General features: G+C 37.3%; 1 protein-coding gene across 2 annotated transcripts; it reads right to left on the minus strand.

Annotated features, from left to right (window-relative positions):
- Nucleotides 1-30881: 30881 nt before the first annotated feature.
- On the minus strand, nt 30882-89852 carry LOC131028563 (uncharacterized). 2 transcript variants are annotated; one of them, XM_057958868.2, is made up of 7 exons: nt 89609-89848; nt 86298-86380; nt 74628-74770; nt 74482-74532; nt 32747-32968; nt 32047-32149; nt 30882-31946 (listed from the first exon to the last, which is right to left on the minus strand). In XM_057958868.2, the coding sequence occupies exons 1-7, from the start codon at nt 89654-89656 to the stop codon at nt 31334-31336; spliced, it is 1263 nt and encodes a 420-aa protein (XP_057814851.2). In that variant the 5' UTR covers nt 89657-89848; the 3' UTR covers nt 30882-31333. The 2 variants fall into 2 exon arrangements, with proteins under 2 accessions (XP_057814851.2, XP_057814852.2); XM_057958869.2 differs by lacking the exon at nt 86298-86380 and having other exon boundaries at nt 89609-89852.
- Between the last annotated feature and the right edge of the window lie 54327 nt (nt 89853-144179).

A 144179-nucleotide genomic window follows, 5' to 3' on the forward strand; every position in this document is an offset into this window, starting at 1 on the left:
CCAGTCATATGAGTTTTCTTTCTAGATTCTTCTCTAGGGATATTTTATTCAGTTTTTTCTTTTCAGCACTCTAGTGAATATCTTGGATGTTTGAAGTCCTGGGATCTCTTTCTCTGAGTAGGATGTCTCAGTTTTGACTGTTCTTTCCTTTTCTAGTCATCTTATCATTGTAGCATTTCATTTATGCAAACACACTGAGATAAAGTGCCATCATGCATTGTTTACTTAGGATCTTGCATATCTTGTGCCTTATTGTACATGCACTACTTATAAAGTGCCATGGGGGGTTGTTGTTTGCCTTTTATTTGCCATCTACCTTTGTCCAGTGAGTGTTCCTTCTACAACATTCACCTCGAGATGTGTGTCAAGTGAGTGTTCCTTCCACGACACTATGTACTTTCTCAGCACCTTCGATGTTCCTAGTTCTTCATCGTGCAGTTCTTGTTGGCCGTTCTTTTCAATGTACATGTCCCTCTCCCTCTTCAGCGTTATGGGAAGGTTTGTCATGTTGGTTCTAATGTTTCCATGGTTCGATTGATCAGCTCTTCAGGCTTTGGTTTCTCATGCCATCTGTATTTTCAAGTTCAATCGTTTGCCTTTGTTTTCCATCTGATTTGAGTAGTGTCATTTGAGGGCACTCATGCAGATTACAGTCTTCTCTACCTGGTCATGTTCTATTTCAGTGGAGGTTCTTCAAATCAGCAATTACTCTTCGACAGTGTTTGCAGCTATTCTCTGCTTCAGTGGTGTTCTTTTCCATCTCTTTTTGGAGTAGAGTTTTTTCCCATGTGGTTTTCTTTTTTTCTCTATTTCATAGATATTTCATTGTATTTGGGTACCTAATCAGGCCTTGTTGTCGGGACCCATCTTTCCTACTTTCAGTAGCTATTCTAGGTTTTAGCTTCTCCCTAAGTCTAGCTTAAGGGGGGGTGTTAGAGTAGTCAGGTCTTTACTTGATTAATTAAACAACATTTGTTTAATTATTTAAGTTCCCTTTATCTCTTTTACACTTAAGCTAACATTAAGTGCATAATATTTAATTCTTTTATTAATTATTATGTGCAAGCCTAGGGTTTTCCCTTTTAGGGTTTCCTGACCTATTAGAGGTTAAATTATTTTCTTTGTATCATTTGATTATTACATTACACATTTTGGTGAATATTGAGCTCTCATCTTTTTGAGCATATTTTCTGTGTATTTGTTTTTCCTTTGTTGCTTCCTTGCTTCTCCTTGTAATAGGTTTATTCAGCTTGCAGAGATCATTTGGGCTCTTGTGGTGTTATATTTCTCAACTCTCACAGAAAGATCAGGTTAATAAAGTTAAAAATTGCATAACACCAATTCATCCCCCCTTCTCAATGTTCCTTGATTCCAACAATTGTTACCAGAGCCTAGTTTCTCGGAAGAAGCCTAACAGCTTGAGGTGGATCTGGGAAAGTGAATCAATGGATTCTGGTAGTCTTAGACAACAGCTAGTTGTTCCTCTTGAAGATCTTGATCATGTACAAGATGAGAACTGGCAAGTGAAAGCAAATCTTAAAGATGCTGAGGAATACATTGAAACATTAAAAGATCAATTGAACATGTCAAGGGAGAAGAGAAAAGAGCTTGTTAATCAGCTTAAGCAGAAATAAAGTCAAAGCATTGATGAAGAAGCCTTGAAGGAAAAGACAGAATAATGTGACAGACTTGCTAGAGATAATACAGTCCAAAACAATAAGATGGAAGCCATTGTGATGAGATTGACAAAAGAGATTGAAGAAAGAAATAAGAATGAGGAGAATCTTGCTTAGTCCCTAAAAGAAAAATATGAATAATGTTGCAAGCTTGAGAGTTAAAATGGACAATTGAAGCTTTACCTGCAAGACTCCAGATGGCATGAGGAAGATCTTGAAAGGCAGATCATTCTTACTAGATTTGATCTTGATGTTGCAAATGAGTACAAGGAGAAGTCCTGGATCAACTCAGCCAAGCTTGGTGAGATGCTTGCAAGTCAGAAGAATCCTGATGATACTCAAGGTCTTGGATTTGAGAAAGGTGGAAGCTCCAAATCAGCACAGCAGAAGAACAACTCAAGAAATAATCTAGTAAGGAAGCCTAATGCTCATAAATTCAATGGTAAATATTTTGTTTGCAATAAATTTGGTCATATGGCTAGTCAATGCAGAAATAGGATGAATAATAATGGTCCATCTTTTACCGGTCAATGTTTCAAATGCAATAAGTATGGTCATAAGGAAAATGTATGCATAAGTGTGATGAATAACTTTCAAAATAGGAGAAATTTCAGATGTTATGCATGTGGTAGGTTTGGACATGTTGCTAATCAATGTAGATCAAGAGGAAATCAAATGAACTTCAGGCTTAGACAAGGAAACGTTGTTTGCTATGCTTGCAACAAATCCAGTCGCATTGCTAAATATTGCAAAAGCAAAAATGTGAATAGGAGAGGTCTGGAAGAAAAGAACAAGAATGTGAAGCCAGATGAGAAGGGTAAAGAAAAAGTTGAGGAGATCAGAGATTAGATGAAGAAAACTTGGGTCAAGAAAAGTGACTTAGAGGCAGAAAGCGGGTCTGCACCTGATTCCAATGTTGGAACCTCATCCAGTAACTAAGCTAAGGCATCCAGCCTTAGGGGGAGGTTTTCATGAAAATATTTCAAACCCCCTGTTTGAGATTTGTGCATGTTTCCAACAAGTTGTAGAGGTGTATGTAATGATCATACATGTTTATGATGAATTTCCGAAATATTTCAAGCACATTTGAGGATCCAGAGAAGAATCTTTGTGAAATACAAAGTATCTGGAATTATTAGGGTTAAGTGCATTTATTGCAATGAAAAATTAGGTATGCAAAGGATAAAAGGCAAATTAACCTTTCATTCCTCACTTTGCATTCGAAGTGAAAGAGCATAAAAGCACAATAAAAGAGAATGTGCAGAGATTCTGAGCGATATCCAGATTTGGTGTGTGATATTGCATCCGGTTGAAAGGTATTTAACAGTGAAACCCCTTTTCAGCTAAAGTTTGAAATTTGGAATTAGTAACATGGTTGTGTATGGTACTGCAACTCCTTTGGTTGTTGAAATCACTAAGCGTGAATGACCTAACTTCAAGAATCATCCTTTCATCTCTATGGAAGACGATCCTAAGAGTGCATTTTCGTCAGTGCCCTACGAAGTATTGCATATTGAAGAAATTAGGGTTTACACGCACTGTCCCATTGAAGAATTGGGAAGCTCACAAATGTTGAATTTGTACAATAATCAGCTATCAAATAAGAGTTTGGTGTTGAAACTGGAATTTCAAGAATTGGAAAACAAGGGCTTTGCACAATTTGTTAGGTTTCCAATGTTCTATGAACTAGATATGGATATGCTTCATATTGAACCGAGTACACCATGAATTCATATAGTTAGATAAGCCCCACAAGATAACCAAGACAGTTATTCAAGCCGTAATTGAATTATGTGCATCCGGAGAGCTTCTGTCCCTGAAGGCCGTGAAGAATGACATTGTGACTAATGCAACAAGGTCAAAGTTCAATAAACAGGCAATGACAATCAACAACATCCTAGAGCATGATATCAGGTTTCCATCAATGGTCATTAGCCATAAGATCTATTATTCCAGCAGAGAAAATTATGTTTCCAATAGTGCTATATATGCTTCTTATGAGATGATGAGAGAAAATAAGAAGTATGATCTTTGTGAGTTGCTTCAGAGTGAGATTATTAAGAATATAAAGAATATCAAAGAAAATAAGAAACATCCTTTCAAGTTTGGAACATTGCTTCTATGCTTGTTTTTCTACTTCATGAAATAGGTTTCGGGTGTTGGGAAAGTGCAGTGGGCCTTTGACAAGTTGGTAGGAGTTCAGATCAGAGAATACTTATACAATTCTGATGACTCTAAGGTCCAAAACAAGAATCTATGGGGTTATTTCAAAAAATTCAAGAAGGAAATGCATGAGAGGGAAAGAATCCCTAAGTCCATTGTAGAAAAATATTAGGACACCATTTGCTTCATGGTAGATGCAGATCATTGTTTGATGGAAACCGCAGAGCCCCAAACGGTATGGATTATGTCAATGGGTTATGAGGTCGAAGAACAGATTTTGGAACTATATGCATAGCATATGTTAAGTAAACCAATGGACCCCAATGAGGAAAGGTTTGGAACATACAAGGACAAAAGCCTAAAATTGCATCAGCAGATCAAAAATCCTGCAATACAAAAGAAGGTCTGGAAAGAGGTTGAGGCTCTCGCAAAGAGCATCGGGATAACCAAGGAGGTTGTCCAGAAAGTCGGAGAGAGGAACATTCTCTCTAAGGATAAAATAGTGAAGGTGGATAAAAAGACCAAACCGGCAACAACTCCTAAGCCAAGTCAAGACAAAGGCACAACTTCCTCCTCTGGTCTTGAAAAAGTCGGCAAGGAAGCCTAAATCTTCAATCAATCCAACCGGTGGTAGTGGAATGAAGAAGAAGACAGTCATATTTGTGACTGTGAATGAAGAAGAGACTGAATCTAATGACGTCGTGAAGGAGGTGAAGGCCAAAACTCCAAAAGCCACCAAGATCAAAAAGGAGAAGCCTTCTGGTAGAACAAGATCCAGTAAGAAATCCAAGACATATGAGTTTAATAAGACACTAAAACAAGGTAAATTCACCAATGTACCTCATGTAACATTAGAACAGATTGTGAATGAAGTTATTAAGAATGGCAACCGGAAGCCACTATTAGAATGGTATGAAAATTTTGATGAATCCGGGAAAAGAACTTTCCAAGAAGCAACCATAGAATACCTAAATGTTTATAGTAAATCTCTAATTGAATTAATGACATTCATACCCAAGAGCTTGTATGACATTTTGGATGCTAGAAGGCAAACAACAAATAAGCAAGATGAGAACTTGAAAGTATATATTAGTCAATTTATGTTCAATTATTTCTAAGGAGGAGATAGATAGATTACTTAAATTAAATAATAATGAATTCAAGAGCAAGCACAGAGTAAATAAAATCATGTTAGGGAAGATTGATAAGTTGCAAAAGAAATAGAGAAGATTTTGGCAAAAAAATTGTTAGATAATCAGTATGAAGTTAATCAGGTTAAAGGGAAAGAAGAACCTCATCCAGGAGAATGGGACACACCATCACAGGACAATACGAAAGTGCAGACATGGGATAATACTTCTATTTTGGAAGTACGGCTTGATGATCTGGGTGATGTTAGGGTTGATAATGTTGCAAAAGATAATGATAAAATAGGTACAGATGAAGCAGTAAAAGCAGATGATGGAAAAGACAAGGTTGACAATCCTCTAGTTGATGTTGCTAATCCTCTAGTTCCTAAGAAGAATACTGAAAAAGAAAAGGTCGAGATTAAAGTTGAAGTCAAGACTGAGGCAAAAGACACTGCAGAGACAATGAAAGGAAACCAAATCATTGATGATCCAGAGTTTATTCAAGGTCCTATTAACCTTGCTTCTCTGTCTCCAATTCAAAAGCTTCAACTTGCATCTTTTTCACAAGAAAAAGCCAGTGAGGATCTTTTGAAGTCTCATTCAGAGGATAGTATGTTGCTAACTCTGGCAACCATTTTTTTTGAGAAGTTGATGCCCTCATTTCAAAAGGATACTTCAGATACTCAATTCAGGCAATTAAAGAGTTTGATTAATTCTGTAAATACACATTTTGAGTCTTTTGAAAAGTCTACTGAGGAGAAATTCCAAAATGAATTCAATGCAAAGAGGCTCCGGAATTTGAAAAGGATGATCTTGCCAAAGACAGAGTCACTTCAGATGCCTGTGAAAAGCATGAAGGATGCATTGTCCGAAGGTGGGAACTTATATAAATCATGCTTATCCCTGACCAAGTTCACCGTTGACATTGAGAAGAAGTCTAAGGTACATGAGAATGAGCTTGAATGCATATCTCGGTCAATTGATTCCATGTCAGTATCTTTGAGCAGTCATGAAAATCAAGTAATTGGTAGAGTTGGAGAAATTAGGAGTCTCATTACTCCTAAGTTGGTTGAGTGCTCTTAAGGATACTCAAGATGCTCTAGCCAGCAATGATCCGGAAGATGTAAAATCAATAGAGGCACAAGCTTATTTGTTTAGTGGATTCATAACAGTGTTGAACAATTTGCAGAAGGGCTGGGATAGCCACTTTGACACATTGAAAAACTCTTATGCAGACATCTTCAAATTTTGTGAGTATATAAGGATTGTGTGTACATATGTATATAGCATTTTGGCTTGAATTTTTTGTCTCTATAACCCTACCTTTTCCATTGATGTCAAAGGGGGAGTGTAGAGAAGTTAAAAATGTTGATCTTAGGGGGAGTATTGATTTTTGGAGTCTGGCACTCAGATTCTTGTTGCAAATGTATAGTACTTAAATGGTTTGGTCTGGCACTTAGTCATTTTTCACTAAGTGTTGCCATTAATGCCAAAGGAGCAGATTGTTGGCAAGAGACATTGCATTAATGATCAGATGTTGTCATTGATGGAAATGTGAGTTATATATCCAATCCACAATTCATGATTCATTCATACCAAAAGATTGATTGAGGCCAAAAGAAAATGATATGAATCATAATGGACTGTGAAAATCTAAACTCTCTAATGTTATAAAGTGGATATTAATAAGAGTGTGATCCATGCGAGAGCATCATAGGTGAATGGACAATCCTCATCAACCAAAAAAAAAATTATTTTTTGCGTAGTTGGAGTTTTGACTTTAGGTTTATTTTTGTGTTTAATAAAACCAAATATTTTCATTACTATTTTGGTATGGCTTGTAATAGACCTTAACAAATATTTTTATTGTAATTTGGTGACAATTTAAATTATTAAAATTAAAAAAATTCCAATATGGGCACTAGAAATTGGTGGACTACACATAAACCTTAATGGAAGCCAAATAAGGTGAAAATTCAAATTTATGGGAGTTAGTTCTTATGACAATGCATTTAAGTCTTTTTGGACATCCATGAAGGATAATCTAGAATTTTCCTTTATGAGAGTCGGCATATAGAGCTAGCAACATAAATGTATTACTAATTTGAGTATGGTGTAAGAGCACTAATTGGAGATTCTAAATTCAAATTTGGAAGGAAGCAAAAAAATGGCATACTTTTTCTAGGATTCTAATTTGGTGAAATGAAATCTAATTTCATTTGAAAGATTTTGGAAGCCATATTGTTGTTGTAGTATCATGTTGCATGTATTACATCATATTTGTATCAGATTATAGCATTTGAAATGGAAGCCAAAAGGCTTGATACTTTATAATGAATCTTTGTTGAAATTTTCAATAGAAATTTCCATGTTTGTTTGGGAGATGAAAGAAGGTAAAAAATCATATTAGAGGTCATTGTTATTGTTGTAAATCCTTTTTGCAGGTCTATTATCAGTCATATATCAGATTGGAGCATTGGAAAGGTAGCATTATGTAGTGAAAAGATGTTTCAATTTTTAATAAGAAATTAACAAGTTTGTTTGCATAATGTTGGTGTTTGATTCATTTTAATTTATTGTTCCAAATCAAATTTGGATAATTTTATTGAAGTGTGAAATCATATTTCTTGAAGGGAGAGTTTCCCTTTACATCAAGGGTATCAGAGTGGATAATCCTCAATGTGTGAATAGACCACCCAAAGAGAGGCGATTTGCACTAGGACTGTGAGTGTGGATGTTGTGAAAAATGCCTCCAAGAAGAGGTAGAGTAAGAGGTTGAGGTGGAAATCCTAATGATTTTTTTCATGAAGATGATTTTAGAGCCTTGAGAAGACAATATGAAACAATACAGGACAAGATACGAAGAAGAATTTCACAATTGAGAGTATAGAATGATAGTGATGATGGTTCTTCTACAACTTATAGTTCATCTAGTGAAGTAAAAAATATTGCAGCCAATGATCCATTGATTAGAGAACTAGAAAACATTGGAAAGAAGCCCAGAATGGAGGTTTTAACATTTAGTGCTAGCCTAAATTCAAATTAGTTGATAGATTGGATTAATGACATTAAAGAGTTTTTTAAATTTGAGGAAATAGAAGACCCAAAAAAAGTAAAATATGCAAAAACAAAGTTGAAGGGACATGCAAGTATTTGGTGGAATGAAGTCTAAATGGAAAGAGTAAGAAGAGGAAGGGATAAGATCTCAAAGTGGGGTAAGTTGGTAGAAAATTTTAAAAAGAAATTTATTCCTATTGATATGAACTTGAAATGTTGAAAAAATACACAAGGTTTGAAGCAAGGAACTAGAACCATGAAAGAGAACATTGAAGAATTCCACAAGATCTTGATAAGAACGAGTCACGCAAATGAAAATAGGAGAAAGTATCTTGGTGCATTAATGGTTTGAAGTCAATTATTCAAGAGTAGTTAGATTTGGTGAGGATGTACACAATGGAGGATGCATATCAGTTTGCATTGAAGGTGGAAGAAAGATTTAAACAAAAGGCTTGAAAACAAGCAAAGAGGAAAGAGTAGATCATATAGTGAGAAGAATGAAGGTAATAATTGAAAAAATTATAATGATGAAGACCATAGTAGGAGCAAGAATAAAAAAATTTACGGTTCTTAAGAGGAAGAGGAAGATCGAGTAGAGGATTTGAAAGAGGTAGCTTCCATGGAACCTATTTTAAATGTGGATTGGACAAAAGGTTCTCAAAGCTTATGAGTTCCCTCATGAGGAAGAAATAATAATAAAAATAATCTAGAAATTATCCAAGAATGGAAAATGTGGATGAGGAAGATGCTAAGGCATCACCTTCAAAAGATGCTAGAAAATGGAGAAACATTCCTTGCAAGAAGCTTGATGAGTGCAAGACAAAAATCAATTCAAATGAAAAGTTTATTTCACAAAAGATGTAAGCATGAGTGTAAGGTATGCAATGTGATTATTGATGGTGGAAATAAAAAAAATATTGTTTCAATAGAAATGGTAAGCAAATTGCAATTAGAAAGAATAAGGCACCTGCATTCATATCAAATTGATTGGTTGTAGGATGATCGAAAGGTTTTGGTGAGTGAACAATGTCTAGTTAAATTTAAGATAGGAGAATACAATGATGAGGTCTTATGTAACATTATGTCAATAAATGTTTGTTATATGTTATTGGGAATACCATGGAAATTTGAAAGGTGTGTGATGCATGATAGGTATGTTGGCACTATTAGATGAATTGATTATGTGTTGTATTGGTGTTTTGTCATTGATGTCAACACTAGTTGTTATGGATGGTTACCGGCAGACAGGTTTTGGTTATCGGTAGAAGATCTAGTGTTACCAACAAAAGAGATTATTTGTTGGACACTTCTGGAATGTTTGGATCTATGGAATGTGATTGGTAACATGTGGTACGTGCTTCTAGAGCATGTTTTGGTCAGTTGGTATTGGCTTGGTATTGGATACTATCATACACTCTGGTAAACCCTTATCAGCACGGGTATAAGGCTCTACCGGCAAAGATTTCACTAAGGAATCTTGACAAGATGCATAATTGGTGTTGGTGCAGCTTCTAGATGAATTTCAGGATGCTGAAGATGTTCTTTGATCGTGCTTCAACTGCTTGAAGACATTGCTTTGGCATGGTGGACTCAGAATAGGTATGATACCTATCTAAGTTATGGACCGGTATCATGTTAACGTGTACTCTATACGTTACCAGGATGTTTCAAGATGATATCTGGATTTATTATTGTTGTTTTGGTCTTAAGCCGAGATGGCATTTCATTGAAATATGGATTTATGTAATGATCTTATTGTAATATCTTTTAGATGACCGACCTAATTGGTTTAGGTCTTAGGGTTTGTATAAAATGATGTAAGATCTCATTGTAAGATCGTGGCATGTGTGGAATGGGAATGGAATAAATGTTCGTGGTCTTGGAATGCAATATCATATGTGAACGAGATTTGGTCGATCATAGGTGATCAAATTGGGATCAAGGAAGAGGTCAAAGGCCTCTAGTATTGAGCTTAACAGGGATTGTAATCAGGCATGATAGATGCTATTTCTGGAAGTTCACTTTATTGGATTGTTGTCCATTTATCTTGAGATGGTTGTAACCTCTCTGTAGTTAGTGAGACTCTTTTGTAATGAGCATTATGCTCTAGGCAGTGTGCCTTCCTGCATGTGCAGGCCCCTCATTGTATCACATACTTTCTGCAGAAGTATCATCTAACTGTGGGTAGGCTTCCCACCGTGGTTTTTTCCTTTCTGGGTTTTCCACGTACAGATCATGGTGTTATGTGGTATGGTTGTTTTGCATTGATTATCTATTTAATTTTTGAGTTACATTGTTTATCGGTATTTGTGTCTACCGGTATCTGTTTCTGCTTTACCGGTATTTGAATGTTTATGTGCTCTGGTTTATGGTTGTATTGTGGATTAAATGTTCAGAGATTTGGTCCTCTTTTGTAGAAGCTTAACTGCTTGAGGTAGATCCTATGGCAGCTAACACTTCTAATCCACCGGCAACTATTTTTCAGAAGAGAAACCCCTAAGCTTGATGGAACAAATTATGGGATATGGAAAATTCGAATAGAGACTCATCTTATATGTCTTGGCAAGGATGTTTGGGAGATCGCTGAGAAAGGATACACACCTTATGATCCGGCATCTCGCAATACTGCTCCTCCAGACTTGGATAAGAATATTAAAAATGATTGCAGAGCTAGAGAAGCCCTCTTGTGTGCACTTACTGATCAGCAGATCATGGGATTAACTGATAAATCATCGGCAAAGGTTATGTGGGACAAATTGCAAACTTTGAATGAAGATGACCATACAGTCAAAATTGCTAAACTTGATGGTTACCAGGTAAGATATGAAAACTTGAAAATGGAAGTTAATGAGATGTTAGAGTAATTGGGTCTTTACTTAATTAATTAAACGATATTTGTTTAATTAATTAAGTTCCCCTTTATCTCTTTTATACTTAAGCTAACATTAGGTGCATTAATTATTATGTGCAAGCCTAGGGTTTTCCCTTTTAGGGTTTTTTGACCTATTAGAGGTTGAATTCTTTTCTTTGTATGTTAATTCTATTACACATTTTTGTGAATACAAAGCTCTCATATTCTTGAGCATTTTTCCTGTGTTTATTATTTTCTTTGTTGCTTCATTACTTCTCCTTATAACAGGTTTATTCAGCTTACAGAGATCATTTGGGCTCCTGTGGTGTTGTATTTCTCAACTCTCACATGGTATCAGAGCTTCAGATCTGTAGCTACCTGTTCTTGTTTTGAAATTTTTTTGCATTGGAAGCAAATCTGGGGTTTCATAAGTTTTATTTCTGTACCTAGGGATAGGCTTTTTTCTAAGCACTTTGGGCCTAAACGGACCTTGCCATCATGCTCAAAAGGCCCAAAAACCCCTATGGTCATATAAATCTTGATCATTTTCGACACCAGAGCCTCTGGGGGTATTTTTTTGGTTTGTACCAAGTCGTACGACTCTGGCACGCAGTTCGAGAAATTTTATTTTTTTTAAATCAATTTTTCCTTTTTACGGCATGCAGGCCGAAATTTGTTTTTTTGAAAAAAAAAATTCTAAAAACATTTTTACAAGTTTGGCAAAGTGTTTTTCAAAACAAACAAAACAAAAAAAAAAATTAAGGTTCCCCACAATACACAGGGTACCGTGGGGCCCCCTAGCTCTATCGTCGGGCCTGTTAGGTCAAGCCCTATCAGTCGCTTCTTCCCCGTTGGCCTCCACCCCGGCTGCCTCTGCACCACCGACGCTTCCCTGCCCCGTCAGCGCTTCCCGACCCCGCCGGCCTCCACCGTCGGCCGCTTCCCGACCCTGTCGATCTCCAACCGCTCGTTGGCTACTTCTCAGCCTTGCCTGCCCCCGCCCACCACCGCCTGACCTCCGCCACCGCCCAGTCAGTGCGCCACCTCCCTGCCACCAATAGGGGGGTCCTTTTTTTCTCTTGAAGGGTTTTGATAGCATACTAGTTTTTTTGCCATAACTTGGGCAAACAGAGTCAGTTTTTCGAAAATGAATAGGCATCAGAAAGTTGGTTCTGAGCCGAACCTCATGGTATTGGATTTTTTTTCCAATTTTTCTATTTGACTTTAGGTTTTTCTAGTCAAAGTGGGGTCACTTTTGTGCTCTTCCGGGACCGTATAATGAGCATCTGAACTCCGTTTTTTGAAAACTTTATATTGTTGGAAAGCTTGTTCTGTGTACTTTCTAGTCATATGAGTTTTCTTTCCAGATTCTGCTCCAGGACTATTTTATTCAGTTTTTTCTTTTCAGCACTCTCGTAAATATCTTGGATGTTTCAGGTCCTGGGATCTTTTTCTCTGAGTAGGATGTCTCATTTTTTGTTGTTCTTTTTGTTTCCAGTCTTCTTATCATTATAGCTTTTTATTTATGCAAACGACTGAGATAATGTGTCATCATGCATTGTTTACTTGGGATCTTGCACATATTGTGCCTTATTGTACATGCACTACTTATAAAGTGTCATGGGGGGGTTGATGTTTGGCTTTGTTTTCCATCTACCTTTGTCACGTGAGTGTTCCTTCGACGACACTATGTACTTTCTATGCACCTTCGATGTTCCTGGTTCATCGTCATGCAGTTCTTGTTGGCCATTCTTTTCAGTGTACCTGTCCCTCTCCCTTTTCAGCATTATGGGGAGGTTTGTCCTGTTGGTTCTAAAGCTTCCTTGGTTCGATTAATCAGCTCTTCAGGCTTTGGTTTCTCATGCCATCTGCATCTTCAAGTTCAGTTGTTTGCCTTTGTTTTCCATCTGATTCGAGTAGTATCATTTGAGGGAACTCATGCAGATTACAGTCTTCTCTACCTGGTCATGTTCTATTTCAATGGAGGTTCTTCATATCAACAGTTACTCTTCGACAATGTTTGCAGTTATTTCCTACTTCAGTGGTGTTCTTCTTGTTTTTCCATCTCTGTTTGGCTTAGAGTTTTTTCCCACGGGGTTTTCTCTATTTCTTTGATTCTTAGAGATTTGGTTGTATTTGGGTACTTGATCAAGCCTCGTTGTTGGGACCCATCTTTCCTGCTTTCAGTAGTTGTTCTAAGTTTTAGCTTCTCCCTAAGTCTAGCTTAAGGGGGGGTGTTAGAGTAATTGGGTCTTTACTTGATTAATTAAACGATATTTGTTTAATTAATTAAGTTCCCCTTTATCTCTTTTACACTTAAGCTAACATTAGATGCATAATAATTAATTATTATGTGCGAGCCTAGGGTTTTTTCCCTTTTAGGGTTTTTTGACCTATTAGAGGTTGAACTATTTTCTTTATATGTTAATTCTATTACACATTTTTGTGAATATAGAGGTCTCATATTCTTGAGCATTTCTCCTGTGTTTATTATTTTCTCTGTTGCTTCCTTGCTTCTCTTTGTAACTAGTTTATTCAGCTTGCAGAGATCATTTGGGTTCCTGTGGTGTTGTATTTCTCAACTCTCGCAGAATTGTTGTATTTGTGGAAAGAGTAAATGAGATTGTTGCAGGAATTTAATGGAGGATTTCTAAGTGAAGATGAAATAGTTTCCAAAGTATTGAGAGCCCTTCCACCGGCTTACAAGATGAAGGCAATTGCAACTAATGAGTTAAGAACAATGGAAAACACTTCTGGAGCTTGAAGAATTTGGAAATTATCTGCTTTTGAGCTTGAAGAATTTGGATCTTCTAGATCTCTAAAGTTTGAACCTTCTTTTCATGCATCATCATCATCATCATCTACCGGAAAAAGTGATTGGAAAGCCCTATATGCAAAAGAATTGGAAAACATGAGGAAAGAAGATGAAGAACTTGAGCAACTTGAAGCCTTATTGGCTAGAAGAGTACCTAAAGGACCAACTGGAAGTAAGTATGAAGGAAAAGCACCTTTTATCTTTTGAGTGTTTGTCAGTTGCTTGATAAGGGTTTCCAACTTCAGTTTAAAGATAAAAAATGCAAAATCATTAACAAGATTGGTTTGGAGATTGCAACTGGTATTCAGACAGGAGGTAATATCTTTCACTTGAACAGTGGTAATAAGACGTGTTTGATTTCTCATATTGATGAGATTTGGTTATGGCATAAGAGGTTGTGTCATGTTAACTTTGATTGTATTGTTAAGATCAGTTCAACTAAGGCAGTTAGAGATATACCTAATATTATGAAGTCTCATAATTCGGTATGTAAGGAATGTCAATTTGGAAAGCAAGTTAGAAGTTCTTTTAAGATCATACATGATAAATCTAATGATGTACTTGATTTGATTCACACTAACTTATGTGGTCCAACAAGGACAAGAAGCTTTCAAGGTGATAGGTATTTCATGTTGATTACTGATGACTATTCTAGAATGGTGTGGGTGACTTTTTTAAGGGAGAAGTCTAAAGCTTTTGAGAAATTCAAGATCTTTAAAGCAAAGGTTGAAAAAAAAACTGGATTGAAAATCAAATGTCTAAGATCAGATCAAGGAGGTGAGTTCACTTCTCATGAATTTAGCAGTTATTGTGAGACAAATGGATTCAGGAGACATCTATATGCACCTCGGACTCCTCAGCAAAATGGAGTAGTGGAAAGAAAGAACATAACCATTTTGGATGCAACAAGATCTATGATGGTGGAAGCCAAATTGCCTCATATCCATTGGAGAGAAGTTGTGAGTACAGCAGTCTACACATTAAACAAAGTTCACATCAAAGGTGAAACTGGTAAGACCCCTTATGAACTATGGTCTGGACATACACGTACTATTAAGTATTTCGGATGTTTTGGAAGTAAATGCTATATCAAAAGAAATGATTCAATTGGAAAGTTTGATCCTAGATGTGATAAAGGGATATTTCTTGGATACTCAATTCAGAGCAAAGCATATAGATGTTATAATAAAAGATTACAGAAAATTGTTGAGAGTGCTAATGTGAAAGTGGATGAATAGTACAGAAATCATTCTATATCATATGATAGGGAACCGGAAATGGAAATGATCATAACTGAATCGGCAATGCCTCAACCGGTATAGGAAGCTGAGACAGTTACACCAGAACAATTAGAAAATTCAATTGTGACTGATGATCAGAGTTGTGAACCTGAAGTTCAAAAGACACCAAGGTATGTAAGGTTGAATCAATCTGAAGATCAAATAATTGGAGATAAGAACAAGGGAGTTATGACTAGAAGGAAACTAGCTAATGAAGAGGTATGTCTTATTTCTCAAGTTGAACCGACAACTGTTATTGAAGCTTGTAAGGATAAACATTGGTTAAAGGCTATGGAAGATGAATTAGATCAGATAGAGAAAAAAGAGACTTGGTCTTTAGTTCCCCGACCTAAAAATAAGAATGTTATTGGAACTAAATGGGTTTTTAGGAATAAACTGAATGGGGATGGTCAAGTTGTAACAAACAAGGCTAAATTGGTTTGTAATTGATATTTTCAAATGGAATGAATTGATTATGGTAAGACATTTGCACCTGTAGCTAAAATTGAACCTGTTAGACTATTTCTTGCCTATGCAGCTTATAAGAACTATAAGGTTTATCAAATGGATGTTAAATGTGCATTTTTGAATGGTGAGCTTGAGGAAAAAGTTTAAATTGAGAAACCTAATGGATTTTCACTGACAGATGATAAAGATATGGTTTGCAGATTGAAGAAATCTTTATATGGATTGAAATGGGCTCCTAGAGCTTGGTATGCAAGGTTGGATAAATATATTTTGAAGCTTGGTTTTACTAAAGGCAGTGTTGATAGTAATTTATATTATAAGATCACTGATGATGATATTCTGATTATTGAAGTATTTGTTGATGATATCATTTTTGGAAGAGAAGATAAATTGTGCATGGAATTTGCTAACAACATGAAGAATGAATTTGAAATGTCCATGATTGGTGAGATGAGATTTTTCTTAGGTTTGCAGATTACTCAAATTGACAAAGGGATTTTTATCTGTCAAACTAAGTATCTGAGGGAGTTGTTGAAGAAGTTTGGTATGGATAATTCCAAACCGGTAAGTACTCCTATGGTGACAAGTGAGAAATTATCTATCAAGGATACTTCTACACCAGTAAATCTGACAAGGTATAAATCTATGATTGGTGGTCTGTTATATCTAACTCAGACTAGACAGGATATTATGAATGCAGTAAGTAATGTTTCTAGATATCAAATTAATCCTATAGAAAATCATGAATGTGCAGTAAAGAGGATATTCTGGTATTTGCAAGGAACAACAGAATATGGTTTATGGTATTCTTAAAATGATGATTTCACTTTATGTGCATATACTGACTCAGATTGGGCAGGTGATACTGATGACAGGAAGAACACTTCTGGTGGATCTTTCTTTTTTGGAAAGAAACTGGTTTCATGGATCAGCAAAAAACAGTCATGCATTTCTTTATCTATTGTAGAAGCTGAGTATGTTGCAGCAGCAACTAATTGCACTCAAGTCTTGTGGATGAAGCAAATGTTGAAGGATATCAGGGTAAATTGTAGTGAACCAGTAGTTATCTACTGTGATAACTCTGCAGCTATTGACATGTCTAAGAATCCGGTATTTCACTCTAAGACTAAGCATATTTCAATAAAGTATAACTTTCTGAAGGACAAGGTAGAAGCAAAGGAAATCAAATTGGTTTATGTGAACACTAAAGAACAGATTGCAGATTATTCACTAAACTGTTGTCTAAGGAATCATTTGAGTATTTAAGAGACAGGTTAGGGGTTTCTGCCCCTCCGGCAGAGACTTGATTGATGCAATTTTGTCATTAGTCCGAAATGCATTATCAGAGACATTATTCATTCCGGCACTGATGAGTGGTGCTACTACTCAGGGGGAGTAGTCAGCTCTAAGATTCGGAGATTTACATTATTGCTTTGATATTTTTGTCAAATTTCTGGCATTGATGTCAAAGGGGGAGAGATAATGATGTGAAAATAAAGAAAAAGGAGTTGTATACATTGGGGGGAGACATTTATTCAGAACTTTACAGAGATATCATTTACACATATTGGTGGTTGTCTTCCACAGGGGGGAGACTTGTTCGGCACTTCTTGGTACTTAGATGTTTTTCACATCTAGTGTTGCCATCAATGCCAAAGGGAAGATTGTTGGCATTATTGGATGAATTGATTATGTGTTGCATTGATATTTTGTCATTGATGTCAACACTAGTTGTTAGGGATGGTTAATGACAGATAGGTTTTGGTTACCGGTAGAAGATCTAGTGCTACCGACAGAAGAGATTATCTGTTGGACACTTCCAGCATGTTTGGATCTATGGAATGTGATTGGTTACATGTGGTACGTGCTTCTAGAGCATGTTTTGGTCAGTTGGTATTGGCTTGGTATTGGATACTATCATACACTCTGGTAAACCCTTACCGGCACTGGTTTAAGGCTCTACCGGCAGAGCTTTCACTAAGGAATTTTGACAGGATGCATAATTGGTGTTGGTGTAGCTTCTAGATGAATTTCAGGATGCTGAAGATGTTCTTTGATCGTGCTTCAATTGCTTGAAGACATTGCTTTGGCATGGTGGACCCAGAATAAGTCTGATACCTATCTAGGTTATGGACCGGTATCATGTTAACATGTACTCTACACGTTACCAGGATGTTTGAGATGATCTATGGATTTATTATTGTTGTTTTGGTCTTAAGCCGACATGACATTTCATTGTAATATGGATTTATGTAATGATCTTATTGTAATATCTTTTAGGTGACCGACCTAATTGGTTTAGGTCTTAGGGTTTGTATAAAATGATGTAAGATCTCATTGTAAGATCATGGCATGTGTGGAATGGGGATGGAATAAGTGTTCGTGGTCTTGGAATGCAATATCATATGCGAAGGAGATTTGGTCAATCATAGGTGATCGAATTGGGATCAAGGAAGAGGTCAAAGGCCTCTGATATTGAGCTTAACCGGAACTGTAATCAGGCATGGTAGATGTTATTTTTAGCAGTTCACTTTATTGGATTGTTGTCCATTTATCTTGAGATGGTTGTAGCCTCTCTATAGTCAGTGAGACTCTTTTGTAATGAGCAATACCCTCTAAGCAGTGTGCCTTCCTGCATGTGCAGGCCCCTCATTGTATCACATACTTTCTGCAGAAGTATCATCTGACTGTGGGTAGGCTTCCCACCGTGGTTTTTCCCTTTCTGGTTTTTCCATGTACAAATCATGGTGTTGTGTGGTATGGTTGCTTTGCATTGATTATCTGTTTAATTGTTGAGTTGCATTGTTTACAGGTATCTGTGTCTATCGGCATCTGTTTCTGCTTTACCGATATTTGAATGTTTATGTGCTCTGGTTTATGGTTGCATTATGGATTAAATGTTATGTGCTCCGGTATTTTCTCTACATAGTTGGAGTTTTGGCTTTAGGTTGATTTTTGTGTTTAATAAAACCAAATATTTTTGTATATATTTTGGGATGGATTCTAATAGACCTTAGTAAATTTTTATTTATTTATTTTTAAAGGTTGCAGTGAGACTTAATATATTTTATTTATATATTTCTTTTAAAAAGTTGATTCAAAGAGCTCCCAAAGAAAAGAACCTGAAATAAAAACCCTACTCCTTGCTCAATAATACATAGAAAGGTTATGAATCTTATATCCCTAATATATGCCAAAAAGATACAATATATCTCATAATGTCTAGAATACCAAATGCCACAAATCATCCTCGAGTATCAAATGCTTCTTGGAGTATGTTCAGCAAGATGAAGTTTGAACCAAAACATCACAAAATTTGTACACATTTACATAGCAGCCCACAGACTGCCTAACTTAAGCATTTATGCAGCTTGAAGTCTACAAGCTTCATAGATGCCCAAATCGACATCCATTCACATCATTCAGATACAGCAAATCCACAGAACCCTGCAATTATAATACCTCACATACAAACTTTCTATCATTATGAAAAGGACAACTACACAGCCATGTGCAATATTATCTTATACACATGCCCTCCAAAATTAGTTTTCTAAGAGTTGGAAAAGAATCGAGATCGCAATTCGGACCCATCATATTAAGCTCCACCTTGGAACTTCCCATATTTGTCAAATGATCTGCAACCTAGTTCCCTTCTCTATACACATGTGAAATGGTAAAGTTTACAAATGTATCAATAAGAGCCCATTCTTCTTCAAGCAAATATCTTATCTGCCAATTGTCAATATTTCTCTTCATGCAAGCATTGATAATAATAGTTGAGTCACCTTCGATGTGAATATAAGAAATGTTCAATTTTTTAAGTAGTAGAATGCCTTCAAGAAAAGCATATGCCTTTGTGAAGTTGTTAGTACCCGATGGAATGAAAACGGATTTTAAAGCAAAAACACACCCTGTGTGGTCCCTTATGCATACTCTTACTCCTGCATCACCCGAGTTCCCTTTAGAGGAGCCATCAAAATTCAATTTGAAATGCGTTGAATCCAGAGGACACCATTTCACTTTATTTCTATCAATTTTACTAATTCTCACTCTCGGAAAGCAAGGTGATACAGGAATAGAAATGCCCTTCCAGCAATTAATAACTTGGCCATCCCAAGAAGTAAATTCCCTATTTGGATTGAAATTCCCTTCCAACAATTAATAACTTGGCCATCCCAAGAAGTAAATTCCCTATTTGGATTGAAATGATTTAAAACATGAGCATTAACCAGTTCTGACACTGATTTTTCAATGTAATTGAAAACATTAGAAAGATAAGATGTTTGCTTTCTAAAAATACACTTATTTCTTTCCCACCAAAGTGACCATACTACTATGGATGGGATCACTTTCCAAATGCATGCAAAAAGAGAGGATGAGTATAAGACTGGCCAGGACTGGAACAAATCCCACACATTATTTGGAAGAGGGATGCTAAAGGAAAGTTTAGCAAGCACAAACAACCAACAATAATGAGAAAAATCACATTGGAGGAGAAGATGATCTAACGTTTCATTATGCTCGCCACAAAGTACACAGGCAAATGGAGGTGCAATATTCAATTTATCAAGTCTCTCACTAGTAAGTATTCTCTTGTGTAAAGCAAGCCAAGCAAACATCCCTACCTTGGAAAGAATATTGTTGTTCCAACAGAAGTTATAAGCTCTTTGTGAATAGGATTGAACAGACATCTAATGAATTGCCTTATACCCTTCCTTAATAGAGTACTTTCTGTTCTTCGAAGGGCACCATATCAATTTGTCCAAACCATCAGAAATAAATACAATGCGGTTCTTGAGAATCAAAGAAAACTTTACCTTTTGATCTGAGGAGATTGGGAGTGAAGTTGGATTCTTCCAAATGACATGGTTTGAAGGCTTCTCAAGGTCATCTATGTAATCATAAAGGTAAGATCCCCAATGAGCAATAAATATAGGGATCGCATCTACTAGAGATTCCTCAAGATTAAGAGGGGGGAGACCACTCCATGAATCATGCCAAAAGTTGACATATTTCCTATTATGTACTTGCCAAGATAAATATCTAGTAATCACATTCCTAGAAGCCATCATGAAGTTCCAAACTGCAGACCCTGATGGAGGATCAAGGATAGTAAAAATACATGATGGGATATTTTTATTGTAATTTGGTGGCAATTTAAATTGTTAAAATTTAGAAATTGCCAATATTGGCATTAGAAATTGGCGGACCCTACATACACCTTAATGGGAGCCAAATAAGATGAAAATTCAAATTTTGGGGAGTTATGTCTTATGAAAATGCATTTAAGTCATTTTGGGCATCCATGAAGAAGAATCTAGAAGTTTTCTTTGTGGAAGTCAACATATAGTGCTAGTGGAACAAATAGACTACTAATTTGGGCATGGTGTAAGAAGTGTAAGAGCACTAATTGGAGATTCTAAATTCAAATTTGGAAGGAACTCAAAAATTTCTTACCCTTCCTGGGATTCTAATTTGGGGAAATGAAATGAAATTTAATTTGGGTTGGTGATATTGTGAAGATGGCTTTTACATTTGTGGGGGCATAGTTTACAAGTGAAAGGTTGGGGAGCTTGGAAAGAAGGCTTTTGGAAACTATATTGTTGTTGCACTATCATGTTACAAGCCTTGCATCAGATTTATATCAAATTATAGTAGTTTATCTCGAATTGGATTGCTCTAATATTGTAAATCTAACTAAGATTCAACCACAACCCTAAACTTACAAAGAAATCCAGCATAATATTAATAGAGAACCATAAACATATAAATCACAAACCAAATAACATTATACTATTTACATGTTGGATGGGTTTGATCTCCATTATCCTCCTATCTCCATTGATCTTGTTTAGTATGGTTGCCCTCAAATTTATTTTTTGCACAAGAGCTCAATAGAGAATGGATAGTAATCGTAGTAGACAATTCAACGGAGTTTAAAAGAGAGAGGAAGAGGTCTCTTTTATAGAGAATGCCCTAAAAATGGAGGGCTAGGATTAAAAGGTGAAAGGATAAAAGGTCGGCTCATATTAGAGTATAGGTATCGAAAATAATAAAATGTTGGAGTGTTGGTGAGAGAAAAATTAAGAGATGAATGACACTAGTCATGGAAAGAAAGACTAATTAATTAATTAATAAAAAAAATATTTAATTAATAGAAGGGTGGAGCCAAATAAATAAAATTATTTTATTTAAGAAAAAGATAATTTAAAAATAAAAATATTTATTTAAACAAGAAAAGGCTTAGAAGAGTCTTAGTGAATTAATTTGATAAATAGAGATTTGTTTAATTAATATAAAGGCTTGGGATAAAATAATTAAATAAATAAAACTAGGACAAATTTAAGTGTCTCCAATAGCATTTGAAATGGAAGCCAAAAAACTTGATATTTTATAATGAATCTCTGTTGAAATTTCCATGTTGGTTTGGGAGATGAAAAAAGGTAAAAAATTAGATAGGAAGTCGTTGCTGCTATTGTAAATCCTTTTTGTGAGCCTGTTATCATCATCACACACACACACACACACACACATACACACACATGCATATATATATATATATATATATATATATATATATACTCTCACACATATGTATGTGTATATATATATATGTATGTGTATATACATATGTATATATGTGTGTATATATAAGTATAAACAAGTAAATCTTAAATATAAATAAATTTGCATATATCTACTATGCATAATACATACTTTCAAATATGAAACCTTGACCATATATAAGCATGTAATTCTCATCCTAACAAAATTTGTAAAAAAATTATAAATATGTAAACTCACATCATAACTGTGTATATGCAACCATGTAACAACAATTTTATTTAACATCTATGCTTCCCATATTGCAAATTAATTAAAAAGCTGACAAAATTTACAATATTATACACATTATCTTTGTGTGAATAAAAAACAACAATTGCACCTATAAGAGGTTCAAGGGTCACGTCGATAGTAAAATATACTATAATATAGTTGAGGGATAGTTACACTAAGTTGGACAAAATTTCTGTATAATATACTATAAATATAGATTATATAGATTATAAATATAAATTGCAATATTGATTTATAGATTATAAATCAATGAAACAAAAATAATTATAAAAATTTACTACAAAATGATTAAATTTCAATTTCAGTGTAAACATAATTATACTTTAATTATTTTGATAAAAAAATAATAATTATAGTAACTTTTCAACTATCTAAAAAACATAAAAGATTAATGCTCATAAAATTAATCAACTATTAAGACCATTTATTAAATTATTCTATTTTGATATACAAATAAATTTAAGAAAAAATATATTAAAAAAATAAAAAACTTATTTTAGAGACTATAGATGTAGGTATTATAGCCATCTAAAATTCTTGATGGATTGACAAGTTAATTAAATAAATAAACATGTTCTTTACAAAATTCATAAACGAATTAAATATTGGATTCATTTGTGGAATCAATCAAACAGATTTTTAACGGAGACCTAATTTATTAAGCCCTGAATCAAATATTATGTACTCTTAATAAAGGATCAAGGATGTATATATGTTGTCTATATGCATATACAGGTCTTTTCTATGCACATTTTAAGGAGAGTCTATCAGAAATCAAACGTGCAAGGAATCAAGGAACAGGATACATAGGAATGAACCAATTTGTTAAGCCCTGAATTCGAACTACAAGTGACCTAGTGCATTAAGCAAGTGTTGTATTAAACTGTGTACTCCATTCAGAGGATCGAACATGCATAGATATTGTTAATATGCATGTTTAAGTCATTGTCTGTCGGCAAAACTATGAAATGGATACTCAAAAAGACTCATTAATTCTCAAAGCCAATTGTGTACACATGCTCTAAACATGCACATATGCATGTTGTTTATATGGATATCAATCAAGAAGGAATTCAGGGATCTGATTTGCAAGGAATCCTATCAAGCCCCGAGGTAATATAGCTAGCTACATTACAGGTTCAATGTGTGTGTGTATCAATGAGAATATATACATGTAGATGTTCTATAAGCCCCCTCCATTTTTATATGTCTATCAATGAATTGTATATTTAGAAACCAAAGTTACAATAATTCCATCAAGCCTTGTAGGATACCAGTATAGACTAATCCCAGGACCCTGTGTGTGTGTGCGTGCATGTATATGCAGATTTAAATTTTAAATCAAATCGGTATTCAGAAATTAGACACAATATCACACCAAGCTTTCCAAACAGTGTTCCCCAATGTTCACAAGGGTATTGTCTTCCATTTACATTACATATTGTTCGACAAGATGTGTCATCCCCTCCAGATTCAAACAGGTACCTCCTCTGTGCAATATCAAGTAAATGGCTGACAAGGAATCAAACTTCAGATAATCCTATCAAGCCCTGAAGCAAACTATGACTATATCCACAGAATCATGTGTTACATATTGAATAAATGTATATGTGTTTACACACATATCAATCCAAAGGTTATTCAGAAATCAGTCAAAGATTCCATCAATGCATTGAATGATACTATGTGTACTCTAATCACAAGTCCCAATGTGTATACATATTATACATATACACACAAACATTTACATATCAATGAAATGGGTATCAGGAATAAGACTGCAAGAAATTCTATCCAGCAATGAACAAGATTATAAACTTACAAAAACGCCAACAAAGCCTTGAATCATACCATATGCACTCTAATCACAGGGCCCAATTTTTATACATAGTATACATGTTCATACTGCATAAAGATGGACATAGACATTCATATGCATGCTTATATGGATACCAAAGAAATGGATATTCAGCAATAAGCCTTGCGGGAAATCCTGCCCAACACTGAAGAAAACTGTACAGAAAGAACATAATTATAGTTGGGGAAACGTTTACATGCCAAACATCCAAAATGTCATGGGAATGATCGTATAGGCCCAGCAGTCCTCCCTGTTCTCATGTTGAGTAAAAGAGTAGTTCGCGTGACGACTCCATACGCAGCTCTGGGCATGATGAATTTCATTTGCCTTGCCGTTGCTTCCACATTTTGTATGCATGTCTCTACCAGGGTAGTTGCAACTACAAAATCTGACATTATGTGTCCTTTTATGCTTTTATGAATGCCATCCCTTGATAGGAATAGGGGCTTAGTCAATGGCAAGGAAATTTCCCGACAGCCGAAAAACTTTCCCAGTCTCAAGCGTGAGACAAATTTCCGGTGCGGTAGCTCCCCCACATGGAATAGCCTATCGGCTAAAAGTATGATGTGTGTTAGACAATGCTGAAATAGAAACAACAAGAATTCTGAAAAATTTGGGAACTTGCGAAGGATGGGAACTAATTCTTGTGATAGAAGATGTTGATTTAATACCCCATACTTGCTGATTTAATGTCTAACCTTTGTATAGCATTGCACCAATAGTTGTATGATAAGTACCAATAATGTAAAGATTAGAAAGAGCAGAGAAAACAATAAAGAAATAGAAAAGCAATAAGAAGAAACAACACACGATTTATCGTGGTTCGGCAAATATGCCTACATCCGCACTCAAAGCAGGGAATAACTTCTATTAATCAACTTTCAATACCAATACATACATGACTGCACTCGGTCATTTATACAATCACATTCAGATGTGAAATGAATAGTTTGGGGAAGTCGAATGGTCATGTGACCGTTGGGCTTCACATCCCAACAATCTCCCCCGTGAAAGCCAACTGGCACAGCCAATGCACTAGCATCCCTGCTTCCTTTTTCGAAATTCACATTAAAACCAACCTGCTAGATTTTAGCTTTGTGAACTCTTGTTCACATACGCTTCAAATTAGCCTTTTCCAAATTAAAGCAGAGTTAAAAACTCTATCAGGCACAAACTCACCCATTATGCCAAAAACCGAAACACCACTTTGTCCCAGTTTAAAATACATTTCTTCATCACCATCACCTAAACTCCCCCGTAACAAAATATCTACCGATTCACAATTACTGGATTCTAATATCCAAACATAAAACTCAAACCTTACAAGGAACAAAACAATGGCATTATTTTCATCATCAAACAACTCCATCAGATTGTTATTACGAGTTCGAGTTCTCTCACCCTCAGGTTGTTCATTATCGACGTTGGCACTATCATCCACATCCATCCAATCAGGTTGGTGAATGTCAATGCATTCTGGTCAAGATAAAACATCTCCTCCTCCATTAGAATAAGCATTAACAGATTCAATAACATTTTCATTCACTCCATGTAACACCTGAAGCTGCTTGGAGCAATGCCCATTGTCCTCTACTCCTATCAATGGTCGCTTTCGCTTCAAACCAGAAAACTGACTTTTATCATTTACTATGTCATCTAAATCTATAGGCTCATAGGCTTCTATGAAATTATCTACACAAAGTTTGTCATCATTATGGTAGTGCCTCTTTATTTTCACCAAGACCATGCCATCCGCAGAGCTCTTCGAAGCCAAAATTTCTCCCAGGCCTCCTTGCCCTGCTACCTCACTCCAATCTGCACCCTCCTCATCCTAGGAGTCAACAGCAGATTCAACCTGCGTCTCCAATGGCATACACTCTTCCTCCCGCAATCTCTTGAGTTCATCCTCTTCAACAACAAGCACTTTTTCAACATCTTTCTGCTTAGAAATTTCAGCATCTATACAAGGACTATCATGGCGTTCAACCTTCACCACACGAATGCCAACAACTTCCCAGCCATTAACGGTTTGACCAATAAGTGCCAAGGCTGGCTCAAGGGGAGAGCAAATAAGAATCTCAACATCCTTTTCTTTCGTTGGATTATCCTCTTCAACTGAGTTCCCCTCTTTCTTCCAACCATCCCACCAATGTACGCGGCGCTTGAAACATAGTTTTACATGGAACGTAAAACTGCCATAGAAGTTATAAATTTTACTTCCTCCTCCTTCCTCCATCTCTGCTCAAGCCAACATGGCTCTAATACCAATTGTAAAGATTAGAAAGAGAAGAGAAAACAATAACAGAAACAGAAAAGCAATAAGAAGAAACAACACACGATTTATCGTGGTTCGGCAAATATGCCTACATCGACACTCAAAGCAGGGAATAACTTCTATTAATCAACTCTCAATACCAATTGAAATATCCCTAGCCAATTTTTTTTGAAATTTTTGATCAACTTAATTACAACAACTATATGAGTAATCAATTAGTTCTGAGAAAAAAGTATTTAATTTGCTGAAGCAACCCTAACCAGAATGGCACCGTGTGGATGAGCATTGGTCAGAGGATCTTAGTTGCTTATGAAAAAGAACTCTAACCAGTATGGCGCCGGGATGGCGAGCATTGGTCAGAGGGTCTTAGTTGCTTATGCAAAGAACTCTAACCAGTATGGCGCCGGGATGGCGAGCATTGGTCAGAGGGTCCCTGAAATCTAGAACTGGAAGGAACTCAACGCCAAGTATGTGCTACCCACTCCAGACGGATAGGGTCTACCATATGACGGAGTGAAACTTAAATGCTTGAATTTAATTGATTGCAGAAACTGAAAAGACACTCGACATCCAGGATGTGCTTTCAATCCCAACAGGGAGAGGAGCTACCATAGGATGGAGGTAGATAAGATAAGTTTGGTTAGCTTGACAATTACAACCAAGATCACAGTTCAAGACTGCCAGTACTACTGGTCAGATTACAATCAAAAGAAATTCTTTCACAACTCCCCTTTTAGAAGAGAGTTTCTGGTTCAACATAAATCTGCACATTCAGCCGCGAACCCATGGATCACTGCCAACAGCTCATTTCTTCCTCGTACAATCTTCTTTCCTCCGGAAACTAGTTGCAAAATGCCTTGGTGACGTGGAAACCTGCGAAAGACTCAAACAACACTGCAAAATCCTCACAATGAAAAATGGCACGATTTCCAATGCATTTAAAATGGTACGGTTGGCTGCAAAATACGATTTGTCATTAAAAATAAATGCATGAACCAAACTTGCTGAAACCCAAGGAAATGCAACGCCTAGGTGAGGCAAATGCAAAGAACTAATACCCACAATGCAATTTTTTTGTATTTTCTGGTTGTGAACAAAACATGAAATTAGTCGCGGGAATTCTGGATGCAGAAAACTGAATGAACTATAAGCCTAAATGATTACAATGAAAACTCTGATGATAAACTACAGCTAAATGCAATTACATAGAGAATATAATCACCCTAGTTGCTATTTTTCAAGCAAGAAGAGATGCCTATGCTAGAAGGCTTCCATTCCTTGAAGCATGTCCAGAGCCAGGCGGCTGCCCAAATACAAATTCTGCCAAAAGATCCCTTCAATCCTCCCAAGACTCCAATAAATAGCTTCACTTGCCTCCTCAAAACCCTAATTCGATTTCCAAGGCAAACCCTAATCCCCTCCTCAACATGGCGCCATCACACCTAGCCAAAAAGTCAATGAAATAATATAAAAATATCACCTTGGTAAGTTTCGCCATGTTTTGACTTTGGCCAAGGATAAAATATTAATTAAATCCTCCATGAGGGCGCCACCCATAAAGTCCCCCTTTTAAGTGATGTTTTTAAGTTGTTGGACTAGGCCAAGGGGGGATAAGCAACTTTATAATTATAATGATTATTTAATTAAAATAAAGTTACTTGACCACACAACTCCAAAATCTGAAGCTAGAACCTGACCATGCTCCTGGAGTTAGCTGAACAGGATGTAGAGATTGCCCGATGCCCCGCGAGCCCTGCCAAAAATAGAACTTACTAAAAATAGTAAATTCTGAAAACTGCTCCAAAAACTGAGATGAAGACATCGTTGCGAAGCCCTCTGAACCATCAGAAAAAGTCGACGATGAACCCATCCAAAAAGACCTCCTCAAAAATAGGAAACCCTAATTTTACCCTCCGACTGGCCTCCGAGCTTCCTAGAAAGAGACCAACGGTTGCAGAAAGGATCAGGTTTGAGAAGGGGACATTACACCAATACATACATGACTGCACTCAGTCATTTATACAATCACATTCCGATGTGAAATAAATAGTTTGGGGAAGTCGAATGGTCATGTGACCGTTGGGCTTCACATCCCAACAAATAATTGAATGAAATATACCATTTGTTGTGAAAAGTTGTGATCCCCCACATCAGCTGCACAAGTATTGGGGCCTTTTGCCACACCTATTGGTCTCACTTTTTTTTTGGGCTGATTTGGACACCTTGGCAAAAAACATGCTGATGTAGCATCATATTTGATGATGTGGCCCTGAAACCTTAGTTATAAGCAGGGGACTTGCCAAGTAAGCTGCTGTAAAAAAATCAGAGTGATTTGAAATTTCCACATAAGATTTTGAGAAGCACGAAGTTAGGGTGCACAACTACTAAGTCCTTTCCCCTATAAAAACTCGAGAAATTGTTAAGCATCTATAAGAATTCGATTTTGGAAAAACAATGCATTCAATTTAGTTGTTGAATTTAAATTTGAATTAATAAAATTTGTATTTGATAATTTAATACAACTTGTATTTGACCACTTGAATTTGAAATTGTGTTTTTTGTTTGAAATTAATTTAAAATGATTGATTAAATTCTAAAATATATTTATTTTGATGTTTGATAAAATCTTATACCATTTATTGTTTGTACAAATATCTATTGTAAATGATCTGAATCATGTGGATACGAGAGCAAGTATGAAAGAATGTCTTTGATAGTTTAAACACCAATGAGTGAGCATTTAGATGTGTGAATATATACTGCTCGACTTTTGAACGCTCTCCAATGAATGGTTATTGTAAAAATTAAAAATTGTATATAATTTAAAAAGTGTATTTTAATTTGAAGCATCTCTCATTTGGACCTACTTGTTATTGTGTCCACCTGCAATCGTAAACTACACACAAGTGCACATGTATTAGTGCATTTGAAATACTTTACTAACTTTGAATTCCATTCCCCTCTTCTAACTTATCAAGTTATGTACAAATCTTTAATTTTATCAAAATAAATAAAAAGCTCTCGGGAGAGTTGAAGTTTGTATTAATATGTAGCTAAAAAGAAAAATCAAAAAAAATCCCTTCCAATTTAGTTCATTATGCATGAATCCCCTTAAACAACACACCTACAAATTGTAAATAGCAAGTACATACTATTCAAATTTGAGAGTCAATTACGTCTAAATCTCAAGTGAATTTTCCTTCGAATTTCAAGAGAAGTTCTACTGCACATCCAAAGGATCTGTATTATAAATACAAAATTGACCATAATCACTAAACATTTTAACCACTTTTTGCAATAACACATTAAATTTCTACAATTGAACAAGTCTAATAAATTTTGAATAAATTAAATCATTTTTGTCTACAAATGAATGGATTTTGAGGGCGGCTTTATGATATTGGATCAAGAGGCAGCATTTATCAACATATACGTGTCCATTTGGCCTGATTTATAATTGATTTGAGATTCAAAACTCAAGATGTTTTGGTGTTTCAATTAATAAAAAATTAGTCAAATGTTTGCTGAATAGACGATACAGTTTCAGGGGACCCCCTTTCAATTGCATGCCCTACCCCAAAACCCCACTTACTAGATACCCTGAATCTCAGTGCTCTTTCTAAGGCAATGTTTTGGCTGTATTTCTTACTGAAAAAACACTAAATGTCCATGGGAGGTGTCATCATGAAAAAGCCCTGTATCGATTCAAATCAAAAATCACAAAAGTCTATCATTTTGGATTCAGTTTTTTTAATCAAACGACCTCATGCTCTCTCTCCTAGCAAAAAAAAAAAGATCCAGTATCTGAGCAAATTTCAATGGCTGTGATAGCAGCCGTTGATTTAATATCCACACTTGTTGATTTAATGTCCAATGGTTGTGATAACAATTGTTGATTTGATACCAATAGTTGTGACTTTAAAGTTGTTATTGTTGATGATGACTATCCATAGTTGTTAAAAACAACCAATCATGTGATGCCACATCATCTGTGCACAAATATGGGTCTGCTTTTGCACAACCATTGGTCACCTTTTTTTGGGTTGTTTTGAACACTTGATAAAAAGCATGCTGATGTGGCATCATATTTGATGATGTGGCCCTGAAACCTTATAGTTATCAGGAGGGGACTTGCCAAATAAGCTGCTGTAAAAAATTGAGTGTGATTTAAAATTTTCACGTGAGAAGCACATAGTTAAGGTGCTCGACTACAGGATTCTCTCCCCTACATAGAAATAAAAAATAATCATTTACAAAAAAATTTCAGATTTTATGCCATGACATGAAGTTTGCCTTTAGGAAAACCATGCTGCCAAACAGCATCATACCAATAAGAATATAAGTACAAACCACAAATCTCTCCCGCATCTTACGTGAAGACAGAATGTTTTCCAGTCAAAACAGGCATTAAATCAAACACCAAATCTTATACCCAGAATTCAAAACATGCAAACAGAAATATTAGGTGACTAAATTAAAGTAATCTCCTGTCAGAAATTAAAACTAATATAACACCCAAAAAAACATTAAAGCTTAAATTGTTAAGATCGGCATCAAACAACTGCATGTGTCAAAATGATGAGGATATATTCCCATTTTCAGAATCTGTATCTATAAGCATCACTTTGTCACCGCCATTGTTACCTGCAGAGTCTCTACTATTACTTTCAGATTTTCCATTTGAGGTAGCTGCGCCAGAAACAAGCATTATAAAAGGATTCCCTTTTTCAGCCGTTCCAGAGCCTGTTGAATCATTTCGAGGAGAAGCCCATGTTCTAAGGGTAGGCTCAAAATGTTTACTCGCAACATAACAATTTCCGGGAAAAAAAATTGCACAGAGAAATATCATACAAGTTGATTCTTCATTCTACCGCCTGCTATAACTATTTTTAGAATGCTCTAGCTGCTGCTGGAATTTGTACCTGGAAGCACCCCTTCTTCACCACCACCGTTACCTGCAAAGTTTCTACTTGTATTACTTTCAGAGTTCTCGCTTTGGCTAGCTGCACCTGCAGCAAGGAGAAGAATAGGACTTTCTTTTTTATTAGTTGTTCCAGAACCTGTTGAATCGTTTCGGGGAGCTGCCCATGCACGAAGGGGAGGCTCGAAAATTTTACTTGCAACATCCGGAGGAGGCGCATCCTCCCCTGGAAGAACAAGCAAACCATTTGCTCGGAGACATGAAGGCTCGTTGTAAAAGACTTGCCAAAGAGAATCAACCAACAGCCTTTCTTCCTTAGCTGCCCCTAAATCATCAGATGACATCTGTTGGATAGCATCGATGCGTTCCTGAAGAACTTTCCTTAAATTTCCTTCCTTGTCTGTGAAACCAGCAATGTCTACCTTGGCACTACGAGTGAGTTGAAAAAGATTTTGAAGTGCTTCTTGGCGTACATCTGCATCTTCACTGGAAGATAAATGTATAAATAAACGAGGAAACCCAAGCTCTATAGCTACATTACAGTCCGCTGCATTTTCCTGTAGAAGATATTGTGTAATACGCAATGCTTTCCTGCGAAAAAACAGAACAAAAATATAGGATACCTTACTCAAGGTGCAGGGGAAAAGAAATCAACAAAGAATGTCTTAAAACAAACTAGACGGGTAATTACTTTTGGAATCTAACATCTTCTGTAGTCAAAGCATCCCTCAGTGCTGCATATCCATTGGCCAGGCGAAAAGCAACTATAGCTGGCTTGTTGTGCCGAATTAAAGCTGCAAATACATCAACAATCATACACAAACCCATATTCAAGAAAATCATAATGGAAATTTTTAAAATGCTTATCCTTCTTCTCAAGTTTCTCTAGCATCAATCTGAGTTCATCCCTCCCGCTCTGCTGCATTTTGGCAAGAAACTTTTTCGTGTATCACACGTCCTATTAAATATATTTTTCAAACCTGGATGAAATGTCCATTCTACTATTTTAAAGCCAGAGACTCTTGTACAAATGGAAAAAGTAATCACAGCACTACTCTGTAGTTGCTTAGCTGTAGTCCAGCAATCGGATTGCTTAATTCAACGGTTCATGACAATTTACTAGAGCTAATTAGCTTACTTTAAAAAATTTACCCAAGAACAACTTAAGTTTGCTTCCAACTTTAGGACACCCAATTGTTAGCACCATGCCCAAATATTTCAATTGATTCTTTCAATTTTGGAGCTTATAATTTGACTAAAAAAGTCGCACATATGTTTTGTTATGATAAATAGGTCACATTTTAACATCGCCTAAAAAATATATTATCTAGATGAGTCAGGCTAACCCTCGTAAGAAGTTAAGTTTTGGAATCTACAGATTAGAAACTTACAAGAGATTGCACCCAGTGCTTTGGTCCGGACAGTTACATCAGAATCAGATACAAAGTTGGATAGCAGCAACTCCAAACCATTTGCATCCATCACAAGTTGTTGGCATTTTGGATTATTCTGCACGATGGTAGTCACAACCTCTGCAGCTCTTGCTCTAATTGATGCATGAGGATTCTTTAGGTGCCCAAGAAGAGGAGTCAGCCCTCCAATTGTATGTAGATCTGTAGATTGCAATCAAACATGTCCAACAGATTACCATGTTTCAACACTTGCACTTTGTCAAAACTAGCATAATAATGTTTCAGTATCATTTATTCACAATAAGTAAACTACCATCAGGTTTTACATTTTTCAGATTAAAGTACATCTGAATAGCTCCACATTTCATAATAATGTGTTATAGCATACAAGTCACAAGAGAAACTACTCGACTGTTCCCACAGCATGACAAAAATCTACTCTTACAAAAGAAACCAAACTCAAGAATGAGGTATACAGTCTTATATCACCTGAAATTAAAAACATGAAGTTTTTTTCCTTTCTGTTAGGTCTAAAAAGGGAACCAAAATGCATCTTCAGAGAAGCAAAGTGAAAGCCTGGATTCTTCATAACGGAAAGATATTGCTCATGTTGATAAGATAGAGATGAAAACACTGCTAGCGAGAAAGCTAAATGGCTTAGATCTCTGAGAAACTGAAGATTGATGGACCCTGACATGACAGCCTGTGGTTGGCTAGAGCTGGGTGGATCTTGACAAATCCTTTGGGAGCAATTATTCATGGTGGCTCTTTCTTTCTGGGAACACACACTAACAATAAGGTAGAACAAAGAGTGGCAAATGAAGGCAGAGATAGCATACTCACCAAGTCAGCAAGTACTCGCCAAGTCAAATCCATTTACTCGAGAGTTTACTTACCGAGTTTTAGGCAAAAAGTAGCAATTTTTTGGTTAAGTTTTTGCCCAAAACTTGGCAAGTCTGTGCAGAAGGCTCAGCCGCACAGGGAAAGAAGGCCACATCAGCCAAAAAAAAAAGTCATTTTATACTGAAATGGCTACTTCTTTTTGTTGTCCATGGCAACTAAATCCTCCCAGCCAGCAACCATTTGCAACAATTTTCCATCAAGGAGAGAAGATTGGAAGAGTTTTTTCTGGTGAATTTCTAAGGCAAATTGGAAGCACAGGTAGGTTTTTTGTTTTTCATTTTCTTTTCTTTTTTAAACATTTTACTTCATTTTTGCTGCATCTAGGTTAAAAAAAAATCGGCAATGTTAATACTAAGTGGTATATTTAAATTTAAATTCCACAAAATAAGATTCAATACCCTTATTTGTCATTTTTTCCTGATTTTTTCACGTTTTTTATCGTTTTTTCATACCCAATTATTCTAATCCTTTTTTAAAACAAAAAATGTTTAAAATCTTTAGATTAGATTAAATTTTCAATGATTTAAACAAATCTATATTGATTTAAACTAATTTTGATTGTCTTTTATTAAAAATTCATATGTTGTGCTTTCACTTTGTATGTATACATTAATTTATAACGGCAAATAGATAAACTTCCACATCCAATTCAACCTTAGGCTTTGCCCATCAATGCTGCCACCACCATTTGTAGGCATTCATCCTACAAGAGCTAGAGACCCTGCTTGGAAATATGGCTATCAAAGATCAAAGCCTAGCTCAGTTTATTGCATTAATTGCAAAAAAACATATCATGGACACATAAACTGCCTTAAATACTATCTAGCAAGTACTACTCATCGTGATGCCAAGGCTTGTCCTGGAACCACTGAAGAAATAAAAAGAGAAATGAATGCCCTGCTTACAGCAAAGGGAGAACGCAAAAGCAGCCATGGCAACATCCATAGTTGCTTCTCAAGGTGGTCCAGTCCAACTGGAATCCGATGACGATGCATGTCAAGACATAGTGGGCTCTCTTCATGGTCCACGTATTCAAAATGAATCCACCAACACATCCACTTCATCTACTTCTAGTAGAATGTCAATTCTGCTAGCAGCAGCACCTACACACATGCCACATAGTTTTTTTGTACCCATAAATACTCCTAGAGCACAATCATCATTTGAAGCTACTAGGTGGAATAGGGAGGTGCATGAACATGCATGTGCTGATTTTTGGTACTTTAACAACATTCCTTTCAATGTGGCAAGTAATCCTTATTGGGACAATTTGGTTACTGCATTGACAATTGCGAGAAAAGGATACAAAATACCTTCTCGCAAAAGACTTCAGTGGGATGTTAATTTAATTTTTTTGTTAATTTATAGTTATAGTAATTTATGTTGAATTTTAGATAAATTATGTTCCTTGATTTATAGTAATTTATGCTGAAATTAGGCTTTTTTGTTTAGAAAATAAAATTATGTACTTAATTTCACTTTGTACTTGTAGGTTGCTCATGAATGCAACTTTTAACATCATAAATTGTAACGGTACAATTCACACCTCATATTTATGCTCCTACTTTAGCGTGTCCCATCTCCATTCCCCCTAGGCCCATTTTGGCCCCTTTTTACTGTGGACCTGATGTCACCTATTAGCACTGCTAAGTGGACCCCATCCCAAGGTTATCCCCCCTTAATTTGGTGGCTTCTTGTCCTGCTTTTGGAGGACAAGGGCGTTGTGGCGCCCCTGTCTGGACCATGGCACCATGACGCCCTGGTCCTCCTTAAACAGGACCCATTTTAAATGTGGGTAGGCATCCCCTTCCCAATGGATTTTGATCCCCATGGCTTCACTTGACAATTGGAGGTCAGCCTAATCAATAATTTACCTAGAGAACCCTATATAAGGGCATTCTATCAATTCATTTCAACATCACTCTCATACCCCATTATTCGTACATTTGCCATCAAGCGTTCTCAAGCATTCAAAACAACATTTCATCCCACCATATCCTTCAAGCATCATGGAGCAAAGTCACATCAATCTTTATGCAAGCATGTGTGTTTGATTAAGTCATTCATGTTCATGTGTTTGTAATGTTATTGCATTCAATATTCGTGATCACATCCAAAGAGCATTGCATCATCAATCTTCTATCTACCATTGTAGATCTAAGGTATATCTTCCAGCATTTACTTCAATATTTACATTTCATACTTCAATTCAAGGTTAATTCCTAAACCGAAGTTTGGCCCAAGGCAAACCCTTATCCACAACCCTTTTTCTCTCTTTTGAGCTACAATTGAAGATTTCGACAAAACATACAACGATGAATAGGTTCAGCTTTTACAAGATGAGTACTTTGATTTAGAAGAAAAATCATCTCACCATTTAAATACCTCAACACCTACTGCTACTACTACTAGCTCAAGGCCTGAAAAATTGAGCTATATTAGGAGAACTACAAAGAGGAAGATATACTCCTCTTTAGTTTGTTCATTGTTGTTTTTCACATTTGGACATATCATTATATGTAATTTTGTAAACATTTATAAACGTTTGCTGCTATTATACATTTTAAAGTTTGAAACTATAAGTATGAATGATGAAATTTCAAATATTGAATGTTTGGAGATCATATGACATGTGTAATGTTACAACTATGGCTCTTATGTTCTCTAAATGCATTAATTTCTTTATGTTACGAGTATGGCTCTTATGTTACATCTAGGATGGAGGTTGAGCCACAACCTATCATGCCAAGTGAGGCGGAAGACGAACAGCAAACTCAAAGGTTTAGACCCTCTAATTCCACCTCTCCCCTAGTTTTTAGTAGATCAGGGAACGGGAAGATTCAAAATGTAGCATTTAACTTTAGTTTTACAAAAACAGTTTTACTATTTTCATTTTGCTTTAGTCTATCAGCCATCAGCATTCTGCATGAGGGCCATTTTGTACCCAATTTGCATTCAAACCAATCAAATATAATAGAAAAAAACACCTTTGTACTCATTTATGGACTCATTGGATGCATCTTCTCATTGAATTTTGCAGTAAAATGTGTTTCTAATGAAATTTAAGCAATTTTTTTAAGTTGCCAACATTTTTGCTGATTTTTTGCCAAAAGTTGAGTTTTTGGGCTTGGCTAATTTTTTTTTCGTCTGAGTAATCCAAATATGATTAAGGTATTTCTCTGTCAGCTTTTTGAGGTTGCAAAATATTGTTTGCAAAAAGTGATTCCTTGATTGTTACCTTGGGTTTAGATACATAATCTAGTCCTAATTGGAAATTTAGCAGTACTAGAGATGTAGTGATTGTCTCATGTGCATACTTTAACAAAGTTCTTTCTATGCATTGATCAATCCCCTTTCATTGCTTTAATTAGTGGTAGGGTGGCAACATGGATTGGTTCAAAAAATCATGACAAAGAGGCGCCCATAGATTTTGCTCCCCCTCCCTCCTTGTGCAATGTATGCCAACATGCCCTCTAGGGGGAGGGATCCCATGGTGGAACTGTTGTGACGTTTTCACACATCGCCCCATTGCAAATGGGTACCCCCACTTTTTCACTTTCTAGGTTGGTTGTCTTAGCTTGGTTGTTGGTTGTTGTCGTGTCTTTGCTATTAGCCTCTTATTTGTAGTTGCTCGAGGGTTGATCAAGTCTCTCCATTTAGTATGAAGTGAGGTACATCACTATCTTTGCCCTCCAAAGCTTCTAGTGGTTAGGATTCTAAGATTAGACTCCAAGGTGAAGATTCCCTTTGTCTTAGAGCAATTCCAATCGTCGTGACTAAGGATGAAGTACATAAGTTGAGAGATATGTTTTGAAATTATCAAAATCTCTTGGCTTAGGTCAATTAGGGTTTGAAGAGAGCATGAGGAACATGAATGAAGGTTTGTCTCATTTGCATTGAAATATCAACACTTAGTGCGAAGGAACCCTAAGATGGTCGATTTGGTGAAAAAGGTTTTGACAAAGGATGAAGTTTTGAATCATGATTTGCCTTAGAGATGAAAATTCGGTGAACTTAGTCTTAACAAAACTATGGAATGCAATTGGATTGCAAAGCTAACAAAATTGGCTGATCCAACCACCAAGTGACAAAGGTCTTTGATTTGGCCGACTAAGGAATGACTTGCAAAGGTGCCTTGAATTTTCGCCTTCAAGAAAATCTTGCAAAGGTGCCTTGAATTCTCGCCTTCAAGCTAATCTTGCAAAGGTATCTTTAAAAGTCGCCCTGATCAACACATGCAAAGGTATCTCAAAAATCCACTCAAGTGAAGGAATTGCAAAGGGATCTTGAAAAGCCACCTTGATCAACACTTGCAAAGGGGTCTCAAAAAGCCGCCATGATGTCAAGAAGCAAAGGTGCTCTAAAAATCCAACCAAGTGGATGAGTGGCAAAGTTACTTCAAAATGCCACCACTAGCAAATATGGCAAAGGTCCTTTAATTTGCCGCCCAAGTGATGAGTGGCAAAGGTACTTGAAAAAGCCGCCCACAAGAATGACTATAAAAAGTGAGTAGAAAAGCCGCCTTGATCAACAATGGTGCAAAGCTCCCCTCAAATTGCCGCCATAATGTTGACTTACAAAGCTCCTTCAAAAATCCGCCTTGAGATCAAAGTTGCAAAGGTCTCCTAGAAATCCACCAGGGTGATGACTTGCAATGATACCTCAAATTGTCGCCAAGTTTAGGGATTGCAAAGGTCATCAAAATTTCCGCCTTGATCTTGAACTTGCAATGGTCTTTCAAAATACCGCCAAGGTGACGAATTGCAAAGGTGAATTAAAATTCTGCCATCTTGATCAACTTGCAATGGGGTCCTAAAAAGCCGCCTAGGTGAAGAGTTGCAATGCTCACTCAATAGGTGGCATAAGAGCAAATCTTGCAATGCTACCCCAATTTTCCGCCTAAGAAATGGAATGCAAAGGTAAGTTAGAAATTTGACCAAGTATTGAGTTGCAAAGGTGGTAATGAACATCACCAAGATCAACACTTGTCAAGGTGAGTTAAAATTCTGTCATCTTGATGTCGATTTGCAATGATGTCTTAAAAAGCCGCCTCAAGTTAAATCTTGCAATGGTGCCTCTAGTTGCCGCCGAGAGGCAAATGTTGCAATGGTACCCCTAAAAGCCGACTTGATCTTAACTTGTAATGCTCCTTCAAAAAGCTGATCCAAGTATTACCTACAAAGGGGGGTTAAAATTCCGACTTAGTGATTGACTTGCAAAGGCCATCTAAATTGCCGCCAGGTTTATGACTTGCAAAGGTCATCAAAATTTCCGACTTGAAGATCTGATTGCAATGGTGCCTTGAAATGCTGCTATGATGTTAACATGTAATGGTCTTCTAAATAGCCGCTAAGATCAAAATTTGCAATGACCCCTTAAATTTCTGCCCAAGGCATTAACATGCAATGGTCATCAAAATTTCCGCCTTGATCTCAACTTGCAATGACCCCCCAAAATGATGCCTTGGTATAAAGTTGCAATGATACCTTGAAAATCCAATTTGATAAATAAGTTGCAATGGTCACTTAAAAAGCTGCCAATGTTGGAAAGACCAAAAAAAAAAAAAAAAAGTTTTTTTCTTGCAAAGTCTGCCTTCAAGAACAATTAGAAGTTTTTTTAATAATGATGTAAGTCGGCCTAGGGAAGTCTAAAATGAGGAGACACACCTTCAACCCTAGCACCTATATAAGAGAATGGTGACCTTCATTCCAAGGCATCAATCAAAACAATCAATTACAACCAGCTCTGCAATTCAAGGAGAGAGCGAATTTCACAAGACAACATTACAGATTTGCAATCAAGAAGGACGAATTTCTCTTCCTTAGCAAAGCGAATCTGATCATCATACATTTGTAAGGAGGGAGAAATCAGTTTGGATTCAGATCTGCAAATCACAAAGAGGGGTGAATCTCTCTACAACAGCAATTTAGATAGAAAGTTGATCATTACATTGATCAAATACTCATCTACAAAGGGGCAAATTCACCCACAGCAGCGATTTTGGATAAGGATTTGATCATTTCATTGATCAAACATACACTGGCAAGGAGAGTGGAATCGATTTGGAGATCACTATTCTGATTTTAAGAGCATTTTCAGATCAAAATCTGTGTGTAATCAATCCTACATCTGCATATAAAAGGTGAAATAAGGGCAAATCAGACCTTAACATTTGGTAGACTGTCATTTGTAAGAATGTACCTCTATGCAAAACTACCTTTACAAACCCTAGGATTTGATTAAATTGCTATAAAAGTTGAAAATTTAAGTTCTTTTTATCATTTCCAGGTCTGAAATTTATAGAGCTGTAGCTTTCAAGTTCTAACAAAGGTTTTTGATTACCTTAGCAAAGGGAGAGAAGGAATTAAGATCAAGTTGAAGGCATCTTTTTTATCTATTTTGGAGGCAAACAAGAGGCAAAACTTGGTGAAATCTTGTGCATCATCAGACCTATAACAAGCACAAAATCAGACATTTAAAAGCAGAAGGTAAGTGAAATTAATACCTATTTGACACACTTTTGTTTGCTGTGCAGGTGATCAAGAAGGTGAAGGACAAGTCAACATCAAGATCAAGTTTGAGACTTGCAATGCAAAGATCAAAGTCAAGGTCTTGGAGCATGATGATGAAGGAAAGTTTTATAATCTTGAATTCTCTCCGAGAATCCAAGAATCAAAGTCAATGCATTGAGTTAACCCCATCCAGTTGCACCATTCATCAAATGTATCATGAACAAGGGAGGATCAATCAAGGTCATCACACAAAGCCTATATTGAACATGATCAAGAAAGCAGATAGTTTCAGAAGAGTTAATCAAAGTTTATTAGAACATAACGATGCTTCTCATCATCATCACATAGAACAAACTGGATAATGTTGAGTATCAACTATCAAGAGATATTGCCCGACGTTCCTTCATGATGATCTATCAAACAACTGCAAATTGAGGTTGCATCTCAGTCATCACTCCACAAATCAAGAAGGTCCTACATCAGCATGTCTTGATTCAATGAACCAAGCTCATCATATGGAGACACAAACTTCGAGATACCTACCCCAATTTTCTATTGGTTCACATTTAGTATTGAACCTGAATGTAGTTATTTCATTGGCTAAGAGGAGTTTGTTGTAACAAACCCTAATTAGAGTTTCATAGTAAAATCTTGGCCATTGATGGAGATTCAATCCTGGTCGTTCATTGTAATGAGCTCTCTATATAAAGCTCAAGCTCTTCATTTGTAAGGGTTAATAGTTGGTAGTTCAAGAATAGTTCAATAGAACTTAGATTAGGAGAAGACAAAGATTATTGCCAAAACCTTGTTGTAAAGGACAATTGATTTCATTGAAGTTATGGTGAATTTGATTTGTTACTTCAACAACTTGCATGGTCTTTACTTCTCAATTCATTTTCATGTTATTTAGATGAATGGAAGATCGTTGTGCATGATCAATGGTGAAACTCCTAATCCATACCACTAGCCTCTTGCTGATTGTAAGTGTGCCTTGTGTGGTCAACTGGAAGTATATGAGCTTAACTTCAAATTGTTATACGTCCATTGTTTATGCATTAACTTGAATGGTAATCAATGTTTGATGGTAATGATTTAAACATCTCCGAATTGCACCTTAGAAGATTGCACTGAGCTTGTGTCAAATCGTTCAATTTGATGGTGAGACCTTACCCAGTAGGATTTCGTCTAATCATTCACCCATTCTCTTGCATTCTTAGGATTAGAATAAACTCCCTAAACCCCATGCCTTTTGCTCTTTCTTTATTCTCCAAGCAAGTAGTTAGGATCTAAGTTCCAGCGGTTCAAGCATTCAACAATTCAACGTAAGTCCCTTTGTGATTCCAGCATAATCACATCAAACCAACGAGCTTATCCACATATTGTGACCCAACATTTATGAACCTTAGAGTTGTCTCATGTGATCCTTAAGCCAATCTTCAGCATTTGAGTAACTTTGTTCAAGAGAGGATAAGATACTTTTGGGTATTTTATTGTGTTTGCATGTGCATAAAAAACACATCAACAAGAACCTCCTATGAATGCCATGCCTTCTCTATCTTAGTAAGGAGTAGTATTTCCTCTACTTTGATGATTCCTAACATGACAACCAAGGGTTGGCTATAGCTAGTGTGGACCCTGATAGTTCTTTAGAAGAATTTATTATAGTGGCTCTCTTTTTGGGAACACAAACAAATAAAGCAAAATGGAGAATGGTGATTGATAGGTATTTCTTTGGTGGGTTCTTCAGAATGCAAAAGATTGTTTGTGGGAAGTGATTCCTTGGGTGTTATCTTGGGTAATAATCTTTTCCTAATTGGAAATTTAACAATATTGTAGATGAAATGATTGCCTTATGGGCGTCCTTTCACAATGTCCTTTTCACACATCAATCAATTCCCTATTGCTGCTTTGACTAGTGGTAGGGTGGCAACATGGGTTGGTTTATAAATCTTATTCCAAAAAGAGATGGTTCTTAGCTTTTGCACCCCCTCCCTGTTTGTGCAATGTATGCCAACATGACTTTTGGGAGAAGGATCTTATGATGGAGCCTCTTATGGATGGCATCCCTTCCCTATCTTAGTGAGGAGATGTATTCCCGTCGTGCATTCCTTGAATGATTCACTTAGCTGCCCTTGCGTAGCCATCATTTTTGGCAATAGCTCGTGGTTTTGATAGATATAGAATGGACCCCTCCCATGTGTGCAGCCTTTTGTTTGTTATTTTTTTCTATTGTTGTAGCTTGGTCTTGTGTATTGTTTGGATGCCTGTTTTGAATGGCTTCCAAGGGAGTGGTAGGGAGGTGTAATATCCCCATTTCTAGAGTACTCTTATTTTGTTGAACTTACAAAACATTACTTATTGTTGAATAATTATTATTATTGATGATGTCTATTGAGTGATTCTAGTAAATTATAATAATGTTGTTGATATTGCTTAGATTTCCATGGGATGGATGTTGCTGATAGAAATTTGGTTCTTGTGCAGGATTAGGGATCTAAAATCACATTTGTATGGATGTGGTGGCGTGCTCGTGGGAAGGGTGGGGAGCTAGCATGGGGCAGAAGCTATCTTGCTATATTGTCTTTGTGCCCCTAGTTAACACCCCATTGTTGTTGTAGTAGCTATATTGCATATTCCGTTAAGGTGTATTGTGTCTAAGTACTAGTATTGTGTAGGAGTCTTAGTAATTGGTGATTGAAATCATATGGTTTTGCCATGTAGAATTATTGGTGACACGGATGATATTAAATCTATTAATAAAGCACAAATACCTAAGGACTAAATGTCTTTACCAGGGTACCTCACCTGGGTGCTAGGATTTGAGATTAGGAACTAATAATCTATAAGATCGATTATAATTCCTATTCCTATATTAGATGGAGAACAAATATTTGTGTTAGAGTGATAAACATGATGTATCCACATGCTTTATTGGAACCAAAACATGATAGTACAAATTATTTATGGCTAAGTTGCCAATTCGGTTGCGGGTGCAAGTACGGTGGTACAGCAATTTTTCCCCCTTGGGTACTGTTGTGACCATTTCACACATCACCCCATTTGAAATGGGGACCCCCTCTTTTTGCTCGTTTTTCGCTCGCCTTTCGCTTCGTTTTAGGGTTTTGTTAGTTTGTCAGTTGTCTGGATTTAGGGTCAAGCCTTAGGGTTTTAATTACCGTCTTTTCAGGCCAGAATCCAGTCAATTTTGAGGGCTTTTTGAGCCTCCTTTTGTAGGATGCAAATTTTGAATGAAATAAATTCGCCAAAATGGTCTATTTTCAATTGGAATTTTGAGTGCAAAGTCTTAATTTTTTCTAAGTGTTGGTGATGAAATGTGAATTTTTGTCCAATTGAGTAATTTTGACTAAGTTTTGAGTTTTTTGATATTTGATCCCGGGCATGGGGAATGATTTGTTTTTGCCTTGTAAAGTAATTAAACTTGTGAAATCTTGATATTTTGGCCTGTAGGAGCAAAATCGCTCCTGTCCCTCAGTGAAGGACCGGAGCTCGTTTTCAAATATCTTATTGTCCCTGCAGAGTCAAGATGAATTTCGAATTGGAAGTGATAAAGAAAGGCGTGATCTTTCCGTTGAATATAAATTGAAAAATTTCACAAACAAGGAAATGCCTCAGGGAAGAAAATCGCTCCTGTCCCTCAGTGAAGGACCGGAGCTTAAAATCAAATATTGCTTTGTCCTTGCAGGATTTTAACGACTTGATGATTTGAAGAGGTCCAAGGAGATGTGTTTTATCAAATGAATATAACTTGAAGTGCCGTCGTGAAGGAGAATGACCCAGGATGCAAAAATCGCTCCTGTCCCTCAATCAGGGACCAGGGCGAAGTCTATTGTAGCTCCTGTCCCTCAGCCAGGGACCAGAGCGAAATCCTTCATAGGGCATGTTCTGGGCAAAAATCAAGCAGGTTTTAAGTTTGAAGGTAAGAAAGGAGGTCAATCGAACCCATTGAAGATAAATTGAAGATTATGAAACATCAACAAGGGACCCAAATGCCCAAGTTCGCTCCTTTCCCTCAGGCAGGGACCAGAGCGATTTTTTGTCTTAGACAAATTTCTTGCCAAGTTACAATGGATTCCAAGGCATGGATGAGTGGAAAGGTACATTACGAATCCATTGAAGATAAATTTTGAAGGTGACAAGGTGAGATGAAGCCCACAAGAGCAAGATCACTCCTGTCCCTCTCCAAGGGACCAGGGCGATGTAATGAGTATGTTGCCTTTTCTTCAAGTTCAAGACACTCCAAGTACCGGATACATGGTGGCAAGAGCATTTCGAAGCATCCCAATAAAGGACGAAGTATCCAAGGTTGCCAATATTGAAGGAATCACACCAAGACACCTAGTTCGCCCCTGTCCCTCAGGCAGGGACCAGAGCGAAATTCTCATAAATGCCTAGATTTCAAAAGTTAAACAAGTATCAAATGATCAAGAAGAATTGAAGGACTTCATTTTACCCAATGAAGGCAGTGGCAAGTTGAAGAAGGCAAGCATGAACCCAGGACCTTGAAGTTCGCTCCTGTCCCTCTCCAAGGGACCAGAGCGATATCTATTATATTTGCCAAATCTTTCCAAAATCACGTTAAGACAAGATCATGCGAGGTGGTAAAGGGTCTAAGGTGTTGTTAGAGGATGATGTGCAAAGGTTTTAAACGTCAAAATGATCACCAATTTGAATAAGGAAGCTATATCACTCCTGTCCTTTGGACAAGGACCAAAGCGATTTTCATTAAAACACTCATGTTCCTTCAAAATCAAGACAGGGCAGGGTCGCACAAGATCAAGGACGCCATTTGGAAGGTTCTGAACAAGAAACAAAGATTGAAAGTTTGTAAATTTGAGCCAGGACACCAGGATCGCTCCTGTCCCTCTCCAAGGGACCAGGGCGATATTTGCTAAAGCACTTGTTGTCATTCGAAGATTATGTCAAAACCAAGTTGCAAAAGGATTGAAACGTCTTTTGAAAGGTGATGAACGAGGAGTTAAAGTCAAGAACGAAGAATTTCAAGCTAGAAGACAAGGATCGCTCCTGTCCCTCTCCAAGGGACCAAGGCGATAACTTTCCAAACATCAAATACGCCTTGTAGAAGTCAAGTGAGACAAGCGTGGAGTAAAGAAACAATGTTATTATTCACCTTATGATGAAAATTTGAGATCGAAGATGTAAGATCAAGGAGAAAACATCTAGATCGCTCCTGTCCCTCTCCAAGGGACCAGGGCGATAGTAGTCATAAAAGGCATTTGTTCACACAAGCAAGACACTTTAGCTCGAAATCCCTAGCGAAAATGCCAAGTTCAACGTGGAGATGAAGACTTTGAACGTCAAAAATGCAAGAATCAAGACCAAGATGATGGATCGCTCCTGTCCCTCAGTCAGGGACCAGGGCGATGAGGTTTGTAATTTTCCACTCTCCAAATTTTGGCGCTCAAACACATTTTCGAATTTATTTAAATGCTAGGAAAATCGATATTTAATTAAAAGCATTTAAATAGCGCATGGTATTCATTAATTAATTTTTTTTTTTGCCTTGTAAAGGAAAATTGAATTTATTGATAATAAACGAAGGCATTTAATAATTAATTATTAATTATTAATAAAAAATTAAAAAAGAGCGCTTGGTTTATGAAAGTCGGCCTTCTATTTTATTTAAAAATTGTTTTAAATTGCCTTATTAATTACCAAGTCGGCCTTAAGGTGAATATGAGGTGAACGCTATAAAGGGAGGTGAAAGACTTTTATTTTCACATTATCATTTTATCATCTCACATGCGATCTTGAGGGAGAAGTGCGAATTGTGTTTGAAGAGTGCAAATTTCATTTCAAGCAAGGTGGTGCGAATTTATATCCAAAGGTGGCGCAAATATTATCCAAGGAGGTTCGAATTTGTCAAAGGCATTGGAGATCACATCAAGAACATATCAAAGGTGGCGAAGTTGCTATTTTGAAGGAGAGATCACGTTGAAGACTATATAACTTCAATTTTGCCTAAGCGATTTTATTCATTTTGCATTCTAGAGTTAACTCTCAAATAAGGTATGACGATTTGGTTTTATTGTTTTTAATTTTGTACGTAGATCGTCATAGCCTAAATTTTGAAATTTTGAATTTTGAATTCCTAGCTCAATTCGTTTTTAGGAAATGATAACTCTTAAGACTTATCATGAGGTTTCCTAAAAATATTCTCTAATCTATATTATACATTGCAAGATCTAGTTTCTCATTATGAAATGTTGTGTAGGTATGGCGACCCCGAAGGCGGGAGCATCCACCAGTCGTTCAGCTCTCATGAAGGAAGATCAAAGGACTGAAGAAGTGGAGCCCAAGATCGTGTCGAAGTGGAGCAACATTGGAGATACAAACTTAGGCAACTTTAGCACGAAGAAGTTTCGAGAGGTCCCTTACATTGGCAAGCCATCACCTGTCGCCCGGAGAATAATCGAGAGTGGCATCATTAAGGCGGCCGGCTTTCCTCCAGCAGTTCAGTGCCATGAGTTGGTGATCGAGTGTGCTCGTCATTATGATCCACAGTCCAACACGATCGTGTCCAATGAGGGAAACACTTTGGCGTACCTTTCAGAGGAAGCTATAAGTGAAGCTTTCCATCTTCCAGAGCACAGGGACATGATATACAAGAGCATAGAAGGAGCCAGGTCTATGTATGAAGATGATCCAGATGCTTGTCTAAGCATTATCAACAAGAACTGGTTACTCAAGAGCCGTCCCCGTCTAAGCAAAATCCCGAACACACCGCACAGGATTGATTTCCAGGAGGAGTACAGAGATTTGATCACCATGCTCAACCGAGTTACAGGAGCCCCTCATGCCTTCTATTTTGAGAAGTGGATGTTCTATTTCATCCAGGTGATCGTTCAAGGGAAAGGTACGATACATTGGGCTAGGATGATTAGCCATTGCTTAGACGTACAGTTGAGGAGACTCAAGGCTACCAAGTCCTTCCACATGAGTTCATACGTCATCTATGCCTTGATCAGGAGTTTTGAGTACGCAGGACTACCTCATAGAGGAGTGATTGGAAGAGGACCCGGCGAGGTCAGAGCTTGTGATTCCTATGCCTACTTGCATCATCCGCCAGGAAGCAACTACAAGCTAGTTAATGATACCTTCACGATGAACATCACAAGGACGTTGCAAGGTGGGATTCACAACAGATTATCTCAAGATGCACAGGAATTAATCAAGAGGTACGGTGCTTGGTTTATTCAATTTCCGAAATTCACTTATATTAGAGTGCATGGATGTCCTTTACCTCCATACATGTTGCCGAGATATCCGACAGACAGAATTGTGTTACTTGAAGTAACAAGACAGTTGGCAGCGTATGCGAAGGCATTCAGACACAGACATGGGAATGGAGTTCCAGTACCTATCATTTTGGGCAATTCAGTTGAGGTATGTCCTAATGCTTTAGCCATGGATGACGCAGAGAAGGAGTTAGCCTTGTATTCTTTTTCATCTTTTGCTTTGAGAGAAAGCTTTGATCCACATGGACATTTAGAGGAGACAGTCGGCAGAAAGTTTAAGCATGAGTACCAAATAGAGGATTTTATGATGAATCTCTTAAGATGATCTTGAAGTGAAACGAAAAATGCATTCTAGATTGCCTTTGGATTTCATCAGGAAATGCAAGATTTACAGAGTGGCCGACCAAGCTCAGGACAGTGGCAGACATATCCAGTCATCCTATGATCGAGAAAGTAAAACAATAAGGTTGGATTGGAATGAACCTGAGGTCGTGGATCTAGATACATTGATGGCTCCAGTCTTGTCTTGTACTCGCAGATGGGTTGACGTACAGCATCAGAAGTTGAGAGAGCAAGGCATAGCTATGACTTTCACTTTGGAAGAGAAACCAGCCGAAGGTGGAGCTAGTGTAAGTGAAGGCAATCCTAATCCTAGAAATACAAGTGAAGGCGACCTTCGATGTGCCAGTGAGGGCAATCTCCATCCAAGAGGTTCAAAGAGGAAAGAGAGACCTGGAAAGAGGGAATCTTCCAAGAAGAAACAAGAGGCCAACCGAGATCGTTCATCCGATACTTCTTCTAGACCAGAGAAGAGGACACTTCAAGTGGAAGAATCCATGGAGTCGATGGTGCAGAACGACAGGCAGGAAGAAGGACAGGCACAGCAAGGGTCACCAGATGGATCTCTCCAGGATTACGAGCTAGATGAAGATAAAGAGGACAACGAAATGACATCTCCTCCCAGACAAGAAGAAATAGTACATAAGGAAATTCAAGTTCAAGAGACAAGATCGGCTATCCCAGATTGGTTGAAGGAAAGATTAACCAAGGTGATCGTAGTAGAGGACGAGGACAATGCAATTGATTTAAAGAGCCTTGTTGGACGTTCTCACGAAGTAACAGAGAAGAGAAAAGCTACCAAGATGTCCAAGATGATTCGAGATGAGACTGGATCCAGAAAACTGCAGATAGCTACACCGGCAGTAGACAAATATGAGGGTGAGATCCTAGCAGAGGAATATGATATACAGACATTTGAGCTAGGACCATCCACAGCAGAGCAGACATTGGATGATGCCACCGACTCATTTGAAGCATTGAAGGACAAGCTTAGAGAAGAAATGGAGAAGAATAGAAAGCTTGAGAGAGAGGTCGGTGCATGGAGGACATATTTCAGTCACATCAATGAACCTTTGGGACGTCAGGATCCAGCTAGATCACCAGTGCAGGCACTTCCACTTCAATCAATCAATGAGGCAGAAAGATTCAGGAATATGGTCCAGCGTACAAGTACTTGGATGGATAAATCACATACAGTTGCCATTGAGTTTGTAACAAGGATGATGAAGATTATTCATCAAGCTATCCAGGTTCTTGAGATAATCCACAATTTGATGATAACAGTAGCCGCATTTGCTCATACCAAAGATGTTATCATTCCTGTCTTGAAAGTAATTAGACACACATCAAGGAAGGTCTTAACACAAGAGAAGATCATGGATGGAGGACCTCACAGTTTGCTTCAGTGGTCAACCTTACTCCATATGAAGAGTGTTCTCTTCGAGGACATCAGTACTAAATGTAGCCAAGTTGAGGAGGTGATCAATCCGATCCAGGACAGAGTATTTGAGGTACTACGTACCATTCTTGGCAGAAGGATCGAGGTCGAGACAGATGTGGATATGCAGGAATTAGAGGATAGAATCAAGGTCATCTTTTGCAAGGACGCTAATGTTACAGACGAGCAATATGATCAGATGTTTGCCACCATGCTCCTGATTGAAAGAACAAAGGAACTTGAACCTTCATGGGACGCAGCTCTTCTAGATGCATTTGATCAGGTCATTCACTTGGAAGAAAGTATGAAGAATCTTCCTGAGATTCCAATTGCAGAGATCGAAGGAATCGTATCAAGATTCATTGCATATGCTAAAAAAGAGAATTGGAAAGGGAATAAGATTCTAGATGAGAGGTTGTTATAGATGACATGGCATCTTATTTGTCATTGGTTTATGTCTCCTAGGTTTTTGTGCCAAATTTAATATTTGGCTATGCATTTAATATTGTTCAGTAAAAAGGAGGCCATTTGTAACAAACCCTAATTAGGGTTTAGGTGTCATGATCTTGACCGTTGATCTACTTTCAATCTGGACCTTTCATTGTAATTGAGGATGCTATTTATACCCTCATTTTCCATTTCATTGGTAATAAATAGATGTAAGAGAGAAGAGATAATAGTGAAAAGATTAGAGAATTTAGAGTTAGAAGTAATTTTATTTTTGTAGCAAGATTGAGTTTGAAGAGAGAAATTCAAGCAATTGTTGTACATGATGACTTGGAAATCAATGAAATATTGAAGTTATGGTGTTTTGTTGCAACTTTCTTGGTTATCTTCATGGTTGTTCAATTTACTTGAATCATGCTCAATCAAAGTAGTGTGTTAATTTGAAGGACATAGTGTGAGACTTGATCTTTGGTAGGATTTGTAATCCAAACCACTAGCTTCTTGCTGATTGTAGGAACGCCTTGCGTGGTCGACTGGAGAATACCTTGAATCACTTAACCTTCAATCATTATTGTGTCTTGGATATGTACCTTCGTGGTAGTGTCTTTGATCTTTGATGCATTGAAAATCATTTTGTTACCTTAGAAGATTGCATCAATTTCAATTGAGTTGTTATCTTATGGCAAAATTGAAGTTGGTTGAATCTTGCCAAGTCTTGTTCACACGAAGTCATTCTTAGGGTTAGACTAGATTAAACTTCTTTCAAAACCCTATCCCTTTTGTTATTTTTTGAAAGCTTCTTAGTTTAGTAAGATTTCGGAATTTCGGAGTGTAAGATCCCCTTGAGGACACAGCAAATCACATCATACCAACTGGTGCTTATCCACACGTAGAGACCCTACTAACCAGAACATTGGAGTCATCCTAACTGATCCTTCATGCGAATCTTCAGCAGTTAGAGACTTTTTTCAAGAGAGGATAAGATACCTTTGGGTATTTTATTCTGTGTATGATTGTGTACAAAATACACGTCAACAGGTACAAGTACGAGTATGGCAATAGATGTGTGTGTGTGTGTGTTCAAACTTCAAAATTATAAATTACAAGAGTAATACTCATTAATCTATAATTGCCAATAAATAGAATTTTTAAATACCTCATAATATCATATTCATAATTTGCAAAAATGATAATACTCAAGTCTCAAAATGTCATTACATGATGAAAATTCAAATTACAATTGATATTTAAAATTCATTTTCATCTTCATCAATAGCATCAAGGTGAACATTAGGTTCAACTTCATTTGAACCACAATCCATTGGATTGCCACTTCCACTAGCTATGTCAAGTGCAAAATTTGCCTCGTCTATAGAGACTTGGGCAAGTTGTGCAACTATAGCATCTAAATCAGCACACTCAAGGGCTTGATCCCAATTCTTTGTCACACTCATTGCATTTAGATTTCTTATGTGACAATAGACAAAGGTTGGAGTGTATGTAGACCAAATACTCTGCTTTTTATGCACCCAAATGGTTGTGCTTGACTGAGTGGATGAAGGAATATGTACTCCAATTCCGCTCAGCTAAAGAAAAAATTGCAACCTATTGAGTTTGAAAAGAACGGGTATTTAGTTTTATAATTCAAGAATCAAATCTTAAAACATAAATTATAAAGATATAGTAACATATTTGTCATGAAGAGTAGTAACATCCATCATGATTTTTGAAGATATTAATTGGCCAAACTCGTTCAAGACAATATTTTGAATTTCATCATCTGTATATATCTTTCTAAATGCACTCTTATAGCCAACAGCAACCTCCCTATCTCTATATGGTGCCACCCTCCTCGACAATGAAAGTACCTCTTTCTTATAATACTTCGTCAACAAAACAAAAACTAAGATATGTAAGGGGGTGTTCATCTTGTTCCAACAATCAACGATAATTTGATGCGCACTTTTGAAAAATGTTCACATTGGGTCATGTTCCTTGACCTTTGTTATTGTTCTTATTTTCCCCACCATGGAGTCCATGTCATCATAAATTTCACCCAAACATGGGCAATCAGTATCAACATACCTAATCATGCGCTTGATGGGCTCAATGAAATTCAAAACATATTCCACATGAGCCCACCACTTGTCATCTAGGATCAAATACATTTACTTTTTGGGCTCCTTTTGTGCTTGACTACCTCCATACACTCCATATGTTGTTGATGACCATAGAACTCAAGGCCTCTTGGACCTAACACGATTGTGTGAAATGCAAATCGTATTTCAGCAACCTAACATGGTCTAAAAAATACACATCACAGATCAACAATATAAAAATTGAAATTAAAAATTTAATAAATAAAATTTAAATTACCTTCAACAACTCCAAGTTGGAAAAGGTCTTGAATATGGCTTGTGACATATGATGATTAGTCACAAACATTTGAATCACCTCAGCCTCCATGTAGACTTGTTTGACCCATTCAATTTGTGTGCCAATCTTTTAAATATTAAATCAAGTGGACTGCCCTACAGTTTTTAGAATTGTTCGTTATGACTTGGACAACATTTCCAGGCCCCACCATGTCGATGAGTTCTAAGGATATTGGAAATGAAACTTGCATCTTTTTACTTGCCCCTCACAATCCACTACCTTCAAAACCATCGCCCCTTTAGGGAACGCTGCTATGACATTGATTAATGGTCTATTTTTGCAATCTTTCCATCCATCAAAAACAGACACCTATTTCGAGTCATCTATCTTTGATCACTTTCAATGATGTCTCTACTGAAGCTTTCTCCTTTTCCAATAAGGCGTTTCACACCTTTTCATACTCAGGACTAACACAATCAAGAGGTGTATTGCAAAGGGTACTCACCATCTGATACCAATAAGATGATCTAACAATGTTGAAAGGAAGCCCATTGCCATAAATGCAACGAGCAATGCTTTGATCCGCAACCTCCCTGATTTCATTTTTGAAGGCCTTGTCTAATGGGCCTCTTTTTCATGAAACCAAATCATTCTCTTGTTCAGATGATGGTGGCATTAACATGAAAAGATGTGGGCCAGCTGGTTGTGTCAAGCTACTAGGAGGTTTCCTCAAGCTTTTCTGGGCAAGAGGATGTTCAATACTCTTTGATTTTTTATTTCTCGTGTCCGCATCCTCTTGTTCTTTAATATAAGCCATTATTAGATAATGTAGCAGCCTTTTTTTATTTAGCCCTCAACAATATTTTAAACCTTGTGAAGGGATGGCGCATAAGTGAGCTTTCACTCAAAAATATGAGCTCTATACTCTACGTTGCAATGGTTACACAGCCAAAGAAAACTCCCACCACTAGACATTTGCTTAGCTTAATTGTTGTTGCATATCGCCAAAGAGGCGATGCTAAATCAATTCTAAAAGGACTCTTCATTTTGACCCCGGACAACTGATCTAGAACTTCTAGATCCAACCATTACGTATGAACCTAAAATGGAGACCATTATTGAAAAATTTATGAAAAAAAAAATTGGCATTATAACCCCTTATTATGCATAAAAAGTTCCAAAAAATATTCAAAACTTGCTAAACAAATTTTAAAAAACTTCAAAAAAAAAAATTTAAAAAACTTGAAAAATCATGAAAAAATTATTCAAAACTTGAAAACAATGGAAGATTTACTCACCTTTGATGGCTAAATCTTCCTTGGCCAATGATTCCTAAGCTTTTGGTATGTGTCTTACTCCTATGTAGTCTTCACCTTTGGAAAAAAATGAAGCAACCTTCATAACCCAACAATGGTAGCTTGGAGGCAAAAAATGGTGTTCTTGGTGTTTTGTGTTCGTGGAATGAGTTGCAAACATAAAATAGGAGAAAAATAGGGCAAAATAATGCATTGGGGAACGTTTAAAAATATTAAATGTTTTTTTGGGTTGAAAATTGACTTTTTTCAGCATTTTTGTCTTGTACTCCTAGGTTTGCTCAGGTACGTCCCAAGTTCACCTAGGTTACCATCCGAACTCCCAGGCAGTACCCTGGGCAAACCCAAGGCCGCACCCATGTCGAAATGGATAGCTAGTTCGGATTATATTTTAATGTTGCCTTGTGGCAATTAAAATTTAATCATATTGTAATAACATGAGCAATTACATGTACTATTGGGCTGGGCCCAAAATTGAACACATTCATTGTAACTTGTAAAATTTATGTAGGCCCCAAATTGAGCGCTAAAAGGCAAATTGCAAAATTATGTAAAAGGGCGGCAATCTTGCCCAGCCGACTTGGATAAATCATGAGTATGAATCTTATATATAAACAAGATTCATTTCATACATCAAACGTATCATTTTCATCAAGTGAATTTCTCATGTGCCTTGTGCGAACTAAATCTCCTATCATTCAAGTTGTCATCTTGAGCGAATCTGATCCAGGACAAAGATAATCAGTTTGAGCGAACTTGGGTATCATTGTGCGAAGTTGGTGAGCGATCTAAGCCTCCATTCTGCTGCGACCTGATCTGATTATTGAGTGAACTTGTTAGGCATCTTGCTGGGCGAATTGGTGTCTTCATACTGCTGCAATCTTCCTATCCAAGTAGCGCCGATATTCTGCCCCTTCTGAGACAGCAAGATTGATATTCTGCAACAGCATATACAATGATTTGAGTTGGGCCAAGTCTCTGTGAATCTGCCCTAGGTTGATACCACAATCAGATAAGTAATCTGATCTATATTGTTCATGTAATCTGCTTATGAATAAAAGATTTGATCTGGATCTTTGATGCTGGGTTTTTTTTCCTCCAAGAGGGAGGTTTTCCCAGGGTATTTTTTTGTCTTCTGTTTCATAAGTGTTTGCATTTCAAATTAATTTCTAAGTTTACTTAATATTGTTCACTAAAATCAACAACCCATACCTAGGCCGAACCCACACCCGCAGCCAAGCAGGATACCAATATCCAATAACATAGATTTATGGCTATGTGACTATTATTTATCAACTATTAATGCCTTCTACCATTAAAATTGGACTTTACCCTTGAGTAAAGTTACCTAACCTGAGTCAAAGGGGGATTGTCATGCGAGAGTAAAATTATATTCTTGTTAGGTGTTTTTGCATTCTTGTCATTTTAGTGAAAATGGGCATGTCATGATATATGAAGATAGCTCTCCATGCAACTGGCAGAGAATGCAACTTTTGATGAATACTCATTGTTCTACATGAAAAGAAATATATATTTGGTCTGATCTTTAAATATGAGGGATGTCTATAGAAACAACCAACTTTTGCAAAGTTTTCAATCTTTCAATCTTTGATCTTCAAGATTTTAAGGCAAATACCCATCTTAGTGCAGAAATCCACTTCTTGATTGGTTATAATGGAAAAGAAAAGAAGTTACTTGAAATTATACCTCTACACTATGCGTTGCAGTGTCATTTACTCTATTCATAGCTTTCCATAGTGTATAAACACCATTGGAAACCCATTGTGTATACCATTATTTAAATCCTTAAAATAAGTCTAAGAAGCTTTGCCATGGATTCCAACAATGTCCTTAAAAGAAGTCAAACAAGCTTTGGTATGGATTCCAACCTATGTAGCCAAGGACCATAGTTACAAGACACGAACTCGGTGCAAACTTGGCAAGCTGATTTTTTTGACTGAACTCGGTGCAAACTTGACAGGCTGCTTTTTCACCCGAATTCGACAAATTATTTATTCTCTCAAATGCATGTGTAGTGGCATTTAAGTCAAGTGTCACTTTTAGAGAGAGATAGAAAATCAGGTAAAGATCAAGGTGCATAAGAAGGCATAAGAGCATATTTTATTAATTGATCTTATGATTAATTTGGTCAATCTACCCATGGAACACCTAGGATTGGGATCTTGGTCAATTTAATCGTTATCACAGAATCAATGACACAGGAGGTGGATGTGAGGTGTGTAAGAGGCGTTTCTATTCAAGCACCGTTATGTTGTTGCAGTTCAAAGATAAGCTGATATATTGTAACTTATTTTATCCTTAATACAAGCTTGGGTCTCTTCCATGTAGAGTTTTTTTATTTTTCCTGAAAAGGTTTCTCTATGTAAATCTTCCTGTACGGTTTGCACCTATTTTAAGGTTGATTTCTATTTTCATTGATGATCAATATAATTTATTATTGAACTTGGTTGCATTAAGATCAACTTATCTCATTTTATAGTTACCCTCTATTTCAACACCAATTTCTCTCCCAGAAGTGCTCATCAGCATCAATGTTGGAGCTCCGAGGCAGATTTCTTCTAGCATGTTTCAGCCAATGTTTTCACCTTCATTTCTAGATTACAACCATGGCAACTTGATGGCATTGCCTGTCTTCTATGCCATAATTATAAAGAACATCCTATTCATATGTGAGGTGTGTAAAAGGAGTTACTAATGTTGACTATTTTGATGAGGTGTGAGATATCCTATGAGGACTTGGACATTTAGTATTGGGTGTGTGGTGTTGGTAATTCGTTTTGAAATACCATTCATGCTATCTTGTATTCATCTCTACTGTACATTGGTGCCTTGAGGTGGTAGTAGAATCAGTGCTTTGTTAGTCATTCGAGCACTGTTATTTTGTCGAAGTTCAAAGATAAGCTTATATAATGTAACTTATTTTATCAATAATACAGGCTCAGGTCTCTTCCATGTGGATATTTTTTCCAAAATGGCTTCACCATGTAAATCTTCATGCATGGTTTGCACCTATTTTTAGGTTGATTTCTATTTTCCTTTATGATCAACATAATTTGTTATTGAACTTAGTTGCATTAAGATCAACAAATCTCATTGTAAAGTTAACACTATTTCAACACCAGTTTCTCTTCCTAGAAGTGCTCATTAGCATCGGAATTGAAGCTTCAATGCAGATTTCTTTGAGCATATTTCAGCTAACGTTTTCACCTTTATTTATGGATTACAACCATGGCAACTTGACAGCATTGCCTATCTTCTATGCCATAATTATAAAAAACATCCTATTCATACTTAGATAATCATAACTTCCATTTTGGAATCCTATGTATTTCAAGTAAGACCAGATTCATTTATAAAAGATTGCATGTGTGAACATTAGATTCATTCGTGTCAAAGTGCACGTTCAGAATAAATCACAGCAATCCAAATGGAAAAATACTAGTTGGAAAAATTTTGATGTACTCCATGTGTCAACCAATATTCCAGAATTACCAAATGTGTCATACACACTTCTCCATGAGAGAATACCATATCATAGACTTGCATGTTTATTCATGAATAATATATCCCTATTAATCCTGGGTTTTGTTTGTTAATAAATTATGTTAGTGTTCACAGGGGTTAGAATGATAATAATTGTTATGTTAAAATAAAAGTGAGTTATACTAAAAACTCACATAGCTATTCTACGCATGAGAAGAATTTGTTGGGATTGTAAATTAATATTATATTATAGTGTGTGAGCATGAAAATGTGAGTAAGTCATTAACACAACTCACGTAAAGATTTAGGAGTGAAAATAGGAGAAACAAAATAAAGGTGTTTAAACAACCTACCTAGATTTAGTGTGAGAGTTTGGTAGAGTTGTTATAGGAGTAAGAAAGAGTTTCATATATATGTATCCGTATCGTTGAATAAGGTGTATGGAATAGAAGAATAATATTATTTGAGTGTGAAAAATTTTATTTAGCTTTCATAACTTCTGCCCATTTTTCTTACATGGTATTAGAGCAGGTTTGGGTGTCCAAATATCTCCTCTATTGTCAGCTTCGTAAAATTGTGATTTTTCTCTCTCAAATAAATTTAGATTTCAAAATTTTCTATAAACCTGATTAATAGGAGAATAAAACCCAAAAACGTTTTGAAGATATATTGCATTATGAAGTAGTAGTTGTGTGTGGAAAATGAGGGACGTGAATGTGATATCATGATGCAGTTAAACTTGATAGAAAAAGATCCTTGGAATGTTGTCAAACTGAACACACACTCACCAACTAATGCAAATGAACGTGTAAAGTGGAATATAAAAAATCAAAAAGCATTGGGGACTATTGGCCTCGACTTGTCAAAAGCATACTTACACCATGTGGATTTCATAAGATCTACAAAAGAGATTTGAGAGTCACTAAACAAGCTTTTTGGATCTGAAGCAAAAAGTGCTAAGACGATATTCAAGCAGAGTTTGTATGGATTGAAGATGGATAAATGTACAAAAATGGCAGATCATATAAGTAAGTTTCACTGCCTAATAAATCAATTAGCAGGCATTTATGAAAAACTAAAAGATGACGATGCGAAAGCAATACATTTGAATGGTATGCCTGAGAGTATGTCTAGTATGGTGTTTACATCAAGCAAGGTAAAAATTAATCTTGAAGGAATGATCTCTACTCTACTCGATCAAGATGAATGCACTGAACTGTTGTGACCTTTTTCACACATCGCCCCATTGCAAATGGGGACCCTCTCATTTCTTGCTTTCTAGGGTTTTTGTTAGTGCCCATGGCCTTCCGCTTCAAGTTTTGAACGATTTGAGTCTTAAGGATTGAAAGTCAGTTTTTGCAAGCTAGGTGATAACAGAGTTCGGATATCGTCAAAGTGCCTAGAAAGGCCAAAGAACGAAGAACACAATTGATTTGAACGAATTTGAACAAATTTCTATTTTTTAAAAGTTTGCTTTTTCCCTTTTTCCTATTTTTTAGGAAGATTCGTTTTTGGCATTTTTAGCCCAATCCCCGGTATGGCTATTTTTAGAAAGTTCCCTATTTTTTAGGGATGCCTGCTTTTTGCTTTTTTGGATTGGAGACGTAGGGTTTGCACTGGTACCACTGACCTACTTCGATCGCAATCGAGAATTTCCAAGTTTTGACCTAAAAAGCTAAGTTCCTACATTTTAGGGGTCATGATGCTTCAGATGGTTTGCCTGAGTATGGATTTCAAATTTCTAGTCAATCTGGTTAAAATTGAAGAAATTGTGGAATTTTGAAGTTTTTTCCCAATATTTTCTTAGTCTGGCTAATGATTGATGGTGAGTATTATGGCAGGTGATGAAAAGTCCGCCCTCATGGAGATGTCTTCAAAGTCCACCCTCATGAAGATCACTCAAAAGTCTGCCTTGGTGATACTTCCAAACTCCGCCCAAGGTGCTGATGAGTGGATGTCTAAGAAAGTTCGCCCTTGAAACATATACCTCAAAAGGTCCGCCCGTGATGCCAAGTCTTCAAAGTCCGCCCATGAAGATCACTCAAAAGTTCTCCGCCTTCGAGGTAGTTTTAAAGTCCACCTTGAAACATGTGTCTGAAACTCCGCCATGGTGGTAATCTCTTCAAAGTCCACCATGAAGTATGAAGCACAAAAGTCCGCCCTCCAAGCAAGTTGCCAAGCCTACAAAAGTCCGCCCTATGGATGAAGTGAAAAGGTGTTCAAGGCTAAAAAGTCTGCCTTAGGGTGGGGAGATAAATAGTGGAGCCTAAGACTCAAAAGTCCGCCCAAGTGATGATCTTCCAAAACTTCGCCTTGGATGTAGATCAAAAGTCCGCCCTCTTGAAGTCTTCCAAAAGTCTGCCTTGGTGAAGTCATAAAAGTCCGCCCTACTTGGAGGTAGTCTAAAAGTCCACCCTCATAGAGATGCTTCAAAAGTTCGCCCAAGCAACAAGAAAGATGCTTCAAAAGTCCGCCTAAGTCAAAGGTGAAGCCAATACTTGCTAAGTATTGAGAATAGGGAATATTCCTTGGTGATGTCATCCAAATCTTCATGGAATTTGAACTGAATCCCAAATTAGAAAGTTTCTAGGAGGATATTTGAAATATCAAGTTTGGATGTATAGACTAAAATCAATTTAGAAACTTGCACAAGAAGAAGATTTTCGAACTTAAAGAGATGACAAGCCAACTGAAGTATTGTTGTGACCATTTCACACATCGCCCCATTAAAATGGGGACCCCCTCCTTTTTGCTTTTGTTTTGCCTGTTCTTCTCTCTGCTTTAGGGTTTTGGATTAAATGAGTGAGTCGTCTGGATTAGGGTTAAGCCTTAGGGTTTCCTTTGATATTTTCAAGCCGAAGTCCAGTCCAATTTTGACAAATTATTGAGCACCCTCGAATAGATTGCAAATTTTGAAATAAGATGAGCCTGCCAGGAAGTCAAGTTTGTCTCAGGATAGGTCCAGTTAAGATTTTGAAGGCAAATTCAAGTTGGGTCTCAGCATTTTAATGATTAAATTATACATTTTGTCCGGGTGAATTTTGAACAAATTTTTGAAGGTTTACTAAATGGCCCCTGGCCTTGGAAATGACTTAATTGTGCCTTGTCAAGTGATTTGAAGACCAAATTTTTGATATTTTGGCCTGCAGGGGTGAAATCGCCCCTGTCCCTCTCCCAGGGACCAGGGCGAAAATGACATTTAGTGCATATTGGTTATTGACTTGTTTAAATTGTTTTGTGCAGGGTCTCCAGGAGGACAAATCGAACATGGATTAAAGATTTTGAAGATTTTAAAGACCCAAAATGACAAGTTTTTTTAAGTTTAAGACCAAATCGCTCCTGTCCTTCACTGAAAGACCAGGGCGAAATGGTTTTCTTAGGTCATTTTGGGCCTTGGTTGATCGAAATGGAGCATCAAGGACACAATGAAAGATGAAGTGAACGTAATTGAATATCCAGACTTCGTCGTTGGCAATGAAAGATTGAAGATTTGACCCTAAGGAACAAAATCGCTCCTGTCCCTCACTGAAGAACCAGAGCTTGTTTTTCAAAGTTACACTGTCCTTGCAGGGCCAAGACAATTTTTTGATTGGAAGAGATCAAGGAGGGCATGTTTTGTCTGAATATAATTTGAGCAACTAACTAGCAAGGAAAATCAACCCAAATGGCAAAATCGCTCCTGTCCTTGACCAAGGGACCAGAGCTTGAATTCTAAACTTGCGTTGTCCACACAAGATTTAAGTGATTTCGCGATTTAAGGAGGTCAAGAGAAGAATACTTTGTTCATTGAATATAACTTGAGCCGTCTACGAAGTTGAAAATCAACGCAAGTTGCAATAGGCGCTCCTGTCCTTGACCAAGGGACCAAGGCGAATTTCAAAGGCGCTCCTGTCCCTCTCCTAGGGACCAGAGCGATTTTCTCAAGAGACAAGTTTTTGGCCAAGGTAAAGCGAATTTCAAGCTTGAGATGAAGGAAAGAGGGCACAATCAACCCGTTGAAGATAATTTTGAAGGTTGCAAAATGCAAAGTGAGCCCATAATGGCCAAGGCGCTCCTGTCCCTCTCCAAGGGACCAGAGCGATTTCCTCATAAGGCAAATTTCCCTCAAAGTTAAAACGAATTTCATGCTGGGATGAGTAAAGGAAGGCCTAATCGCTCCATTGAAGATAGTTTTGAAAGTTGGCGAAACACAAGTGAGATTATAAATGCAAGATCGCCACTGTCCCTCTCCAAGGGACCAGGGCGAAATATAGATTGTCCAACCTCCCTCTCCGAATTTGGACAAGTCCGAGCCTAGACACATGATGGCAATGATATTCGGAATGCCTCAAAGAAAAACGAAGTTGCAATGACCACAAGCATTTGATAAAATTGGCTAAGGCACTCCTGTCCCTCTCCTAGGGACCAGAGCGAAATCTTCAAATTTGGTTGATTGCCTAACATTTTGAAGTGCTATTGTCGTTTACAAGACTCGAGATGGGATAAGGAACAATGTTTTACGCCTTGAAGAGAATTTGATGTTGATATGATTAAGGATTTGTGCCATGGACTAAAATTCGCTCCTGTCCTTCACTGGAGGACCAGGGCGATTTCTATAAAATCAAGCATCTCCCTCCAGAATCACGCCAAGGCAAGGTTTTACGAAATGAGAAACGCCTTTTAGAAAACGATGGACAAGGAAACATCCTTAAGAATTGACAATTTTTGGCTCAAGTATAAAATTCGCTCCTGTCCTTCACTGGAGGACCAGGGCGAAAATCCCTAGAAGGGCTCGTTTTGTCTTGAGAGGGCGAATTGAACATGCATTAAGCGAACAATAGAGATCATTGATTGCCTCACATCATAAATTGACAATTTGGAAAACGAGGATCAAGGGCAAAAAGATGAAATTGCTCCTGTCCCTCACCAAGGGACCAGGGCGAAAGTGGTTCTAAAGAGCATTCATTCAAAAAATTGAATAGATCAAACTCAAAGTCACGAATGAAAACCCCATTTTGGACGTAAAGGAAGAAATTTCGAACGTAAAAGGCAAGAAGTATGAGGTCTAGTATAAAATCGCTCCTGTCCTTCAGTCAAGGACCAGGGCGAAATTGCTTTAAAACAAGTTCCTTCCAAAGATGAAATAAATTAAAACCCAAATGCCAAGCAAGAATGCTATTTTGACATCCAGGATGAGACTTGGAACGTGAGAAGCGAGAGATACAAGACCAAAATGAAGGGGCGCTCCTGTCCCTCTCCAAGGGACCGGAGCGATCTTGTTACTATCCATTATTTTCCATGCTTGGGCGCCAATATCATTTCAAGTTGCATTAAATGCCAAGTTCGATAAAACTTTGAAACATTTTGAAATTAAATTGACATTTAATAAGTACGCATGGTATTTAATAATTAATTTTAGCCTTTTAAAAAAAAATCGAAATTTAATTGCAAAGGCATTTAATTAATTAATTAAATTATTAAATGAAAGGAGTGCGCTTGGGGTTTTATTTTAAATATTTTATAAAGGTCAGCCTCCTTTTTATTTAATTTTGTTTATTATTTGCTTCATTTCCACCAAGTCGGCCTATGGGAGAGTATAATGGTGAGCGCCTATATAAGAAAGGTATTATGAAACATTTTGATCCATCATTCAACCATTGTTTAAGTGCGATTTGGAGAAGCAATAGAAGGAGCGAAATCTTGATCCCCATCATAGAGGTGCGAATCTTGATCCAAGGAGAGGAGCGAAATCTCATCCAAGGAGAAGTGCGAATTTCAATCCAAGAGGGAGTGCGAACTTTGTTGGAGGTGGAGCGAATTGTTCCTCAAGACGTTGAAGACCCACAAGGTGGTGAAGTTGATGAAGGAGGCGCCTTTGCTAGAAGATTTCGATCTTCATTTTGCCTAGCAAATTCCTTATTTTTTGCATCTTTTTTTTTGGAGTTAGTTCTCCAAGAGAGGTATGGTGAAGATCTTCCTAGCCCAATTTTGAAATTTTGAAATTTTGAATTTCCAATTGCATAATCGTCGTATTTAGGAAATGATAATTCAAAGATTTATCATGAAGTTTCCTAAATTTAAAGCTTAAACTTAATCTATATTTTTACGTTCCAAGGTATGTTGCTCATTATGACATGTTGTGTAGGTGTCGAGATGGCGACCCCAAAGCCAGGAGCATCCACCAGCCGTCCAGCCCTCATGAAGGAAGATCAAAGGAATGAAGAAATGGAGACCAAGATCGTGTCAAAATGGAGCAACATTGGAGATACCAACTTGGGAAACTTCAGTGTGAAGAAGTTTCGAGAGGTCCCTTACATTGGAAAGCCATCACCTGTCGCAAGGAGAATAATTGAGAGTGGCATCATCAAGGCGGCCGGCTTCTCTCCTGCAATCCAGTGCCATGAGCTGATGATCGAGTGTGCTCGCCATTATGACCCACAGTCAAGATCGATCGGGTCCAAGGAAGGAAACACTTTGGCTTATCTTTCAGATGAGGCTATCAGTGAGGCTCTCCATCTGCCAGAACATAAAGACATGATTTACAAAAGCTTGGAAGGAGCTAGATCCATGTACGAAGATGATCCAGATACTTGCTTGAGCATCATCAACAAGAATTGGTTACTCAAAAGTCGTCCTCGCCTGAGCAAGATTCCCAACACACCACATAGGATCGACTTCCAGGAGGAGTACAGAGATTTGATAACCTTACTCAATCGAGTTACAGGGGCTCCTCAAGCCTTCTATTTTGAGAGGTGGATGTTCTTCTTCATCCAAGTGATAGTTCAAGGAAAAGGAACAATTCATTGGGCTAGAATTATTAGCCATTGCTTGGACGTACAGTTGAGAAGACTGAAGGCTACCAAGTCATTCCACATGAGCTCATACATCATATATGCCTTGATCAGGAGTTTTGAATATGCAGGACTACCTCACAGAGGATCGATTGGAAGAGGACCTGGAGAAGTCAGAGTTTGTGACTCTTATGTTCATTTGCATCATCCACCTGGGAGTAATTACAAGTTAGTCAATGATACCTTCACAATGAACATCACTAGGACACTGCAAGGCGGGATTCATAATCGGCTATCTCAGGAGGCACAAGAACTTGTAAAGAGGTATGGTGCTTGGTTTATCCAATTCCAGAAGTTTACATATATTAGAGTTCATGGGTGTCCTTCACCTCCATACATGCTGCCAAGGTATCCGACAGACCGGATAGTACTACTTGAGGTAACTAGGCAACTGGCAGCTTATGCGAAGGCATTCAGACACAGGCATGGAAATGGGATTCCTGTACCTATCATACTAGGAAATTCAGTTGAGGTATGTCCTAATGTTCCAGCTTTAGATGATGCAGAAAGGGAGTTGGCCTTATATTCATTTTCATTCTTTTCATTGAGAGAGAATTTTGATCCTTATGGGCATATAGAAGAGACAGTTGGTAGAAAATACAAGCATGAATGTCAGGTAGAAGACTTTTGGATGAATCTCTCAGATGATTTAGAGGTGAAAAGAAAGATGCATTCCAGATTGCCTTTGGATTTCATCAGGAAATGCAAAGTTTACAGAGTGGCCGATCAAACTCAGGACAGTGGCAGGCACCTCCAATCCTCTTATGATAGAGAGGACAAGGCAGTAAAGAGAGATTGGAATGAACCTGAGGTTGTGGACTTGAAGACCTTGATGGCTCCAGTTTTGTCCTGTACTCGCAGATGGGTTGATGTGCAACATCAAAAGTTGAGAGAGCAAAACATATCAATGACTTTTACTTTGGAGGAAAGGTCGGCAGAAGGAGCAAGCGTAAGTGAGGGCAATCCTCATCCTAGAAGCACAAGCGAAGGCAATCCTCACCCCAGAAGCGTAAGTGAAGGCAATCCCCATCATAGAGGTGCGAAGAGGAAGGAAAGACCTAAGAAAAGAGAATCTTCCAAGAAGAAGCAAGAGGCCAATCGAGATCGCTCATCCGGCTCGACAAGAGAAGAGGACACTTGAACTTGAGGAATCTATGGAGTCAATGGTTCAAAATGATAAACCTGAAGAAGGACACGCATCTCAACGTTCATCAAGTCAATCTCCCCAGGTCAATGAGCTACATGAAGACAAGGATGATGATGAAGCAACATCTCCTCTTCGGAAGGAAGAGTCACTACCTAAAGAAATACAAGTTAGAGAGACAAGGTCCGCCATTCCAGATTGGTTGAAGGAGAGATTAACAAGGGTAATTGTGATCGAAGACGAAGATAATGTGATTGATTTAGATAGCCTTGTTGGAGATTCTCAAGGAGTAACAGAAAAGAAGGCCACCAAAATGTCCAAGATGATCAGAGATGAAACAGGGTCCAGGAAGTTGCAGATAGCTACACCGGCAGTGGACAAGTATGAGGGTGAGATCCTTGCAGAAGAATATGATGTAGAAACCGTTGAGCTTGGTCCACTCACCACCGAGCAGGCATTGGATGAGGCAACTGATTCATTTGAGGCACTTAAAGATAAACTTAAGGAAGAGATGGAAAAGAGTAGAAAACTTGAGAGAGAGGTCGGTGCTTGGAGAGGCTACTTTAGCCACCTTAGTCAGCCTTTGGGACGTCAGGATCCAGCAGTATCTCCTGTGCAAGCACTTCCCCTCGAATCAGTTGGTGAAGCAGAGAAAGTTAAGAGCTTGGTCCAGCTTATGAGCTCTTGGATTGACAAATCCCATACAGTTGCTGTTGAGTTTGCAACAAGAATGATGCAGACCATTCATCGAGCTATCTAGGTCCTTGAGATCATCCACAACCTAATGATAACAGTAGCCGCCTTTGCTCATACTAAAGATGTTATCATTCCTGTCCTTCAAGTAATCAGGCAAACACCAAGAAAGATCTTAGCACAAGAAAAGATAATGGATGGAGGAGCTCATAATTTACCCCAGTGGTCTACTTTACTCCAGATGAAGGAAGTTCTCTTCGAGGACACCAGCACCAAATGCAATCAAGTAGAGGAGGTCATCCATCCAATCCAGGACAAGGTGTTTGGGGTTTTCTGTACTATTCTTGGCAGAAGGATCGAAGTTGAGACAGATGTGGATCTTCAAGAATTGGAGGAAAGGGTCAAGGTCATCTTTTGCAAAGATGAGAATGTGATTACAGATGAGCAAAGAGATCAAATGTTTGCTACTATGCTCCTGATTGAGAAAATTAAGGAACTCGAACCTGAATGGGACGCAGCTCTTCTCAAGGCCTTTGATCAGATTATTCACTTGGAGGAACGAATGAGGAATCTTCCTGAGATTCCTATTGCTGAGATTGAGGGAATCGTGTCCAGATTCATTGCATACGCTAAAAAGGAGCATTGGAAAGGGAATAAGGTTCTAGAAGAGAGGTTGTTATAGATGACATGGCACCTTAATTGTCATTGGTCTATGTTTCCTAGATTTTTGTGCCAAATTAAATATTTGGCTATGCATTTAATATTGTGCAATAAAAAGGGAACTTTTGTAATAAAACCCTAATTAGGGTTTAGGTGTCAAAATCTCAGCCATTGATCTTCTTTTGATCTGGGCTGTTCATTGTAATTGAGGATGTTATGTATACCCTCACTCATTTTCATTTTGTGATTAGAAATTAGAGATTAGAGAGAAAATAAGAAATAGTTAGAAGTTTAGAGCTTTTTGGAGAGAAGAAAGTTATTTTGTAGCAAGATTGAGTTTGAAGAAAGAATTCCAAACAATTGTTGTCTATTTTGGCTTTGAGATCAATAAAATATTGAAGTTATGGTGTTTTATTGCAATTCTTGTGGCTATCTTCATGGTTGTTTACTTTCTTGAATCATTCTCAGTCGAAGTAGTATTTAAGTTTGAAGCACTAAGTGTTGGGCTTGATCTTGGTGAGATTCACGTTCCAAACCACTAGCTTCTTACTGATTGTGGGAATGCCTTGTGTGGTCAACTGGAGAGACTTGAATTACTTAAACCTTCAATCGTCATTGAGCTTTGGATATGTGCCTTTGTGGTAGTGTCCATGATCCTTGATGAATTGAAAATCATTTGTTACCTTAGAAGATCGCATCAATTTCAATTGGGTTATTATTTCATGGCAATATTGAAATTGGTAGAATCTTGCCAAATCTAGCCTACATTAGGTCATTCATAGGATTAGATTAGAATTTATCCCTTGCAAACTCTACCTTTTGATCTTTTGAAGAACTTGTTAGTTTTAGGAAATTCCTGTTCCTGCAAATCGGAGGACGTAAGGCCCCTTGATGAAACAGCATTCACAACGACCACTGGTGCTTATCCACACATAGAGACCCTACATAAAAGAACATTGGAATCACCCTGATTGATCCTTTTTTGCGACATCTTCAGCAATCAGAGGCTTTATTCAAGAGAGGATAAGGTACCCTTGGGTATTTTATTCTGTGTATGATTGTGTACAAAATACACGTCAACAAGTATAAAATGGAAACTTTCTTTGTGGATACAATGGACTGAGGACGAATTAGAAACATGAATTGGAAAAGATCTGTGTGTTTCTAATTGCAGATTCGAATGTCATTACAAATACATTCTTCACTTCTTCATTCACACAAAAGTTCGAATTTTCTGAGCAAGTTAAGAGAAATATTGAGAGTTACTTTGCAGATTGAGGGTTATTCCAAAGAAGATTTTGTAGATTGGAGGCGTTGCAAGGTGATCTCTTGCAGGTTGAGCGAACGTTTTAAGGAATTTTAATTTATCAACCTCATTCTTATCAAGTATCTGCAGATTTTTGGAGTTGAACCAGCTGATAGAAGGCAGATTAGTCAAAACTTCTGAGTTTTCTTGAAATTCCTTCTATCTTCTTGCCTTATTCTCATTCATTTGAAGGTGAAGTTGGTTTTAAATACAGATTTATTACATTTTCTGAGGTGATTTTTGTGGATTTAAATTTTCAATAAGAAAGATCATTTTTGGACTAAATGGGATGAGGGTTTTCAAAGTTATAAAACCTGGTTTTTGGATTGCAATCATAAATGTCCCTAGAGTGGGGAGTTTACATGTGAAAATTTTATTTTCATGACTAAGTATGAAAGTGAAGTAAAAGCTCCAAGCACTTAGCCACTCACAACTTCGAATTTTTTATCTAAGTTCTGATTTCTAACTTAAGCTTCATGTTTATTCGCAGATTTCAGGCACGATGAAGTTCCAAGTAGACAAGGATGCTCCTCCTGAATCGAGAATGAACTCAAAATGGAAGAATATCAGCGATACCAACCTCGGGCATATCAATATGAGGGAGTTCAAGAAGCAGATGTTCGGCTTAGATAACCTTGAGCCTACCGTGACCGCGTGAAAGATGATGAAGAGTGGTATCGTGCATGCTGCCCACTTTCTCCCTACCATGCAGTGCACAGACTTGGTAGCTGAATGCACTAGGCACTACAACCCTGTCACCAGGGATGTTGTCGCACCAGATGGAAGAGTGTTGGCAAACATCAGTGATGAGGCCATAAGGGAAGCTTTCAGAATTCCAGAATATCATAATGCTATATATGTGACCAAGGATGAGGTTGATCGAATGTATCAAGATCATTTGGAGGAATACGACACTATCATTAATCATTCCTAGCTGAACAAACCAAGGAAGGGTGCCTCCAAACTACAGAGGAAGAGCTTGGTAAGGGCGTATTTCAAAGAGGATATTGGAGATATGATTGTCCTGATGAGCAAGATAATGGGTAATCCTCAAGGCGCTCCATTTGAACCTTGGATGTATTATTTCATAAACGAAATAATGAGCGGAGTCAAGATGATAGACTGGGCTTGACTGATAAGCAATAACTTAGACAACCAGCTGAGACATTTGGAGACGGATAGGACCTTTTACATGAGCTCATACTTGTTCTATTCCCTGGCTAGAACCTACAAAGACAAAGGCCTCACCTGTAGAGGGGAAGTAGGAAATAAAGAGAATCAATTTCCTATCTATGATTGTTATCCCCAACTACACATGGAAGAAAAGTTTCATTTCAAGAGGGTAAATGATACATTTCTGATGCACATCACACGAACATTGCAAGGTGGATTACATCAAAGACTCTCTCAAGAGTTTATGGACTTCATAAGCAAATTCAGGTATTGGTATATTCAATACCCGAAGTTCACCTATATCAGAATTCAGGGGTTTTCCAGATCTCCCTATTAGCTCCCAACCTGCCCTACAAACCAAGTTGTGCTACTAGAAGTTGTGAGGCAACTAGAGGGCTATATGACAGTTCAAATAGATAAGCAGAAGAAGGTAGGAACATCCTCTCTCACGATTGGAAATGGACTAGAGACGTGCCCGTCATCACAAGTCGTTGCCACTGCAGAGAAAGAGTTGGTTTGGTACCCTTTCTACCAGTACAAAGCAAGAAAGAACTTTGATCCATTCCATAAGATGAAAAGGGTAGAAGGGATGACAGTCGAGCACAAAGCTGATTTGGAAGATTATTGGACTAACGCAACCGATAGTTTCTAAATCAGGAGAAGATTTTGGTCAAGGATTCCCTTGAGCATGGTGAGAGCAACGGAAGTATTCAGAGTCTTCTGATCAAATAGAAGACAGTCCTGAGCTTCAGCAGTCGGGCTTTGAGAAGATGAGGAATGAGCCACTGGCCTTGGTTGATTGGTCAGAAGGAGAGAAGTCGGATTTGACAGACCTCATGAGATCAATAGTTTGTAAATCAAGAGAAGATTTTGGTCAAGGATTCCCTTGAGCATGGTGAGAGCAACGGAAGTATTCAGAGTTTTCTGATCAAATAGAAGATAGTCCTGAGCTTCAGTAGTCGGGCTTTGAGAAGATGAGGAATGAGCCACTGGCCTTGGTTGATTGGTCAGAAGGAGAGAAGTCGGATTTGGCAGACCTCATGAGATCAGTGGTCGAATACTCCAAGTGGTGGATATCTGAAAAGACGAAACAATTGAAGTCCAAAGGTGTTGCCCTGACTTATGATTTAATGGGAATAGATGACTCTCTGTCCTCCAACCCTTGTATCTCTGCAGGCAATGCTCGTAATCCAGAGAGTATTGGGTCCCAGAAAAGGAAGGAATTAGTTGGAAGCTCTGGAAAGGCCAGCGGAAAGAAAGTTGTTGGGGAGACGTGAGTCCAACGAAGGTCATTCCATTCTGAATGCCGCATCTGTTGTGCCTGACCAAAATGCAGTTGAAGAGCAAGAGATGGACATAGATATGGGGAATAATGAAGCGAGAGTGCCTTCTCCTTCGATCAAAGAAATAATGAGAGAAGTTGTCCAAAGCCCGGACAAGGAACAAGTTTTAAATGCAGCCATAGAAGTTGAAGAGCCTGAGCCCCCAGTAGTTTTCCTTGATGGTATAGTTACTGGACCAGGAGGGACAGATGATGGATTTGATCAAAATACTGTGGAGCAATCAACCATTCCTGATTGGTTGAGAGAAAGGATAAGGGCTAAGGTTCCTAATGAAACCCATTCTGAAGAGAATACAGCAGCATTTCTGGCAAAGGTGAGTGAACCAGTCATTGTTAAGCCACCTAAGCCAGCTAGAAAATTCTCTTTGATTCAGAGGGATAGTGTAGGGTTTAGGACAGTTCAGATAGTTGTGCCAAAGGAAGGAAAAACTCGAGACAATATTGCCCCAAAGGATTATAAGATTACTATTGTAGAAATGGGTAAGCCTACTCCGGACCAAGAAGTCCAGTACTTTGACGACTCTTGCAATGCCCTCAAGGCAAAGCTAGCCAAGGAGAAGGAGAAAAGAAAGAAGGTTGAGGAAGAGAATCAGCAGTGGAGGAAATATGTTCTCCATCTAACTAGGCCACTCAACCATGAGATACCAGTCACCCCTCCGCAGCCTCTTCAGCAAGTCTCAATGAAAGATTACGAGGACATGAAGGGCACATTCACGCAAGCTAAGGAATGGATCTCAAATGCTTCGGCACGTGCTGACGTACTTGTAGAAAATTTAATATCAGCACATGAGTCGGCTTCTTCATTGGTCAACCGAATTCAAGACTTAGCTGCAAATTGGGAAGATGTTGAAGAAATCCAAGATGAAATACTTCCACAATTGAGGGTTATCCGAGGTCTGTCAAAATGAAGCTTGGTAGATGCAAGTGTCATACAGGTTGGGGATAGGTATGACTTTAACACTTGGTATTATGGTTTGGTCACCAGGATTGAAGTCCTGAAGAAATCAAAAACTAAGTGTTTTGAGACGGAGGTAAGTGTCAGAGATCTGGAAGAAGGAGGGTATACGAGAAAAACACCTGCAGGCAGAGAACTTGAGAGCCAGAATTCAATCGAGCTTTTTCAAAGACTCAGGGATGATTAATAAGGGCGATCTCTCAAGGATTGCAAGTTTTCTCCTCATTGACGAGAACTTTCTTGTCCAGGCAGTTGAGTTGGAAGGCATCCTCGCCACGTGTACTGATGATCTGGACATCGTCGACTTCCAGATTAGTAACCTGCCAAGTGTCACTATGGAATAGGTCAAGCTCATCGTGTCCAGATACATTGAATCTACAAAAGGGGAAACTGGACACTCACCTCAGTGACAATAGCAGTTGTGCCACTTGTCATGTTCTCATTCTTTATAACTTTCAATCTAGGCCCTTGATCACTGTTTGATCTCGATCGTTCATTATTTTTCTAAAAACTATATAAGGCTACCTCCTCTCATTTGGAGAGTGAGGTTTTTGATATATTGTTGTGTGACGGTCATTTTTTCAAATAATATATTGCATGTGTGCTTTCTCTTAAGGCTTTGTAATCTTTGTTGTTTGAGTGATTAGCATGGTTTCAATTTCCTCAACACATTAGTTAAAGTTAATTTAGATTTGCTTTCATGTTGTTAGGATTGAATGAAGGATTTGATAAGTGTTAATTGACGGTGTATCTCTGCTCATACTTTTGGTGAATGGATGATTTCCATTTCACTGTGCAAAGTTAGTTTGAGTCTATCCTCTGTGCCTGCCAACATTTTGATCATAAGCACAACCCGTTGAAGATTGCACCCGCTTTGTGTAGTTGTCCTCAGTGTGGCGAAGCAAAGTGCAGTTTCCCCGAAAGCACCCAGTTAATACCGTCTCCAGAGTCAGCTTTTTTAAACCCCATCTCTTTTTCCCTTTTTGAAAGTCTAAATCTCGAAAATCCAAAAAAAAGAGAGCCTGAAATCGATAAATCTATCTATCCAGAAGCTTGAAAAGACATTCATAAACGTAAGTCCCCCTTAAGATTTTTAGCAAACACTACCCAAGTAGCTATCCACTAAAGTCGCTTGTTCACACATATAGACCTTGGAATCAGCAGTGATTTTTCAGGAGAGGATAGAATACCTTCGGGTATCTTATTCTAATGTTTGGTAGATGATAAAACAGACACCAACATGAACCAAAAGAAGTATTATAAATACAAAAAAAAAGGCGAGTGCAAATCAAAGCATGTTCCTCCAAAAGTAAAAATCAAATGTTACTATTGTAAAGAAGTAGGACATGTACTTTAATTGTAAGAAGAGGGCACAAGATCTATAGAAGATAAACAAGATCAAAATGCTTATTTGGCTTAAGAAACAAATTGGGAAGAATATGCAAAAGATGAAGATCTTGCCCTAGTGATGAAGAATATCTATTTTAGACAAATTCAAAATTAAGGTTGGAGGCATTGGAGGAAGGAGGCTAAATAGAACCTCTCATCAACCACTAATGATGAGGTTGCCTCTTGTATTAGTGACATTTCATTTTATTTCATTCCATTATTTTGTGCAAGATAAAACATTGTAAACATTCTCCTACTAAGTTTGAAAACAGAAAAACATAGAGATCATTGATATTGTAAACAGTTGTATAGAAGAGCAGTTGGCTACAAGAGATTCTTTGACTTTTGACTGTTAGACTTCTTGGAAATGTGATCAGCCAATGATAAGTTCACTAGAAGTGAAAGCGAGATAAGTTCTCGTATGTAGATGATCATGTACAGCAAGATCCAAATAGCAGTATGTAGACATAAAAGTATGCATAGGCATGGGATTCTATTTTCATTTCATCGTATGTACTTTCTCCCTATGTTCACACTAACGAGGGTGTTAGGAAATTATGTTAGCATTCACGTGGGTTAGAATAATATTTATTGTTATGTTAAATAAAAGTGAGTTATACTAACAACTCACATAGCTATTCTAGGTGTGAAAAGAATTGGTTGGTATTGTATTTAGAATGTAGTGTGTGAGCATAAAAATGTGAGTGAGTTGTTAACACAACTCATGTAGAGATTTAGGAGTGAAAATAGGAGGAAGAGAATAAATGTTGTTGTGCATAGCTTCTAGTAATAGCTGCATGAGTTTATTTCCTCAAAGTTTCGGATCAAACTACATGATCCATCATCAGTAAGAAGAGAGCAAGACAAGAGAATAAAATAGTTAGATTGTTAGCAGACCAAGCCAGACAAAAAGGAGAGGGCAAGAGAGGGCACAAGAACCAAGGAGACAAGATAGAATAAATGTTGTTAAACAACCTACCTAGATTTAGTGTGAGAGTTTGGTGGAGTTGTTATAGGAGTTGGAAAGAATTTCATATATATGTAATTCGATCATTGAATAAGGTGTATGGAAAAGAAGAAGAATATTATTATGTGTGTAAAAGTTTATTTAGCTTCAATAGTTTCTGCCCATTTTTTTCACACAATTCCAATTTTAAAGGATGAATCTTGTGCTCCTAAATAGCTTCAACAATAAATCCCCATGAAAATTGCACATAATCAAAAAATCATTTGAATACACAAAATTTATTCTATAGCCATAAAGAAATGAAATCAAAATCCATCCATTGTATCATTTTTTTTTGAAAGCTTAACCAGTTCTTGCCTTCTTTTTTAAACATCCAGAAGATAATTTAGTTTGTATGTTTATATTTGTAGAGCACTAATTAAGATAAATCTCTAATTCCTAAAATCTTGCCTACCCTACTTACCTTTACTTCCAACAACACAAAAAAATTTAAAATAAATATTCTTGTAGCATGTAAAAGACTGTAATTTCTTAAGAGTTGATTTCCCCACATATAGTTCTTTATATTAGATGATATAAAAGGCCTGCACAAATCATAGGCCCCATGGATCAATCTAAATTCACTAACAATGGGAAAGCCCAATGGCCCTCTTTGGTTTAAGCTACTCAATTGACAAAAACGATGCAACTTTCTGGTATATATCAAATCCTATAACTATGCATATGCTTCTTACAATGAATCAGCCTCCTTGTGGAGATGACCAACGATCTCTATCACTCGCTAGAAATAACTTGTTAGCATTATAAATCTTTGCTCAGGAATTAATATGAAACTGCATACTATGTATTGTAATTTGCAACCAACATTAGAATGCAAGGAACAAGATCAGAAAGTTAAATTTAATTAATGCTATCAAGCTAAAGGAATCGTGTTAGAAGTAGAACACCAAATCATGCACAAATGAAAAGCTGCCCACTTATTCTCCTTGAAATGACATGGAAAGACTTGTACTCGAATGCATTTATACAAAATAAACATTGTAGACAGAACCAAATCAAAAGAACTTCAATTGAATGCTATAAAAATGATATGGCAACTTCTAAGACCTTCGATAAGATGAAAACATTGGTAGTCAGAAAATTTACCATTAGCCATGTCAATAGATTCAACATGCTCCTGAAGCTCCTCCAAAACTCCTGTAAAAGCAAACTAGTCTGTGTAAATTACTGACCTGTACATAGCACATCAAAGACCAAAAGAGAATATACAAATTGAGACAGATCTAAGTTACCTTCCAAATCTGCAATTGTGACACCTTGTGCCTCCAAAACTTCCTGAGGTATTTGCATAATGGCAGTGATCTCTTTCATCCGCTTAACCACATCTACTGTTTGTGCTTGTATAGCTTCCATAAACCATCTTCGATCTTCTTCACTGTGTGCCAAAGGTAAATACGTGTTACTCCTTTGCTTGCTTAATATCTCAAAACTTTGCCATATTTATTTTTATATTTTTGCCTTAAAGTGTTACTTGCTAGAACCATTCAACAGAGCAAATAAACTAGAGTGTCCTATCATTTTGGTGCTCCTAAACATCCCAGTTACAAGTATGAAAACAACTGCTATCATGGAATATTCAATTTTTCACAGCTATTAATCTTTCAAGATTTGCTAAAAGTCCTTGACTTTGTTCCAAGTTTCAAGCATGTTTTACTGATATGCATCATTAAAATTCCATAAAAGAATTAGAATCTCGATTTACCCTCTACTTGATATTTCAAATTCATATAAAGGAGACAGACACTCTTCATACTCCCAGATTCCATCAACAGAATAAAGTGCCATGGCGATTCTACTTAAACTTGGAATAGCTTCAAATGCAAACATTATCAATGCTACAAGATGATGATGTACAAGGACCCTTTGATTCAAAAGAATAAACAGCAATCTTTACATTCTAGAAAATCTCCTCTGACAGAAAGGCAAGCAGAGATTTATCCATTATTGGTTAGTTATAGCGTTCTTAAAAAATGTCCTCAGTCCAAAACACATGTTCACTTTTAAAGTTTTAACAGTTTAACTCATAACACCTTTAATCTGTCCCTTCTAAAACCTAGTACTAAACAAAATTCTTAGACTTTGCGCAGTAAATATATTAAAATTCACAATCTCAAGAAGCGAGAAAATGCTTCAGTGGTGACAAATATTTGTATACAACCTTGCACCTACATGCGTTACATTGAGGGAATTATTGCACCAATAGAAAGTTCACTTTGAAAACTTTCAACAGGTGGTCGCAATCAAAATTTGAGACCAGCTGGAATACATACACACACACACACACATATATAAGAAGGTGGAGATGTTTTGATTAAACCTTTGCATTGAATTTTTCAATCATTGATGCACTTGTTATGGGTTGTTTCATTTCAAAGATATATAGAGACTTCATACCTTTGTCGTTCCTCAGTAGCTCAGTGGTAGAGCAGTCGTCTGTTAACCATCAGCACCTAAACTTTTGTTGCTTAAAAAACCAGAAAATTTGGTGCAACTTGCAAAAGGTCACTCTTTAGTGTAGGTGGCAGATGGAGTGTTCAATGGCAGCAAAGATAGGATACGTTCAGCATTAACATCCAGGTGTCAACATTTCTCACATCTTCTGTCTGTCTATTTGTTTCCTTATTTCTTGTCTGTGTGCACATCTATAAAGTTTATATTGTAAATTGTAATTCTCATTAATATTATCCTACTCCCAAGAAAACATCCAGCCTAAAAAAACTAGTAAAGCCACACTAGAAAATGAATTGGATAGACTTGAAACAATGGAACATAACATGGGGCCTATCATGAACTCAAAATTCCTCGCTCATGATAGATATCATTTGCACAGTTAAAATATGTTGACAAGCAACAAATACATCTAAAAAACGCAATTCAAAGTTCAAACAATCGAGAACAGTATCAATGCCAAGCTCAAAAGGATTGACCAAGAAATAACACTTTAAATCAAAAGTTAATTTCATGCAAGCTAACTTCAAAACAATTAGACCTTAAACATCTCTAACTCAGAGAATCTCTTTGTGCCAATCTAGAGCAGTTTTCTGATAGTGCTCAAAATCCAAGAGATGTAACTAGCAATTCACTGTCAACGGGATTAAAACAATTAAGAACTTATCTTCATGAATCATGAAATCAACTAAATTTTCAAATTAGAATAAGAAAAAGCAAAGAGAGCCTTAGGCCTAATTATGGTAGGTTCATATAGAACAAGCAACACTTGAAAATGCATTGGATAAACTTCAAACAATGGAACATAACATGGGATTTATCTTAGACTCAGAATTCCTCACTTCAAGAAACTCAGCAACATGATAGATAAAGATAACATTTGCAACGGATTAAAAAATGTCAAAAAGCAGAAAATACATCTAAAAAATTCAATGCAAACAACAGAGGATAGTATCAATGCCAAGCTCAAAAGAATTGGCCAAGGAAAAACACACTTTAAAACAAAAGATAATGAAATGCAATCTCCATTCAGAACAATTAGACCTTAAACATATCTAACTTTTACAATCTCTTTATTCCAGACTACTATATCAGTTTTTTGGTAGCGCTCAAAATCCAAGAGACGTAACTAGCAGTTTACTATCAATAGGAAAAGAACAATTATAAAGCTACCTTACATAAAACATAAAATCAACAAAAATTTTAGATTAGAATAAGAATGGGCAAAGAGAGCCTTAGGCCTAATTATAGTAGATCTATACAAAACAGGCAAAGAAAATTCACTTAAAGATACCAAGTAGATCAAATTTTAGAAGCTGAGGAAAAGGTAGAGGTGATGAAAATAAAAAAAGATTGGTCTGAATTAAGGTGACCTCCCTTATTTTCTGATCTAGCCTCCTCCATAACCCTCCTGCATTTAGGGGAACAAGGTTTTAATTCCAGAGGATAGGGCAGAATTATATAAAATATTGTAAACCATGAAATGATCTATAATTAGCATAGATATTCCATGGCTAATTCATCAACACAAAATTTCCCTCACAAAAAGACATCTTGGTTAATGACTCCTAATTTTATTTTATTTAAATCAAGAAAACAATCAATTTGTGCCTACAAATGAGCTACTTAAGTTTTCCAAATAATGAAGAGGGTTGTATGGAAAAATAAATAAAACAAGAAACAACAGCAAACATACTAAAAACAGTAGTATGTGCGGCTCCCTCTCTGGGAAAGTTGATTTGATGTCTCACACATGGATTGACATGATGATCCGATTAGAAGTGGTAATAACAGTTGGAATCGGCGACACTTATGAAATGTCAAAATTTTTTACTGATAGGGATTTCTTGGACATCACATTCAAAATCTTACACAAAGATCGGCGAACATGTTAAGATGGGTGGCGGATGAAGTGAATTCTCCAAGGACAATGGGAAGTGCGATGGCATGATTAGTAGGGTGGCATGTCAAATCAATAATTCAGGACTGCAGATGGCCTATAAGAAGGCGAAGTTCGCCAGGTTAATATTGACAAAGAGCAAAGTGGTAGCATTCATGAGCATAATAACTTAGGGAGGAGGTGAATTGGCAGAGTGTAGGTGCTCTTAAAAATAAAAACATGGAGGCAAATTTCACAGCAACCACAAAAAAACAGCAGAAGGGTTTCAAGGGAGCTGTGAGCAAAGATAGAATGTCGAGGTTATTACGATTCAACGATGCAGAGGCAGTTAACATGGCATTGGAGGTCGTGGGACCTTTTTTCATAGAGAATTCATCAAGGTGGAAGGTGAATTTGGATATTATATCAATGGTTATAGCTTGGGGTCTGGAAATTGGTGAAGAAGCAGAAACGGTAAAGTGGGCAGCTACATCCATTTTTGATGATGCTTTGCTCGAGGGTTTGGACTCCATCTTGGAGTGGGCTGTGCCTGGGGTTGGATTGGACTACTCAGAAAGCTTTGAAGAGGCAAAGGATGCTAATGAATTTGGCATAGTTTCCTTTGTTCGATGGATTGGGAAGGTGGATAAGGAGGCCTATATTTTGGAAAGAGCACGAGCCTGGGAAAAACTCAAAGGGATAATTCTGTGTCATGAGAGGGAAGACAATGAGCTGACACGGGCATGACCGAAGGTGATTCCCAAAGGCAGGCGATCAGGGGTAAGGAAAAGAAGAGTGGTTGATGCAAGCTTCACAGATGACACTGGTTTTGTTTTTGTTTAGACTGAGTTGAAGGTTTTAAGACTATAGACATTACATATAAAGTGTCCTAAGATAGTTGTAGTTGGTTTTACAGTGCATAGTATAATATAGTGGCTTTTAGTTGGGTCAAATCTTATCTGCAAGATGCAATAGGGTTAGGGTGATTTTTGTTGCAGGGGGTAAGGGAATGTAGTTCACCCTGTGTGAAGGAGCGACAAAGCTTAACAAAGTGGGAAGGGTCTGATGTTAATGGTGTTTTTTATTTTTTGTCTAAGGGGTTTGGAATTTCAGTGATAAAGTATGTAAGGATAATATCCATAGTAGGGCTATTTTGCAGTCTGGAAGCCCTAATTTTCGTTGTAATCTCTATATTTTATAATGCAATAAAATACAAATTATTACCGACCAAAAAAAAAACATACTAAAAACAGCTATTAAAACATGGGATGTTTACCCTGATGAAACCCAAGGTGGGAAAGCTCTAGAAGGGCAAGGACCTTGCCTTCTATTGCCACTATCACCTCTGAAAATTTACAAGTTTCCAACCTTCTTTTGTCATCATCGCCTTTGCAAATTTATTAGCTTACTGCCTTCTCATTGCCTTCAAGAATACCAACGGTAACCCATACAACTAGCTGAAATGGGAGTGGTAACAAGTGGCAGGGAGGACAAAACATTCACTTGAAAATATCAGTATAAGTTTTTTGATTTGGCTTTGCGACGAGACAGTCACCATATTAAAAGACCTAATAACAACTATGCCTGAAATAAGGCAGCAGGCAGCCTCCTTGGTGGTATTCCTCTCTTGTACTTTTATCGACAATAATGGAATCCACTTTGAGCATAAGAAAATACACATTGAATTCCAGAAAGTAGAGATGGATGCACTTGGAAGAGCTCAACTGGATGAAAGCATTTGTCTATCCTTGCCAAGAATATTCAAGATGGTGAAGAGGAAGTGACAGCGATTGATATACACAAACCTGTCTTACTTTAGAGGTGCAGACTATTCAGTTAGATTCAATGGCAACGCCTGATAGATCACAAGTCCAGGAATTCATTAATAGAATGTTGAGGTTACAAGACACAAATCTTGCTACTACTGTTGTTGCACCAGGACCATCCAGAGTTGCTCTAGAGTAGCTATTTTCAGCTGCCTCTATTTATCAATAATCTACCCTTTGTGATTCCTTCTATTCATAGAGCTCCTATTTCGGAGGAGCTTCTATATCATTTATTCATGAGCATGTTATTTTTTTATTACAAAAACTGTATTTTTTATTGTAGTTATCCTTATTGGAAATCAATTTGAAGATTTTCAACTTTAGTTGATGTATTTCATAATGAATTTGTATTTAGGCTTGCTGTGGGTGCAAGAAAATATTCATGGCATAGGAACTTCAATTAGCTTTTTATTTATTTTTCATGCAAAATCTTGTAAAAAATTATGAATACATGTGCATTTGCACTTAGATTTTCAATAGAATTTGGTATGCCAAATTACTACTAAAATTGTGGTGTTCAAAGTATTTTGTATAATCTTGTGTGTGTGTGCTTAGGTAAATTAAAGTGCTTTGTTGAATGTGTAGACTTTGCCTTGCAGATTTCCGTAAAGTAGGTGATTGACAGTTTGTACTAATTCTTTGATTCTTTTTACTGAATTGCATGTCATTTGTTCAAATCAATTTAATACTTGTGTCAGACTCTGCTTTTTTATTTCTGCCTTTCGAAAGGTGTGAGTTTTTTGTCATTTAAGTTGTCCATATTAGGCAAAATCACAAAACCTTGTGAAGTACAAAGTGTCAAATCACCTTGTGCCCTACTCTGAGTGAAAAAAATATGGGTTTGTTTTAATTTTTATTAATGCTTTTGCTCAATACTAGTTCCAAGTCTTATTTTTAAATTTTCAGATCAGCAAAATATATCTTTCTTAACTCTTTCCAAAAGGGAGCTTCCCTTATGAATTCAAAGAAAGGTTTTTCCTTGCACACTGTTCCATTTTGTGTTGTATCATAAGGTACAAATTCAAATGCCATGTTATGCCCCTAACCCTGTAATGTGTATTGTGTTATGATTAGTCGGTTTGTGGCTACCTTAACTCTTAAAAAAAGTTACATAAATACTATTATAATCATATATATGTATTTAGGTAATCCTAAGAGTTATATTTAAATATCTAAGTTGACCTAGGTGGCATCCAAGGCATAAGTATGGTATATATAGGAGGTATGGGTTAGTTATTATCTAATGTTGAGTATTGATTCCTAATTTAAGACTATTGAGGGTATCCCCCTCAAAGTGGACAAGGAGGTTGCCCCCTTAAAGTGACATAGTATTATCAAGTATTTGCAGCATATTTCCTATTAAATTCATCTTGTGCAAGTTATTTCATAACATGCTAACAATATCACACCTTCCCTAGTAAGGGGCTTTTGACCCCTAAAAGCTTAGCAGCTCATGGGATGAAGGAACAATTCACCCAAGACTCCTTAGAATACCTCTTGGCTTTGCTTGACAACAGTCCTTTCAAACTCACCTATTGATTAGTTGCTCTCTTCTACTTGATGTTCTCCCCACTGTTGCAAAATTATATCTTTGTCCAGCTCTTCATAAACATCAAAAGCAGAGTCTTCGATGGAAGGCAACAAAATTGTTTCATCATCTAGTATTGACTAGCTGAGAATTAAGAGGAAAGTCTTAAATCAAAAGCATAAATTTGCTTCATCATCTACCATATAAAGCTCAAATGGATGCATAGTTTCAACATTCACGATAAAAACTCCACATATGGAGGCAGATCTAATTGAAACCATTAGCATCCACTTGTTCGAGACTCTCAAATAGACCATATCTAGTATATCTAGTAATTTTTATTCTTTTTGCTTAAGCTTTGTTTTTAATTTGTCCCCAAGTTGGGTTTGTGCTCAACTCTTTGCTGCCTTGCTTGATACATAGCTTCAGACACTTTTAAACTCTCTCGCACTTGGAGATGTATCTATGTATCCTTTGAATGAATTTTTCAGCTTTGTACATTTTTTAATCCACTTTTTCTTGTCCTCTTAATGGCTGTCCCAACATCAAATAAACAAGGAGTTAAGTAAACAAAATAAGTTTCAAAAGGAGATTTATTAGTAGAAAGATTAACTGGCCTATTGTATGAATGTTAGTTATGCTAAACTTTCAACCCAAGTCTTAGAATTTCTCCTGTTATACCCCTTCAAGAGTTGCAACAATGTTGCATTGACCACTTCAATCTATCCATCTATTTAAGGATGTAAAGGAGCTGACCTCTGCAACCTAGTATCCACCAACCACAATGTGGATCAAAACTTTCCCCAGAACATTGATGCCTATCTAAAATGATAACACTTGGTACACCAAAATGAACCCGTATGTTGGTGTAAAGCAAATATGTTGCATCACTTCCCTTGAAAGTCTTATTGGATGGAATGACAACATACATCTTGTAAAACCAGTGTACCTCAACCACCTCCTACAAAATCCATGGAGTGCATACATCTTACAATTCCCAGTACATCTTAAAATTCCCTTTCTTTGACCTGGGAAAGCCTTTTAAAAAATCTATAGAGATGCTCTCCCATAGTCAAGAAGGATCCAATAAATGTGTATATAATCCCACCTTTCTACTATTAGATTCAGTTGTGCCAAAAAAAACACATCTTTTATAAACTTGAATAAATCTTGCATGTTTAGGAAAAATTCATACCTTATGCCAATGTCCTTGCCACCAAAGTGACTATTTTTTAAAGAATGAATCTCCCTCATTTACTAAACTCTCCATCTTGAGACAAACAAAGATTCACAAACTTAATACAAAAATGTCCTTGAATATAATAGTCCTCCTTTGACTCAAAATTTGCATCCATTGCTCTTATTTTAAGGTGAAATATTTCTTCAAAATCTAGATCATTCTCATATCCTGCATTAGATGCCATGTGTACAAATGATTTGAGATGAATTAATGTACAATGATTAAATCAATGATAGCCTAGACAATAAATCAATCACCCTGTTTATCGTTCATTTTTAATACTTACAACCAAATTCAATTGGAAACCCATCCAATTACGGTCCAATGTGTACTGTAAATTGCATTAAGGGTTAAAAGGACCCATGTGGTTGATGGTCTCTTTCACCATTGGATAATGCTTCTACTTCTTAATTGTTTGAACAAGAGAATCCAATACCTTATCATATGTGCAATTATTCAAAATTGTCATTCAAAAAGCTCTAAAAAATATTAAACAAGCTTACCTATTTTCAATAGGTCAATGCCCATTGCATAGGCACCATCCTCCATTGCCACTTCAAATGGTAGGCTGCAAATTAGCTAATGACAAAAGTGGTGCATTGTTCATCTTTGCATCAATTCAATACATGCATTTTGCTAATTTCTGCATTAAGTACAGGACTTGCACTTTGCCATTGCCGGAATACAAGTTTTAAACAATTATGAAGCTCCCTATTTCAGTCACATAGGAAGATTTGGACCAATTCAAAAATACCTTCCACTTAAGCCAAATCAATGCTCCAAGCACTTTCTCCAATCACGTGCCCTAAATAGTCAGGCAATTGTAGTGCAAAATCACATTTCTTCTCCTTAAGCAGCAGGCTTGTTATCCTTCAAAACTTGCAATATTCGTTTCAAATGCATTAGATGCTCATCATAATTTTTTCTCGCAGCCAATATATCATTCATTTGTTTCAATGCCTCATTCATCAACCTCATGAAAATAAAAGGGGGGTATTGCACAACCAAAAGGAAGTGAGGATCCATAGTACCTGCCTACCCCGTCGTGCATTAGATGCTCATCATAATTTTTTCTCGTAGCCAATATATCATTCATTTGTTTCAATGCCTCATTCATCAACCTCATGAAAATAAAAGGGGGGTATTGCACAACCAAAACGAAGTGCAAGCCATCAATACATACCCTTCCTTCTTTTGAATGTTGATATCCACATAACCTCGTTGATTCTTACTATATAATACTTATATTTCAAATCTAAATTTGCAAAATACTTTTACTCAAATTTAAATACAAATCGTCAATTCATGGAAGAGAGTAGCTTTCTTGATGGTTATCTTATAGAGAGGCTTATAATCAATACAATTGGAAGGTCTAAGAGTAGTGTCTTTTTTATAGATGTTTGGTTGTCAATTCATTTTGTAAGATGTCCATGGAGACCTCAAAAATCCAGGTCAATTTTGTGTTATTCATTTTCATACCTTGCTTACTCTCTTTTGCCTTATGTAAGTTTTGTTTCTAGGAAAGCAAGTAGCTCCATCTTTCATTGATTGAAGTACTTAAGATTCAAGTTGAGAAGGAAATGAGTGGAGCATTCACCTTATTTACGAATCATTCTTCTTATTATTCAGATAAGAAAAAAAGGATCTAAAAGATCCTAACATCAAAAAGACCCTAACTTTGAAGGTTTCCATGTTTCCCTCAAATCGTGTAAAAGCAGTGCCTTTAAATTATCAAGTGTAGCAAAAAAGAATTTGAAACCTGAAGGAAATTAATATGTTAAACATTTCAAGCATAAAAGAGAACCCAAACACTGAAAGTTTTGCAGACCTGGATGGTTTCTTTCCTTGCCTATGTAGGCAGAATTTTGATATTTTCTTCTATGGAATAATTTAAGATTAATTTCTTCAAAAGGAAAAAGAAACAAAAAAAAAAATCAAGTTTAGTTATCAATGGAAGTGTTAAAATGACAAGATTTTTTATTTTCATAATTTATTCTGAAAACGTTTTATTTACCACATAAACATAGAAAACGATATTTTTGTGAGTTCAGCCTATGTTTAGTCATCTCGCAAAGTAGTTATTTACCTTCCAAGTAAGAGTTGAAGATCTACATAAATTTTAGTTGTTCTGTATTTCCATTTCACGATATAACCATAGGAGGTATCTGTATTAGTATAATGTATTCTATTCTAATATTCAGTATCAAAACATACAATTTACTCTTCATTATTATGAATTCTAGCAATATAGTTAAGTTTTCTCAAATAATATGGTTGATATTTTGGCCCTCGAGAAATTTACCCATAATCAGATCCCTCTTTTGAAAATATTAAATACATAAAAAATAGCCCAATTAGTGCCAACAATTAACCTATGAAGTATCCTCTGGACTCCATTTTGCTGAAAGTCAAACCTCAAATATTTTAACTATATATATTGCTATTTCATCATTACCAATGTTTTATAAGGGTTGTCAGTTATAGAAGTGAACAGTGCAGATTCTATATGGTATACAAATCATATCTTGGGACAATCCTTCGACAAGGATTAGTCAACCTTTGGGATTTCAAAAAGAAAGCAAACCCTCAGCATTGACCTGTATCAGTATTCCCGTCAGCTTCCAAATAATTCCTTAAATGGCTCCCCTTTTAAAAATAATTAAACAAGGATGAACTGGTTCAATCCTCATACACAATTAATTCCTACAAAAGCAGTACTTTTTGATATTCCCGTATACTATCTCTCCATCCTAGAAGACTCTCCGAGATTTCTTCATATTTTGGACAAACTTATTAGAATGTCCTTTGTGAACAGGAGGAAAGCAAAGTGATACAAAAAAAAGTAATATCACTCATAAGCTAGAAATATTCATTAAGCCTTGGGCCTCAGCTGGATTATGAATCCAAATACCAGATGTGATTAATCAAGTACTCAGGGCTAAAGTACTCGGGGCTAAAGTAATCTGGCAAATATTGGAATCGTATCCCATCCAAATGCTCTGTGGCAATCATTCCGATAGTACAAGAAGAAAACCCATATTTTAAGCCTCGACATGAAAGCCTATCAAATAGTTGCATAAACAATAGAATTGTTTCAAAACAAAAATGGTTACAAGACCTTGACTTACAACCTTTGGTGCTTGATCCAATCCTTTCAGACTTGAAACCTGGGCAGAACAGAGTTATCTTCAAAATCTCGCTGACTTTAATTTACAGTGGATTCTCCACACATTTGCAACATGCAAAATGGAATAACAACAAGATGTCATGAATCTTCATCATTATTTTCATCAGCCTTGTAAACATTTCTCTGACTAGTCTTTTATGTGGATTGCCCAAGAATAGTGGAGAGCTAGCCATTGGAAAAGCATATAATTCAACTTTGAAACAGATATCTGATCTATACATGTCTGAAGTCCCCCAGAACAAAGTGCAGCCAGCATATGGCATACTTCAAAGTTTGAATCAGATCTTTCTAATGACTGCCGCTACATAAAAAGCCACCCACAGCTGTGAATCTATAGTGAGAAGCTCAAAATGCATCCTTTTCCTAAAAGGCAGGGAACTCATAGGACTCTTGGAGACAGTTCCAATGGATAAAACTTCTTGATTCTACACACTTATAAGATGAAACTTTAAATTCTCCGCTTGATTAAAACTTACAGAAAAGAGCATCATCTCTAAAACCTGGCCCCTAGTGCTAATAATCATGTGGTAAATCAAGAATGCAAAGAACAAAGTGGCCTCTAGGCATAAACAAGCAAGCATACTGAAATGAAATAAACAAACACGAATACCAAAGCTTCTCAAGGAGATCAGAGCTATGGTAATTGAATCAATCAAGGCCAACTCTAAGTCAGAAGATGAAAGTAGATTATGTATAATGCTACCAAAAATAAAAACAATGGTTCATGTATGAGTATAATGATATCCTTTTCAAGTTTGAAAACTGATTTTATGATGGAAACTTCTCAGAAGTACCTGCTCCGAATGGGAACTAGGAGCAAAAGCCAACATATATAAGAAAGAAGCTGAAGCTGCTTTCTATGAGCCCAAATAGGAAGCTGTGAAGCAATACAAAGAAAAAACCTTGGATCATCACTCATAATCCACATCAGTGAGACAAAATTCAACTACCAACATGTGAACTTAGAAGAGATACTCCACGTACCCAAGGCCAGCAGACTCTAAGGAATAGAACAATTATCAATATGATATAATAATAAATGGTCAATATGAGGCCAATAGAAATAATATTTTTTGGTTTCATAAGATTTTTTTGTATCCCCAAACTGATAAAATTCCAAAAGGCATGGGACCACATCCAGACATATCGGATCATCTAGATATGGTATCCATATCATAGGTGTATCATGTTTGAATCTGACAACTGATACACAAGTGTGTGTCTGGGCAGGGAGAGGAAGTATCCGGCAAGTCTGCAGTTGAACAGAGAAGGTATTTAGGTGCGCCAAATAAATACTTGCAAGGAAAGGTTGCTCATCTACATGGATCCAAACCATATAAAGAAGGAAAAGAAAACAGATCACATTCTCTACAAGATGAACTGCAAGATACTACCACTTCAATTAAGTCACTCCCTTTTGTAAATGTTTCCATCTTTCTGATTGGTTTTTTCTTCAACATGCACACACCCTTCATGTGTTTGGCTTATCAGATGGCACACATCCTTATCCTTGTACATCAATTTTACCCACACCAATGAGGAGAGTAAAGCAATCAGTTTTGGGTGGCTACCTCTTTATTTTCTCTTCTGTTTGTAGGTGTTTCTTACTTGGGTGAAAACTGAGAAGCTTTGTCATCAAACCTAGAGTTTAAAAAACTCTAAAGTAATAGACCAAAAAATCAGGTTACATTTATATGCCACTTTCTAGTTCAATAGTACTGTTGCTCAATAAGGTAGCATAAAATAATAATACAACACCTGCAAAATTGAAATAGGGTGAAATAGACTTGTAAGGACAAGTGTGCCTGTCAGAAAAATGGAAACAAAAAAATACTCCCAAAACACTTGAATAACGTTGAGGTAATACATCACAGTGCTTTCAACCTTCTCATATGGAACTTCAGTCCATGTAAAATGACAACAACTTGTGAGAGAAACTGAATCATCTTCAAGTAACCAAAATCAATAAATAAAGAAAAACAGATCATATAGAATGATATTGTTCCTGTCAATAATTCCTATTTATTTGAACTTGACCGTGTCCATTCAATATCAAAGACAAATTAAAATGGTTTTTAACCATAGCTTTAGGACTTGAACTTGGCAGCCTAAAATTTTGCCTCATACTCATGACACGGCAAAAAACTTGGCACGAACTCAACAAAAAAATAACTTCATAATCACACAAAAATTAATAAATGCATTTAGAGATCATAATAGTCTAATTTGACAATAATTTGTCAAAATTTAGGCATTGCACATGTCATACAACGCTCAAACTCTCAAAAGATGAAATTTCATAGTTTCAAAGTCAAACAATACACTGTAAAACAACAAAATTATAAATAATAAATGTATAACAGCAAAAAGTCAGCAGCAATAAAAATAATAAGCATTTATTTAAAAAAAATAGAATGCAAGTAGAAGCTAAAAGTGTTGGGAAATAAGGATGAGGGGAAATGGAAAAAAAATTGACATCGTTTCCCCTCATTTTTCAAGTTTTTTTTCCAAACTGAAAAAAAAAAGTAGAAAATAAAGTTGCTTACTTGTTTGATGATTTGATCAACTTTGAATCCTTAAAAAATTCTTTTCTCAAATCATCTTCTTGCTATTCGATGCTTCACTAGGTGAAATGGGCGAATAAGGGCCAAAAATGACCAAAAGTTGAAATTTCACTTAAAAAATGTGCCTGTTATGTTCAGGCACCAAAAGAGTCCAAGCAGAGGACTCATGATTCCAAGCCTAAGACTCAGCAAGTCTTGGAGCAGGACTCCGCCGAGTACACTCCAAGACTCGGCCAGACTCAAGTCTGGTTGACTCAGCAAAGCCAACTCAGGGATTCGCAAGTTTGGTGAGTCATGTAGAGTACTCGTAGAATCCCGAAACTATGGCTTTAACCGTAAAACAATGTGCTTAAACAACAATGGTTCAGCTAAAAGATCCCAATTACCAGATAAAAAACAAGTTAGACAATCCTATGAACAATGATGCATAACACTTCTCTCTGGATGTAAAACTGAATTTACTTTTACCGTTGCATAACCAGTTATCATCTGATATCACTTATAGTTCGAACTAGTTCTGTTTCCTAAAGTGCCATTTAGTTGGCTAAGTTTCGAACATAGTTAAGTAAAGACGTCGAATAGCATATGTGGATGCAGACAAAGTTTTGAAATAGATTACAGGAGTGTAAAATAAGAGCAATATTGCATTTAATTACAATCACTGAGAGATATGGGTACAGGTAAAGGGAGTCCTTGTCTCTTGACCTGAGTTTTCTGGTGGCAATGGTTTGGATCAATGAACAACAAAACAAATATAAATTTGGAGCTTCAGTTAACTGCCAATTTGATGACCGATTGCCGTAACCATTTCTGATTTTAATTTATATTAATTATAACATAAATCCTAGACAACTAAACCAAAAATTCCACCTTCATGACCTAATAAATGCTAAGATTTCATATAGGAATCAAATGGAACAATCGGCAAAGGCAAGATATAATTCCTGTTCTATCGAACATGATACAATACTCACGGCGTAGGTGAATTAACAAGGTAGGATTTACTCCTGAGCTTAGTCGTAAGGTTGAAATACCGCATTACAATATTGAACAGCATATGTAAATTTCCTTAAAGGCTTCCACAACGATGATCTCATATGTCAAAATTGCGTCTTGCTTGGCTGTGTACTAAAACACAACCTTAGCTTTTAACCTTTTATTTGACTGCTTGATTATTAAAGAAAGTGCCTGCACATGTTATCCTTGATGTTTTTCCAGGCAGTTACTTGTTAAAGCACGTTCAAAACATACTCTAAAACATTCCTCCTACTTAAATTTTATCATCTCTCTCTCTCTCAACCTTTCATATTATTACCCTGTATTTACAAGGACGGTGACACAAAAAGAAAACAGAAATTTTGAAAAAATAAAATAAAATAAAATTATAAAATAGAAAACAAAACATTTTGTATTCACTATCGTCTGAAAGGTAACTCGACCAAGTGTGTTGTTCTTTGACTGAACATTAAAGAGAAAAATGATAAATACCCTTGCAAAATGTTCTAAATAAATAAAAGAGAGAAGAGAGGATAAAAATTAACCTTAACTGACGAGAGGAAGAGGTGCCATCGGCATGAGAAAGACTCCATTTGAGAAGACCATCCCAACTAGGCCCGTCAGATCCTTGCATTCTTTCTCTCAGTCTGTCAAAATTCCAATTGATTCGATTCGAACTCGCGTCCTTTTTCTCTGAGATAAACGCTCCCACCGGTTTTACAGTATTGTGTTTATATAAGCAACAATTTGCAAAAGCATAATAGATGGCGGTCAATTTTTTTTATCTTCCTGCTTTTATTTTGGAGGGAGGAAGTTTCTAGTGAACATACAACATTTATATTTTGGACTCTACGGTTCTCTCGAGTGTTCTACTCGTCATTTGATTAACTTTCATGTTTATTTTATTTTTAGTGAGTTGATTAAGTTTGATAAGTATATGGTTCTGAGATCATAAGGAATGAAGTCAGAATGGTGTTTTAGTCAAATTTGACAAAATGAAGACCTCAATTTTTGGCTCTTAGTTGAAGAAGTTTTAGCCTAAAGGCTCATGCTTCCAATAGCTACATGAGTTTGTGAATGATTATAAAATCCTCTACCACAAAAAAAATAAAATGCTAGAAGACTTTATATTTTTTTTATTAGTATAGTGTGTAATTTGAAATAGATGGAGTAGTTATATTGATGCAAATTAGACCTTTGTCCTCTACAAACGAATCTCCATAACGCTACTCATCCCTTGTGTAAGAACCTCGTAGCACACTCTACTATTAAAAATTAAACAAACAAGTAAATATTTTAATCAAAACGGTATATTGAAAAAGAATCCATGGTTATTATCTTTAAAATCTTTTAAATACATAAGGAAAACTATACTGGAACAACAACAACACAAAAAGAACATTCTTTGATATTAAAAAACACCAAATTATGTAGCATCTGTACCCAAGAAAACGCTTTATTCTACCTTTGTATCTCTCCCTCCCAAAAAGAGCCAAAAACTCTCCTCGAAAAAGACAAAGCAACCCAAAATAGGACTATCCTAACTAATAGTTACCACGAAAGACAACACAAATGCACAACTAAAAAGGAAATAAACTGAAGAAAAGTTGGAGCCCCATAATTAATTTGTCGTTACAAAATGTTCCATGTCTACGAAAGATTGCATTGTTACATTATATTCCATGTCCTTAAACGGTTTGAACCACTTGTTCAGAAGAGTCTAATTTTGTAAATTTTATGAGATCTTCTTTGATGATCCAAGTGTTGTTGGAATCAAGTGAACCCACCCATTTTACTAAAGACATTTTGTAGTTCTTAGATCTTGCGACAGTAATCTTAGTATCTATTGTCTTTTCAATTTGTTCTCTTTTTCATTGTGGCAGTGCACTGATAAAGTCTTTCAACACATTTTCATCAGGAATTGGTTCAAAACCAAAATGGTAGGGATAAATGTCCGCAACATTCTAAACTAAACTAATATCTTAATCTCCAGGCAAATCCAATAAATAGGTGTTATCACTTATTTTATCTAGTATTGTGTGTTGGCATTTGATCATTTGATCTTAACCGGTAATTGTTTGTTTGTTTGATGCAACCAGTACATGTTTGATTATATTGTTTGTAAAGCAGAAAATCGCGATCAAACCCTAGTTGCTCTCCCCTCTTTCAACTCCAAGGAGAGAGAAGGGAGATTCACTAGGGTTGATGGTTTTCACTTAGGGGAGAGACTTTACATTCAAAAGAGGGGTTGAAACCCACAAGATCCAATCCCATGCAATGCAAGATTGGATGCTAAATGAGTTTCAAGGGTTATGACAGCAAGGCTACCCTCTTTTGTAAAGAATGTTGATAGAAGAATTAAGCTAGGAATGCATAGAAAGTGAGAAAGATTCGCTTATAAACTGAGATAGGAATACAGTATGAAGCTGCGGACCTGGAATTAGCAGTAAAATGTCGATACGGCGCTGTCCTGTAAATTTGAGCGAAAGTTGTCAGGACGATGGCGCCCGACGCCACGGTCCTCCGAAAAATCCGCGAAACGAAGGGGGATCTGTTCGTCTCTGCACAAGGATTCCAGATCTTCAATTTCAGCCGCGTACCTGCAACCTACACACAGAAAAGCAAAGACGATTGGGGGGTTAGGGATTAGGGGTTTGCCTTTAGGTCAAACCCCGGTTTTGGAATTAACCAAGAAATGAGCAATGTTGTAAATGTAAATGTCTGTAATGTAAAACAAGTACTAATACCTTGTTGTAAGGATGTTTGTATCCTTATGTGCGAAGGTATAGATGTTGTATGTTGTATGTTGTAGTAGTATGTTGTAAGTGATCTCCTCTTCAATGGTTGAATCCTTGTCTTGAATGCAACACTTAGCCTTGAATGGAGACTTGAAATGATCAATTGCTTGAAGGAATGCTTGAATGCTTGAATGCTTGAGTATAGTTTCCACGCTTTTTCCATCATATCGAATGAAAGAGGAAAATGTAGTTTATATACTTGTCAATTAGGGCTGATAGACTGATTTTCCCGACCTTAGGCCGACCAGGAAAGATAATTTTCCAATTTGCAAACATAAAGACTCGAAGTCCAAAAGAGACCGGGCCCAAAATAGGACCCAGGGACCAGGGCGCTGGGCGCTCTGGTCCCACCTCCCGGGACAGCAGGGTGCAAAGGAGGTTCAGGCCAGGGTGCAAGAAAATGTAGTTTTCAGTGTCATAATCAGGTTTCGAGGTCTCCATTCAGGTTGCGTGTTGCGTCGCCATCGTGAAGACCCAAATGCGGTCGAAATTGCAAGTGTCGCAATTTTAGGACGCTACATTGTTGTATGATGACTATGTTGTATGGTGTCATTGATGGCAACTATGTTTTTACTTACAGTCATCTAAGTCCTATAGGTCAACCGGCAAGGCTTAACCGGTAAGCAGAGACAGTTTTATTAGAACTGGTATTTAGGACTTTAATCGCTAAAAGATAGACAGAGCAATATTCTGACAATCGGTACATGAAATCTATGAGGAATGAGATGATGTGGTTTGACAGCAACAATGAAGGTTGGTAGATGAGGTTATGTTTGTGACCACATGTGCAAATTCGATCAAATGAATGAGATCTGATTGACAGAGCAGGTATTCTGACTGAGACTTAACTGGTAATATGAAAATCACTTAGATCGGTAAAACGACACAGAATTGGATTTGTTATGTCGATGGTCGACATAACTAAAGCGTACAATGCAAGATTGTCTAGATGCATTGAACCTAGGGAATTGTAACAAGGTTCGAGATGAACTAATGATGATTTTAAATGTGTGACAAGGTATAAAAGGATATATGAGTATGAGCTTGAAAGTGTGAAAGATCATTAGCGAATTTTGTATTTTTGATAATGTGGTGATCAGAGGAGTTGAGAGATGAGGTATATGTGATGTTATAATATTCTGAAGTGGATCTTATCAAACAGTAAAGGTATTATACTGAGATTATTTGTACTTGTTGTCTCCCTAACAGTTGCAGCAAGAAAACCCTCTTACAAGGTCACTCCTAACAGGGTGCAGTCGGATCCTAACAGGTCTGATCATTAAATCCTCTAACCAGGTGACACATTATCTTATGTTTGCAAATCTCAGTAACTTGGGTAGCTCCTAACAGGGTTGGTCCTCACAGGCCTTTTTGTAAAGCTCTTAACCGGGATTAGACACTTCTAACAGAGTGTGCCCTTAACCAGGTGTTGTAGACCTTAACCGGTCAGATCTCTATACTTCAGATAGTGGATCTTTGTGGATGCCTACTCCCACCGTGGTTTTTCCCATTTGGGTTTTCCATGTATAAACTCTTGTATCATGTGGTTTGTGCTTTATGTGGTGATTGTATACGTGGTGTTATTTCTTATATGCCTATTAAGTTTTAAGTTGGTGAAATTGATAATCAGATTTGTATTGTTTTTACTTGCATTGATTCACCCCCCCCCTCTCTATATGCCTTATAAGTTCATCAATTGGTATTAGAGCCTAACTTCCTTAAGTCTTAACCGCTTGGAAGAGATCTCTAATCCTAAGGCAAATATGGGGGAAGGAATGAGTTACCGAGAGATGGCTAAAAAACTTGCAAAAATCAAGGAAGAACTAGAAACCCTAAGAGGCAAGTATAAGACATCACTAGCTAAAAGGAAAGAACTGACCGAACAATTGTTGGAGATCAATGAAAGCATATCTTTTGATGAAGAAAATATAGATGCATTGGTTGAGGAAGTGGAGAAACTAAATGATGAGAAACTTAACCTGAGGAGAGAGCTTGAAGCCCTTACAATCCTATGAGTCAATAAATTGAAGCTAGGAGGGCAGCTAAAGACAGGATCAAAGAGAAAGATCGTGAGATCTTTAAGATAAATTAGGAGAATAGCACTATTTATGCAAACTGGCATGATGAGAAAGAAGAGAAAGAAGAAATCAAAACAGATCTTGATATGGCAATGTCTCTTAGAGAGACTCTTATGAAGCAAAATGAAGATCTTACTAAAGAGCTTACAGAAGCTAATGAGAAGCTTGAAAAATTCAACAAGAGTTCTACCATGCTGGATGAACAGATCCAATCTTAGAGGATGAAAGGTGATACATCTGGGTTAGGATACGATACATTTGAGGAAGGAGAACCTTCTGGTACCAAGAGCAACATGCATGAAGGTAAAACAGCTCCTAAGGCTCAAAAGCCTACCGATAAGAAAGCTTATAAACTTGTTTGTTTTAATTGTCATGAACCAGGACATACTGCTAATGTTTGTAGAAGCGGATTTGATGCTAATACTGGTTATAGACCTAATACTAGATATGGGCCTAGAAAATTTGAAGGTTACTGTTATACATGCAACATGTATGGGCATAGATCTATTGAATGCAGGTATGGAGCTAATTATCCAACACCTCATATGAATCCAAGAACTGTTGATGATTGGAGAATGAATTTCAATGACCGAAGAAACACAAATTGGCAAAGACCCCATGTTAATCGGTCTAGTCCTTATGAGATGGAGAAAAGAATTAATGTGATTTGTGCAATCCGCAACAACTTTGGACACGTGGCAATGAACCGTCGAAGAAGGACAGGTAGAGGCAATGCAGGACCGTGGAAAGCATTTGGAATGGCATGTTATCATTTTAACAAACCGAGACACATTGCTAAGTTTTGCAGGACACAGAAGAACCAACTAATGAATCATTCTGCAGACCAAAAAGGAAAGCAGAAAGTTGATATTGAAGAAACTAGAGCTGAGATGAATAGAACCTAGAAGAAGAAGAGTGATGACAAACCAGCTGAGGAACCAAATTCTTCACCTAGTGTGGAGAATCCATCACCGGCAAACTAAGTTGTTTCTACAACTTGGGGTGAGCTTATTGTCAAATCTTGAGATGAACCCCTGGATGAAGTATTGTAAGTTAAATATGCATATTTTGATGCATTTTGATGTTTATAAGTCTTTTTTAATCATAACCGGTAAATATTATTGATTTTTTACAACCGGTAATATGCTTAAGAGTGTTTTAAGGCATTTTAGGGTTTTGTATGTTAAAGCATTTAATGCGGTAGTTTGAAACCAAATAAAAGGAATATTTTGAATTTCATTTGACACATTGTGATCTTGAGAGCATTTGGTAAGCAAGCAGAGCAGAAGAAAGTTTGTGATTGCAGCATTCAGTGTATCTAGCAGAGATCTGAGGTGATCAAAAGTGCATTGTGAATTGGTGAACGGTGTTGAAGGTTTTTTACAATGTGAAACCCTTGTGCTGAAGCAGGAAAGGTATTTATTAGTGAATCTTACCCTTTGCTCTGAATTTTTGCATATTGTAGTATGGATACTCTGCATCTAGTTCATGTGACTGGGAGGCCACAACCGGAGTTTAAACAACATCCTTTTAAATCGGAGGAAACGGACCCTGTTGGTGCCCTATCTAGTGTACCATATGGATTTTTGCATGTTGAAGATGTCATATCTTTTTATCATTGGAAACTGGAGGATATGGGTGTATCAGTTATTTATGAACAATATAAAACATTGTGTGATAACAAGGGCATACTAAAAGAACAGTTTAAGAGTGTCGTCGAGAAAGGGTCCCATCATGCAGTCAACTTCATTAATGATTTTGATAATGAGTTAGTTAGATTTTTTTTGAGTCGCATTCATGATCAATTTATGTGGTTGGATCAACCGCATAAAATAACAAAGGAGGTCATTCATGCAATAACCAGATTTTGCTCAACCAGTGAAGTAGCCTTACTTAGATCAACACCCAGGAATGATATTGAGAAGCTGATAGGATCAAGATGGGATGGTAGAGCCACGACAGCAAACAACATTAATGATCTAGTTGTGAAATATGCCTCTATGGTGATCGAGTATAGAATCTACTATTCAAGCAAAATGAACAACATACCAACAATAGTTATTCATACTGCCTACCAGATGGTAAAAGAGAATGTTGACTATGATTTGGCAGAGGCACTAAGAAGTCAACTGATGGTGAATATAGAAGCTGAGATTCAAATTTGGTCAATTGATTTTGGGATTGTTCTTCTATTTCCAAAACCATTTCCCTGGTATTGGAGATGTTCAATGGATTGAAGGTACCCCTGCACTACTTCAGATGAAGAACAACATTAGGATACTGAAGGACAAGCTTGACAATATTTCATGGGGTTACTTCAAGGAATTTCAAAAGAAAATGCATGCTAGAGAGCATATACCGAAAAAAGTAGTCAGCCTATATGAGAAGACAATTTGTTTCATGGTGGATATAGACACCTATATGATGGAAGCAGTTGTCCCTATAACCACATGGGTATTACCTATGGGATATAAGGTAGACAAGGATCTACTCATTGCTTATGCTAATCATCTATTAGAGAAACTGACGGATACCACTGCAGAGAGATTTGGGACTTACAAAGAAAAATCTCTACAAGTCCACTCTGAGCTGCAAAGACCAGTGATTGCTAAGAAGATAAGGAAGAAGGTAGAAGCATTTGTTGAGTAGGCGGGATTTACAAAAGAGAAAATAGGTACAACAAGGGCCAAGTATGTAGCAGAGCAAGGTGAAACATCAAGTGTACCTATCGGTACCCCTACCAGTACCCCTATCGGTAAGACTAGAGCTGCAAAAGCCAAAGCATCAGAGAAGAAGATGGAAGAAGACAAACCGACTGAAATCACAAAGAGGGAAACCATCTAAAATTCAGTTCCGGAGAAAGCAGAAAGTTGTTGATCCACCTGCTGAACCAATTCAAACTAGAAAGAGGAAGAAGCAACAAGCCCACAAACCGACAAATGATGAAGAGGCTATTGAATCGGAGGAGGATAAAAGAGCACTTAGAGCAAGTGTTAAGAAGCCTAAGGCAACCGGTGAGGGAAAGTCACCTAAGAAACAATTTACATTAAAAGATTCTTTGGATAGAATGGTTCAAATAATTAAGGATTATGGGATATACAAAGGTTTGAATACATTGTTTGTTCATTTATCTGAAAGTCAACAAAGGGAGATTGAAGATGTAGTCATCTTCAGTATGAATAAATATAGCAGAGCACTTATTGAGTTGCAAGGGAAGATTCCCAATTCTTTGTATAATCTTATTCATGCAAGGTGGCAGGTGGCCATTAGCCAAGACAAAGAATTCATTGATTATATCTTTAAGCACCTACAACCGGAAGCAAGTGAAGAAGAAATTGAACAAATAAAGGTTAATGCAAAGGCATCTTTCAGATCCAAGAAGAGATTAACAAGAATGTTAATAGGAGAGACCAAATTAGTCCAGAAGGAGACTAAGATTTTGATTAAGAAGGCTTTAGGTCTCATCCCAGATGAAGATGAAGAAAAAGATGAACAAGTTGAGGAAGGTAGTTCTAGAAAGCCAAAGGCATAATAACTTCCTAAAGGTGTTAAGATCACAAATTTTGAACCAGATAACAAGTATATGTATGATAATCCAATTGATACTGAACTGATATTCATTCCTGATGATAACACCGGAGATAATGTTGATAATATTGTTGATAATATAGATGTACTTGATGTTGATGTTCAAATGTTTGAACAACATGAGCAACAAGAGGAAAAATTGGGGAAGAAAATTGAATAAAAGAGCTCTGATGAGCCACTGGTGAACGAACAACCTACAGATAATCAAATTCCATCGATAAGTGTAAATGTTGATGACAGTCAAAAGGAAAAGACTGATGAGGAAGTATCGGTGAATGAACGAAATGTGGAGACACAACCACCACCAGTCAAGGACACCACTGAGGAATAGAAGACAAAAGAAGATAAGATTGAGAAGGAGAAAACAAAGAAAGAAAAGGTAGAGAAAAAGGAGAAGAAAATAATTGATAATGATGATGACGACTCGGTGAGTATTAAAGGGCCTAATGATATGGATAATTTGAGTTCTTCTCAATTGATGGAGATTGCAGCAACAATGCAATCTAGAGCTCAAAAGAAAAGAATGAAGGAATGGTAGAGAGAGGAAGAGACAATCAAGGTAGCAGTTGATATTTTGTCCAGTCTCCTACCGGAGACTAATACTGAAAGTTTTGTCACTCCCATTGACAAACTTGGACAATTGGTTATCGATGTCGAAGATCAATTCAAGACTTTTGAAGATGCAGCATATATATCAGTTGAAAAGGATTACAAGAAGAAAAGGATATAAATCTTGATGACTGAGATAGATAAAGTAAGGTAGAACTCACGGTTAATGAAGACCTGTTGAAGAATGCACTCGAAACCAAAGGAAAGATTTTGGCTACTATTTCTAAGTTTTCATTGTTTTGTGCTGACTTGAAGGAGAAAAGGGAAGATGTTGAGAAAGAACTTGAAATCTTGAGTGAAACATTTAGACCCTTGAATGACTCACCTATTCTTTTTGGTAGATCAGTTATAGACTTACATCACAAACTTGAGATGTATGAACATGAGTAGGTCAAACGAGTTAGATCATTGAAGGAGCTCTAGACTCAACTAATTCCTAAAGTTGAAATTTTATAGCGAGCATACAAGGAGTCGGAGGCTATTTTGGCTACATCTGAGAAGAGCACAGTTGATGCAATGGAGGAATTAGCCGGGCAGATAAAGACACATGTTGAGATTACCGACACGATGTTAGAGACATGGGATAATGATCTCAAACAATTGAAGTTTTATTTCAGTGACATTTTTTTCTAAAATTACTCTGTAAAAACTTTATGAATCTTATATTTATATATGTTTTGATGCAAATTTTGATGTAAAATGTATATATCTTTCATGTATTTTACTTCTTTATTTGGCATTGTTGTTAAAGGGGGAGTAATAGTTAAGAGTCAGTTGTCAAAATTTTGTATGCAATGTAAAGAGGGAGTAATAGGAGTAATTGCTAAGGGGGAGTACATGTCATATAGTCAATTTTTGTATTGCACACTTAATTGACAAAAAAAATTTCAAGTGTTGCCATCAATGCCAAAGGGGGAGATTGTTGGCATTTGATCATTTGATCTTAACCGGTAATTGTTTGTTTCTTGATGCAACTGGTACATGTTTGATTAGATTGTTGTATGATGACTATGTTGTATGTTGTCATTGATGGCAACTATGTTTTTATAGTCATCTAAGTCTTATAGGTCAATCGACAAGGCTTAACCGGTAAGCAGAGACAGTTTTATCAGAACCGGTATTTAGGACTTTAACCACTAAAAGACAGACAGAGTAATATTCCAACAACCGGTACAGGAAATCTATGAGAAATGAGATGATGTGGTTTGACAACAACAATGAAGGCTGGTAGATGAGGTTATGTTTGTGACCACATGTGCAAATTCGATCAGATGAACGAGATCTGATTGACAAAGCAAGTATTCTGACTGAGACTTAACTGGTAGTGAAGAAAATCACTCAGATCGGTAAAATGACATAAAATTGGATTTGTTATGTCGGTGGCCGACATAACTAAAGAGTACAATGCAAGATTGTCTAGATGCATTGAACCTAGGAAATTGTAACAAGGTTCTAGCCAACCTAATCATGATTTTAAATGTGTGATGAGGTATGAAAGGATATATGAGTATGAGCTTGAAAGTGTGAAAGGTCATTAGCAAATTTTGTATTTTTGATAGTGAGGTGATCAAAGGAGTTGAGAGATGAGCTATATGTGATGTTGTAATGTTCTAAAGAGGATCTTACCAAACACCAAAGGTGCTATACTGAGATCATTTGTACTTGTTGTCTCCCTAACAGTTGTAACAAGAAAATCCTCTTACAAGGTCACTCCTAACAGTGTGCAGTCGGATCCTAACAGGCTTGATCATTAAATCCTCTACCCAGGTGACACACTAACGTGTTTGAAAATCCCATTAACTTGGGTAGCTCCTAACAGGGTTGGTCCTCACAGGCCTTTTTGTAAATCTCTTAACCGTGCTTAGATACTTTTAATAGAGTGTGCCCCTAATCGGGTGTTGTAGACCTTAACCGGTCAGATCTCTATACTGCAGATATTGGATCTTTGTGGGTACCTACTCCCACCATGGTTTTTCCCATTTGGGTTCTCCACGTATAAACTCTTGTGTCATGTGGTTTATGCTTTAGGTGCTGATTGCATACTTGGTGTTATTTCTTATATGCCTATTAAGTTTTAAGTTGGTGAAATTGATAATCAGATTTGTATTGTTTTTACTTGCACCGATTCACCCCCCCTCTTAGTGCCTTATAAGTTCATCATTGTGCATGGTCCCACTTTTCTAGGTTTCAATTTGTTATAAGTGCCATAAGGAAATCTTTCCCTACATAAATACACCATGACTTGTTCGCCCTCCTCATATAATTTCTCCTTTCGATGCAAATCGACATCCCTTTTATATTGCTTATTCCTTACTTGCAGCTTATTTCTCACTTGTAGTATTTCCTACATATGTCTAGCAAAGTCCTCTACATCTTGACTAATCCATCTGTCATTTAGAAGATCAATAAGATCGAAAAACCCCTTAGAATTGTTTTCCAAAACAACTTGGAAAGGAGACATACCAATTGGTCTATTGATGTTGGAGTTAAAAGAAAACTCAACCTTTGTTAAAATCAAAACCCATTGCCTTAAAATTTTCACCAACCAGCTATCAAAACAAATTACCCAAAGTCATGTTTACCACCTTAGTTTGTCCATCTGTTTGAGGGTGATAGGTTGAACTATATTATGATTTGCTATCAAGTTGTAGCATTGTAAATTGTACTCCTTTAGCAATTTCACACTCTATTAGTACTTATTTTAGTGTGTCTCATCACTCTATACATTATATGACCTATTCTAATAATATTTAATTCAAGAACATGAGCCCTTTCTTAATTTAATTATCATCACACTCTTATTCGAGCCCTTAATTTTAGGTGTGCCCTTTATCTTTTATTATTTTAATTCGTTATAAGTCCAATCCTATAAATAAAATTTCAAAACAACTTTTCCCTCCCTTAAATATTATAGCTTTTCATATAAACTATAGTTTTGAAATCAAGATCTTATCTCACGACCCTAAAATTTTGGGACAATGCTACCTAGCATCTTTTTGTAATGCTTTTTTGTCAAGATTTTGGGAGTTTAAACAGTTAGTTTTGCAATTTCTAGAACTATCTTCAATATGAAAAACTTAATTATTCTAAGTCGACCTTTTTATCAATTTAAAGAGAGGAAATTTCATATATAAGCAAGTTAGTTTTCCTCATTTGGCAATCAATAGAAGAAGACAACTTTATGATATCCTTATGATGAGAAAGCTATGCCTTATGTGAAGTTCCAAATCTATAAATTCAAGGATAAATCGACAATATCAAGTCTTCATCAACACTTATCCACCGTGATGGAAGCTTCAAGAGATGTTGGAGGATGATAGGGAATCATCGACTAATGAATGGCTTGTACCTCCCCCTAAGGGGTTGGATATAATTTCATGTTGTTCTCATGTTTATGCAATTAAGCTTTAGATCTAAGTGTTATCATTCAAGCTATGTGATTTATGCAATCTTCAATCAATTTACAATCTACATTCAATCATTTCATTTAGGGTTTTGATCTAACACACTTGAGTTAGAATCTAGTTTACATTTATGAATTTTGTCTCATATCAATCTTAGACACACTTAAAAATCAAGAGAATGCACATTGTTTAAGATTCAATAATGGTTATTTGTGGAGGTGGAAATCACCAAAACAAGGAGTTGACTACGGAAAACCCCTATATAGCCACAGCCACACCTTATTTTTGTTGTGCAGGTTTAGCTACAAGCTTTTGATGGAGATGGAAAATGAGAAATTGTTTAGGACCCAAAGACATAAAACCTCTCCAAATTTCATTTAGAATCACATGAACAAGGACACCTAGAATCTTTTTCCACTAGGACTAGGACACTTAGTGCGCTTGTCCCTCTAGCTCAACTTCAAATTTGGTAGGACAAAAGTACAGACTATCAAAGTTCTAGATCAAGTCTTAGTGCTCAGTAACTCACCAGTCAAATAGAGGTGCCTAGCAATACTGACCTCCCAAATTTATCTTAGTTTTTAGGTACAAGTGCGCTTTTGAATCTCCATTTCACTTTTGTACTTTTTTTGCAACTCCCTTGTATTAGTTAGTTCATTTCTTCATTTATGCATATTTAGTTCTTAGTTAATCTACATTCTCAAATCAACTTTTAGAGCACAAAGGAAAAGAGCCCTAAGGTATTGCTTGACTCTCTTGGACAAAAGTTAGTCAAGCATATTTCCCTCTTTAGTGGTTTGTATTCCAATGTTTAATTGAAAGAGGGTTTTAGTTGAGTTGATAGCTAGTTCAATCCATCTCTTTTTCAACCCTAAACACAAACCTTTTCCATAAAGTCTTCCAAATGTGACTCAAAAACTTTGCATCCCTGTCAATAGTAATAGTTTTGGAAGATTCATGTAGGTGAAGAATTTCTCTAAAAAATAAATCAACAACCTCACTTGCATATGTAGTCTTTTTGCATGGAATGAAGTGAACCATATTTGAGAACTGGTCCACAACAACAAAAATAGAATCATTTCCTTACTAAGTATGAGGTAATCAAAACACAAAATCCATGGAGATTTCAATCAATGGTCCCTTGAGTGAATAGATAAGGGTTTGAATACACCTGTTTTTTGTTGCTCGCCTTTCGAAACATGACAAAATTTACATGTAGAAACAAACTTATCCACTTACTTAGTTGAGGCCAAAAAAAATTCTCACTTACCAAGCTATAAGCTTTGTCCCTTCTGAGGTTTCCTCTTGGGCCATTTAAATGCATTCTCAAATTATTTTTTCCCTCTTAGACCCAAAGCGAATATTGTAGACACCTAAAATTGTCGTGTTTAATTAAATAAATATCTTTATTTATTTAATTAATTCATTTATCCTCTTCTAGCCTTATTTCTCATTTAAATAAATACTTTTATTTATTTAAATTGTCCTTTTCTTAAATTAAATAAATATCTTATTTATTTAATTGATCCCATTTCTTCTATTAATTAAATAAATCTTTATTTATTTAATTAAGTCATTAGCCTTTCTTACCCATGACACATGTCATTCATCTCTTAATTCCTACACCACCTACTCCTTTCATTATTTTATTATTTTCTTTACCTACCCTCTAATCATAGCCGACCTCTTTTTTACACTTCTCAGTCTTATCCCTCCATTTCATATAGTGTCTTCTATATAAGGAGATGCTTCCTTCATTATCAAACCCTAACTAACTGGCTAATCAATTGACTACTTGACTACACTACGCTTTTCATATGCGATCCTACTTGCAACCACATTTCGTTCTTTGTTGAGCTCTTGTGCACATAAAATTTGAGAGCAAATATATCAAACAAGATCAATGGAGATAGGAAAATTTCATTTGATGGTATAATCTTTGTGATTTCATTTGATTTGCTTTGTCTTAGGTAATCTTCATATGTTATGGTGGATCTTTGTTGTTGTTAGGCTAGGGTTTTTGTGGTTGAATCCATTTAGTCTTCCAACATTGTTATTGTTGTTATCCATTTTCACCATATACATTTTGGCATGCCCGGTGGGACTCTTGTCCCTTTTGCATTTAACTTCCTTGTTGCAAATTTGGTGTTTTAAAGTTGCAGATCTGACATTTCCGACAACATTTCGATATTTTCATGTCTACGTACTTTCAGATCGCGTTTTTGGTTTTTTGTCGCGTCTGTGACATCTAGGATTGCGTCTGCACCCTCGACAGTTTTTTTTTTTTTTTTTGCAAATTCCAAAAATCGCGTCTGTGGGATTTTCAAGTGCATCTGTGTCCATAAGTCGCGTCTGCGTTCCGGAACCGCGTCTGTGTGATTTTTAGGCGCGTCTGCGTCCAAAAGTCGCGTTTGTGTTTATGGTAACCGCGTCTGTGTACACTTATTTTGCATTTTGGATTTTTATTGATTCAAGTTTTTAGTCATTCGGTTTTTCAGATCTGGTTTATTTTGAGCTAACATCTGCAGATTTAGCTAACGAAATTGGTGCAGCTTGTCTTGAAAGCAAAATTGTTTTGTTGAAGGCCCCTATTTCACAAAGTCTTTTGGATCTAAAATTTACTTAACTCGTGTGCTTGCAGGAAGGGGTGATCATTTGAAACAATCCAAACTACTAACAAATCTTTGTTGTAGGATCTTGGCAAGGGTTTTTAGATTTTTATTGTGTGCCTTGTTTTCATAGACTAGCAAACACTTCAATTGGTGCTTTAAAATTGAATCATTGTCTTTTGTGTCTTGAGCAATAGGCTCTTTTTGTTTAATCTTTAGAGGGTCTGTCTTCCCGTGTGGTCATTAGGACTACTAGTGAGAAGAGAAAGACCCAAGTGGTAGCGAGGAAAACCCACCTCTTCCGAACCACTATAAACAACTGTATTCATGGTGAAAACTATGGATAACGTGTGTTGATTAGTTCATATCGACATTATGTCTCCCCATAAACCCATTTGATCAAATTTATTTGATCATTTGTAGGGCGTAACCCCTACCGGCTAGGAGCCTTCTGTATTTACAGCGCTGAAAGTGCCGCATGTATGGCCACACGAGCAGATGCCCTTACTAGCACCTTTTTGTTTTAGAAGCCCAAATCCTTCTAGTTGTTGGGGCAGGAGGTCAGACCTCTAGTAGCGGCCCACACACATACAGTTCTTAGTAGAGATACAAAGTTCGCCACGAGGAGTTTTTGTGGGGGCTGATACTTGGCTAACCCAAGAAGTGAGTGCCGAGGGTGGAGCGAGTGAGGTCAAGCATCTAAGTATCCGCTCTGAATAGTGTAGCCTCGGGGGTAAAACCCCATGTGGGATCAACAACTATTGTCTTGGCTAGCCATAAGAATTGTGCTTGACTTATTTTAAACATTCAAAACATTCAAGACCAAATAGCAAAACATTGTGTCTTTTGTGTCTTTGAGTGTATGCAAAACATTTTTACATCAAACAACACACTTTCTTTGAGTCATATTTTTTGAGTCTAGACACTTGCAAACATTGAGTCCTCATCAACACTGTGTCATCTTGTCACGAAAAAAACAGTCAAACATTCAGATTTGGTCACAACAAAGCAACTTCACAGATTGAAAAAAATTGCACAAATTTTGCAGAAACCCGTCTGTGTCTGACATAATAGCGTCTGTATCGTATAACTGTGTCTGTGAAGGGCAGAAACGCGTCTGTGTTCTCAGAATCAACATTGCATTGACAAAATCTCAGAAACGCGTCTGTGTTAAACAGAACCACGTCTGTGTCAGGAAATCGCGTCTGTGAAGTATACAGGCACGTCTGTGTTCATAATTGGAATTTTTTTATTTTTTTCAGTCCAGCAAACAAACACAGTCAGTTTTGGAATTCTTGAGCTTCCTAGGTTATTTCTCCAAGGTTTCATCTAGCATTCAACCTATCTTTGGGTCTCATGCAGTCCATCATTGCTTTACACCTTACATTATATTCACATTTGTCTAAACTTGAGTCAAAAGGTCACTTGCTTGTCCTCATCATACTTTGTCAACACACTACATACAACAACATTTTGCTAAGTGGTCCCTCATCAAGGTCTATCACCTTTGGGTCTCATTTGGTCTTACTTAGAGTCAAGGTCAACTTACCTCATCAAGAGAAACTATCCTCTCTTTGGAAGCCACACCTACTCTACTACATACATACTTGGTCTTACATTTTGGACATTGCAAGTAAACCTCAGATTCATTTACATTCCATCCAACTCTTGGTCTTCCATACTCTTTTCCATTTTCATCTAGTCTCACACATCTTGGTCAATACCTAGTTCATGGTTGAAACTCGTTCCCAAAAATCTAGGAGAGAAATGAAAGAGGCTCAAGAGTCCGCAAACATGAGCTCCTATGAGTATGACAATGATATCTTTTTCAATTCTGATCATACTACATTACCCGACATGGATGCCTATAGAAACATTCCAAATGTTGAACACATGGACACTACAAACAACAATGATACACACAATGACAATATGGACAACATTTCAGTACATTCAGCAGAAGTGGAAGACATGTTATTATGAATCCTCATTTTAATCGATTAGTGGAGGAAATAATGAGGAGGGATAGACAATACTTTCTACAAGTGATGGCACAAAGTGGAGCTAAGATACCTCATGATTTTGACATGTCTCAGATAATGGAAAATTGACCTTTGCAACAAACTCACTCCAACATGGATCAAAGGAGGCCTAATAGTGGAGGCAATAGAGGACCACATATGGTGCTTGAATCACCATCATCTTTGTTTCAAAACCAAAGGTCCCATACACACATGGACAAGCATATGATACTCACCTTTGCAAACCATTATGGAAGTCTTATGCAGAAAAATATGCTCAATCACATACCAATGCTAAGGATCAACCACCAAAGCAATTGGATATTCAAAGGCATGCTCAAAATTTGGACACAAGGAAACCCCATGTCAAATTTGGGGGCAACACATTAGAACATGACATGCTTATAGAGTATGGTATACATGGACAAAGCAGATATTTCGTTTCTCAACATGAATCTATACCAAGTGGTCCATATACGCAACATCATTATAGACCTCCTCCATATGAACATGTGTATGATCAATATCATCTATATATGCAACATGCTTCTCCTCCAATTGGTGCCTCAAGCATGGGATATGGTCCAAGAAGTCGATCTCCACCTAAGAGCAATTTGGAGCAACAAATCAGGGACTTAAAAAAGAAAATGGAGGATATAAATACACCGAAGCCAACATACACAATGAGAGACATGTGTCCTTATCCATTTGACAAAAGCATTCCAATGCCTCCATTTCCTACACACTTTGTGACACCTAAGTTTAATAAGTATAGAGGAAAAGGGGATCCTAAGGCACACATAAGATAGTTTTTCACAACCTACATTAAGGTAGCAGCAGAAGAGACATATTTGATGAGATTATTCCCACAGAGCCTAGGCGATCAAGCTATGGAATGGTTCTCCCAACTTCCACCTGGAATTAAGTCATGGGGTGACTTAGCAGAGGCATTTATCCAACATTTCTCCTACAACATAAAGACAGACATATCAATCACTACTTTGTGCAACACCAAGCAAAAAGAGGGAGAGTCTTTTGCATCATTTTTACAAAGATGGAGGAATCTAGCCAACAGATGCTCTTGCGAAATTCCACAAAAACAAATGGTAGAGATGTTCACCCAAAATGTTAACAAAGACATTGGCTATGATCTAAGGAAAGCTTGTTTGTCTACCTTCAAGGACGTCATTGAAAAAGGCTTAGCAACAGAAAAGCTCCTAATTAAACAAGGAGTCATTAAGATATTCAAGGAAAACAAAGATGACTTTAAAGGAAAAGATAAGCCAAGATTTTGGAATAAAAACAAGAACACAGTCAATGATGGTGTTGTAGATGCCAATACAGTGCGACCCAAATTCATTTTTTCGGGATCGAGTTCTACAAACAATCAAGTATACACTCAAACAACTTCTAGATCACGAAGGAAGTACACTCCATTAGGAGAACCACTTGAGTCAATTTTCAAAAAGCTAGTGGCAAACAAGGTAATCACAATTCCAGATTTTCCTCCATATGAGCCAAAGGTGAAACCAAATTGGTGGAATGATGATGAATATTGTGAATTTCATAAGAGCAAAGGATTTAGTCATCGACTGAAGAACATCATACAAGATCTCATTGATAGAGGTGACATTGAGATTGAAGGACACTCATCCAATCAAGAACATGAGATGTTCAAGGAACCATTCCCAAAGCATGACAAGGGAAAAGCTACAGCCACAAATGACCAGACCAACTATACCAGAGCATCTTATAACTATGATTCAACTATCAATCACATCTCAATGGATAATTATGTCTCTACCATTATCATCAAGGACAAAACCCCTGAAAATTCTACCCAGAGACCCAAGATCGTTCTGAAAGGAATTGGATCTTCTTTCGAACCTACCTCTGAATGTAATATTACAACTCATCGAGGTAAATTCACTTTGCAAGGTGCTCTAGCTAAAAACACCACTTCCTCGTCAACCAAACCTGAGTATGACCTTATAGAACAGTTGGGGAAGACACCCGTGCTTATTTCCATCCTGGAGCTTTTACGCATATCCCTCGCACATAAAGCTATTCTTGACAAAATCTTGAGAGACACTATCGTTCCTACTGATCTGAACATGGACCAGTTTCAAGCCATGGTGGGATACCTTTCCATTCCACACTCTCTTACATTCACAGAAGCCGATGATGCCTCCATAAGTTAGCCACATAATGCGCCTTTACACATTGAAGCCTTCATACACAAACATCACATAAAACGAGTCCTGATAGATGGAGGAGCAGGTCTAAACATTTGTACATAGAGAACTATTAAACAATTGGGATATTCTGATAAAGCTATGAATTCTACAAACAAAATTACCATCAAAGCATATGATGATGAAGAGCGTTCATCCAAGGGCACAGTCACCTTACCTCTCAGAGTTGGGCCAGTTACAAAGGATTTGGTTTGTCAAGTACTTGATCTTGATCTCACATACAACATATTGCTAGACGTCCTTGGATTCATGAAATGAGGGCAGTCCCATCTACATATCACCAATGCATTAAGTTTCCTCACAATGGAGTTGAAATAACAGTTAATGGTGATCCTAACCCATTCATATATTGCAATAACTTGAGACCAAGAACTGAGACCATCATTCCCAGTAATCACGAAGCTGTTCCTTCTTCTGCGTACATTGATCCTGAGTCATTAAAACCTTCGACATCAAAATAAGGTGAACTTAAGGGCAAATTCCAGGACAAAGGCATGGGTGAATACACTTTGAATCAGACCATGTACTTACAACAAGTCATGAATTCACCAAAAGAATATGGATGACCACATCTTACTAAGCGGGTATCTATCATTACACTTGAATGGGATCCTACAATCTTCCAAAAATGGGGTGAACTGGAAGAGGAAGACTTATACAAAATGCTTTACAAAGACCTTGCAAATGATACATAAGATCACATCAGTTTACCATGTGAGAAGTATGGCAAAGGGTTCAAGATTCTATAAAAATTTGGGTATGATGGCAAAAGTCCTCTTAGATTAAGAAAGGAAGGCATCATTGAACCTTTACAACCTAAATTGACATTCAAAAAAGAATTCTCCAAAGGACTTGGTTTCATGACTTCCAAGGTTCATACTCAAAAGACAAAAGAAGCATTACAAATCAAAGCTGCCAAAATTCAACAAGAAAATCGCTATTCCATAGACTCCAATGAATGGGAATGGGGTTTAGACAAATCCTCTAGTGACTATGAGCTCACTGAGACATTCAGAGAACCAAGTGAGCCAACAGAAGAAGAGGAATTTAATAGGAAATTCAAAGTTGGTCAAGAAACAACCCCAAAGGATTCCACACAGTCCTTGTCCCTAGGTCCTAGGTTGAAATCACATAGAATGAGAACACCTGTTCCAGAATGCGCTACTAGTGATGATAATCTAGATTCGTTCACGATTGAGACTGATGAGGAGAGTGCCAATGATGACCTCGATAACTACCTTGACATACCTGAATATAACTGCATCTTCACTCTTAACCTCGCTAACTTTGAAGACATCAAAGGCCTTCCCCTCGTTCACCACCAACTTATTGATTGGGATCATGAAGGACCTGCACAGTTTGACACATTCCAAAATGATGAAGCTTTTATTGACTATCTTGGCATACGAGATGATCTTCCCCCTGGGGACCATAAAGTGGGATACACTATAGAACTCAATAGCGTGGCATATTTTGGTGAGGGTGTCGGACCTTCCAGTTGCAAAAATATAAAAATAAAAACAAACCAAGGGTCTTATGGTGAAAACCACACTGTGGCGCTATCTGACCCCAAAAAAGTAAAAAGAAAGGACGTATCTAAGGGCAAAAACCTCTCTGAGGCACCCGAAGATGGAAGGCTCGACATTCTCCCAGCATCATATGAGGAAAAGTCATCCATGTTGGTAGAGGAGACTATCAAAACAAACATTGGTACAGAAGAAGTTCCACACAATATATTCTTGGCTCAATCTTTGCAAGAGTTAGAAAGGTCAAAATTCATAAGTTTCTTCACGGAACGACAAATCAACTTTGCACGATCATACGCTGATATGCCTGGATTGGATCCGGATTTGGTAATGCACCATTTGACAGTTAAACCAGGGGCAAAACCAGTGAAACAAAAATTAAGAAAGATGCATCCACAAGTGGCATTACTAGTCAAAGCAGAACTTGAGAAATTATTGGATGTCGGATTCATATGCCCAATTAATTATCCTGAATGGATCTCCAACTTAGTGCCTGTCAGTAAACCAGACCGTAGCATCAGAATATGTACAGATTTTAGAGACATTAACAAAGCTTGTCCTAAGGATGATTTTCCGTTACCAAATATTGACTTGATTGTCAATCTCACGACAGGTCATGCGATGTTATCCTTGATGGATGGATTCTCTGGTTACAATCAAATAAAAATTGCATCCAAAGACTAGCACAAAAGAGCATTCACTTGTCCTTGGGGAACTTTCTGCTGGAATGTCATGCCCTTTGGGCTAAAAAATGCAGGCGCTACATATCAAAGAGCCATGACTACTATCTTTCATGATCTCATGCACGTTATTGTGGAAGATTATGTTGATGAACTCTTGGGCAAATCAATAGACAAAGATACACATTTGGACATACTCTCAGTCATTTTTGATCGGTTGGAAAAATATAAAGTAAGATTAAACCCCAAGAAATGTGTCTTTGGAGTAACCTTCGGGAAGCTCCTGGGATTCATTATCTCAAAGAGAGGAATCGAAGCAGATCCAACAAAAGTCAAGGCCATCCTAGAGATGCAACCACCACGAAATATCAATCAACTTCGGTCTTTGCAAGGGAGACTTCAATCCATACTAAGATTCATAGCACAACTTGCAGATAAGTGCAATCCTTTTCAGCACTTGCTACATTAAAACATCAAATTCAAATGGGATGATAATTGTCAACAAGCTTTCCAGGCACTCGAAAATTATCTTTTGAATCCGCTAGTTTTGATGCCACCAATTCCAGATCAGCCTTTATTACTATACATATCAGCTACTTCAACAGCATTTGGGGCACTCCTAGCACAAGAAGTTGCTGAGGGCAAAGAAAAGGCAGTCTATTACATCAGTCGCACATTGGTGGGATATGAGCTAAACTACACACCAATTGAGTGCACATGTCTCGCTGTGGTCTTTGCTTCACAGAAATTATGACATTACATGCTAACTCATAAGACTAAGTTGGTTGCAAGGATCGATCCATTGAAATACCTTCTCAATAAAGCAACACTTACTGGGCGACTAGCCAAATGGGTAATGCTCCTGAGTGAATTCGACATCGAGTATGTGGACAGAAAAGCAATAAAAGGACAAGCTATTGTAGATTAGTTAGCGGATGCTACCATGATAGATGATGTTCCTTTAACTTCAGAATTTCCAGATGAATCTGTTTTAACAGTGTCGCACGTGAAGCCTTGGTAACTATACTTTGATGGCTCATACACACAGCATGGGGTAGGAGTTGGCATCCTCTTCATAACTCCTCAAAGGGATTCTATACCAAAATCATACCGCTTATCATTTCCTTGCACTAATAACATAGCAGAATATGAGGCATTAACAACAGGATTATGGATTGCTGTTCAGTGGAAGATCTAGGAACTTCATGTTTTTGGGGACTCTCAACTTGTAATCCGTCAAGCAACTGATGATTACCAAACAAAGGATGAGAAATTAATGCCTTACAAAAGAATGGTGGACGACCTAAAACAACATTTCACAAAGATAGACTTTGAGCAGATACCAAGAGAGCAGAAACGAGCCGCAGATGCCATGGCTACAATTGCTTCACTGATCGATCTACCTCCGAATGAGACCCGCTATGAGTTCTTAGTGGATAACCTTTTGGTTCCTTCATATGAAATCACTCCTACTGAGATAATATGTGTCGTCGGTCTTGAGTCCCATTTATACGGTTCCATTTTCACATACCTTCGTGACAATACCGTACCTCCTAATCTATCCAATAACCAACATCGCACTTTCATTCGCCAATCTTCTCGGTACATCATTTTAGCCGATGTCCTATACCGTCGAGGTCTAGATAGCACTCTTCTTAGATGTTTATAAAGCGACGAAGCTCAGATTGCGTTACGTGAAGTACATGAAGGGATATGTCGTCCACATTCTAGTGGTCCTACCTTAGCCAAGAAACTCATCAGGACTGGATATTACTGGCCCAATATGGAAAAAGACTCATATCAGTTTGTCAGGAAATGTAAGAAATGTCAACTTCATGGAGACCTCATCCATGCGCCAGCATAAGAACTTCAACCGATTGCGACTCCTTGGCCTTTTTGTTAGTGGGGACTCGATCTCATAGGCAAGATTCACCCTCCTTCTTCCAATGGTCATAAATTCATTATCACTGCCACAGAGTATTTCACCAAATGGATCAAAGCCGTGCCTCTTACACATGTCACTGGAAAACAAATTGCTACCTTCATTCTCAACTATATTATTTGTCGATACGGTATTCTTGTTTCCATTATCACCGATAACGGACGTCCCTTCAAAAATCAGGATGTTCGTGAACTCTGTGATCCCTTCCATATTACTCATCATTTCTCCACACCTTATTACCCTCAAGGTAACGGTCAAGTTGAGGCGTCTAATAAAACAATCCTTAAAATCTTAAAAAAGACAGTCGACGACGCTGGCCGTAATTGGCATATCCAACTTAATCCTGCACTTTGAGCCTACCGCACAAGTGTCCACACACCTACAAGAGCTACACCCTATTCACTTGTCTACGACACTGAAGCCATCTTGCCTATTGAGGTCGAGCTACCCTCTTTACGAGTCTCTTTGCAAAACATTATCAGTGATGAAGACTATAGGGTCTCTCACTTACAAGAACTTGAACTATTGGATGAACGAAGACAAACTGCTTTTAATCATCTCAAGGCTTATCAACAATGAATAAGTCGCAGCTACAATCACAAAGTCAAGCCTCACACATTTGAGGTAGGTGATTTGGTTCTTAGAGAAAATCCTAAAAATCAGCAAGACAGAGAGAAGAAGGGCAAGTTCGAACCAAACTGGCTTGGTCCTTACATCATTACAATAGCATATGGATCTGGGGCATATCAACTCTCAAATACAGAAGGTGAACCTTTGGAGGATCCTATCAATAGCATGCACCTTCGCAAGTTTTACACATAGCTCTTTAGAGTATCCTAATTCAAAAATACAAAAAAAATAAAAATAAAAAATAAAAAATACAAAAAAAAAAAAAAAAATTTCAAAAATACAAAAAAAAAATCATAAAAACATAAAAATCGTTACTTGGTGAAAACCTGGCAAACAGGCGCCTTGTGACAACAAAAAAAAATCAAAAAATCAAAAAAGTAAAGAAAAAAATTTCGTCTAACGGTGAAAACCACTTCGGTGGCGCCCTGGGCAAGTACCATGGTGAAAACTAGGTCACCAACGCCATGCGTAGAGACATTGCTCCTCCCTCCTTCAGGATTCACTTTCATCCTTTCACTTTGCACGCACTCACATCCTATCCATTCATAATAAACTCACCCATTCCCACCATGGCTTGTTATTGATCTACCCAAGATTGGTTAACCATTCATAATAAACATTCCTTTTCACCCCTTTTCCATCCATAATAAATCAGCACCTATTTGTGGCTAAGGCAAATCCTATGTCTAGTGATGGGTATGGAACTGAGAGCATCGCACGTTCTGAGGAGTACAGTTTCTTCCACTTTTCTTTAGTCTATTCGCGCACAATCCGCAATAAAACAACACTTGCATCGCCACTCCACAATCAAGTTCCGTCTTCTCTGCAATAACGTATCGGTTTCCTGGATTCAGTCAGTTTCAGATGAGACACAGCAGCAACAATGGGCTTCAACAAATCAAATCTTTCAACAGACTCAGACAACGTTATGGTTCAGTGCTATCTATCCTTTTTGTGAAAGTAAACATTGTGACCACAATCAAATAAGACTTATACAAGTGACAAGAGACACTAAACTTGAGGACTACAGTGGATGTTGGTGTCGAGTCTTGGTTTTCTTTTGATTTTATCTTTTTGGTGGCATGTCTTTTAGCTTTTCCAGGATGTCTTTGACTAGAAAGGCGAGGATGGGGTATCGTCACCTATTTTTCTTTGCTGTCTGTGGATTGTCTCTTAGTAATGCTATGACTTGTCCAAGGATATGAGGACACTGTGAGTCTAGTATGAACTAGGACATTCTTTGTTTGTGACTGTCTTATCTCCATGCAAATGGGTACAATGACTTTCTAGGTCGAACATATGCCTCGATTGTCATAACCTACTTGCCATAATAAAGCTCAATGATGATAACGCATAAGAAGCTCTTTCACTTTCATATCTTCTATCTTTCATCCCCCTTTCTTGATTGACTTCCATCGTCCTTCTTGAGTCCGCGTAGCCTGCTATCACATGACTGAGTATAATGACATGCCAAAAAAATATTTGCATTTGATGTTGTTTGCACCTGCATTACCACATATAAAATATTTGCATTTCATGTTGTTTGCACCTGCATTACCACATATAAGCATTTCATACATACATATAAATATCACAATTGCATCACATCCTGCACACAACACATGTTAGCACATTTTACATTCTCATCATGTAAATCGTTCTTTTGCATTATCATATTCAGTTGCATTTCATACATTCACATTCACATTTGCATAATATTTAAAACATAAAAGAACAAAAATATTGTATTTCATCATGTACATATTTGCATCCATATCATAACCATCACATAAAACATATATCATTAAACATCTCATCACATAGGTACACATGCATATAGCTGCCGCAAAGATGAATCATCTCATATATATATATATATATATATATATATATATATATATATATATATATATATATATATATATATATATATATATAAAGTGTCATGATACAATGATGTCAAAATCATATGGCTACAATCACCCGTAGGTGTCTACATCATCATACAAAAATGGTACAATACTGATACATAAGGAGCCCTCTATGGCTATGATGAACTCCCTCCCTCAGAGCCGCCTAGCCTCGACGGAGTCTGAGCCCTGGAAGGACCCGCCTCAGGATCATCTCTCCTGCCCCCTCTATCTGGTGGTGGTGGAGGACCCATAACCCCACTGTTGGATGCCTGTCTCCTCTGACTCCCTCCAGTGGCCGTCACTATACGTGATGATCTCTGGAAGCTCTTGGCCTGCTGATCAGCTGGCACTGCACCATAATAGAGATCCCGCCAGTAAGCGATCTCCTCCCCTACCTATAGAACATAGGCATATCCAGCCCCTGTGTCCTCTGTCGCCCGCCTCCCAACTCTCAGTGTTGTCTCAGCCTTATTGTAGCGCTGTATAACCTGATCTCACTCCCGCTCAGTATCTCTAAGCCACCTCCTGAGTCTATCCCTCTCTCTCTCCAAGTCCTGAATCTCATCTTCCTGTCTCTGGCAGATCTCCCTCAGCTCAACTAGCTCATCCTCCTCCACCTCGGCCCCCTGTACCTCTGCCTGTGGCTCCCCCTGTATGGGTGCCTGTGCCTGTGCCTGTCCCTATGCCGGTACCTGTACCTGCCTCTGTCCCTGTCCCTGTCCCTGCACCTATCTAGGACCCTGTGCTGCTGGCACCTGTACTGGCAACCCACCGTGACCCCTCACCACCCGAACCGATCTCTCCTCTCCACCCTCTCTCCTCTCTCCTACCACACCTCGCCTCCTCCGTTGGCCTCTGCCCCCACCATCTCCGTCATCATCGTCATCTCCTCTACCATCCCCATCTATCAGCTCTCTGGGGTCTGTCAGTCGTGGGAAGGGATGCTCAGCCCAATATGCAGTGTACTCTGCATCCATCCCTGCATCCTCGATCTCTGGCCACGTATCCCATGGCAAGGGAACCATCTCCACCAACTGCATCACGACCTAATCATATGACAGTAGTGGCCCAAAATGTGCCTGGTCGCGCACTATCCGCGTATACATACCTAAGCCCCGTGGCATCCACTGAATCCTGCCAAACTATCTACCCACTCTGTCCACTAGCTGCCTCTCCAATACATACGGCATCTGCCCAATCAAATATCTACTTCAGAAAGTGTATGGTAACTCTACTGCATCATCCTCCCACTGCTCGCACCTAAGGTACGACCTCCATATCACCGTGTCGATCTCATCCAAGACTCGACGCCAGTACTCCAATCTGCCAATCCGTGGCTGTGATGTAATCATGTCGTACAAATGCACAAAGTTGCGTCCATGCCCCCTGCCCCTGAAGTGTATAGGTCGTGTCACTAGCAGATGCTCGTATGCCCACACCTGTAGCAATGTAACCCCGCAGCCCAATCCTATAGATCCATGATAAACAAACTGATGCAGCTCGTAATACAAGTGTGCCAACACACACTATCCCCAGGCATATCTGGTGTGCTGTGTAACCAGCGTCTCCAAGGTGCTCCCCCAGCCCATAGCCAACCCTCATGTCGCCCTATTGGGAAACAGGAACCCGCTGATCACTCCTCTTAGCACTGCTGGTAGTGCTAATCCTGTAGTTGTCATGGTGTCCCATGCGACATATCCTGCCCTCATATCCAGTCCTGGGTCTCAGAATACTTGTCTCAGGGTATCCTTGTCTCCGTCTCGATCATAGGGTACTAACTCCCCATCGATCAGTATCCTCAGAATCTAGTATACATCCTCCAAGGTGATTGTCATCTCACCTATTGGCAAATGGAACATCCATGTCTCCGAGTGCCATCTCTCAGCTAGCGCAGTCAGCAAACCCATGTTCGCCCGAAACTCAGGCACATATAAAATATGGCATAGACCCATGCCCTTAATGGCAGCTCTGTCCTCAAACGTCAACTCTGGTCACAACCTCTGAGTCGATGGGAATCTCTCCCGTGACTCTAGCATAGGCAAATACTCCTGCAGTCAAGCAAATCAATCATATCAGTCCTAGTGGTATTCACTGTTCATCACAAAATGCTACTTTTTTATCTAAGTGCATATGGTACTCTATCCTAGTGACACTCATTGTTCATCACAAAGTGTTGCTTCTATCCTAGTGACACTCATTGTTCATCACAAAGTGTTGCTTCTATCCTAGTGGTACTCCCTGTTCATCACAAAGTACTATGTGTTTGGCACTCCCTGTTCATCACAAAGTGTTGCTCACATTTGCACTCACTGTTCATCACAAAGTGCTCCTCATATATTAGTACTCCCTGTTCATCACAAAGTACTATGTCTTGGTACTCACTGTTCATCACAAAATGCCTTTGATTTATCCTATCCTTGGGCCTCTGCTTGAGTGAATCCTCTTGCGTAGTTTCCTAATTGGCAATGTATGTTCTATCACAGAATTGTCAATCCTAGCCCTATTTATTATCCTAGTCTTCCCTAGAGGACCTGCTTGAGTGTATCCTCTCAGCAGCTTATCCAATTGACAACATATGTTCATCATAGAACTGCCGACTTGACCTAGAAGACGCAAATTCACATTTTTGGACACAAACGTGCTTTCATGACATAAACGCGCTTAGAGACTGCATAAATGCGCCTACCTAGCACAACCGTGCCTGAAACACACAGACGTGCCTATGCTCTGCATAGATGCGCCTAAAAGACACAAACGTGCTTGCCTAGCACAAACGCGCCTGCACAACACAGACGCGATCACATCCTACACAGATGCCTTTTCCGGCACAGACGCGCCTGGCACAAACACAGACGCACCTAGCCAGCATAGACGCGCCTGGCACTAGCACAAACGCGCCTACACGTTTTGGACACTTTTTGACATTTTCCTAAAGTGCATATATTGCACTACCTAGCATGCATTAATGACAACAATTAATACAATAAAGTACAAGGAGGTTTTGTGGTACTTACCGGCTCTCCTGCCTCTGCTGGCCTCTGAAATCGGTGAACACGATCGAATCTGTGAACCATTCCCATCGCTGCTGACTGCTGCTGCTCTATCTCGCTCTGCACTCTGATCTCTTGAAGGTGTGGATGACAATGAGGATGTTTTCCCTTTGTGGTCTATTTATAAACTGCCCTAGCCTTAGTCCTAGCCCTCATTTCTCGAGTCAGTCTTCGTTATCCCATGATTCTGTCACTTTATCCGGTCAGTCCATTCTAGCCTTTCTTTCTTATCAAGAGATTGTCTGTGATCTTTTCAGACATTTTTTCATCCAATCTCTCGAGGGGGCATATCATTCCCATCTTGGGGCAACTTTGTATCAGTTCATCTTATCTTCTTTGAAACAACGCGACAAGTCGCATTGTCTTAAAGAGGGGCAAAATGTAGACACCTAAAATTGTCATGTCTAATTAAATAAATATCTTTATTTATTTAATTATCTAAGCCTAATTCTTCTATTAATTAAATAAATATTTATTTATTTAATTAATTCATTTATCCTCTTCTAGCCTTATTTCTCATTTAAATAAATACTTTTATTTATTTAAATTGTCCTTTTCTTAAATTAAATAAATATCTTATTTATTTAATTGATCCCATTTCTTCTATTAATTAAATAAATCTTTATTTAATTAATTAATTCATTAGCCTTTTCTACCCACGACACATGTCATTCATCTCTTAATTCCTACACCACCTACTCCTTTCATTATTTTATTATTTTCTTTACCTACCCTCTAATCATAGCCGACCTCTTTTTTACACCTCTCAATCTTATCCCTCCATTTCATATAGTGTCTTCTATATAAGGAGATGCTTCCTTCATTATCAAACCCTAACTAACTGGCTAATCAATTGACTACTTGACTACACTACGCTTTTCATATGCGATCCTACTTGCAACCACATTCCGTTCTTTGTTGAGCTCTTGTGCACATAAAATTTGAGAGCAAATATATCAAACAAGATCAATGAAGATAGGAAGAATGGAGATTCAAATCCTATTGGACATGTGATGGTATAATCTTTGTGATTTCATTTGATTTGCTTTGTCTTAGGTAATCTTCATATGTTATGGTGGATCTTTGTTGTTGTTAGGCTAGGGTTTTTGTGGTTGAATCCATTTAGTCTTTCAACATTGTTATTGTTGTTATCCATTTTCACCATATACAAATACAAAGTTGGAGTCTTCTAAATAAAAAAATATTTTTTGATAAGTAGTCTTTAAACAATTTAATCCTTGCATCAATAGGACTATTGGGGACAGTAATAACTTTGCAAAAATAAGGATCTGTTACATTTTTTTTTTGCCACTCAAATGTTGCATAATAAATATTAATCCTACAAAAAAGAGACCCAATTGGCATGCTTATGGGATGAACTAACTTGAGAGTTGATATATTTTAGTGCTTGATTGTCTATAAACAAAATTAATTCTTCATTTAACAAGTAGTGCCTCCTTTGTTTCAATGTTTCGACAACAACACATGTATAATTATTTATTATAAGTAACATATATCTTCTTGACATCATTTAGTTTCTCACTAAAGTAGGCAATAGATCTACCTTGTTGAATCAACACACTTTTGATGGCTACAATGGAAGCATCACATTCAATGGTAAGAAATTTCTCAAAGTCTAGTAAAGCAAATGTAAGGGTTTCAATCACCTTCGTTTTAAGTTTTTCAAAACTTATTTCAATTGCTTGAATCCAAGTACACCTGGGGGATGTGCAAAATTATGGTTTCAGCCACAATGTGTGAGTATGATACTCTCCTAATTTAAGGAAGGCTCCCTCTATCTAGAAACTAAGCTAATCTAATATGGGTGGGACAACAATCTTTCTTCTTTTTTCAAGAAAAACTATACTCTTTTCTCTTCACAAAAAAGTAATAGCAATTGGAAATAAATAACAACAAATATAGAAATGAGAATTTTTTGTAGAATTTTTGGAACATAAAGGGAAGCAAAGTTTCCATGAAGGCACAAATACCTCTGTCACTTCCTCGGGAAGGGAAAATAAAAAGAAAGCTCAAAGTCTTCAACTCTCTATTCTCCTATCAACCTTTTTAGATGATTTTATGCTAACTAAGCACAATATGTAGTAGCTCAAAGTCCAATTGCATGATGCACCTCATCTTACACTCACAAGTCTTAAAAATAGAAGCAACACAAAGTCTACAAGCTATCTTCTCACTTTAGCTTTCCACACTAGTTTCAGATATGATAAGCAGCTCAAAGTCTGCAAGGCCAAATCTGAAAACTAACATATAACTCTAAATACAATTAGCAACTCAAAGTCTGTAAGATTGAATTTAAATCTCTCTTTCACAATAGAACAAAACTCACAATAAAATTTATAAAATGTCATCACATAACAACTTGAATTGGCACAAAGTCTCAACACAACTTGCCTCTTTTATTGAAAGCAATCTGATTTACATCTAGGCTCAAAGTCTTAGAGTGCACATACAAACTGGCAGAGTTTTGTTGCATTGCCAAAAGATAAAAATTACAATAGACCCCCTCAAGTATTTATAGGAGAGGAGCCTTAAGAAAAATGTGGGAGGATCCCAACTAACTTGATAAATTATCTCAACCACCATGACTTATTCCAACTACAGTCCTAATTGAACTCAACTTGTAGTTGCTTTACATGTAATTACAAAAGTGTAAGTGATGAGTTAACTTGCAATTACAAAGTTATTTTTTTACATGTAAATTGTCAAAACAAAATTACAAATGCATAATTAAAACTATTCTATGTGTCCAAAGATACGACTCTAATTGCTTCATCCTTTGTCTGTGATGATCTTCACATTGCTTCAGGATGATAGAACTTGAAGTATTATGGTTCAGTGAAGACATCTTGAACTGGAACGAGAATTTGAATCCTTAATGATCTTTGTATCCTTGGCCAATGAACTTCAACCTTATCTTCTTGCTTGGGGTAGTACTAGATTTTCAGGAGGGAAAGGGTTGCCTTCCTCTTTTCATGTCATGACCATCTTTGTCTTGAAAACATTCTATGCTCTCAACCATGAATTGGTGTTGTATCTCTTCTTTGCATCATCCTCCAATCTATAAATTTGCTTGCAAAATAAGGCCCATGCCTTAATCCAATGATTTGGTAGATCGTGTATGCAAACCGAACTGACAAGAGAAGGGATAAACTGATGCAAAAATGGGCTCACAAGTGAATTTCGGGTTCTGGAAGCTGCATTACATGTGTGGGAAAAACAAGAGAATTAATTTGCAATTGTGAAGAACAAACATGGAACTTCATATGTGTAATGGGTAAACACAAGTTTTCACTTATAATTATACCTTTAACACTCATTTTCAAGTGTTTTTGGAGTACATTTTGGACCAAATTCGGGTTCTGAATGGCTATTGCAGGAAGACTTTAAATGCAAAAAATGAATGAAGGTATGAAATGAGTGGTCGAAATGCTGGGAATGGTATGTACGGATGATGGTAATGAATATGAGTGAAAATGAAAATATTTTGGGAAGATCATCTTTATGAATATGGGAAGAACTTTCAACTTGTAATCAAGTTTTAAAAACCCGATTTTGAAAGGATGAGTTTTTTCCAACTTAGAAACTTTGAATTTCACCAAAAGCTGATTAAGTTTTTTCAACCAAAGGGGTAGATCAATTATTTTCATCTTACTTGCAATCGGGTTTTTAAATCTTGAATGCAAGCAAAGAGGGAAAATGGGGAAAGACAATGCAATTTGCAAATTGCTTTGCAAACTTGGAACAAAGGGGAAAATCTCTCACAAAACCGATTTTAGGCAAGAGCAAAACAAAAATAACATATACAAATTGACCAAGGAAACCCAAACAAACAATAAATGAAAACAAAGAAGAAGGGAAAAGAACATACCTTGATCAACGAAATGACCTTCCAAGAATAAGAAACAATCCTCGAAACAAGAGATAAAATATTTTAAATAGACAACAAACTAAACTCCAAACCCTAGCCACGGTTTTGAAAACATGCCATATGGAGCAAAACACCTATCAAATGCATGAGGAATCGGTCAAGAAAGACATCCAACCTCCATGCCTAGGCAAGACAAGCAAAAATGACTTGGAAGAAGGAAGATTCGTGGCATTTGCATAAAGAAAATCATGGCATTCTACAAACATGTGTTTGTTGTTTGAAGGCCACAAAATCAACAATAATGTCTTTCAAATGGCGTGAAAAGAGTTCCAAGATACATGAAAATAGGAAGGAATCCAAAACGCCTTCTCCCTCCTTGAATCTCTCCACAAAAAATTGGTGGAAATATTCAATAAAATCCTCCAATATTGCTAGTCGGGTTCTTGAGGAGGAATGACAAGTTTAAAATGCATGAAACCAAGGAAATAGGGTTTCTTTAACCTATTTTCAAGTTTTAAAAATGTTCACTTTTCATGCATTAAGGAAAAATCAGGTTTGTGAGAGAAAACTACAAGTTTAAAATACATTTAATAGAGAAATAAAATTCCCTTTACAAGTTTTAAACAACTCAACAAAAGACTAGTAAAGGGAAAATAATTTTTTTTTTACAAGTCACAAAAATAACTTAAAAATAAAACTTGTAATAGAGAACTAAAATCCCCATTACAACTTAAAGTGACTTTATAAAACTTGTAATGGAGGAGAAAAACCCCTACCATATATTAAAATCACTTAAGTGGAACTTTTTAAATGAATTGCAAGTTTTATTTAAACTTTATAATTTAAAGTTCACTTGTAATATGCCCAAAAAGTTCCTACAATGACTTAAAAGTCAAAAAGCAACAAGGGGAAAATAAAAAGTAAGTTACAATTTCTATTTTCATAAAGTGTACTTATAATTAACTAAAAATTTCCCTACAACACTAAAAGAAAGGGAAAATTAAAAATTGCAACTTAAGGAAAATTCCCCACCTGCAGTCAGGGAGAAAAAGCTCAAAACTGAAGGAAAAACATAGTAAACGAACCCAAAATGCAATGAAATTTGAAACGTGATTTGAGGATGGATTGAGGATTAGTCCAATCCAGGAGCAAGGCAAAATTTTGCATCGGGAAGCATGCCACAGAGTAAAATTTTCATTTTTTGACAAAAAAAAAAATGTAATGGTCCTTCATTTTTTAAAACAAAAATGAGGACAACAAAGAAATTTCTCAAAGTATAGTAAAGCAAATGTAAGGGTAAATCACCTTTGTTTTAAGTTGTTCAAAACTTCTTTCAATCGCTTGAATCTAAGTAAAAGACTTTCCTTTAATACAATCAATAAAGTGAGCACATATTGCACTAAAATTTCTAACAAACCTCTTATAGAAGTTAATTAACCTATGAAAAATGCACATTTTTGTAATACTTTGAGGGATGGGCCATTCAAGTACAACCTTAACCTTTTCGGGACCCATGCTTACTCTTTTTTTTGAAATCCATTCCAAGGAAAACCGACTTATCTCTACAAAACTCACTTCCTCAACATTTATAAACAACCCCTCCATATTAAGTACATATCAAAAATAATTTGAAGATGTCTCAAATAGTCTTCCATGCTCTTGCTAAAAATAAGAATATCATCAAAATAGATTGAAAAAATTTCCAATGTAGGATCTAAATACATGGTTCATGGTAAGCATGAAAGTTACAATTTCATTATTCATTCCAAAAGGATCACCAACCATTCATATATGTCATCCTTGACCTTGAATTCCATCTTCCATTCATCCCCTCCTTGGATTTGAATTTTATAATAACCACTTCAAGAATGAATCTTGGAAAAAATCTTAGCACCTTCCAAATAGTCTAACATATCATCCATTCTAGGAAGAGGGTATCGATACTTTACCATGATTTTTTTGATAACTCCAGAGTTTGTGCACCTTCTCCATTTGCCTCCCTTTTTGAGTGAAAGTAATGCTAGTGTGGCACAAGCATCATGCTCTCCCTTAGGAACCATTTTTCTAATAGTTCATAAATATGCCTTCTCATTTCTTCATTTTGTTTCAAAGATAATTGATACGCAACTTGGTGGGGAAAATTACACCCTTCCACCAAGTCAAAAGGGTGTGTAATACCTCGTAAAGGAGGTAAACTAGCTGGTAGCAGTGCTAGAGTTACATCAAAATATATTTTTATCAAATGTTGCATATTTGGTGAAGGTTGGATCTTGCTAGGATCTCATGCTTCTTTTGGCCATGACAAATAACAAGTTGATCTCTTTCTCTCATTGCAAAAATTCATATAGCTAGTTGAAATAAGAGACAAGGCTATCATTTTAAATGCACCATATTCTTTCCATGGCTTTAGGGGTGCTGTCATTCCTTTGTGTTGCACCCCATGATTATTGTCTCTATCTCAATGGATCACATTTTGATCATATTGTCATGTCCCAACCAACAACAAATGGCATTCATCCATTAGCACTACATCACAGAGCACTTCATCCTCTTAAGGGGAAATTTTGAATTCTACAAGACAAGATTTATCCACATGCACATTAATTATGATCTTTTTTTAACCAAGAAATCTTATAGGAGTTAGATTTTGGAATACAAGAAAGTTGTAATTTGTTAGTAATTTCTATACTTACCAAATTATCAGTAGATCCACCATCCATGATCACCTTACATACCTTGTACTCATTAGTGCGAATGAGGTTATCTCTTATCTAGTTATTAGTGGGAACCTAGTGTCATTATCTAGAAGTTAGCTATAATAGGGTCATGTTCACCTCATTTACTTTTAGTTATCTAGAAATTTAATATTTTAATCATGCATCTCATGTTTGTATCAAAGTAGTTGTCATACCCCAACATGCCTTGCCTATTTAATCAAGGCCTCTCATTATATATTATGTATTCAACTAATATTCAATTAATACATTATTATGCAAGTTATCTTTTCATTCTATCTTGTGGAAGCTATTTTAAGCTAGGAAGGATTATAGAGGTGTTGAGGTGTTCGTGCATATTTAAGTCTAGGCTAATGTTTGGAGCTTCCTCTTAGGGGGAGAAGTGTGATTTCTAAGTTAAGTTGTTGTTAACCTTTGTCCTTGATGTTAAAGGGGGAGAGGTTTGAGAAGTTTGAGAAATTTGAGCTTGAGAACTTTTTTTGGGGAAATCTTATTGAGTTGTTGGAGAAATCGATTGTCATTGATGAATGTTGCTATCAATGACAAAGAGGGAGATTGTTGCAAATGTGAAGTTGATTGATGTTTCAGTATGGTTGTCATTGATGTCAACATACTAATTATGTCTCAGTATTTGGTTTTGTTCTAGATTTCTTGATTTGTTGCAGATATATTTATGATGTGTTGGCATGTTGATGGAGATTGTTTTGAGATTCTACTCTTATGTTTTGGTGGTCTAGAAATTGAGCTTTGGAAGTCTATGTAGCGATGATGATGATTGTTTGGCAGAGTTTGCAAAGCTCCACATTTTCAGTTCTCTTGTTATGTTTCTAGATTTATGCTTCTCGTGCATATAACTTTGTTATTCTAATTCGACATGTGTTGGTGTGTTCCAGAATTGTGTTTTTGGCCATGTTCTTTCCTATTCTGGTTAACCCTGGATGCTCTATCTTTTGGTTCGGTGATTGCAGCATTTGGATAATGTCTTGTTGCATTGTGGTGTGGTCCACTTTTTATTCCTTTCAACCACAAGAATGCTTAGTGAAGACCTATTTTGAATTTTGTTTTATTATCTCCTTGGCTAACTGGGAAAAACTATTTTGGAGATTAGTATATATAAACAACGGTTGTAATATAATATTATAAGGAAGGATTCACAGATGGAATTTGATTGTAAAAGGAAGATCTATCTTTGGTGATGTGAAGTGGTTGATCAGTATGGTTATTTGTTGTTGTTGTTTGCTATCGATGGAAGTGAGCCTAAGGTTTCTTTCGACATTGTAGTTGTTTGAAAAATTTGCCTTTGTGGTGGATTCTTTGTTTCTTCCTCCAAGAAATGAGCCCTCCTCCCTTTTCTAGCGGTTTTAGTCGGGCAATGAGCCCACCTGCAGTGAGCAATTCTGGAAGTGAGCCATCTTTGTAAAAATAACCTTAACTAATGTCACGCTCACAGGGGCTTCACTAGCTAGGCAATATTATATCACGCACATTCATATTGGGGGGTTTAATATCCCCAAAATGAGCTCAATATATTGCCTATCTGGTAAAAATAGGGGGTTTTTAATTTGAGCTATAAAAAATACAATATCTAGTGAAAATAGGGGATTTTTAATTTTGGTTGTGTATTGGGAGGGGGTGACAAAAAAGGAGTTTATGGCAATATTTTTTGAAAGGGGGATTCTTTAGTATTCTATGAATGCACGTGATATAACCTAGGTTCACTAAGTGAAGGCCCCATGGTCACCCTAACAGGTGTTTTCATATTGAGAACTAACATTCTCAGTGGTTTTTCCCTTCTTCGGTTTTCCATGTCATAGATCTGGTGTTTCGTGTGTGTGTTCTTTCACATTCTTATATGTTCATACTTAAGTAATCTGAGGTTTAAGTTGTCAGATTTGTTTCTGTGGGAAAAGTAATATATTTTAATATACAACTTATTCACCCCCCTCTTAGTTGTCCATAATATTATACAATAAAAACTAATAGGATCTCTCTTCTTAGGCACAAGAGCAATAAAACTATGATTCCAAGCCTTCATCATCACCTTCTTACCTCTACATTCTTCAACAACCTTCCACATGTCTTCCCCCACTACATCCCAAAATCTTTGAAAAAACTCTACTTAAAAGCCATCAAGGCCAGGAGATTTTCTCTCACCTAAGGAGAAAGTAAACCCTTTAATTTCTTCCTTTAAAAAGGCATCCATCGACTTCTCATTTTTCTCTCTTGATATCAAATTTTAGACATTACTAAGACAAGCATCTTGTGCACCAGTATCCTCCTACACTGACACCCCCAAAATAGAAGAGAAGTATAACCTACTGTCTTCACGAATAGCAGTTACATAATCAATAAGGACACCTACCACATTTTGAATATTCACAATTTTATTTTTTTGTCTTCTAATATTAGTTGATAAGTGGAAGAACTCAGTATTACAATCCCCTTCCAAGAGAAACTTAACTCTATATTTTTGTTTCCAAAAAATATATTCCATCCCGAGGACTCTTTCTTGCTCACTCAACAAGACACGTTCCTTCTCCTTATACTCTTGCACACAACCAACATCTACAATATTCTTCCCTAAAGTCTTAAGTTTCTCACCAATTCTAATTTTCTCTTCAAACAAATTCCCAATAACTACTTTTTTCCATAGCTTGGCCTAACTCTTAAATTTTTCTATTTTTTGAAGTAAGATATACCTCTTATTTTCTTTGAAATCCTTATTCCACTAAGCTTGAAGAGTCTTACCAAAATCAAGGTGCTCATACCAAAAGGAAAACATCTTAAATGGAATCCCCAAAGGCTTCACATTGTAACCAAATTCAAGAGAAACAAGTGAATGATAAGAGCCTCGAAATTGAACCACTGAAGACAATAAGTTATCTAATTCCAACAACAATTCAGAATTGACAAAGAATCTATCCAACTGACATAGGATGTTCTAGCCTCTCCAATCCACTTGTTATTTCATGTGAACCACCCATTCCTAAGTTTGATATCGGTAAGAGCCAAACCTTCACTAGATTTCCTAAAATATGCCAAGACCTAATTGGGAACAACCCTGCCACCTTTCTTTCCATTAGGACACAAAACAACATTAAAATCTATAACTGCCACCTACTCCTCCTTATCATGAATCCTTCTCATATTCTTAATATAATCCCAATTCCTTGCCCTATCCTAATTGATATTAGGACCATAAACATTTTAAGCCAAGAAGCCCCCAACATCTCTAAGATTTTTTAATTCCACATAAAGACAACAAGTAGAATGGTCAATCAATATACTAGTCATAATCCTACTATCCCACATATGGAAAGACCATCAAGTATTCTATTAGATGTCATAGCCAAACCATTGTTGGTCCTCCCAATTGGAATAGCAACTAGGTAATAAAAACTCAATTCAGGGATTGGACATCCTTACTAAATAGCTAGCTTTCCTATAACAAAGGCTCATTTAGTTTATCGACCAGGGACGTAAACTTGAAATGGGCAAGCACTGTATGTGCACTAAGTTCATATAGCAACCATTCCATCCTACTGCGGGAAAGGGAATTCTTTGAAATAAATGTGCAAAAACATAATGAACTAATACTTAATCAGAATTCACAACTGAAAATAACTTAAGCAACTACTACCAAATGATAATGTTCTAGCAAGAAGATAGGAACTACTCTGTCATTGTGGCTATAGGAATAGACACAGGAACTGTTTTCAGTGGCTGCAAGAATAGTCAAATGCTGAAACAACAACTATTGCAAGATGGAAATTAACTAAAAAAAACAAAGGGATTACTCACCAAGTGGGGCCCCTTGAGTGAGTATATCCAGAGTTCTTAGATTGCAACTGATAAGCTCAAAATAACATTGATCTCTTTATTCCAAATTGACTGTAAAAATACATAAGTCTAAAAGCTGGGTATTACAAATTCTATGATCATTCTCTCCTCGAGAGGAGATAGAGACCTTTTATTTATATCAAAACTTATAAAAAATTCCTAACTGATCAACCCACATTCCAATGAAATAGGTGAACAAGTTTTATTATACTAAAGAAGAAGTCGGCGTAGGAAAACATAACAACATTTGTCCTGCAGCTAAGAAGATGTAGCATGACTCACTTCCTAGATTTAAGCTCCACTAAGAACAATTACAAATGTCTCATAAACCACTTAATTGAAGATGTAGTCAAGTGGCTTTGATCTTCTTCAATGCTGATTTTCTTTGACTGGGTCTGCATCGTGGTATTATGTTTGATGTTCCTTTAAACTGCCAGCTTAGTCTTTCCTTCTTCTTAGCTGACCCTGCATCATGGTGTTAACGTGCATAAAAAGCATGTGTATCTACCAATGTTAGCATGACATAAATTAAACCATATTTAAGATTGATTTAGATATTTTAAATAGATGAACCATTTAGAAATCATTATATGACAACCTTAAGTATGAGACAAATCAGTTCCAGAAACACTTAAATAAGCATCAACTAGGAGAGTCTCCTGATCCAAATATTGTCTAAACACAAGACCTATGCATGAATACTATGAAAAAAATCTATCAAAACAGAGCCATTATTTGGGCTCATCATCTCCCCCTAACCTAACTTCTTGTTGATCCTCCAGCAACATGAAAGTTCTGAATTCTGGCATTGATTCTGAAATTGCTAGGGGTAACCTGCCCAGAACCTCCTATAGGCAAATTCCAATAGAATCATTTCATCTTTTCCAATCATGTCCACCTAGAGAGTTTTGTTGCTTCATCATACAGTGGGCATGATTTCAACATCCCATTAGTGGCCATAGGAGAATTGGTGGTTGGAAATTGAGGGGCAGCCAATGTCTTCCTTTCGTTCTTCCCAAATGTATATATTTGGGTGCTCTCTTCAGTGTTGCATGATAGTTTGGTAAGGAGTGTGGCTCGAATTGCTTCAACTCATCCGATAGGCTATTCCAACGTTGGACCAAATGTCCTATTGCTACTTGTCCTTCTCTTGTAGCCATTTTCTCATATTCCTTATAAATTTATACTCTTAAGGGCAAAATGTCTTTCCCAAAATTTGGTTGATATACAATCTTTTGCTAGTCAAAATAAATTCTTCTTGGCTCTCTTGATTCATCCCTTAATGGCAGTGAAAGGTTAAGTTCTTCCTTTCCATGTATCTATAACTGTTCTCCCCTCGCAATTTCATTTTGTACCCATGACATGAGAGCTCTCAGCTGGATATCTCCAATGTAGAGGAGAGGGTTCCAATCAACGTCATCATGAACAACGTAATTATGTAAATAAAATTCACACAATAGATTCTTGATGGTTGTAGGAGATGTTTGATAAACATGATAGAATTCCTCAGGTGTCTGTAAAGAGGGACTTAGATCCCTGACAATTCTCATCTGCTGGAAACAAACATGTTGTTCCTTTAAATACAGAGAGTAAACCCAAGGAGGTGCTCGGCATTGCATTAGATGCGATACCATAGTAGCTACCATTTCCACCTTAGTTTTAAGCTGAGAAATCTCCTCATATTTTTTCAATGATCTTCTTCTTTTGGTTAATTATCCTCTGCATTTCTGCTTTTTCCAATTCCCATTCTTGGTAAAGGGCAAGTGCCACTGCATGACTAGTAAGAGAAGTTGGTGGTCTATGAATAGGTGCTTTAGGCTTCATCTTTTCAACTCTGGTCCCTGCTCCAACAACCTGCTCTATGGTGGATGCTAAACTGTCAAGCCCATCAAAAGCTACTTCTTCCTGCAGCCGCTCATGAAGGTTTCACAGCTCTTCTTCTTCATCTTTTTCTTCTTCCCTTCTGAGTTCCTTAGGTGGAGATGAAGGAACATCACTCTGGGGTGGATTGTGTGGCTCTTGTTCTAGAGAATCAACTAGAATGGTGACATTCAACTCCTTTGATTATTCCCAATCTTTAGGCTTTTTTTGAAGCCTACCGCTTCTTCTCCAAGATTTTTCTTTAGTGGCTGCATGACTGCTTCCTGTAGCTAATTCCTTAGCTACTTTAGTGGTTGCAGAAGAAACAATTTTTGTGACTTTCCTTTTCTTGGCAATAGGAGAGGCTAAATCCTCACTTTTACTTTTATCCTCCTTTTCTATGTCAATTTGTTTCCCTTTGCCTTTTTCCCTCCATGCAACAACCCTAGTTTTCATTAGGCTTTGTGAAGGAACCCCTGCCGAGGCTTCTTCTTGTAAGGGTTCCTTTGCTGCAGGAACATTTTACTCTGGTGATGTCCTGGAGGATGAGGATTCAATAGGGGAATCAGGTCTCTCAAAATTTTCAAAATTTTCCCACTCTTGAGATGGAAGCGGTTCCACTGGGCCCACATTATCTACCCTAAATCTTTTAATTTTTACAAATTCTTCCCAGGACATCGGGGAGACATCTCTTAAAGACTTTTCAACTAACAGTTTAATCAAACAATGATGGGAAATAGAATGAGGCCTACCTTTCTGCATTTCTGTTGCGCTAATGGAAAGAAGATTGTACAATATGTTCAGAACATTCATCCTTCTCCTGTGGCGTAGATGACTTAGAAGCTTGAAATGATGGGAATGTAGACATGAGAATCTCTCTTCACAAGTTAAATACTTTAGGACATATAATGTAACTGCTCTCCATTTAAGCGAAAGAGATTCTTGTGTGGCCCTTTGTTTATCTATTACCAAAGGCGGGTCTCCCTGTCGTGTAAACTCTTCTCTCGCACTACGTGCATCCTTAGATTCAGGGTATTTTTCTTCATCTGCTGGCAACCCAGTTACTTCTGCAATCCGTTCCTATGTCACCACAACTCTCAACCATTTTACCTGGGTTTCTCCATTTGAAAATGTGTGGGTAAATTCCCTTGCAAGTTCCTCATTAAACTCAGTCAGCTTCAGAAGAATAATCTAGCCACCCACTATTGCGGAATACTGGCTCACAATCCTGGTCTTGAAGAAGGATTTCATGAACTGTCGATTCATGACGAATAGGTGGACCACCCAATGCAGCAATAATACTCTCAACTCACCAATAGCATACATATGCCCAATTCTGGAACTGAAATATACTCTATTTGGTCAAAACCCAACTGTAATTTTAAAATAACTCAAGGCAGACAAAAGGATAGAGTACATAATATCACATCAAACCAAAAATTTAAAAAAATTTAAACTCAATCTGAGATGACATAAGAATTATCTGCTAGAATAATTCACATCGTACTCCCCCCCCAACCTAAGGTTTAACAGGTGTCCACACATGCGGAGGATGACTGAAAAGGACACTATGCAAAAATCATGATGATAGGAAATATGGTTTAATTATATACATGTAACAAAAATAAATACACATGAGCGTACTTGACATCGTGCGATAATGACTACAACCGAAGAAATTTATTATATAGGAAGTTGATCCGCCATGCATGAAAAGCGAAGTGGAAATGAATGACGGAAGTGGAAGGAAATGAGTGAATGCGGAAATGGAATTTTTATTGCACAGGAACATACTTCCATAAGATATGGAAGTATTTATTATGAGCATGCAACAAAGATTTAGGATGAAGACGTAACGACAAAGCTGCCGCCTGTTGCTACAGGAATCTCAAGATTTTCTGATGTAGACAACTGCTACAGGAATTTGCCTTTGGAAAGAGGCTTGTGATAGAGGCACAGGCGATGACCATTTACTAACAATTTGAATTTGATAGGATCAATTGTGGTTAATCATACAACACCATTAGAGAATGTTTCAATCACCTCATAAGGCCCTAACTAGCATGTCTACAATTTTCTCAAGTTGTCTTTATACCTTGAATCATAGAGAAGGGCCCAATCATCTGGCTTGAATGATTTGTCTTTTATATATCGATCATGCCACTTCATGTGTTAATTCTGAATTGTTTTTGTGTGCTGCAGGGCTGACTTTTTGATTTTATCTAAGCCATTAAGTTGTAGGAGCCTTTCTTGTTGTGCTAAGAGAGAGTCATATCCAAGGCTATGGATGTTCTCAGGGTTTTATGCTCAAATTCCACAGGCATCATAGCTTTTATCCCATACACCATTTCGAAGGGTGTAAACCTTGTTGTGGTTTTCCAAGTGGTTCGATAAGCCCATACTTCTTCAAATAACCTGCTAGACCAATCCTTACGATTAAGAGCTACTGTCTTGGTCAATATAGATTCAAGTTCCCTATTAGTGATTTCTACTTATCCATTCGCCTGAGGATGGTAGGGAGTGGACTTCCTATGCCTTATATTATATTCATTGACCAGGAAAGTGATCAAAGTGGAAGTGAATTGTGCCCCTTGATCTGTCACAATTTCTCTGGGAACTCCATACCGAGTAAAGATCTCTTCATATAAAAATTTTGCTACCTTATTATCCTTGGCATGTTTGAATGCTTTGACCTCAACCCACTTTGTGACATAGTCGGTACATACAAGAATGTATGACCGACCATTTGATGATGAATCGATTGGCCCAACAAAGTCTAACCCCCATTTGTCAAATGGTGTAACAACCACTTGTGGATATCTTTAACATTAACTTTCCTAAGATGGAGGAGAAGGAGAGCTTGTGTGGGGGAGGAGAAGGCGACAATGGCAAAATTCAAATTTTGAATTCTCTGCAAGGTAGGAACTCCGGTTCCAATGGAGGAAGCGGCCAGATCGATGGAGCTGGCTAGATGGGGGAGAAGGACAAGCCTTTGGATATACTGCAAGCTGACGGTACTCTGCCAGAGAATAATGCGGGTCCTGGAAATGCGGTTGGGGGGTCCAACCCATGTGAAGAGGTTTGTGAGAGTGGACAAGAAGTTAGAAAGTGATCAACCCTCTTTGGAATTAGACCTACTAGGAAATCTTCCCTGCCTCCTGTCAAGAATATATCGAATCCAAATGGTAGTAAGTTTACCATCTCTATCCCTGACTCGGTAGTGGACCATAACATAAGTAGTATGTCGAACTCTCTGGTGGGTAAATTTATGGGACCACGTCCAAACATAGAGGTTATTAGGGCCTTTGTTAAATGTAAATAGGCTTTGAAAGGGAATGTTGAAGTTTCGGCTCTGCCCAAAGGTCATCTCACCTTTGTTGTTTCATGTGATGAAGGAAAAATAAGGATCCTTTGTGGTAGCCTTTGGTTGGTTGGAAAGACAGCTCTGGTCCTCCAAAAATGGCATCCGAATTTAAATATGAGTGATTCTCTTCTGGTGCAAGTCCCAGTTTGGGTTAAGTTACCAAGTCTGTCTCTTGAGTATTGGGTAGAAATTATTTTCTCAGGTATAGCAAGATCTTTTGGAGATCTCCTCTCAATAGATCTAGTCACAACTTCAAGAAGGAGGCTCACTCATGTCAGATTTTGTGTTGGGATCACCCATGATATAGATATGCCTGAGCAGATAGATATTGTGTCAAAGTTGGGAACTTGGAAACAACAGATTGAATACAAATCCATTTCCTTTGCTTGCTTCCACTGCAAAAAATTGGGTCACTGGGCTAAAAATTGTCCTCTCGATCTCAAAGGGGAGAATAAGCAACCCAAAACTATAGTAGAAAGTAAAAAGGCTCCGGAGAAAAAGGTATGGCAAGTCAAAATTTTTGAAAATAAGCAAACTGACCTAGTTGATATCAACTGTTTTGGACCTATGGGGGAGAATATGGAAGTGGTCTCCTCAGACTCCGTCTCTAAACACCCCCCAGAAAGCTCCGAGGAAGGAACGAATGAAAGCAGACAACCCTCTGGAAGGGCAGTCCTGAAGAGAGGAAATAATAGATCAGAATGAATCTTCTAAAGAAAATACCCAAATGGTAATTGCTGACACATTGGCTAGTAAGGAAGCTTCCAATGAAGAGAATCAAAAGAACAAGAATATCAAGGAAGTGGAACAATCTGAGGAAGGGGAGATCACAGGCTCACAAGAAGAAAAGGCTGACCCTTCCCCTCTCACAATCAGTTGTGATTTGCAAGAGGCCCAAAAATGTGCTATATTGGGTTTGAACCTTTCAGATTCAGATAAAGCCTCTAAAATAGTCAATAGCTCTTCTCATTATTCTGAGTCACCTAAATGGGGTAATGAAGAGGAAATTTCTAGAACCCTTAGTATCCCTGAAGAGGTACTTGAGAAAGAAGGTGAATGGAAAATTCAAAAACACAGGAACAAAAAAGGATCCACTCCCCCTTCCGCCCAATTAAGGAAGTCTAGTAGAATTGCTCAAGTTGATGCTGGGTATGTATCCTCATCCCCAAGCCGACCTTCAAACCAAAAAGTTAGAGATATGAAGGCCAACAAGAACATAGCAGATGGGACTCAGAGGACTCTGAAGGAGTTAGGAATTGGTAAGTAATCTTGAAGATTGTTTTTTGGAATATTAGGGGACTTAATAATCCCCACAAGCATGATATTATTATGAATATGATTAGGGATAGTAAACCTAGTATTTTTCTTATTCAAGAAACCAAGATGAGTAGAGATAAGGTAGAAGCTTTGAATTTCTTTAAATCTGGGAGCATCTATGGTGGTAGCTCGGAAGGGGCCTCTGGAGGCATTGCAACAATCTGGAATCTCAATAGTGTTAGAGGTCAAGTTCTTATTCAAGAAAGAAACTTTTCTTGCATCAAATTTGAGCATTTGAAAGATGGAACCTCTTAGGTCCTCACAAACATTTACGCTCCTAACACCTTGAAAGCTAGAAGCAATTTTTGGAAAAAACTTATGGAAGTAAGGGACAACTTTAAGAACCTCAGCTGGCTGGTCATGGGAGACTTCAATACCCCATTGAGAGAAGAGGAAAAATTTGGTGGAAGCCCTTCTCAGCTGGATAGCAGATTGGCCCTCATGGATTTTAAAAACACTCAGGCTCTTAATGATGTGGAAATGTAGGATTTCAATTACACTTGGAGTAACAGGAGGGCTAGGAATGACCTTATTCAAGTTCACCTTGATAGGGCTCTTGTTTCTGATGATTCGTACAGACATTATTTCTGTTCTTTGTCTGCTCACATTTATGTTGGGTCTGACCACTATCCCATAACTTTTATTGCTGACCCCATAAATAGAAGAAGGTACTTTCCTTTTAGATTTGAAAAAATGTGGACTTTACATCCAGATCTCGCACATAAAATTCAGGAATGGTGGAACATTCAAGTTGAGGGTACTGCCATGTATAGAGTTGTGAAGAAACTTAAAAGCATAAAAGACAACATAAGGACTTGGAATAAATCCAGCTTTGGGAATATTTTTGAGGCCAAAGGAAAAATTTAGGAAGACCTCAATAAATTACAGGTCCAAATCCAGAAGGATGGATTCTCTACTATGACTATAGTTGAAGAAAATGAGATCCTCAAAAGATACCATGAAATCATTGCTAAAGAAGAAGTTTTTTGGAAGCAGAGGTCTAGATGTATTTGGCTGAAGGAAGGAGATAAGAATACCAGATTCTTCCATATATCGACGATTAAACATAAAGCGGCTAATAGGATCAAAAAAACTGATGGTGGACAATATGGAGCTGGTTAAGGAGGAGGAGATAAGAAATTAGGCCAAAAGTTTCTTCACTGATTTTCTTTGTAGGGATCTAAGTCTGGATGATGATGTTCAAAATTCCTTCCTTCAGAAAATTCCTTGCCTTATTGATGAGCAAAAGAATGCCTTCCTAACTTCAATCCCTTTGAACTTGGAGATTAGAAATGTTGTCTTTTCTTTTGGAGGTAATAAAACCCCTGGACCTGATGGCTTCCCTATGTTCTTTTTCTAGGAGTTCTGGGATATTGTTGGGAAAGATGTCTCTAGTGGGGTTAAAGAATTTTTTGGGGCTAGAAAACTTCTGAAAGAAATTAATGGCACTTTCATTGCTTTAATCCTCAAAATTCAAGGTGTTGACTCCATGGATAAGTTCAAGCCAATCAACTTATGCAACTCTTTTTATAAGATAATTTCCAAGGTCCTAACATCCAGACTCTTGAAAGTCCTTCCTTGTTTGATCAGTCATCAACAAAATGGTTTTGTGCCAAGAAGACAATTTTTGATTCCATCATAACTATCCATGAGAACATCCATTCCCTTGTTATGGCTAAGAAACAAGGTTTTATTCTCAAGCTTGATCTTTCTAAGGCCTACGACCGGGTTGATTGGTCTTTCCTTATGAAGGTCCTTCTGACTTTTGGCTTGTCTAGCAAATGTGTGGACCTCTTCAAGAAACTTATCTCCTCTGCCTCCTTTGTTGTTCTTGTTAACAGATCTCCCTCCTCCTTCTTTAAAGCCTCTAGAGGACTGAGGCAAGGGGACCCCATCTCCCCTATCCTCTTCATAATTATGGTTGAATGTTTTGGTAGGTCCATGGAAAGCATGGTGACTAGAGGTATTTTTAAAGGTCTCCAACCCTCCTCTGCAGACCATACTTGCTCCCACCAGCAATTTGTGGATGACACCATCGTTATGGGGGACTCAAGCATTTCAGAAGCCAGAATCTTAAAGGACACCCTTTGTAAGTTTGTATTTGCTTCTGGTCAGCTTATCAACTAGGTTAAAAGTGAAGTGTTTTTCATCAACACCCCTGAGAGAAGACAAAAAAGAATCAACAAAATTTTGGAATGTCAGATTGCTGATCTCCCTGCTACCTACCTAGACCTCTACTGGGGGTTTTCTCCACCTGATTCCTTTTGGAGTTCTTTGGTGGATAAATTTCAAAGAAAGCTTACTGGTTGGAAAGGTGCTCTCTTAAGTCAGGTTGGAAAGCTACAACTTCTTAAAGCATCCCTTCAAAGCATTCCTATTTATGCCCTCAGCCTCTTTAGAATTCCAGTTAAGTATGCTGATGCTATTGAAAAAATTCAAAAAACAATTCTTTGGTCTGGGGTGGAGGAAAAGAAAAGAATGGCTCTAGTGTCTTGGGACAAGGTTTGTAGATTGAAAAGTAAAGTTGGTCTGGGCCTGAGGAGAATTTGAACCCTCAATGAAGCTCTTTTGTCTAAACAGGTCTGGAGATTGTTCCACTTTGACAGTGAGTGGTGTAAAATTTGGAGAAGTAAGTATCCTCTTATGTCTTCTTCTCTTTTCTCTTTCATCAATTCTGATTTCAGTATGAACGGGTCTCACATTTGGAACCATGCCTCTAAGTGTAAAGATAGCATTGCTAAAGGGGTGAAATGGAGAGTTCGTAATGGTAGGAAAGTTAAATTTTGGGAGGATCCTTGGTTGCTTGATAAGCCTTTGATGGAAATCCTTGATTGGGCCCCTTTTGCTACCCCATGTAAAAGAGTCTTCGGCTCCTTGGTTGAGGGGTATTGGATAGGTGATAAATGGCAAAATATTGAACGTATTCACCCCGACCTCATTAGTATCAAGAAACACCTGTCTTATGCTTGGTTGAACAATGAGGAAGATACTCTTATTTGGAAATTTGAACCCAAAGGCAACATTACTGTTTCTTCAATGTATGGAGTTCTATCTCTAGCCCCCTTAGAGAACCCCTTCTGGTCTAAAGTCTGGATAAAGGGTCTTATCCCAAAGATCAATATTTTCTACTAGACCGTCCTCCAAAACAAAATTTTGACCTTAGAAAATCTAAAGGTTAGAGGTTTTATCTTCCCAAATAGGTGTGCCTTATGTCTTTAGGAGGAAGAGTCTGTGGACCATTTGGCTAACCACTGTTCCTTCATTGCTTCAATTTGGGAAAGTTTTCTTAAGAACTTTTGTATGGAATGGGTGTTTCCTAACTCTATCCAAGATTTGTTCCATTCTTGGAGTTATAATTGATCTAACCTCACTTTGAGATCTTTGTGGCAACTCTCTCTCCCTCACATTCTGTGGGGGATTTGGAAAGAAACAAATAATCGCATCTTCAGGGATACTTCTCTCACCCAGGCTGTTTTTTTTCAGAAAATTCAAAGGGCTATTGTGGAGAATGTTAGGATCATTGGAGAACCATGCAATTCTATCAACACCATGGAAACTCACATTCTCAACTCTTGGAATCTGAAGAGTACTGTTAGTACTGATTCTAAACAAAGCAAGAGACTTGAAGCCAGATGGAACTCTCCTCCTCATGGTTGGCTCAAAATCAACTTCGACGGAGCTGCCAAAGGCAATCCTGGCCCAGCGGGATGTGGTGCAATTCTCAGAGATGAAAATGTTAGTTGTAAGGAAATGAGTTTTGTCCCTATAGGTTGCCAAACTAACCACATGGTGGAAGCTATGGCTACTCTCCAAGGCATTCTCCTGGCTAAAAGATGAACTGTCCCTATCTACGGATTGAAGGGGACTCTAACAACATCATCAAATGCCTAAAAGGAATTTCTAAGCCTTCATGGACTATCAACAACATTGTAAAGGCTACTAGAGATGTCATTAAAACCTTTGATAAATATTTTATTTTATCGTGAAGCTAATGGCCTTGCTGACTGGGTAGCCAACGTGGCAGTCATTCACAACAATATGGTTACCTAGAAGGGTGAGGAGGGTCTCCTCAATGACATCAGATCAATCATATTCATGGATCGATATAACTGCACCCCTAAGATCATAAATGGATAAAATAATGATTAAAAGTATTAATTGGAGGGTTGTTACTAATTATCATTGTGTCAGTACCATTAATGACAAGACGAATGCCACCTTTTCCCACACTTTCTGGGTATTTGGGGTCACTTCAAGAAATTTCTTTCTTGTAGCTTTCTGGAACTCTCAGCTTTCTGTTTTGAATAACAAAACTATGGGAGGAAACATGCGTCGCTATGAGCCCAACGACTGTAAGGAGTGGAAACAAAAGGAGGAAATTTGGAGCATATTGCAGAAGGGCGGGTTTACGAAGTATATGGAGAGACTCCATGTGAGGGATGCCAAAATTACTAATTTTTTCTGCAAAAATTGGAGGAAGTATACCTTAAAGATGGGAGATCAAACTATCTCCATTGATGAAGACCTCATTGCTCAGGTTACGAGTCTTCGCAAGGAAGGAAGCAATTTCTACAGGGACATAAAACTTAGCAAGGAGGCTATTGAGCAATACCCTGAAACGACAAATGAGAAGAAGCATCTGGTCAAGCTAAGCAAGACCTACTACCCTCCTAGGGCATTTGTTAAGCCATGGAGGGAGGTTTTGTTTGCTATTATGCGATACATCACCTTGGATGGCAGATTCACCAAAGTGTATGGCTACAATTTTGTTTTGCTCAACCATTTCAGGTATGATGAAAAAGTTAATATACCTTATTTCTTGATTTGTTCAATGAATGCTACCATAAAAGCTCATAGAGAGAACCCTAAGGGAGATACAACCATGCACCAAGGTCTTATGGTTTTAACTTATGACCATTTAAAAGCTAACCAAATTGTCCGCCCCCAACCTTCTATCTCTGAGTTTGAGGAGGAAGGGTCAGATTCTGATTTTTCTATGGGTGATGAGTCTGAAAGTGATTCGATAAGTGAGTTAGAGGAGAGTCTAGAAGACTTTGAAGCTGAACTTGGTAAGAAAAGAAAACAGGTGAGTATTAAGCCATCCTCTTCAAAGGGTAATAAAAAAACTAAAGAAAAGGTTCTCTAGATTCTCTCCTCCTCCTTCTCCTCAGAGATCTCTGAGGACTCTGAGAAGGATGAACCCCAGTCCCCTCAGAAAAAGAAAACTAAAACTTCCATTCAGATAAAGAACAAACAGAAAAGGTAGGACAATTATGAAATGGATTCAGAGGATAAAGTACAAAGAAAGGATCCTGACATCGACCAAAAAGCGGAGGGGGAGATCACAGGGGAAGGTTTTGATCAGAGGGTTGGTGGAAATGTCGAACAGATCACTAGTGGAGATGTTCCCAATAATGAACAGGACAATGCTAGTGAGAAAAGCCCCCCTTCAAATCCACCTACAGAGGGTTTGAAAGGGTTTGTGGACACCCTCGATTGGTTAATTAATAGTCATAAGAAAGTTGTGGAGGATAATAAGAAACTGAGCCATAGGGTTCAAATTATAGAGACAAACAGTATTGGTGAAGATAAATCTATGGCTGAATATGTTGAGGATTTGAGTAAAACTGTTTCCAAATCTGAAGAGATTAGAGACACCTTCAACCCTAGGTTTGAGCAAATTGAGAAGGCCCTGGCAAAGATAAAAACCAATGACAATGCTACGGACCAGAGAATGGCAGAAACTGACAACAAATTCAACAAAATTGAAAAATGCCTCAAAAGTATTGCTGAACAAAGCCATAACATTCTTAAGGCCTCGACTGATAATACCAAAATTCTTATCAGCAAACTAGAGAACGAGAAGGATTCCTTGGAGCTGGAACCTAAAACTGAAGGTATGGGAGAGGTGCAAGGACCTAGAACAAGGACCAAAGGCAAGAAGAAGGAGAAGAAGCCAAACAAGGAAATTGAAGAACTCAAAGTTGCTTCGGAAAACCATGACCTGCTGGTCAATAAGGCAGTTGATCTTCTTAAGTCCTTGTAGTTGTTGTTTGTCATTTAGTTCTTCTATCTAGTTTTTTCACTTTGTTGTTCCTTTCTTTTGTTGTCTGTTTGGTTTATTGACCTTTTTGCCAGTCTTTTGTAAGCTATTTCTATGCTGGTCTGGATGCTCTATGATGAACTATCTTATGCTCCTATGTTAAAGGTTTCAGGTCCTTAAAACCTGTTTTTCATATTAATCAGAACAACCACTTGTGGATGTAAAGGCATTTCATCAGACCGAGTTGGTCTTCCCATTCGCTGTCATCTATCACATTTCCTGGTATATTTGATCGCATCCTTGTGCAAAGTTGGCCAATAATATCTTGTAGTCAGTATCTTGAGAGTTGTTCTCTTGGCAGCAAAGTGACCTCCACAAGGCTCGTCATGATAGGCGTGAAGGATATCATAAGTTTCATCTTCTCTAACACATCGCCTCATAACTTGATCTGGACCTATATAGAATAAGCAATCTGCTATCCATGAAAAATTGAAACTATTTTCTACCAGCAATCTTCTTTCCTTTGGCAAGAAATGAGGAGGGATCTTGTTAGCTGCTAAGTAGTTAGCTATGTCAACATACCATGAAATGTTCACATTAATTGAAAACAAATGCTCATCTGGAAAAGAATCATCAATGGCTTTTATGACTATCCTGTGTTTGAATTCTGGACAGAAAGTCTGCCACTACATTTGCCTTACCTGGCTTGTCTATGATAGTGATGCCAAATTCCTGCATTAACAACAACCATCGTGCCAACCTACCTGTAATGGAACTTTTATTCATAAGGTACCTGATGGCTGCATAATCAATATGCACAAAGATTTGATAACCAGTGATATATTGTCTAAACTTATTGAGGGCATACATAACAACTAACATTTCCTTTTCGGTGACAATATAATTTAGCTCAAGTTCTTGCAAATTTGTGCTAATATAGTAAATTGTATTCTCCAAAACTCCTTGCTTCTACCCCAAAACTGCTTGTATTGCAAAATCTGATGCATTTGTATGAATGTGAAAAGGAAGAGACCAATCAGGTCCTTTAAGCACAGGGGCCTGAGTTAAGGTTCCCTTAAGTTTAGAAAATGCCTCTTCACATGTTGGTGTCCATTCAAACTCAACATCTTTTGTTAAGAGAGAATACAAAGGTCCTGCCATCTTACTGAAGTTCTTGATAAATCTCCTATAGTGCCCTGCATGGCCTAAAAAACTTCTTACATCCTTTTGTTTTGCAGGGGCAGGAAGGTTAAGTATTACCTCAATTTTGGCTGGATCAACTTGAATACGTGACTAAGAAATACGATGCCCCAACACTATTCCTTCTTGCATCATCATGAAGCATTTTTCATTGTTTAGGGACAAATTATGATCCTCACACCGCTACAACGCTTTGGCAAGATTTTGCAATGCTTCCTTAAAGGTGGTCCCATAAGCAGTAAAATCATCCATGTAAATTTCCATAAAATCATGGGAAATATCTGAGAATATACTGAGGACAACCCTTTGAAAGGTTGCAAGAGCATTGCATAGACCAAAAGGGAGAATTGAATAGGCATATGTTCCCCAAGGGCAAGTGAAGGTGGTATTTTCTTGGTCTTCAGGAGCTATTCTGATATGATTAGAACCACTAAACCCATCCAAAAATGAAAAGTATTGCTTGCTTGCTAGAGAATCTAATACTCGATCGATGAATGGAAGTGGAAAGTGATCCTTTTTAGTAGAAGTGTTGGGCTCCCTATAGCCCACACAAACTGTCCATTTTCCTCCTTTCTTTATAACTATAACCAAGGGAGAAACCCATTGACTGTCTGAAATAGGGTAAATGAATCCTGCATTAAGAAACTTTTGTAAATTCTCCTTAACTATTTCCCTTAGTGCAGGATTAATCCTTCACTGAGGTTGTCTAATTGATTTACAATCTTCTCTAATATAAATTTTGTGGGTACACAATGTAGGATTTAATCCCTTCATGTCATGATAATCCCATGCGAAGGCTTATTTTTGGGCTTTGAGTAGTTCTATTAATGACAACCTTTGGTCTGTTGTAAGTTGACTATTGACATTCAGATTCCTTCCTAGAGCAACCTCTACTTGAGTGACTGACTCGACATTAGATATTTTAGATAAACAAGAGGTTTGGATTTCCTATGGTAATAAGATATGAAATATGTTTGTGGTTGCAGGAGAATCTAAAGAACTTGCAGACGCAAGAAGAGTATGCAAAGGACTTGCTGGTATACGAAATGACTGTTGAGCTGCTCCATAATGATTTCCTATAATGTTAGAGAGTACCTTATCATCTTCTTGGAGTTCTATGAATGGTTCCCTAGTTAACATCATTAGTTGTTGAACAAAATTAATTTCCTCTACTTTTTCTCCTATATCTGGCCATACTACTTGCTCTTGATCAAGTTGCGGTTGTGTTGGAGAATAAAGTGCAAGAGTTTTAGTAGCGATACCATCTGAAATGGTCATGTCTCTGATCTGCAACCTATGTATGCATCAGCTGTAGCAAGCCAAGGTCTTCCCAAAATGATTGGATATCCACCCAATGTTGCCTTAGGAGAGAGTATTATAAAATCAACTGGATATTCCCATGAATCTAGTGTGACAACAATATCCTCAACCATCCCTTTAGGTCAGACAGTAGAGCTATCAGCAAGTTGCAGGACCGTTGGGGTAGATCTAAGACTAGTAATACTGAGTTGTTGCATGACATCCTTGGTTGTCACATTTATGGTTGCTCCCAAGTCTATTAAGGCATTTTTAATTTAAGTTCCATTAATAATTACCTTCACAATAGGAATACCATGGTCAAAATATTTAGGCACAACAACTTTTCCTAACATAATATCAGCCAATTGCCCTACTACATGTATTGTTTTTGGGTCCTTTTTCTTGCATCCAGGTTTTTTTAGACATGCCTCTTTAAAAGATTTTCCATATATGGGAATATCCTTAA

The sequence above is a fragment of the Cryptomeria japonica genome, chromosome 8 (assembly GCF_030272615.1).
Source record: "Cryptomeria japonica chromosome 8, Sugi_1.0, whole genome shotgun sequence".
In the NCBI taxonomy this organism is placed as follows: Eukaryota; Viridiplantae; Streptophyta; class Pinopsida; order Cupressales; family Cupressaceae; genus Cryptomeria; species Cryptomeria japonica.

Coding starts and splice junctions, on each gene's coding strand:
- LOC131028563 (XM_057958868.2), bottom strand. CDS start 89,656: ATGGAGTCTTTCTCATGCCGATGGCACCTCTTCCTCTCGTCAGTTAAG. Junction 74,533..74,627: donor CACAATTGCAGATTTGGAAG/GTAACTTAGATC, acceptor TTGCTTTTACAG/GAGTTTTGGAGGAGCTTCAG. Junction 32,969..74,481: donor ATCTATTGACATGGCTAATG/GTAAATTTTCTG, acceptor TGCAATCTACAG/ATCTACATACAATTGGAGGG.